Here is a 106376-nt window from a genome sequence, read left to right on the forward strand (position 1 = left end):
TAATTTGTTAATTGCGAATTAATGTATATGTTGCACTACTACCTCAAGTTAGGTATCATTAAATAGCTTATATCGAGTATTATTGCACAGAACTAATAATAGGCGTTAATTATTTAGTGCTTAAATGGTAATTGAGAACAAATATATATGTTACACTAAAACCTCAAAATACGTCTCATTGGGTAGCTTATGTCGAGTATTATTGCAGAGAACTAATAATATGGGTTAATTATTTATCACTAGTTTGTTAATTGCGAATAACTATATACAACTCAAGCTTATATATCACTTGATAGCATATGTTGAGTATCATTGCACAGATCTACTAGTAGGTGTTAATTATTGCTTATTTGTTAATTGCGCATAAATATATATGTGGCGCTACAACCTGAATTTATATATCATTGGACAGCTTATGCCGAGTATTATTGCACAGAACTAATAATGGGTGTTACTTAATTATCGCTAAATTGTTAATTGCAATTAAACATTGAGTGGAATGCTAAATGTTCAAGTTACATATTTTGAATAGCTTATGTTGTGTATAATTGTACCCTACTTTCAAGAAATATCAGTAAGGATTACAGTATCTTGCTCTGAATTAGGCTAAATCTGGTGTATTATGGTGAACTGTATCTATGACGATAACGAATTAATAATAAATAATTAACCCATATTATTAGTTTTGTGCAATGATACTCGACATAACCTATCCAATGATATGTAACTTGAGGTTGTAGTGTAATATATATACATATTTATTCGCTATTAACAAATTAGTGATAATTAATTAACGCCTCCCATTATTTACCTGATATAATACTTTATATAAGTTTTCCAACCATGCATATCGCATATTTAGTTACAAATAAAAAGAGGGCGATAATTATTTAAAACGTACTATTAGCTAATCCAGCGCAATTACTATCCAACAATTTATGACTTGAAGGTATAGCAAGCTATTTATTCGCAACTTACAAATTAGTGACAACTCATTAATACCCACAATTAGTACAGTGTTATCATACTTGGCAAGCTATCCAGTGATATATCATTAAATGTAGCATAACGTTCAAATTTATTCTCACTGAAATAATTCAAAGTAGACGTTTAGGGTCTCCGATTTGTCAAGTGCAACTGTACTAGACAAAATGGCCAATGGTAGAACATTTGTTCCCATTAAACATGGTATTTCTTCTTTCGAAGAGTTTGCATTGAGGAGAGCAATCTTTTCTAGAAAAGTCATACTGAGTTTCGCCACAACTGCACAGAGAAGCGGACTGATCAGCAAGATCTCGGCACTGCAGAGCGCGGCATCTCAACGCTTCGTGGACATAGGTCCGCATAACGGCGCGGCGAGAAAGCCACGGAACTCGTTTTTCGCGTCTCGATGCACGCCCGCCTATGAACGTATGTTGGAACAAGGTAGGAGGGCGCCAGTATTTGCAAACGCGCGCCAATCGCCCACGTGGTGAGCGCCGTGACCGGCAATGCGAACATTCTCAGTGAGTGAAAAACTTTATTGAGTAGCGATAAGGGAGGGGGATGTGTAAGGGGGGGGGGGGGGGGGGTCCCTAGTCTAAGACTTCAGAGGCTGCCACTGCTATCCGCGCCCGTGTCACGAGGGATCGTTGGGCCTCTAGTCCAGAGCTGGATAGGGCAGCCTCCCACCCCTCAATTGTTGGCACTGTATTTGTGTCATCTGGAGGCCCCAATGCAAATATTGCGGGGAGAAGGCAGACCTGCACCACATGGTGTGGACCTGCACACACAATCCTCCAGATGACCCGAACATCCTACGAACATTCAGTGTCCAGACGCCCTCTTTCGTAGCGAGCGGCAGCGGCGAAACAAACGGACGAACTCCGCACATAGTGTTCAGAAGGCGTGTTACTTCACAGCGCGAGAGGGAGGGAGGTAGCTATCGTCACATATGGTACCCTCGCGCCGAGCGCCGAGCAGAGATAGCAGCGCCGCGGTGCGGCCCGTCAGCCGCTCCGCGTACCGAAGCCGTGGGCCATGTATTTTTGAAAACCACTGTACATGCGTAACCGACATCACCTACGAGTGCGGCGCTGCCCAAGGGATCCCTGCAGGCAACACCTGAGGACTACTATCTCGTTGAGTCGACAAAAGAAAATGAACCGCACCATTCCTCACACACGAGAGCCCTGCCTGACTGTCCCTCAGACCCGAGAACTGTGCCATTGCAAACACTTCCGAAGATGACGCGCTGAGAAAGGCCAGTGAGAATTCCTTCAAGATTACTCATGTGATCATTTTATTTTTATTCGTTTTGTCAATCCTTGTGTGGTGGCGTGTTATGTAATCAATAGCGCCCCGATTTCCTTCGTTTTTATTCAATATGCCACCCCCAATATAGAGTAGGATGTCATATTCTCACCTTGGCATCCGTTCTCTGTAGTATCATCAGAAATATCATAATCTGCAGTCATCCAGATATAACAGTCGTTTGATCATCAGAGTACAGGCAGGTAAAACGACGAATTCTGATGGTGAATTTCAGCACTGTCGAGTCTTCACGAAACAACTTCGTTGTTATGCGCTTCACTGCATCTCTTTTCCGCCATGAAGCTCTGCGAGGTAACACCGCTGACGACAGTGACCAGCGCCTGCACCTATGGACGGACGCGACAACCGAAGGCAGCCGTTTTGGTAAATGTCCGCGAGCCCGTGAGCGCGGAAGAAGGCGTTTTTCTCTTGTGTTTTTTTTTTTTTTTTTTTCACGTGTGATGCCACTGGCATGTGGGGGTTCTTTGAGGGCTGTTTACCGCTTTTTTCCTGACCTGCATCCGATTATACAGATTCGCTGAAAGACGGGGGGATATCGTGCTGGAGAAACTGGCCGCCCTGTATACGCAGTGCCTGGTGTCATCGACAATACCGGAGTCATGGAGTAACGCTAACATTATCTCAATTCATATGAAGGGGGACGCTAAGGACTTGAGAAATTACTGGCCGATTAGCTTACTATCTGTTACGTATAAGCTATAGGTAATCCCTAATAGGATCAAGACAACCTTACTCTTCAATCAAGCAAAAAATCAGGCAGGTTTTCGAAAAGGGTACTCTAGTATCGATCATATCCATATCATCAACCAGGTGTTAGAAAAATGTTCGGAATATAACAATCCATTATACATAGCATTCATCGATTACGATCATTTGACTCGGTAGAAACCTCGGCGGTCATGCATGCATTGCTAAATCGAGGTGTAGACGAGATGTATGTGAAAGTACTGGAAGGTATATATAGTAGCGGCACAGCTACTAGTTCTGCATAAAGAAAGGTGTTAGGCAAGGAGACACGATCTCCCCAGTTCTATTCACAGCTTTAGAGGAAGAACTCAGACTTGGAATTGAAAGCAGTTAGGAATAAGGGTACATGGAGAATACCTCACTAATCTGCGATTCGCTGATGTACCTAAGTTGAGGACAACTTAGAGGGCTTCTCGCATCTGTATACAGGGCACATCCTCTCAGTAGGGGATCGGCCAAGGTTCAGTGCAGGTACAAAAGTTGGATCCGTGATCCGCATTTAGGTCGTGCAGTATAGAACTTATAAATTGGAAATCAGTTTGGTAACACCGCAGCTTATCGAAAGGCCCAACAACAACAACCGCAGCGCGTTGACATGCAGCGGAAGCAAGCAATACAGGAATTTGCTCAGGGTGGTAGCGTCGGCATTCGCATTAATCGTTTCGAATCGTCTCGAATCGTTTCGAATCCTGTAGGTCCAAGGGGTGCGTGGGTGTCGCTCGGTGTCGCTCGGTGTCGCTCGGTGTCTGGGCACTCGGGCGAACCGATCGGCAGGTTCTTTCGCAAGGAGTCTTAGCGCCTCGACATCCAGCGATTTGCTGATGACAAGGCCTTGCTAAGCAACTCGGGGGATGAACTGCAAATAATTATTGATGACCTAGACAGGAAAAGTAGAAAGGTAGGCTTGAAAATCAATATGCAGAAGACTAAGGCAATGTTCAACAGCCTCGGGAAGGAACAGCAGTTTACATTAGGTAGCGAAGTACTGGAAGTAGTAGGCGAATATGTCTACATAGAACAGGTAGTAACCGCAGATCCGGACCATGAAAAGGAAATAACAAGAAGAATATGATTGGGATGGAGCGCATTTGGCAAGCACTCGCAGATTATGACTAGCAGCTTACCGGTATTGCTCAAGAGGAAAGTATACAACAGTTGCATCTTACCTGTACTCACCTATGGGGCTGAAACGTGGAGGCTAACCAAGAGTTCTACTTAAGCTGAGGACATCCTAGAGGGATATGGAACGAAACATGGTAGGGGTAACATTAAGAGATAGGAAGCGTGCAGAGTGGGTCAGAGAAATAACTCAAGTTACCGACATTCTAGTGGAAATTAAGAACAAGAAATGGGCATGAGCAGGACATGCAGTGCGAAGAGAGGATAACCGACGGTCGCTTAGGGTAACAAACTGGATTCCAAGGGAAGGAAAGCGTAGCAGGGGCGGCAGAAAGTTAGGTGGGCGGATGAGGTTAAGAAGTTCGCAGTAGTTAAGTGGATGCAGCTAGCACAGAACCAGATTAAGTGGAGAAATATGGGAGAGGCCTTCGCCCTGCAGTGGGCATAGTCAGGCTGCTGCTGCTGCTGCTGCTGCTGATGCTGATGCTGATCCAGTGTGTGGGTGAGAAACGCTGATTCATCAACAGAGTAAGATCCATTCATAGAATATAAATTTACACAATCCCGTCAAGAATGACGTCATTATAGTAGCAAAAGTCAGGTTCGTCGTGTTCTTTCTCTTCTTCTGCGCCTCATCGATGTGGCCGCCGATTCGGTGGCCGACGTATCAAGGGCGATGAACTTGAAGCAACAAAAGAATTAACTTTATAAACGATAAAAACACAAAGTAAAGAGAGGTGTTTGCAAAATGCAGACGGCTGCACTTGTACAACAGAGGCTGACTGAAATCTACGCCCAGCTCCACGAGCTGGCACACTGACACTCGAGCTCAATTAAAGCTCTCCTATCACAACTTCGCTAAGCCAAGGCCTGTCTGCTACCGCTGTCAGAGCGTCGGTCACAACCCATGATCGTCACGCGGAACGGTCTCAAATAAGCTCCTCCGACCCGCTAGAGAGACCTGGAATTCTCTGGAAGCTGTGGTCTGCACTCGCGGCCTTCTCAAGGATATGATAGGGTTGGATGCATGCGAGGGCCACCGTTCCCTCTCGCCTGTGTCGACGAAGGGTGAGGAGACGCAGTGCGGCGGCCGGGATTGCGTTTCGGCCGCCCTTGCTACTGGAGGTTATTCGGCGTTTCCGTTTGCACCACTTGTGGCGCAAATGGAAAGGCCGGGAAATGTGGCGGGCGCGCCGACACATTTGAATACGGACCACCGAGACTTTATACTATTTGGGCTAATAATAAACTGCATTTTGTTCGGTCAGCATAAAGGTTCGATCCGCGGCGACATCGTGCGCGGCGTTACTTTATTGTGACAGTAGAGTTACGAACTACACATTGACGTATTATGCTGAAGCCTACCAACGCTGGCGCCTACGAACATATACGGACATAAAATATGGTGAGGCAACCATAAAGGAAAGTAGAATAATAAGCCTCTACCCGTGCCACTAGGTATAACAGGCTCAATCCAATTGAACATAAAACATTTGGTCCTTAAGGACAAGCTTGGTCTGCGTTTTGCACCCGTAGGCGAAAGAACTCGAGGGTTTAAAGAAAAAAAAACGAGGGGAGTTCTACTTAGCGGCCCACAGCCGAAACGCGGGCCCGGGGAGATCCCCCAAACAAAAAACTTGGCCTTAACGGCGCTGTAAAATTAAGACAGGGGTCCTGGACATTGAACGTGCACGTAGCGAGGTTTGCTGGATGCGCCGAGTCATCGTTTTCACACAAAGTATCATCATCGCCGTCGCCGCGCAGGGTTTTCGTCGCGTGCTGCGCGCGGCGTTGGGTCTCGAGAACCAGCAAAACCCGCACAACTGTCAGCGCCCAGCTCTCCGAGCCACACCGCTCAGCGATTACTACTGGAAAGACGCTCTTCCGTCGCAATGGAGTCACCACACGGCCAAGACACCACCCAGGTCCTCTCCACGCAAGCCGAAAACACCGAGAAGAGGGAGAAGCGACGCAAGAAAAAAGGTAAGCCTTACCGTTTTCCCGGGCATGCCTGCCGGCCGTGCGCTCGAACCAGAGCTTGTGAACTCAGTTTCCACCGCTGCTACTGCAGCGCCAGCAACATATGGAAGCTGCTATGAAGCCTCTTAGCTCTAAGTGGCTTTGAAGAGACATCGTGTCGCGGGGGGCGCTCCTTTAACGTGCGTCAACATTGCACACATAGCAGCTCGGTGTGTTCGCATTTCACCTCCGTCGAACTGCGACCTCCACCAACTGCAATCGGACTCCGCTGCCGGAATCCGATCCCATGTCTTTTGAATCGTTATATAGCATTGCAACCAACGTGGGCCCAAGACAAGGAAGGGCACTCTTAAAGGTACACTTGTGTGCCTGCACTAACAACTAAAGTGGCTGTGTTAATCACCCTACTATCCGGCTAAATGATGTTGGATCTCCAGGTCTTGGGTCCTTATGTGAACACCGTATACGGCTACTGCAGTCATTTACTACTTTCCGATTATAGCCGCATTTCATATAGAAATTGCTCGTCTAAAAAGGCATTGTAGTATCTCGTGATTAGCATCAGGAGTGCGTTTAACAACGTCAGCTTTTACATTTGTGTAAAAACTCTCGCAGCTGGGAAATATAACACAATTATTAGTGAACTAGCTCACAGTCTCACGGGGCACCCGAGAGCCATGGCCTCGATTCTAGCATTTCTTATCGCTCTGCGTTTCTAAACGTCTTCTTTTGGGGCCCAGCCGTATTCGTCGGCGGCGCGGTGCGCCCTTGATACTGCGCCCATGACGCTTATGAATGGTATGTTCAAGCGCAGAATTCTCGTAGTCAAGCGCCAGTCAGGCCGATCGCATACTTAATAGGATTGTTTGATCGCGGGCTATACTGCGCGCCATCACCGCTCAAATACGGCTGTGGTTGGAGAAACAGCATATGTCGAGGCAATGCGGTTCATTGTGACAATGTTGGTCGTGCACTGATTCATTTTAAAGTTGTTTTTCTCCTATCGCCCGGGCGGAATCTTCCCGCAAATTCACTTGACCGCAACGCATGCGAAAGCGCCATTCGTGTGTGTTTGGTCTTAAGGCGAAATAGGCCCATCCGTGTTAACAGGACCTGTGCGTTTGCGAGATGTGTCCGCGGTACTCCGCGGGACATTGGCGGGGTTCTGTTTAACCTTACGATAAACATCCTTCATCGGCAGTCGAACTCCTACCTCTCCGATCACCAGCCGAGCGCGTTAACTGACTGTGCGCCACGCCGCGGGCACGTGATAAACACTCCTGTCTTCTCCATGGCAACGTAGGGACGCAATGATGACGCCTCTAGGAGGGCGCGTGGTGCACGCCATCCTACGCCAGCTATGAAGGCAAAACGCTGAAACGAGCGCGCACAATCGCCGCCGAGTGGAGCTACTCACCTCGAATCCGGCACGGAGGAAGCACTGTGTGATCGGCGAGGTTCTGGCAAATAAGCACTACAGTAGAATCAGTCCTAAAGGATTTCGCCGCATCGCTCTAAAGGGGTCTGAGTACCTCCAGAATTTTTCGCTTCTTCCTCTAGTATATAGGGTCTTCCCTAGAACCTTCATTATGTGTCCGTCACTTTTTAACAGTGTGCCACAGCCATGTTGCGGGAATCTAGTATTGCACCAGTTAGGTTCGTGGTTGCTACTTTCTACCGCGCTTTAAGTGTCGGAAAACTATACAATCAGCAAGAGCCGTTTTCGTTCAGCAGATTACGAATTAAGGTCATCGTTATTAAGCAACAATGGCAGAGGAAAACCTGAAGGAAAATTCATTGTGCTGTGATATAGATATAATTCATGACCAGTCACTTGCTGCGTACTGTGCGATGTCAGTGCACTCTAACTAATTCTAGATTGTCGAAATGATCCGCGGGGCACTAGCTATACGGTATACTTTATAGCCTAGCTGAGTCGCTCCGAGATGTTAAACCCCATAAACTAAATAAAGTCGGTGTCACACAGATATGCAAACTGTGACATTTTAACTCCACACAAAATAATTTTAGCCTAAGAGCCTGGGCATTCTTATAATTGCGATAAATTTCACATGTTTTACGTGTTCTCACAACAAAAGTTAGAATATCACGTCCATGTGTCGTGCCTCTATGCTAGTGCAAATTCTAAGCCTCACTATGACATGCGAGGTCTACTAAACCGCGTTGATCTAACTGTTGAAGTTCTAAAGATTGTGATTTGTTTACAGGTCGTAGCATGACAAGTCCTGAACGACGCGAAGAGGCCGACTACAGCAAAGCGGGCTCCGCAAGTGCGTACAACATTTCTTTCCTCCTGAGGTCATTTTCAGTCCACCTGGGCTCAGGAAAAGAAATAATATAGCTGCTGCTTTTTTTTTTATTGGGATGATTTACGATACAACGGCTGAAATAACCTGGAAGGAATGGGCGCTACAAATCAGTGTATTTTTACCTCAGTCTAATTTTCTTTCTCCGAAAGGTCTCATTCTTATAGCTTGGGCAAGTTGTATATAGTGGAGGTAGTCAGTTATATTCACCTTAACATTTTAGCACGTGCAGAACTAGTAATCACTCTTATCAGCAAACATGTCATCCTACAGGTAAGGCCCCGATTGCAAATTACTACCCGCTGAAAACCAAAGATTTCTCATGTGAGCTTTTAATTGGCGACTAGCTCGACGGAAGGCATATAGAAGAGCAGAGTTTGTAATGAGCACAGGTTCCCGAAGCTATGATTTGCCCCTTTCAAGGATGAGCGCAAACATATGTATCCTAAGTACGTTGGTCGCCTAGCCGGCATATATACTATGCCGCAAATAGTCTATGCTCGCATGCTTTGAGACTTACTTGTCAGAAACTTTTAACTTCAGACGAAGTCTTCCGAAGATAGTGCACCGTTCATGGATGTCTTTAGCGCACGTGATAACAGGCGTGAAGCTTGGTAGGAAGGCAACTTCAGGAATGTTGCTGCAGCAACGTTGCAATCGCGTATACATTGATTGCTGGATACTAATCTGGAATGATATGCCCTTAATGAATTTAGACAAAAGAAATCAAGTCGAGGAAGGTTGTAACACGCAGAATGCGACAAAAAAAAAAGCATGATTGTGTTTTATTCATTTTGGCGTGCCTCGCTCAATAAAACGGCTTGATAAAATATTATTCGCACTTCTCAACGAAGTTGAATACTATTAGGCAGCAAACTAAGCGGTGCATATAGCATTACATCCCTTGCTTGTCTAAACTCTTCTACTTTTTTACGCGCAAAATTATGAATATATTCACAAATAGATGCATAATTGCACAATACGTGAGATGTAGGCCTCATTTAAATGACTGTTCGCTTCTCTTGCAGTTGAAGACACCAAGAGTAAGTTGATTTTATTCCGATCTCAAATTCGAACTTGAAATCTATAGGCCAAGTCGCGCATCATTTCTCCTTTGGAATGCACGGTGGTTTGTTACATTTGGAATCTAGTGTGAGCCTGTGACGATGGCACACACGTGAACAATATTGAGAAAAGGACAAATACCAGCCAGCTGGTGCATATTCACGCTTTTTTATTCTCTTCTTGAACAACATAGAGCCCCTCGCATGCAACGTTTTCCTCTGTTACATCACCGAGCAGCCTTGTAGTCAACCAGTCAGTGACTTAACCGCGCAAACCGCTACAAGAAGAAATTTTTGTCGATAAATGAGAGAGAAATCAGGAGGGAAGAAGAGACTCTTTCATATCAATATTCTTCCTTTCGTTCTTTTCCACAGAAAAACGAACCAAATTGAGGTCCGGCAAACGTAAGCACTATAGTGTCTTTTCATCTTGATCGCAGCGTTACGGCGGGTCCAAGCCTGATGTGCCCTGCCTTTGGAAAACACCAAAGGACACTTAAAGTTCTACACGGAGAGAATACCGGTTTCTTTAAACAACGAGTCCATACTTTTACTGTAATCAGAGCAGTTTAAAACAGGAAGAGCGGAAATATCGGCATGAGTATTACTTGCCACTTCCCAAAACCAAACAGCGAGGACTTAAATACAACTTTTTGCTCGCAATTCCGACGTTTTGTTGCGCTGTCATTCACTTTCAAACGGGAATCAGAGTCTTGCTCGCGCCTCACTTTATGACCTTGAGTTGAGTTACAGGAAAATTTAAATATATTTTTTCTACAGGTAATGCGCTTTTTTCTGCAGACCAAACAACAAAAAGACTAGGAAGTGAAGGGAAACTTATTTTGCCAACAAAAAGAAATTGATGAAATGCACCATCCCTTTACCAGAGAGAACAGTTATACTTCTTGCTGAATTATTGCAATTAGTAAGAAAACCCTGATTCGCTGCTATCAAAACCGGAAAACATGTCGGTCCAGTTGAGTGATGCTCCAACCACAGACTGCAGGAGAAAGTGTTCTCAACTCAAGCGTTCTGATGAAAACAGTGTAGCTTATATTTATTCCCCTGTTGCTGTGCTTGAGTGGATGATGTTGAGTAGTTACTCAATTTATCAAAGCCATATGACATATCAGGTCGAAGGGGCGAACGATGCTTGACCTTTTGGGACCGCATTTCCCATAGAGATGGGTATCTGAAACTCCTGGACTGGATTGGACATGCAGTTGTGGAATCTCATTTAACGCACAGAGGTGGAAACGCTGACCAGTGTACAGTCTTTGTCAAAAGTGTAGAGCCCAGGGGGTCAATTTCTGAGCTGCGTAGTGGCGCTGATTTAGCACTAGTAGAGTTTCTCCTCACTGAAGAGGATAGGACATAGGATATTGTTACCACCAAGAGCTTCGGGACGCTGGAAATGTGTTACAAGCAGCACGAAGTGGCTCAGAAGCAGAATCCCTAGACTGTACACCTTAGACAGAGGCTGCACATCTTTTAAAATGGGGTATGACCGCTTATTTTGCTATCCTCATCGCAGCTGAAAGGGTACCGATCTTAGAACCTCACACGCCACTGCTTGCTGTTTTTTGTCTGACCATCTGTCTCGACAACTAAGTTTTAGATAAAAGAGGCACCTGAGAAGTTACGCTGTGTTAAGTTGAGCTAGAGCCTCTTACTAGTAGAGGAAGCCCTCGGGGCGCTCGTTCGTCATGCAATAGGATCCAGAGGAATGAAACTCCAAGGGCATATAACGATATTCGGTGACTATATATTCATTGGTCGTCTCCAGGTGGCGCTGTCCTTTCTATTTCCCCGCAAAATGGCCTCCGGTACTAGTCATTTTCTGAAGCAGTGTTTTTCTACCGGTAATAAGTATGGACGATTTCAGCTTGTTCTGACTAGAACGGCGAGAGAATAACCGCGTACTAACGGTAGCTACGTGTACTTAAATATTCCTTTCACATTTATTAGCATCCCCTGCTGGTCGGGAAGAGGCTCAAGAAACGCCCATGACAACGCAGCAGAAGAGCGGGCAACCGACTTTGGATAAGCCTGAATCACGCTTGCCCGAGTCTGTACAAAAGCAAGAGAAGAGTAGTCGTCCCCAAGTGGATCAGCAGCGACAGGAAGACGAGCAACAAGGTCAGGAACCGAAACAAGAACAGCAGAAGAAGCAAAGAATCCAAGACGAAGCACAGAAGAAGGAAGTCGAACAACCTTCCACGAGCCAACATCGTGAAGCTCGTCGCGGTGAGTATTGCAAGCGGGTAGGAACGAAATTGGCACTATAAAAGTAGGGCGGAACGACCACCGCGGACACTTTAACGGACTGACCTCGGTACGCTGGCTTTGTCCAGGTGTTAAAAGCAGTCAGGAAAGCTGTGCCTTAACCGTATCCATTCTGCAATCAGCAGGTTTTGGCTATAACAGCCAAATTTCGAATACGACAGCGCCCCTAAACCTCATTGTAAAAAAAGACTGTATAAGCACTCTGACGCTTTAATAAAGCGTCTGACGCTTTAGTCAGACGTTCAGACTAGCACCGGAGGTGAATCCCGGCAAAGAAAGCGGTCTTCACGGCTACATACAAGTAGATCAAGTTATCGAGCCCAGCATAGAAGTAAACTCAGAATGACGGTGCATGTATACAGTCGCAGCACGAAATTTACGGGACGCGGGATTTAGGCAGAGAAAAAACATGGATTTGTTGTCTCTCTACCTATCTTGATGATATTCATTCCAGCGGATAGATTATGTCCTTCGATTCAATTCTCCGGGAGGTCATTTACCGTGGATGTCGAGGAATGTATTTTACACTTGGTTAATATTTTTTTTTTGAGCACAACACGTTTCTCCTCTGCTGAATCTATATACCTGTTCGCTGATCTGCTTTCTTTTGTAACCACTCACAGGTGCCGCATCCAGATGTGCTGTTCGCCTGCTGGTGCTGCTGTTGTGCACCCTTTTTGTAGGCTGCTTTGCTGTATTGCTTTGGGGCTACATGATGATTCGGCTCGTACCAAGCTGCCTGCACCCCGCTTGTCGTGACGTGAGCACCCAATCATTTTGCTTTCTCTCGAGCATCGTGTATTCAATTTATGCTGACACTATATTGAAAAGCCACGAAAATTTGATCCAACTAGACAAGAATACAGGAGCAGTTGACATCACTGAGTATTTTATACCTTTTGCCATCCCTCAATTTCCTAGCTTTCAAGAAAGTAACCAGAAACTAACAGGCAGAAGCACGGCTCCCATGCGAACTCTCTCCGCATCTTTGCTAAAGGTTGCGGCAGGTCCTTATAGCTAACCGTTAATCGTCAGTGGAAATACACAGCGTATTAACCTGACAGCAGCTATCCCATCCTAAAGCAAGACTAATAATCTGTACAATGATGATCGCTGTACAGCCACAAAACTAGATCATTTGAGCTAGCCTAGAATCAGGGCGTCTAGAACGACGAAAATATTTTCTTTGTACTGATTTAGAAGCTTGCAGAAGCAGTGGGTCATCCACTTCTCTTCACGAGTTGTGAAAGCGATATTGATAGTACCCGGATGTCGCCGCATGGTGCAAGCACATTTTCCACTCTATATTTGCTTGTCAAGCGTCAACATTTTTTTTTAGAATCCAGATAACATGAGGAGATAGGAGTAGCAGTTTTTCGCACCGAACCACGCATAGTTTGTCTCAGCCTATATTGTTAGAGGGCGTCAAGCATCTATACCGCTCTCTTTTGGGGTGAAGGTGCTATAGGTGTATACGGATTTGCAGAAGCACGAAATGTCTGTGTACTTATTTCGCCAGCTTCAATGTTTTCATGAACCAAGCACACTCGGATAGTGCACCTGAAAGACGCATTTATGCATAGAAGCGATAACGCCAAAAGAACGCACAGGCTACGTGAGTCTGTCTCTCTGGTTATCGAACCGTACAGCGACACGTGCTTTGCCAGAGCCACTTTTTGACACAGCTCCCTGTGTAACACTAAAAGCGTGGTTGGTGGGCTTCATATTTAACTTTACAGTAACCAGGCTTCATAATTCGAAAATAAATGCTTTTATTTTCTTAATGAACCATGCGGTGTGTGTTAGATCTATGTTCATCAATTATACCGCTTTCCCTACCCACACTTTTGCGTGATTTTGTCTGGTGATCTGAGTAAAACACAACTTAGGAGAGTACTCCCTGCCGGCCCAGCCTTTAACTCACTCAAGCGTATGAACAACAGAAAGCTGGGCGAGTTGGTTGTTATCCATTATTTAACAGCGCGAAAAAACGAGGACGTTAACAAACACAGCAACATGAGCGCTCGTATTGTTGTGTGTGTTAATATCCTCTTTTTTCGCGCTGTTAAATAATGACTAGCGTATGTTCCGCTCTGCTCGCAAAAGGTAAGAAAAAACAATTGTTGCCACAACAGGAATTATTGTGGTATTTTGGGAATTTACTTCTTACAGGAAAAACAATGAATTCAGTATCAGAATAATCTTGGCGGTAATCGGGACAATAGTTTTCGCAGACTTGCCAGTCATTTTGTTGGGATGGCGACAGCCAGTCAAGATGAGTCAGTGTTGGGGGGGGGGGGGGGGGGATGAGGGTCAAATTTGGGCAAGGGAACATACTATTCCAAATTAGCGTTTCGAGGTGTGGGTGTTGGGATATTACGAAGATTGTATCATTGGGATATAGTAAAGCTAGAAGTGGCCTAACGACATTCACGTTCAACGACCGCATTTCCCGCATTGTTGTACTGTCGCCTGTCGTTGCGACAGAACTGGCCTTGTCTCGACAACCCAGCCGTTCAGTATTATAGATAGTGTGCTGCTTTTTCTACCGTACAACAGACATTTCTGTCACAAACATCACGTTACTGTGATGTCCTCTCTAACCATACAATGCAGCAGATTTGTAAAAAGAGGTAGGTCGAGCTCTGCGACCTTTTCATTCCGGTGTACAGGTGCTGGATTACATGGACGCCATCGTGGACAAACGCGTGCACCCGTGCCACGACTTCTATCGGCACGTATGCGGGCACTGGCTTCCCAGCGAGCCTCCGTCGCCAGCGTCACCACCGCCCTCGTCCTTCATGGCAGATGTTTTGCGGAACTACACCGCCAGGAGACACCGGGAGATGATTGCGAGGAGCGCTTGGGCTGAACCCGCCGACGCAGTGTCGCGCTACTACACTTACTGCGTCACCGACCTGAGCGCCCCGAAGACTCTCCAAGACATTGTAAACAAGCTCTTCGAGGTGAGAGAGAGCCCAATGTCAGGGGAACAGTCTATGCTGACCGCAACATCTGCGTAGCTCATTTGCCCACGGATAACAAACGATGGTCCCTGCTGGTCCAGTCGTGCAACTCGTCAAGAGCTTGGAGTAAATTCGCCGTCAAGGTATCTTAATCAAAGTGAAGAATGGTATAATGTGGCCGCGTCAAAAAAGATTGGATTGGCACAGGATTTACGTTAAGCGCCGAATTCATAACGTGACTAGCCCATATGCTCTACACCAAGCGATCTTCGAGAGCTGCTATTCGTTCCAGGAACCGACCTCCACACAGATTGCGCATCGAAAGGTGGAAACACTGGGGGATTTTGTCGAAATTCCCCAAACTATCGCTAGCTGCAGCGACGATAGATCGGGGTACCCTTGGCCGCCAATTTTCTTACAAACATGGCGGACGTCGCGTCTTTCGCTCGCCATGCGGATTTCGTTCTACTGGTAGGCAAAGCGTTTCACAAACGTGCATACAATCGCATACGATGCGGATTCAGTCAACCGTGTATCGAAGTGCAGACCGAGTGAGAGCCTCAGTCCATTCGATTTCAGGGCAAGCTATCATTTTAAGACGACCATGACCTACCTGTTAACGTGCGTGCATGCCGCTGATGTCAGTTACTACTTACATTGATGCAGCTGTTCTTCGACATTACATGCCGTACGTCCGAGTCGCAGCTCATGGCGAGATAGCTGTTCATCCGCGAGCTGATAACCACAAGCCGTAGCCACCGCCAACTTTAAAAAAATATCTCATGGGTTAATAAACATGTACGGAATGAAGGTTTCTACGCTCCTACATCTGTGTCGCAGTGTTCATAAATTGCTCATACAAAGATGATTCAGCAGGACAAAAGCAAGGCGCCTGTGTGCTGTGCGATGTCAATGCACGTTAAAGAACCCCAGGTGGCCGAAATTTCCGGAGTCCTTCACTACGGCGTCTCTCATAGCCCGAGTCGCTTTAGGACGTTAAACCCCACAAACCAAAATAAGCTCAACATGCAAACCCTGTGCTGGTGGGAGACCTCAGAGGCCTCACATGAAATACTCATAAAATAGCTTTCACAAGTAGCTGTCCAAAACGTAGCTGTTCTCAATCTCGTGTCCTGAGGCTGGCACCTATCACGATGGCCCTCTTCTTAGGGCGCTACGCTAGCCAAAGTATCCAGGCTCAAACCCGGCCGCGGCGGCCACGTTTCTATGGAAGCAGAACTCAGAGGGGCCCGTGCTGCGCTGTCAGTTCACTCTAAGGATTCTCTGGCAGTCGAGGTAATTAGGACGCCGGCCGCAATGACACTCTTCGTCTTTTTCACTAACAGCTTTATTCCATCACGGCGCGGTAGAATTGCACACAACGTGAAATGAGTCAATTTTTTTGTTCGCAAACTTGCCATAAGGTGTACTATAGAGAATCGTGTAAGCATATTCTTGCAGAACCCGAAACATTTTGCTGGTCTTATTGTCACTTGACCAGTTGGGAAGTCATCTTCCTTTTTTCCCCATTAGTCCCACTTCTCGTACAAGCCGTGTCATTGATCCCTTGTCGCTGCAAAAGTCCACAGCAGGTGGCGGACCCCTGCATTCAGTGTGGAACACTTCGGGAAGGCACTGGTGGGTCTTGCCTTTTTTCTGGGCCCAATCGGCAGTTACTGCGCATTTTATCCATCCTAATCCAATATTCAATTTGTTCCTAGGTGTGGCTCCAATATATGCTATTTCGCTATCAACTACAAAATGATTTTGTGCTTTGCTAATAGATGTTGTCATCAGTGTTGGGATGTTTCAACACCCATAGCTTAAAATCAGTATGTTCTAACTCCACTGCATCGCTTCTTGCATTTTAGTGTTTCGCAGGATTGCTCGTTCTGCGCGAATAGTCGCACAAGCAGCGATAATTAGCAGATATAGTCGAATCGTATTCGAACCTGCTCCATTTGATTCGGCTTTCTGCCCCATTATTCGTATTCTATTAGGTAACTAAGCTACCTTGGCTGTATCAATTCTATTTGAAAAAGTACTATTCGCACAAAGCCCTATTAAATATCGTTTTTTGCATGAGAAAGTCCCTATTCATCTCTATCAGCCGCTAACAACGGTTTCGTAAGGTTACTCTGTTTATGAATGATTGCTTTATAAGGCCTAGCCGGGATAAGCTCACTTTAACAAAATGAGACCCCATGATGCACACTCAGAGCCCGAGGACTTGGTTTAAACTCTACTCTAGCTCATCGGACCTCTGACATTGAAGTGATAGGAAATGGTAGGTGAATATGTCTACTTATGACTGGTAGTACCGCAGATCTGAACCATGAAAGGGAAATTACTAGGAGATTAAGATCAGGATGGCGTGCGTTTGTCAAGTACTAGCAGATTATCACTAGCAACCTTCCAGTTTCCCTCAACAAGAAAGTATACAACAGCTGCATATTACCTCTACTCACCTATGGGGCTGAAACATTGAGGCTAAAGAAGAGGGTTCTACTTGAACCCTCTATGGAACGGAAAATGGCAGCTGTAACGTTAAGGAATAGGAAACGTGTAGAGTGGGTGAGAGAAATGACTCCAGTTAATAACATTCTAACAAAAACCAAAACGAAATGGACATGGACGTGGCTTATAGTGCCAAGAAAGAATGACTGATGGTCGCTAAGGGTAGCAAAAATTGATTGTATGGGAAGGAAAGCGTAGCAGGGGGCGGCAGAAAGGTAGGTGGGCAGATGAAGTTGAGGCATTCGCAGGGGTCAAGTGGATGCAACTAGAAGGACCGGGTTAATTAAAGTAATATGGGAGATGCCTTCACTTTTCAGTGGGTACAGTCCGGTTGTTGATGATGATGATTATCATCATCATCATCATCATCATCAATAGGCTACCGCGTTCTAGCAACAAACAGCGATATCGACAAATACAGGAGTAATAAAGGCTAAGAAAGACCCAAAAACGATGTGCCGGTATCGCCACCGCCGGTAAATTTCGAGACTAATGCGTGCGTATACAGTGCAAATGTTTTCCTGGATCTTGGAGACTACCCCACTTCCATTCGCTTCAATATTGTAGACTTTCTCTCGTGGTTTAAAAAACTGGCTGCGAGATTTTTTACCAATCTTTCTCGCCGATAAATGCGTTTTCATTTAACGCCGGACAGATGTCAGCAGAGCCAGAAAGATCCAGAAAACTAATTATCACTGGGAAAAATAATTACCGGAGTTGTACTCAACGTTCCTTCAACACCAAAGACAGTTTCTCAAACACCTATTAACATTAAAATATAAAAATCAATCTCAGTGTGTTTCACGGAGTGCAGAAACTATTATTCCCGCCAGTAAATTTATTTCAAAAACGGAAGATGTCTTCCATATACTGCAAATTTGATTCCTGATCTAGGCACTATAACAAAAGTAATAAATGGGGCAGGTTGTCTTGAAACGCGCCGGGAACCTTAATCGCCATTTTTCCGCAGGTGTCTAATACAGACCGAGAAACCTGGCTCGGCATGACCTCCGACCAGATATTCTTCAAACTGCTTCGGCTGTGCTTCCTCTACCGTATTCACGCCCTGTTTAAGATTACTGTCAGCAAAAAAGAGGACAAGGTATATTTTGAAATAGACAGAAGGACCTCCTTCAAAAACCGACTACCGAAGATAGATCGAGAAGCCGAAGCAAGCAAGTACCTCGAGACCGTGGTGAAGGCCATTGGGAGCGATGATGTCAACGAGGCTGCTATCTCGTCGTGCCTCGCTCTTGACGACGGCTTCGGATTTAACGAAACGCTTCAAGGAAGTCTGCGCCCTCCTCCCCAACCGATTGCAGATAGTAGCTGCATCGCTTTCCCACCCGAAAAATGGTTAAAGGGATTAAGCTCCCAAGACGAAGTGAAGATACCAGATGGCGCCAGTGCCAATGCAAGGGACTTCGACGGTACATGCAGCGACCTAACGTCTGTTCTCCTGCACGAGGTGCCGAGAGTAAAAACATTGTACACTCTGGCATTGCTGGCTGTCAACTTCCTGAAACTCGACTTCATGACCAACTCCGGTTCAAATCCCGAGCCGGACTTGGTGCAGAGAATCTGCCACGATGACACTGTGGCCACGTTCAAGCACCTCTGGCTGCCAGCTCTGACAAGGGTCCTGTCCATCTCACCCACAACTGGCCGCATTGTAGAAGACTACTTCTCGGCGTTGCGGGCAATCATGCAGCACGGGAGCGCTAAACAGCCCAAGTGGCTGAGCGACGAAGACCGGAGCTCCATGATGTTGAAAGTGCGCGAAATACACGTGACGAGTTTCAACAACGGAACCCTCTCCAAAGAAGAGATCGACAACAGCAGGTTCAATCCGAGCTACGGCATGCGCAAGAACGACTGGATCTACAACAAGGTTAATGTGATGAGGAGAACGGAAATCGTTGACGACGTGGATGAGGAAAAGGAGACACCCGGAGGCGGCGAGTACTGGGATACCTTGGAGGCCCAACTACGAACGGACTCGGAGACCAACACAATTGTCGTTCCTCACATGTTCGGTGTGCCCCCTGTCTTCTTCGACGATATTTCTGCCGCAAGCTACGCCAACCTAGCAATGCTGGGCTACCAGATGGCCTGGAAAATGATGACGTTGCTTGGCATGGGGCAGAAGGCAGAGTGGTGGTCGAACGATACAGCGACCAACTACAAAGCAATACAAAGATGCTACGCCGATTCTTCGGGCGCCTTCCACAAACCATTGGATGACGAGCAATTTGATGAAGCAGTCCAAGCAGCCCTAGGGATCAACTTTGCCTTTCGGGCCAAGTCGTTGATTGAAGACACTGGACCTGTCACAGAACCGCAGTTTTCTTCGCTGCCGCTGTTCTTCAGACGTGTGTGCCTAGCGCTCTGCGCGGGCGGAACGGAACGAGTAGACGTCAATTCTCTCAGTAGAGACACTGCTGCCGCTGCATGCACACTCGGAGTGTCGGCCATGGAGGAATTCCATGAGATATTCAACTGCAACAATGAACATCAGATGGCGGCACCACGAAAGTGCGGGTTTTAGGTTTCTGTCGCACTCAGTGGACCAATATATTCAGCAAGGCCAAATATACTTACTACTTCCTCTTTTCATCTTTCATTTCCTGGCCTTTGATTACAGGAGTGTTTATTGTAAGGCAACAAAACGTTGTCTGCCCCGTCATTTGTTCATTTACAAGATTGTTTTGCTATATTTTAGACATTGTAATTATGTTTTACCGTATCTTTTCGCCAACTTAGCAAAGGAACAATATGAATTATTTTCTTTACATTTTCAAACGTGTTAGAAGAACGTCGGGAAAGCTCAAAATGCGGAATCCGTGTATTGCTGCTGCAGGGAATGAATGCATTGTTGTAATCCACAGGAAGACATCTCTGTACTCGCAATCCATAAAACATAGGAAGCTCGAAGACCTCATTAGTTTCCAGAAGTGCAGAAATTTCATGAGGCACTTTTTTCAAGTTGGCAGGCAAAATTCCAACCGCGCTTGTGAGCCCGTGTTCTTAATATCGTCATGAATCGCAACAAATCGAACAACAACGACATTCCGATAACGGGAAACTTATTTTGTAACACATTGGCGACATCACCAGGTAGACGAGATTGTCGAGTATAATTGTGTCGTCCCAGCGGTTGTGGGCTCTGACCTGCTCGTAGAAAGCCAGCCAATGTTCGACGTTAGAGCCGCCAGTTCTACATGAATACGGCTGTGTCGCGCTGTCGAGGTGTCCCAGCACAAAAAACCGGCACAGGCGGCTGCGGTGCCACCAGCCCAGTCGGCATTCTGTACGTGGAGGTGCCGCTGCGAAGTTCCAAGACGGGATCTTAATTCACCTCCGTCACCTGTAATGAACGCTTACTGCCGCGTTAGGGACTTGCAACTGGACGAGATCAATTCAGAATGACGGCTGTTGCAGACCAGACAGTATCTCGCATTCGTTGATTGCTTACTCCGCCGTGGTTGTACAGTAGTGGTTAGGGCGTTCGAATGCTGTGCCCAAAAATGCGGCATCGAATCCGGCGGCCGCCGCGGCTGCCTTTCGGTGGAGGCAAAAATCAAGGCGTCCGCGTGCTCTCAGTGCACGTTAACGTGCACGTTAACGTGTGCTCTCAGTGCGCTTTAACGTGCTCTCAGTGCACGTTAAAGAACCCAAGAGTGTAGAAATTTCCGGAGCTCTCCACTAGGGCGTCTCTCATAGCCCGAGTCGCTTTAGGATGTTAAACCCCACAAACCAAGCCAAATTTATGCATTATTTTGCTCATTTGGAAAACGGCGGTCATTAAAATAGCTGCTTGAGTAATAACGAACACAGTGCATTCTCTCCGAGAATGAAATACGTTTGGAATCAGCACCACTTAGCAATAGCAATGCAAGAGATATTGATGGTCTTAGAATTACACAAATTAAGTTTGCTTTGAATTATATTTTGTCTGTGTTCAGCCTGATATACAGCTTATGCTTGTCGTCGGGTAAATTCCCAAACCGAATCAAGCAAAGCCGAAGTGAGCATTGCCTGAAAATGCGGCGACAAAAACTCATTTTCTATCACCCTATATACGTCATCCACTTTCTCTCGAAGCCACTTGAGAAGCATGATAGATTCATTCTGTAATGCGAACACAATAATTCCCCCTGTCCAATGTGGCGTCCGAGAAGGTAAGTCTACCGAGTGAGTCTTGTTAACAAAAAATCCTGGAATGTATAACGGACATATTCACCGATGTCATGAAAGCATTTCATAGCCCTATAGTAACGAAATTACAAAAATACGGTTTCCGTGGCATTGCTTTGCGTCGATGACGTTGCAGATTGTATTGAAAAGCCGAGAAAAATGTGGACGATTCACGTTTATGTGTGCATAAGTAGAAGGTGCAAGCTGTAATTAAGTTCTATGCCTAAATTACGTCCCTTAACGCTTTACAAAGCAGAAATATTTGAATGTTTTGGGCAATGTTTGCTTGTTAGGTCTAGCAACAACGCACCAGCGCGAGTACAAGCGTCAGCAGTGAGCGCCATTGACGCCAGCGCCATTGACGCCAGCGCCGAGTCCTATGGAGATGCGCACCGCTTGTGACGCCCACTGTGGCACGGCGCTGACAGCGCCGACGCCCAAGATATGTCGTTGGAGTTGGGCCTTTTGTCCTCGGCCCCCGTGCCGATTTTGCTGTGAATATGCCTAGTATAAAATGTTTTATAAAGACGACTTGTGTTCATCTCTTCGACGCTGACTCGGTTTCATCGCTACCGCCACGGGTGCAGGCAGCTCACTTTCACGAAACGGGTGACATGAGCTACCGGCCATACTCCCTTCGGCACAACACTACATGCAGCAACACACGAAGCCGGAGATCCCGCCACGAACGCCGCACCATGTCGGTGCCCTGGCAGCTCCGTCTCAACGACAGAGTAAGTAAACGTGCTTGTCGACCTTGGATACGCGCACTTCCTTGCTAAAAAAGGGGGTGCTCAAATGCGCATGCAATTAAACGTTTATTTTATTTCTTTTCTTTTTTTTTTTGCGAGAATATGGGGGGAGGGGGGGGGGCTCGCTTAAAATCGGGGGGTGCTGAGATTCGCGAAAACACGCTAAACTGAGGCCATAGCTATGCAGCTTGTATATTTCACGAAGAGCATACAGCTTATTCAATCAAAAGGTCGTGATTGTATCTCAGTTTCGGTTTGGTTTTTTGTAGGAAGCTATCGGAAGTTGTCGGAATATGACAGAAAAAATGGGGGCCGATAGCTGATCGATAATCGGAAGGTATTGGGAACTGTGATAGCGATTCGTGGTTAGATATAAAGCCATTGGGCCGATATCTGATCGATAATCGGAAGGTATTGGGAACTGTGATAGCGATTCGTGGTTGGATATAAAGCCATTATTGATTAATAACTGATGATTAAAATAAACGAATCCACAATAAATAAAAAAAGGAATTGAAGATACATACAATAAAAATACAAAGCTAGATATGGAGTTATTCCATCGTAGTCCATATAAGCTAAAAAAGTTGAAGCAGACGAACGCACGTTATCGCTTCTACTCTAAAGAAAAGCCTAACTGTCCTTATATCTTTTTAACTATTATAATGAATATAACACCTAGTCACAATGTACCGTCTACGCGGATGACACAAGAGCTTTTGTACATTTTCATGATCTCAATGAACTGTGTGAGGTGGCAAACAACCCTTGAGAAGCTACATGGATGAAGTAATAAAGATTATCAGCACATAATAGCACGAAAACCAAAGCTGGGCTATTTACGACGTACCAAAAATCAATTAACTATAACTTTGACGGTAGTAATGGTAATATTGCTATTGAATAAGTATGAGAAGCAAACACACTAGGCTACGTACTTAACCGGTACTTGTCGTGTCCCCCGCACGTGCTGCACATATTAGGTAACCATACTGAAATATCAGGTGTTCTCAGCAGGATTTGTTACATTCCACCATCTAAATCCAAGGTATTAAGAGATTTAGCACACCGTGATCCGCGTTCCGCTACCGTGATACGCCACCGCGCGTTCCACTGCGCATGCCCAGATCAATTTGATGCCGATAGATGGCGCCACATACTGGATGTCGGCACATAGACCTGCCGCATTGCAACCAATCAGCTTGTACGCCCCGCCTACGAGCGGTAGAGGGTCACGGTGGCGGATCGCGGATCACGGTATGCTAAATCTCTCTATTAACCTTTAACGCGTTTTTTTTTTTTCACGCAGCAAAATTCCTGTGCGTTTGTGTTGGGCAAAGCATCAAAACAGAAAGTAGAGAAAGAAGATATTTTTCCAGCAGTAAAAAGCTCCTTGACATCCTGGCGACATTCCTAGTGGGAACCTATTACGTGATGCGTATTGTGCATGTGAAATTAAACCTTTTCCGAAATTATATTGTCCTCCGGCACGGCGCTTCATCATGCGTCATCACTGATCGTGGCGTGGCATATACAGCGCGACTTCTTGAAGAAGTTTTCCAACTAAGCCAGACACATCACCGAAATACTACTGGCCCTACCCAGCGACTCAGACAAAACGATAGCGGACATGTTCGCCATGTATGTTGATGTAAGGAATAAAATGAGGGACGAGATTTTGCCTCATGTAATATTCACATACAACACCCCCATCCAAGAAACAACTCGATTCACTCCGTTTTGCCAATTCAGTATGCGGACTCGATGTGCAGACCATGTTGGACACCATGCTGCTGTGTGCGGCTTACGACCAGCTGCTTACCCCTTGCGCAGAATTCGCCAACTACGCTGAAGAAGCTCGCCAATTCGCTCGTACTCGCATTACGAAACAGCAAGCAACAGGTGCACGTCAATATAACGACCTACACTGCTACGTCGTGTTCCATCCCGGTGACAAAGTCTGGGCTGCGTACACCTGTCCGCAGCCCAGACTTGTCAAAAGAACTTCTCAATCGCTACTTTGGACCCTATAGAGTGTTGCTTCGCATATCAGACGTTACTTAGCAAGTTGTTCCGGACGGAACTGTACCCAGTCGTCAGCGCTCATCTGACGTAGTGCATGTACTTCGCATGAAGCCGTATTTCACTCGCTGAAAGCCGTACTTCACATTTTTTTCTGTGGGCATACGTGTTCTTTTTTTCAAGTGGGGGAATAATGCCACCTGGTGATTTCAGATGGCAGCGCCTGAGAGACGAAGTTAGAGACTCTCGTGCGCTTCTGCTAGCTGGGATTTACGGTAGATCAGCTCTTGAGTATGTGTCTCTGCCCTATTACCTTTTCACGTAAACCCCTCTCTTAATAAAATTTTAACCTTTGCACGTGAAACGAACAACATCTTAAAGATCAACAACAGTGCATTCTTGGCACTAAATAAACTGAAAACGCTTACAGAAAATGGGTATGTATTAAGGAAGGAATACATATTTGGAGGACGCTTAAGCTTCGCCTTCAAGAGTGGAACGCGATAGCGTTATTGCACCTCGTCGAGAAAACTTATCAAACGCAAGGGTATTGGGGCATCCTCGCACCGGTACCCACGCGGCTCGAAGGGGAGAAGCGGGTGAGCGAAGATAGCGATCTAAAGAAAGGAAAGACGCTTGATTCTACAACCCGTGAGGGTGCACGGCGAAACGTCAGGGTACGTCAGGGGCGAGTGGCGTGCCACGTGTCGGGGCAGTGCCGCACATTACGAGGAGGGGTTCTTCTGTGTTTGCCGCAAGATGGCTCTGCATGTGCGCAGAAGAAATGTAGCGGAAACGTACTTCGCTACTCGTGTAACTGCGACTTCTGTAAGTAGCATGCTCATAATTACCGATATACACCGCAGTATAACGTTCTACGGCACGTTTCTAAGGCAACACCGCATTCACTAGAAGCGCTTTTGTACCGCTTTCAAGCATCGAACTCGTGGCTGAGTGGTTTCGGGTAGCTTGCAGATTAGACAGTTAGTTCCCCATGGCAAGAAAAAACCTCGTTGTTCAAGGAATGTTTTGACTGGAAGTGTTTCAGTATGAAGTTTAAAAAAAAAAGGACTTCATGCCTGGTGTCACCTGCATTTTCTTCACCCGTTTTAATGTGTTAAAACGGGTGAAGAAAATGCAGGTGACACTGCTGGGAAGGAGTGTATTTCTGGGATGTTCTGCAGAGAACAGTGAAAAAGGATTTCCCTCTAGATCCACACGGGATCAGATATTTGGCGATAGATAACGAAGATGGTTTTCCTTTCGATCTCGTAATGTTGGCTGGCCTCCACTCTGTATGGCGCTCCCGCATGGCCGGCTTCTATTGTGAGCCTGATGCGAGGCCTGCACGGTTGTATTTTCGGGAGAGCATTTCCCGCTTCGTTGAGGTGCAGAAGACACTTGAGTGTGTGCCGCAGTGGCTGCCAAGGCTTCCAGCCTTGGCAGGGCTAAAGGAATTTTAAGTGACAATGTCAGTACAAAACTGACAGCGTTTCCTTTTTGTTCCACGTCTTGCTTGTGTTTGTATATAGTGTATCGTGATGTACTGAGTTGGTTGTCGGAGCCCGGCAATAAAGAAAAAACTCGTGGCTGAGTGGTAGCATCTCCGTCTCACACTCCGGAGACGCTGGTTCGATTCCCACCCAGGCCATCTTGGAAGTTGCTTTTTATTTATGAAGCGCATGCCGGGATTTATCGCTCACGGCCAACGCCGCCGACGACACCGGCTTTTCTGCGACACGAGCTCTTTAACGCTACAGCGTTAATACATATGACAACTGCCACTATTCAGAATTGTGGGTTCGACAGCGCCGAGACTCGCCTTCACGCGCCGCCGGGGTGGTGCAGTGGTAAGATGCCCGACTGCTGTGGTGGAGTACCCGAGTTCGAACCCGACATCGGCGGCTGCGTTTCGATGGAGGCGAAACGAAGAGGCATCCGTGTGCTGTGCGATGTGGTGGTGGTGAACTCTTTTATTGCGCCCAAAAACAAGGGACCAGTCAAAGAACCGGTTGCGCTGACTTAGAGGAGGTCGACGGGGATCCTTTGGAATGCCGCGGCCTCCCTCGCGCGCTGGATAAGCCAGCGTTGGTCTGCTGGCTCGGAAGTACACAGGAGAGACTCCCACGTCTCTGGGGTGTTTGAGTTGTCTGTGTTGTAATGTGTACATGTCCACACCATGTGTATGAGTGTGGCCGGAGTTGAGCAGTGTTTACACATGGGGGCTATCTGATCCGGAAAGATCCTGCTGTGCGATGTCAGCGCACGTTAAAGATCCCCAGGTGGTCGAAATTACTCCGTAGCCCTCCACTACGGCCTCTCTTTCTCACTTTTCACTTTCACTCCACCTTCCTCCTCCCTTCCCTTACGGCGCGATTGAGGTGTCCACAGAAAACAAGTGAGACAGTTACCGCGCCTTTCCCTTCCTATAAATAAATCAAATGAATCAATCAGAATCGCCTTCACAGATCATTAAAAGAATTAATACGTAAGTATAAATTTACCCGCGAAAAGTAGCACAAGCTAAAATGAGTTCCGTTTCATCTACCGCTTTTACAGACTTGATATTAAAACCAGCGTAATACGATCATTTCGCACTTGAATATGCCGCTATTTTCCTCCCTTTCGCCTATTGAGTTTCTGTTATCATTGCGTCTCTTAGATCTCTGATAATGTTATTCGGCTTGCCACAGCTCAGCTTTCTTTCTCGACTCCCTGCATTTTTCTGCATAAAAATGCTAAAGAAAAGATTGAATTAAACAGAATATTTTGCGGCAGATCATGCGAGAGTTTTATACGCATGCCATTTGGTTTTTCTAACTGGCTATATACAAACACACACACACACACACACACACACACACAGAGTGGCCCCTAACGATGCCCCCATGCCTGCTTCATATTCTAGTTGGTGACAGTGTTATCATGGGATAAACTTCAGTACTGTGCAAGCGCTCTGCTGTCGGCACGTGGTGATCACAGAGCATTCACATATTAATGCAGCTGCATGACGCAACTTTGTCATAACCAGGTTCTGCAATTTCTCGTTCATTCGTGTATTCAATGAGTCAAGCACGATCTCAGAATTAGGCTACAGTCCCTTTCGTTCTCAAGCGGCTTTATATACAAGTATCTTTGCGCTTATCTCAGCATCGCCTTCTTGTCCAGCAACTCTCATGAGTTTGTGTTTGTTAACAAGTATCACTCTAAACACGAATAATCATACGAGGGAGTAAAATGGGAATAGCGTGACCTCTATCGCACTGCCTTGTAGCGGCACGGTGTCTACTTCGGTGATCTCTCCAAGATTTTTATTAACTATACGGAATTCTAAAATTTGGAAACAGAAGCATTTCCCGCACAGGGTCGGCCTTGCGACATCGCGAGCCAAGAATGCAGGCATCAGAGGTAAGAACGAAACAACATCGGTCACTTGATGAACTTACCAGTCCGTGCGTCTCTATTTTATAATGCTCAAAGTACCGTAAACTCAAGAAATATGAGAGGCTTTCCAATGAAAAATTGTGAAGGCGATATTTACAGAAAGCGTAAGATAGTGATTTTGTGCTAAACAATGAATAAACAAAACATATTGAAAAGGAAAATTACTGTACGCATTAAACGTAACCACGAACCTAAATATTACATAAAAGTACAACTCAAGAAGCATGCCAAATACAACCTTGCAACATACAAACGTAAAAGCTTTTAAAGTCTGAAACAACTATGTGGCTTCTTTGCTGTTCTGTCATATTAATGTTGAACACAGATAGCAAGAAGGTAAACCTAACTCAGATATCATAAAGGAACCTTGCGGGCCTTTAACGCTGTGAATCGAGCTATGGCTTCGTGCATGTTGGTGATGAATGCAACTGTGTTTTCAATATACAAAATTGCCAAAGCTGGCACCTCTCATCTGCCATAGTTGATCTTAGATAAGTCCTCATCAATTTCAATTCAGAGAAACTTCTCTCGGTTGTTTCCACATAAACGGGCAGCGTAAGTAATATCCAAGTGCTATTCCTGTGTTTGGAAGGTAATTCTCAAGGTTGTGACGTTAAGAGGGGTGCTGCAGTCATGAGTCAACAGGCTGGTTAGGCATAAAAGCTCGTCATAAAGTTCTTTACCATTTATGTCAGCACGAGAGCTCGATGAAGGTCACTCCATAGTCTGGCGAGCATTGCTCTCCATCTGCTTGAAGCATTCCTCTAGTGACATCTTTACAGTGTCCATCATTTCATAGAAGGAACTCCTCTTGAACGTTTCTTCTTCTTTAGTTGCTTCGTCTTGACCTTCTTAGCTAAACTCATGTTGGCGAAACTCATGTTGGCATCTACACCCACGCCTTCAGTGAGCATCTTCACTGTCGCCAAAGAGTTTTCGTATCCAACGTCTCGATAATTGGAAATGTATTCTGAGCATGCTCTCAGCAACTGTATACTTGAGACAATGTCAGCTGTTTTGCACTTCCTGCTCTTGCTTGCGGCATTAACCTGAAACAGCATATCGTACCAAACCACTGTGGCTACAAGAAATTTTAGGTCTGTGAGCTACCTGGCGATATTTCGCGCCTCGTGCCCCACACCAGCATCTGCCTGCTGAGATTCCGCTAGTTCAAGAAGAGCATCGTAGAGCTCAGCTGTTTGTTAACGGTCGGGCTTCAGGCTTTGAATTCGGCACTATCCGCGGGTGTCGCATACAGGTTTTAACGTAATCTCTTGAACATGATCTCTAGGGATTTTACAGCTTTGAACAGAGACAGAAAAAAAAAGCGTAGAAATCATTTTAGGAAAGCCAATAAGAGTGAGAGGTTCTCTTGAGGGCGCTGCAGCATCCCCAACGACAATATTCAGTGAGTGGCATCCGCATGGAACAAAAAATGCTCTTGGATTCAGCTCAAAATTTTTGCTTGAACTACTTTTTTTTCCTTTATGCTTGTGCTGGTTGCCGTAGCCTTGGCCACGACAGTCTTTAATTTCGATCTCGAACTCTTCTAGCGCTCATGGAACACTTTCTGTTAGGCCCGCCCCAGTGGTGTCGCTCATTGCCCTAAACCCGATGAAATGTTCTTGGATATGGGTCATGCCATTAGTTGTGTCTAGGAAGCGAACTGTAATAGACAATAACTCCGTGTGGCTAATATCAGGTGAACAGTATAATATTATTGAATAATAATTTGCAGCTTTCAACCTATCTATGATGTGCTTGACCACATTATTCGCCATCATATCAATAGTTTCATTCTGGATTGTTTTTCCGCAATAGTGTTACCCTACATCTCGACACAGAACACGCCTCAAGTGCTCTTTCATGACCGCGTCATATTCACCAAGAATCTCGACTAATCCCAGAAAGTTTCCATTATTTTCTGTGAAAAGCCAGTCTGAAGAGACACGAAACGACATGCAATATGCTTCAAGAAAAAGAGTTATTCTGATCAAGTGCTCTAAGACGCCCTTATAGCGTTCCTTTTCTTGACTCGTGAGGAGTTCATGTTCCTTGTGAATGCACTCGATATACGCCTCAACTGAGACTTGCCCCTGTCCAAGCTTAATACGACATGAAATAATTTACTGACTTTTCGTGACTTACAAAATGTGCCTCCAGTCACTGGATCCAGAGGTCGCCAATGACGACTTGGTATTCCTCTCAAAGAGCTTACAGCAGGAACAGAATATTCTGTCGGCATATGTAGAATAATAGAGCCAGCACCGCATGAGAACTTCCATTTTCGGAATGTCTTACCAGAAAGCCGGTTGCGAAATGACGGTTGTGCTAATCTAGGGGAAATTCCTTGCTGTCCTTGTGTATGTCAGCGGGCCCTCGAAGTACTAAAATGTCTCGAATGCTTGTAGTAATCTTGGGTCATAATGCAGGGTAAGCTAAATTTCTTCTGGCGTCTTCTGGCTGTTGTTTGTCTTCAGATTTTTCTATAATGGTGTGGTGGAAGGCCTTGAAGCAGCAGAGCGCTCCGGCTGATCCGGGTTTTAAAGGGAAGCTTCGGCTTCTCGAGTGTGGGGCTGCTCATCGCCTGTCTTGTCGCTGTCATATGAACATCCTTCTATGAGAGGCTCAATGGAATTAGATGATACTTGTTTTGCTGTGGCGTACTTTCTCAGGGCATTTGCACTCTTCTTTAGTTCATTATTCATGTTTTCGTTTTCAGTACCGTGCCCCTGACAGCTTCCTGCGAAAAGGCAGCATATTTCCTGTGTTATAATAGACAAACTTAGTAATCAAACTACGCGGTAGCGCATTCGAGAATATTTTTTGGCTGGTAGCATGGCAAAACTCTGCAAAACCTATTCGGAATTGATCCGTGTCGAGGAGGATGCCGCAAGTTAATAATTATATTTTATTAAAGAGCGCCACTATTTGTGCGCACACTTCCAGACAGCCTTAGAGTGTGTGGGGCAGCTGCTCCGGTCTCAAAGGAGATGCCGTCGACTTGCGTGACAAGCTCAGCCGGAGCTCAGCTACCTGTATAGTGGCAGAAGGAGGTGCCCAGATTTCGGCGGTTCAACCGGAGTCAGAATTAACAAGCAAAACAAATTTTATACAACGAGAGAGGATACAGAGGAATTCAATAAGAATACACAGACAAGAGGCTGTTGATCTTTTGTTGTGTTGATCTCGGTTGAAGAGGTTGTGTTGATCTCGCACTGCAGATCAGTGCCCTTTCATAACGGTGCCCTGTGCGACCGCACTGGTCGCCCACCTCAAATGCCGGCACTGCTATTCTCTTCTTAAATAATATTTATTTAGCCTAAGTAGCAATATAAGGAAGTTTTTAACCACTCCACCAAAAGTTTTGACGTTAGCAATTAGAGGACACAGAAAACCTGACTTACATTCTCGCAAGCATTATGAATTCCGATATTCTCAAGTGAGAATTGCCTTCCATGTGTCTAGTGATAAAAACCATCCCCAGGGCTCGGGCAGCATGCCCTGACTTTAATAGGAGTGCGCTAAGGGACAAGCTGCTCCCTTTCTACTCCCTTATTCGTGTTTGCAGTATACTGAACATCGCTCTACTTATGCATAAGGGGAAAAGCTTTACGATGATTACGATATTTAAGCGTTGCTCTTTACATCGCAGAAAACATTGGGTCTCCATCGCCAGTGGCGTGAGTGAGAATCATGCTTCCGTTCGGTCAACAGTGCGGTCCCACGGTCCACAGTGCTTCCAACTGCGTAGAGTCATTTAGCGGCCAATAGGAGATATTTTATCGGGATTAAATATATGGCCGTTCCCAAAGCTTCCGGATCAGAAGCCACAACTTCAAATCGGAGAACTTCAGTAAAAATTAAATAAAGCCTGATTAAACGCCTTATTTCTCGACGTGTTCTTCTAAGGCGCACTGTATTAGCTGATATTTTAGAACGTGAAAATTGGGATTTCCAATCAATTTATGTTGTTATTTACATTTCCTGTCTTTTCGCGTTACTCTCAATTGATATTTTTTTCTGAAAGCGCCACGATATTTGGCGGGAAACTTAAGCTTCACTTTTAGCGGTAACATGATAGCTCTACGGGGTTCCTCATGATCACTATATGCTGGCGCTCACCAAACTGTCCGATATGTCAGTGTTCCATAAGACCATGGAAGGCTGTCCGAGGCCGAGCTGAGTCCAGTGTCTGAGGCCTGCCTGCGTCATTTGCAATATGCAATAGGCCAGCCGAGGAACTCCCAATCCCGGTTAACTTAATTTCACCATTAACTGCATGCCGTCACAGCATTAAAGGGTCCCTCCCGATCCCAATGTTGCCATTGACCAATTGTCAGGGGCATCTGTGTTCCCGATGGCCATGATGGGTTGTTGGAGGCGGAGTGTAGAACCCTGCGGCCAAGGTTGTCCGTAAAAACTGCAGCCAATTTGGTTGTCCCCGATTGTCAAAGTGGTCCAGAGGTCCTCCTATATCTGCCCACCAAGCCAGGAACGCAGCGCCTAGGAGCTGCGTACTAAAATCCGTGCGATTCAAGACAAAAGTTCACGCACTTCCTGCTGTTCCGTCAGCGGCACTGGCATCTCTGCCACACAGTGCAAAATGCTTACGTTCTGCGTTTTAAGTTGTCATCCTCGACCGTTAGCCGCTTGTAGGATAAATTTAATGGCATTTACTAATGCAGGGACGCTTTGTCTGAACGTTTTCTTCAGAACCATGTTAGACAAATGGGAAACGATGCACTGTTGACAATGAACTACACTTTCCCCTTGATCAAATTTATTTATTTATTTATTTATTTATTTATTTATTTATTTATTTATTTATTTATTTATTTATTTATTTATTTATTTATTTATTTATTTATTTATTTATTTATTTATTTATTTATTTATTTATTTATTTATTTATTTATTTCAACCAAACAATACATGCTTGATGAAGCAGATGGAAGTAAAAAGCCGCATTATGCGGCTTGACAAAGCTCCCATCACCTACACTTTTTCGGCAAGACAATGCGAGTATCCCGACAAAGACAACGAACACTTAAACGTCTTGTACGCAGATAAGCGCAACATTGAAGCGAAAATCACAATCGTAATAAAAAAGTATATCAGAGGAGTATGATAATCATTACTTTCCGAGTACGTACAGTCGCCAAAAAGAAGAAAGTGTCAGTAAAAGCTTCGCGAATATGTGAATGAAAACAACGCCTAATTCGAAAGAGATTCATTTGTTACAAAACCATCGATAAGGATGAAGCACCTGGTAGAATTAAATAAAAAACCGCTCACAAAGGTAAAGGTGGCGCCTAAGTGACTGTAAATCTCGTTTATGTATATGGCGTTCCAAAGGTGCGACAGACAGCTTCGTTAGATTAAAAAGTGGTGGGAGCGTCTAAAAACCTACTGCAATACGAGATTACAGCAGTATAAGATCGAACTTGCCATTTTGGGGGCTAAGGAAAGCTTCGATTTCAAGCCACAGAATTGCGGGCACTCAAAGCATACAGGCCTTTAAGCGCATGCGCAAAATAGCCCGTCCTTTGCCTTTACCGCCACTTTAACGAATGTGCACTGGAAAAGCATGCAGGATTGTAGCGTACGCTGCAACCGTAACCTCATAACGTCGCGTGTTAGCGTGCATAATTACTTGCTTGTTGGATTAGCATTGCTCGTTCTCTATTGAAGTTTTAGCAAGGTACTCTTTAAAGGGTACAATGAGCACTTGGAAGCAGGCGCGTGGGAAATGAAGCTGCCGGTAACTGATCATCTTTCTTTCTTCAATACCAAGTGACAAAGGCGTTCAAACGCCTCATGTGGCACGTCGCCATGCACCTTTAATCTCTATACATGAAAAGTATTTCTGTAAGTTCGCCAGTATCGTAAAATTCATGCGTGTTTTTTTTTTTGTTTTTTTATCAATCACCGCTGCACTGTGATACGTCAGACCCGTCAGATAATTACTCTACCGTCATACGGACCAAACTTCATGCCTATTTCCTTTTGCGATTGAGGATGCTCGTTCGTGTCCATTTTGTGTTTTGGCAAAGTAATGACTTGGGGTAAAACATAAAACCCGCTATTATACACGGTAACGGCACCGTCCAATGAAAGGTAGTAAGCAATCTAAAAAAAAGGAATATAAATATGAATGACTCGAAATGGTCATCAGTACAGTGACAAGACATAGAAAAGATTATACAGCCATGAAGCCTGGCAGGACTCAGTTGTTTCAGATTTTTTTGTCAGTCTCGGATATGAAAGTTTGAATCGTTGCCACCACTTCATCATGGGAACTTCGCAGGCCAAACTTGTATCTAGCTCGGAAGAATCTTCTCCCATTCAAAGCGAAGCAGGGACCCCAACGGAACCATTTTCGACATTTACCAGTGCTTCGGGCTGCGATGTTCTCATCAAAAGGGCCGAGAATGCGCATGTGCCTGAAAGTTGCAGTGAACCGGTAAGCGTGAAGAAGCATCGTGCCCACGGCGCCCATAGAAGAGCGTCGCCGACATGTGAGGACCAAGCAAATGTTTCTTGGATTGAAGACATTTCGCTGGGAAGCCAGTTTGGTACAGTTGTTGTGAACGCAGCGGACAGCAGCGTACCGAACGGTAGCCGAGGCAACAAGCGTAGCCGCCGTAAACGTTGGGAAGATAGGGAAGATACTATTTCCACGACAGAATGCTTGCAAGAAGCAGAGTTTTTTCGAGAACTTGACAGGCTTTTTCCAGAAAACGAGGACATACTCGCGGTGCATGGCGTCCTCAACAACGCAGAGAATACCACAGAAAAGAATTTGAACACTAACGGAACCCCAACGTACAAGTACCTAGCTGCTGATTTTACTCACGGAAGCGTACCTTTAGTAGCGACGCAGTCTGCACCCGGTCTGTCAGTGCCAAACCATGGCGCCATATCTGCGGAAAGCACGTCTCTTCAGGCGCCATTCGCAGAACAGCCAGCTGTACAGAACTACACGCAACAGTTGCTGTCGCTTCAGACAGTGACAGATTCGTCAGTCTGCGCTAACGTTGTGCCAGTGCTCGGGAACGAGTTGACTAGTCAACAGGGTTCATCGACAGCGTCTATCCCTGACGCACGCCGGCAATTGAAAAGGCAGCATCCGGATCACTCAGCACACTGGTCCCCCAGTTGCCTCGATGATTTCGCTGCCATAGACAGCGACATATTCGCATCAGCGAAATCTCTGGACGAAGCGAACATTTCAGGAACTCGTAACAGGCACGTCACCGAGGGATGCCATCCAGCGAAGTTACCGCGAACTGTTTGCCAGCGAAACCGCATGTTTCGGGCAGTCAGTGCCCCGCGTAAAGTCAGAGGGTGTCCAGCGAGGGTATCAGTTACTTGTAGCCCAGTATTGCCTCAGTCCGATTGGCGAGGTGAGGCGAGATGTGGCCTGGAAGGACCGCCAGTGCCTCGGTCATTCCCCATACTGAGGGGCCTACTAAATCAGCCGATGCTAAAGGAGCCAGAATACGGTGAAGATCAGCTGCTTTGCTCTTTTTTTGAACACTTGTTTAACGATGAGTTCCACCAGCGACCAGTTGCAGATAACGGAGAGCAGAACGCAGCCTACGTAGAGTGGTCCTCTACCCAAGCACAGACCTCATTCCCATGCGATCCAGAGGGATTCGGTGCTGGGCAGAGGCGAGCCGTGAGACCGCAATTTTTACCGCTTGCTCCCCAAACTCGTAGCGAAGATGGCAGCCATTTTTTTCCGAATTCGGTGCAAGATTTGACCGCTCTTTTGCAAGGGCAACCGTTGAGCATGCAGCAAGATCAACAAGAACCAGAAGTAACTTCAACCACGCTAGACGAATGGATTCCAGAATCGAGTCCAGGAGCACCACCGTTAAGAACGATAGCGTCGCCACCGGATAGAGGACTTCATCGAGCACAGATAGAATATTTACAGTCGTATTTTCCGCCAACTGAACTTCAGCACCACCAAGCTAGGCCTAGGACCGACAGTCGTCTTCAACATTGTGCCGGACCAGGAAATACTGACATCAGTGGTACGTTCGTGATGCCGGACTTTATCCCTGATGTTCGAAGTCAAGCACAATGGGTCGCCGAGCAAAGTTACCACACTTCATTTCAGCAACCATCGCACGCGCTGAAATCACCTGGGTTCGCAAATACGCAAGCTATGACTTCGTTCGAAATTCCATATTCTAGTGGTCGCCCGCATGTGCAGATATTTACACAGCACTCCCCCAGTCTCATGCAGCCGGGCAGATATACACCGTTTATACATAATCCGCATCCCCCAGCACACCAACAACCAACTGAATTGGAAGTGTCATCTCCCTTTAGACCCTCTTATTCGACAGGGCTGGGAGCAACAGCGAGAAGTATGCCTTATGGCGAGGACAGGCTGGAAGTTGCAGACTTAGCACACCTGCTGGAATATTCAGAAAGATCAGAAGTGCATTCAGTGGAAACGCAGATGCACACAAACCAGGCACCTTCAGTGCATTCGGGCTTGCGATCGCTGATCCACGATTCGCTGCAAGCAGTACGTCAGTGGTCTGTAGAGTGGTGAAGTTCTGCGCAGCTGATTTGCATATTTAACGGCGGTTTGATTGGATGAAGACACATGTCTGTCGACACCTGCTCGATGCCCGAGTACCAACAGCTGATGCAGGTCGACACGGGCTAGACATCCATAATGGACAAAATCACAAAATCGCGGCGAGCACCAGAAAGAGAGACACAGGCGCCGAATTAAACTGGAAGGTTAACCTTCAATTTTTAGTGCAAGAGCTCCCTTAGACAGTACTGCTCGTAACTTCTTGCTATATTGCATCACGAGCTTTTATTCACTGGCTCTGACCATGGCCTCTGTTAAGAAATAAATCAAGCCAGAATTGTTTTCGTTTGGACGCCCCGCAACACATTCTTCTGGCCTTGAAAAGCTAGTGAAGCGGTATGGTATATCACGATCAGCTCAACGTTGTTGTTGCGACTGAAGGAAGAAGGAAAAGAAAATGCATGGGCCTGCTACTGGCTCTGTAGTTGAGCCACCTCCGCTGCCTCGTGCGAACAGAAAAGAAATAGAGAAGAAAGGAAAAGAAGAGGAGAGAAAGACGCGCGTCGCAACCGCCATCGTCCAGCACCGTAACAGTAACGGGTGCAATGATGGCCTACAAGAGATAAATATACGGTGGCAGGCAAGCCTCCGCCGCAAGCGGTAGTGACCTATCAGTCCCAGCCCCGACGAGGATCCACCCGCCGCCCCACCCAGCTCAATGTTCCCTGTACTGCGAGCATAACTGCTGAAGTTACAACCTTTAGATGGCCAGCTGCTTGCTTCTAACTTATGCTGACCCTTACGTCGCCTATTACGCGGCGAAAACATCAATTAAGTGCCACCGACAAAATAAAATTCAATAAAGCACTTCCTTTTTAATCGTCCCTTTAGTTATGCCTTTCACTATACGTGCACGGGACTGCAGACGCTCTTCCAGCCTTAATTAGAGCTTTGCGCCACAGTATTACAGCCATGACTAACAGTTTGGCGCGGTTTGAAGTAGCGCGGTGTTAACCTGATCAGTCTCTAATGCGTTTTATTTTCTCGCAGGAACATGAATGTAATGCATGAGATTAGATAGCCGAATTGGTCGCCATTCCGACGCCTTCATTTCTGTTTGAGAGGCGTAAAAACATATCATCAAAATATATCAAAACATCAGTAAAAACGCCTCGATCCTTTTAGGCCGGATTGAATTATGCTGCTTATTTCGCTAGTGCTCTTAAGGGGGTTTGAAATCAGGCATTTAAATTCGTTCATTCGTGTTGCTCATTGAACGCCAGTAATTTTAATCTCTGAAATCGCGATCGATTGACATCATCCTTAATTCTGTCGCCGGACCACCATACTCAGCTTTTACCGCAAGAACGCATATGCCGCGCTTCACCGGGAACTTTATATTTACGCACTGTTATCTTGATGCCTTAACGGCCCACACACTCTCTTTGCACGTTTCGCGCCGACGCATCCGTAAAGCATTTTAGTTGATAGCGTAAGGGGCTCGTTCGACAGAACATCAAGCGTCATCGTTGTCTTCCCGAGAAAGAAGGCTGAGGGGGAGGGGGGGGGGGGGGGATGCAGAAGGAAGAAGCTGATTGGTCCAAAAGGCCATGACGTCGCAACCGCATGACCTCGAACGGGAATTTCAAACATTCCACTGAAGCTAACGAATTGAGGGAAGGTCCAAATGAAGGGAAAATAGGCAGTACACGCAAAATTGTGTCCGCAGCAGTTGTGAGTAATTGAAAAGTGGTAGAGGTTAATGAGCGGTGTCAATTGATGGAGGGTGACGTAATTTTGTATCCAAAAAATAATTAGTCCAGTGAGTAATTAGGTAATTAATCGGAGGAAATAAATATAAAAGTAAAGGTGAAAATGGTCTGATTAGGTAATGGCTTGACGCTACATTTGAATGTATCAAATACTAAAATAGTTAATTAATTGAGTAATTAAGGTGACGTCAAGGATGTGACGTCACGCAACCTGAAGTCAGTGCAATTTGAAAGTACCAAAGACTAAAGTAGTTAATTAAGGCAGTCAATTAGGGTTACGTCAAGGATGTGATGCGTATTTCTGAAATTCGATATTTCGAGTCACATTCCCAACGAATACAATCTCTCCTGTGGACTCTCCAGTGGTGTTGACGGTCTTTATTTTCTCAGTATAATATTGTCTCTTCAAATTTTAAATAAAAACGTAAATACTCAATTCCAGTTATCAATGTGCGCGCCTTGCTGCACATAAATGCACGGAACGCATTGATGTTTGTAAGTTCTTAAAGCAAAAAATTTGTAAACAGTACATACATCACCCAATATGCGTTTTAATTACTGCTAAGCGTGCAGCTGGCACAAAAATGGTCATAATATAAAACATTTAGCGACACAACAAAGAAAACGTGTCTTTTTCTTTAAAGGCGGTGGGGGGGGGGGGGGGGGGGGTGCATGAGGGCTGTGGAATGAGCGAGGGAACATATTGACTGTCAGCTTTTTCCAGTGCTGCGAGCACAGCCCAATGACCAACCCGGCAGAGCCCTTCGACTAGGTAGTTCTTTAACGTTGCTCTCAAGTGACTCGCTATCGGTGGATCGGTGGAGTAACCTTTGCACAGGAATTCCACATATATCACCGAAGAAAAGGAACAGTAATCCCTCCGCACAAGAAAATATTCACTCAAAAACAAACGCAATCTGGGTCCATATACGCGATGATCACATCACGAGCCTCTGTTTACATCACGAGAGCTATGTTTGCAACGTTGATACTGGTGGCGTCATCTTACTGATGGCGCTATCTTACGTCATGTCATGGCGTCATCTTACGAGAAAGTCGGCTATTATGGCGGGAAAAGACGCCAGCGCTGACGCTACACAGAGAGGACGTATGCTGCGCCAGGGGAACGAGGTATAATGGGCAGACACCTATACATACTTGGGCGTCTTGCTCACTAATGACAAACATTACCTCCGAGATTAGGAGACAAAGCTGAGAGCAAAGGCGGTGCAGCGACGGGCCTACCTCATGCACAGAACCCTTTGGACTTTTAGTCGTTTCGAGGTAGTGCACGCACTGTGGAAACTGGTGACTATGCGCTCTCTGACCTTTGCGAATGCGGTACTGTGCCTCTCCTCCCCTACACGACAGGCCCTTGAGATCCGTCAGAGAGAAGCCGGACGTGCTGCCCTGGGCGTACACAGATTCGTCCCCAATGCTGCTATCCAAGGGGACACCGGATGGTCCATGTTCGAGGCTCGTGAGGCCAAGGCCACGGTGGAAGAATATTCCAAGGCGAAGCTCCTATTCGAGCGACGACTCAGCGCATTACCGGACGGCAGGTGGGCCAGAGAGGTATATAAGTATGTGCACCTACGAATTCTAGCTCACTTTACCTACGATGCCTACAAACTAGGTGGATCAAGCGGACCCGGCGGCTCGAAGAAAAGTTCGAGATACCTGGAGTGGCACTGACAGCTGTACACGAACCCACCTGGCGCCGAAAGGCGGGCGACAAAATCAAAGAAGTTGAGACGACCATGTGGAGACAGGAAGCAGCACGCAAGTCGTTCCCAGCACTCTACAACACCAACAAAACAGTGATTAAAAAGCAGACCATCTACGATAACACCGCTGGAAATGGCCTCCTGTGCGAGGCTAGGACCGGCGTGCTGCGCACTCGACAACTTCGACCGAAGTTCTCCTCTGGGCTCGACACGGCATGCCCCCGATGTCAAGCTGCTGAGGAGACGATCAAGCATATCGTATTGGAGTGCCCACAGTTATCGCCACCACCCCCTCTGGCCGCGCACGCCATGACTACTGTACCATGACTTAGAGCCAGTTTAGAAGAACTTCTTGTTGGGCGAGTTGGTGCATTGCTTTAAAGGAACCAAGATGCTCTATAAAAAGACAGCCACAGGAAAAGGCCAAGGAGACAGACAGAGCGCAAACTATCAACTGAGTTTATTTGTGTGAAAGTGCCTTATATAGTCAGAATCACAGCAAAAGAACAAGGGGAATGAGAGAGGGGGGTACAGCCAATCAACTCCTGGTCAACAACAGGTGCGCAGAAAATGGTTTTCCTTGTTATACAGTTTGACAGAAGTGTCGCTTACACATTTATCACCGTTTTCTTTTATGTGATAGGCCTCCAAAAGCTCCCGCGCTGTTTTATTTTTACTTCTTCCTAGAATCTTAATCTTTTTAAGCAAAGGCTCGCATCCACTGCAAGCAAGGCAATGAGCAGGCAAGTTTGCTCCTTCTTCATTCCGAATGGATCGGGCATGTTCCCCTGCGCGTTCATTCACGCATCGGCCTGTCTGGCCCACGTAGGCGCCTCCACACTTGAGTGGGATTTCATTACCACTCCAGTGGCACATTTTACATACTTTTCGGCATGTTTTATGTCGCATCCACTGCCTCTAGCTCCTTGGTTCCCGGTTCTCGGGCACAAGGCTGCGAGTTTCCGTGGGGCAGAAAAAACGACAGGGACGCCATGCCTCTTGGCCACTTTTTTTACATTGTGCGCCACTTTGTGAATATATGGCACAACCACGATCTTCTTTTTTGGAAGCGGCTCATCCACACTTCTTCGACTTCTTTTTATCTTCCTGAGAAGATTCTCGGCCACGGCTGATATGACGTCGCAGTTTTGCGCAGTTTTGTATTTCCTTACGACATGAACCGACTAGCCCAACATCACATTTTACTTATTAAGAACTGCCATGATCCCTTCTCGCTAACAATTGTTCTAAAAGGCATAGACATCTTGTGCGTTTTTGCAGTGAAGAATACAGACAGCGCTTTTGTTTTACATGCAGTTATTGAGCTTGCGAGTCTGGACAGATCAAGGTCACTACACAAAGCAGCAGCTCTGGTCTTGATCCTTGTAGCACTGGGTTTCACCTGGACGAAGTTCTTTGCGATAGCTTGGCCCGCCTTCTCGTTGAAATCTTTATCACGTAGTACGACAAAGCCTCCGTTCTTGTCTGCCTGAAGCAATCGCAGTTCATTTTGCCTAAAAAACGACACCACCCTTTTGTTTGGGTCTTTGGCACGCCTGGTAGACGCCGTGTTGACCGTTTTGGTCAAAGCTTCAACACCTTCCAACAGGCACCTTTCTTGATCTTCTTGGTCAGCCTGGCTTGAAATCCGTCGGTTGATTGCTAGCAGGTCGTGGGCTGGGACTGAAGGCTCAAGACTGTACTTGGGGCCTTTGCTTAGAACACATACAACATCTTCAGGCAATACCACGTCATTCGGGACCACAAGGCTGCTGGTGCCAGCCGTCTTGCTCGTTGTTCTGTTGTTCGTCAGAGCCTGCTGAAGACACAGGGCCCGCCAAAATTCAGTCATCTGGGCAGCAACTTTTCTGGCAGCACGCAGCTTAATTTCTGCTAGCCAGGTCGGGTCCATCGCAAAGCAAATCGAGCGCAAAAGGTCTTGGAACCTGCGTACTTGGCTCCAAATTTCTGATCTCAAGTATCTGCAAATGCGTTTCAGAATAGCCGTTCGCGGTTTGATGATACCGAACAAGGAACTTACTTCTTCGGGAATGAATCCCTTCCGGAGGCAGAAGGAGAAGTACCTGGCTCGGCATGTCGCATTGGCGATGAAGTTGACGCAGGCGTTGACTTAGAGCCATGACGGACACAGACGACATGCTGGCGATGGCACTCGGGCTGCGCCATGAAGTGCATGACACAAGCAGCAAAAACAACAAAACGACGCCTTGAGCACTGGTGGCGAGAACGTCTGGGCAATACTTTTGTGAACAACGCACTATAGCGTTGTATGGAACGTAATTGTTTTAGGCCTGATCCAGAACCGACTGCGAGAACCAGTTGAAAAAGGTTTGGGACACATCATCATCATCATCATCATTTTCTGGTTCTTGTCCGACGAACGACGGTAGTAACGGTAGGGTGTCTACGACGGTTTCACATTCAAGGCCGGCATGGAGGAAGGAAAAAACTCCTTCCTCCATGGCGGCCAGTCTCAAGGGAGAGTGCGCGCTCAACAGAAGCGCTCTCTCCCTCGAAACCGGCCGTGCCACATTCAGGCTTACGAAGACTGGACAGCCCCCAATACAGGCACAAGTGCAAGCTTTTAGTGCCCTGCTAGACTTCATGTCGGAGTCTGGCGCCCTCAACCTCACCCAACGTTTTTAGATTACCTCACCTAACCCAACCCCTTCCCCTCTAAGCCTCAGGTCATCCTCATGAATAAAGATTTATGAATGAATGAATGAATGAATGAATGAATGAATGAAGGAAGGAAGGAAGGAAGGAAGGAAGGAAGGAAGGAAGGAAGGAAGGAAGGAAGGAAGGAAGGAAGGAAGGAAGGAGTCTTAGATGGTGCGATGAGCGAGGAAAGAAAAAGGAGCAAACGGCTGATTTCAAGAATTGACTCAACTGCTTATTTAATACTGGGCACAGAAAACTAGATGAAGTCATTGGTCGAATCATGCGAGGTAGGTAGCAACTTTAATGATTCCATCCAAACTGAGTTTTGAAAAAGACAGGCTGTCGTATATGACATATCTGTGTAACATTTCGCCTCGAACAAGCGATGAATTCTACCGAGCAATGCATTTTACGATGCGCGTTCACAAACATATAGCTATACTGAAAAACCCGAAGCATTCCTCGTGATACTGAAAATACGTAACATTCCTCGGGATCAACAGTGCGTCATACGTTTTCAAAAGCAACTAAAATAATTAGGAAAAAAAAAAAAACACTCCGTCGAGCCGGATTCGAACCAGCGACCTATGGATGTCCATAGTACGGAACCTCTACAGTCCACCGCTCTACCAACTGAGCTATCGACGGCAACGAGCGTGAGCTAGCATCTTTGACAGGTGTACAACGCAGTTGCTGATTAATTTGTACACAGTTATGTTATTCTAGGCACTATAGTTATGTTATGGTGTCTGTTATGTGTTCAGAAGTTTTCGAGGTTACATACTGTGAGCTGGAAATATGTTCTGCGCAATTAGGATGAATACGAAAGCCTGATTTTTATACATCACCATCTGGAGATAGTTTTACAACCACAGCCTTCCGACATCCTGTTTCTCCGCGCATACGCTTTCTGCCACCTCAACATCTGTCACGGTTAGCTCAAGTAAAAAAATTCGCATGAAGAGCCCATGGGGCCCTTTCAATGCGGCCCAGTGCGGTAGAAAATGAAAGGCATGCTGTGCGATCTACGAGAGAAACCGTGTGTCGGATTACAGCTAAGGTATTAGGTAAGTAATACGCCGTTGATTAGTTTTAAGCGCCAAATAGACAGAAGGGGAGGAAACCAGATATTTGGCGCGATTCAGTTTCCAACAGGTCTCATCGTGATGCGGTCGATGCGGTTTTCAGACGAATTTTTGAGCTTGTCGCTCCGTCAAAAGTCCGGCCACCCTCAACAGCTACTTTAATCACATCAATTGTGATACCTTTTTCAACCTCAGCTACAGCATCAACTAGCTCGTCTTTTCCCTGTTCTTCCATGCCTTCTATTTTATTTTCTGCCTTCAGTGCAGTATATCTTTAGTTTGATTTCTAGTCGTTTTCGTTCGCCTCCGAATATTGCTAATGGCCTGATATGCTGTTTGCTTTAATATGAAATAAGTTCCTGCTCGTCACAATTTATAACATTTTCGTCTAGCTTGACAAACTTCTCGTATCGATTATCATTTGAGGTGTTGCAAAAATTCAGTGTGAAAAAAATGTCCCCATTTTCTTCCCTCTCATTCTGCGGTTTTTCATGTCACTTGTTTGGGGCTGTTTTCAAAAGTATTTTCTGGCACAAAAAGCACTCTTTCTCTTTTTACCTTAATCAATTCTCCTCATTGTAAGCTTGGCCCCACAACAGATGAGAATGTTCCTATCAATTCCTTGCCAAAATAGGCTTGAACAACTCAAACCAGACCCAACAAACAAAAGGCCCTATGTTTACATCTACCACGCACAGAAATTTCTTGCTCAGTGCTCCAACTCGTGTCTCTTTTATGTAAAGCTTTCATGAGTTTTTTTCTTTTTTAACTTTGTTTGTTTGTTTTTTCATTTTTCTCACCAAAGTTGCAAATAACAATAGTCGCTAAACTTCATTGGATACGACCCTGCCTCTGCGCAAAGCCTTATTGCTCTGACCAGGCCACTAAGGGAGCCATACTTGGTAAATATCATTTGTGTGTTAGCATCAGTTTTATAGAAGGGAGTGGTAGTTCAGGCGGTAGGGTTCGATCTCAGGGCGTCCAGTAGAAAAAGCAGGGCAATTCCAGAGTAGATGAGATATGCCACCGTGCTTTAGAGTCGTTCATGAGCCTTCCTATTCAATAAAGGACGTTCAATCAATCAATCTCATCAAATTTTTCATTTCACATCCCTGTCCTTCTACATTTCTTTTAACACTGAGGTGTCTTTGGGGAATGCCACTATGTCAATGTTTAGCACCTGCTACATCATCTACTACAATTAGCAATAGTAGAAAAAGGTTAAGGTTGACTGTTCAGCGCAGTTTTCATTTCTGGGGTCAGCGCATATTTCTTCTTACAGTAGAAGCCGCTACCCCCTGTCAGTTGTTATAGGTGGGGCTCGGGTGCCGCTGGACGAATCCTCGGCTGCATCGACGCCCGCTCCACCCAGGAAGAAATGCCGCAGAGCGAAGGAGTTGGGAGTAGAAGGACGAAGACTTGGTATATATTTACATTGCTAGGAGGAGTAGAAAAGAACTACGGAGAAGAACTGTGATTGTAGTTATTTCTTCAGCAAGAAAAAGCAAAACACTGTGACTGCTAAGAAGAACATACTTTCACAGAACTAAATGAACTAAAACTGATGAATTCATATTTACCTGAAAGACATAATATTGCTCACAGGTATTGCACAAATGCACGTGAGATGGTAATTTTGCCCAGAGTGGTAAAAATAGTAGCAATGACTAAGCTACAAGCCCAACTTGGAAATAAATTAATAACAATAGCATAAAGTATGCAATATTGTATTCGCATCCTAAGGTCATCGTGCTCTTCATGATCTTATGAGAATGGTTATAATGATTACTCTTGCTTTTACTACATACTTTTCAGCAAAGCTTTAAATGCTGTTTCATGTGACGGGAAAGTGCAGACCGTCTAGGTCTAGTTACGTGTGTTGAAGAAATGGGCACAATAACATGCATCTTCATATTTCCCTGGGCAGTTTTTGAGCTGCTCTTTCTCTATTGCCTTCCTGTTAGGCACTGCATCCAACTTTACATGGAACGAAAAATTGTGCTAAGACTATATATAATGCAACCACTCATCACATTCATTATTGACATACGCCTATAATAGCTGTGCTTACTGTAGGAGAAGATGTCTTACAATAACATGTAATTATTGCTGTCTTGCACCCGCTGCAACTACTGCATCTCCACCATTTTCCCAACCTCACTCATCTGCACTCTGCTGCCCTGTTATAACTAAACTTTGAATCATCTTCCTTATTGAGAGGAATAATCAGTATTCTGTCCTGCTCTGCCCAAGTCTACTTGTTCTTGACTTCAGCTTGGGTGATATTAACTTGCATTATTTCCTTGCCAACCTTGTTCTGTTCCCTTCTCTTAATATTATCCCTTCATTTTCTTTTTCATGGCTCGTTGCCTTGTCTTCAGTTCTATTTCATGCATTCTGGTCAGCCTGAAAGTTTCTGCTCTACAATCAAGTAAACAGCAGTCATGTCTGCCGTTGAAAGTGTAAGGCTAATTAGCCGATGCAAATCAGCTTTTGCTGATTCATACGATAAGCTAGCAACCTTAGCTCTACATTTTTTTTTTAGGAAGGTGGAGGAGGGCTGGAGCTGCTATTGGTAAGCCATTATTCATAGCCTGAAAGTATTTGCTAAATGCACTGCACCCCAGTCTTACGCTCCTAAATCTGCAGTCAGGACTGTTTTGTAATGAAGTGTGGTGGCACCACACCTTGCTCATTACAAACTTGCCATTACACCCCGGTTAGTCATAGAGACCATCATTAGCCCCATTTATCTCTGCACTGCCAAGGTCAGCTGCCTGCTACACTCGAAAAAGCTGCAGGAAGGAACACATGTTTCTGATTTATGTTCATTCTTCCCTCATTATGCAGGTTAGTCACCAGAACTACATGGGAGCTATCCAGTTGCAGTTTTTCTATGATAAGGAATTATTTTAATGTTTTTCAGCTGTGGTTACCTTAAACATGCATATAGCTAATGCTAGAAAAAGGAACTATAAAAGGTGCTATACATAAGTGCTCATCTCTAAAAGACAAAGATTGACTCCTAAAATGATGTGATGAGAAAGAGCATATGTTCCATCATAACACTAAGACTAACCAGGAAAGCATTAATTGGGCTGCATCAAAATCCTACAATTTCGAGCTCATGTTTATGATGGTACGGCACTCCTTTCAATGAAAAAAGCTTCATCATATTATTAAACCACATTGGGACCTGTGCACGTGAATGCTAGCTTTTTTTTTTTTGTACACAATGGAGCCATGCAACTAAAGATCCTCAAAATATTTACAACTTCATTCAGTTAGCACAGACTGCACCAATTTCTTGTATGGTAAAAACGCTAGCACTTTAACTCAAAAAAGGTTTAGGCTTCTGCTAACAAAAATTAAGTATTCAACAGCTGTGTTTAGACCTGCATAAATAAGCAGTACCATATATTTTTAGAAGATTTGCACTGTTTTCATCTGCTTTGTTCTTTTCCTCTGTCTTTTTTGTGTGTGCAACTTGTCATTAACAAGAAGTACCACATATGTTTATAAAGTTCAGTGACATGCTTTAGCCACACTGCAGTCCATCACATGAAGGCTTACATCGCCTAGCTTACACCCATACAGGACACTGCACTGTTTATGCCAATCACTGTAAGAGCACATAGCACAATGCTGCATTGTGCCGTCGTTCCGCGGTTATTTTTTGACAAGCTAGACACTCGTTCATAAAACTCAAGGTGGCAACTGGAAGCGGCCTTTCTAAGCACACATCATCTCCCTTATGTCCGAATAAAGTTTTTCAGTCGATCACCATTGCGGTCGCTTATAAAAGTTACACTTGCTCACCTGCCTTTCACGTACACTTTCATTGTCTCTGTGTACAGACAGTGATCGTGCCTGTGCGTCGGCATGATTACTGAAGTGGCTGGTCATCGGATGGGTCCTCAAGCTATGTGGGCAACCTCTGTCTTCAATGAAGTCAACTATAGAAAAGTTGTGCATAGCGGCATTTTATACTCTTTACGCCTGATATACTGTACCTCCACACGGCAACCATGCACTGCGTTGGTGGCGGTAAAAATATTTGTTGCCAAACAAATGCAGATTGCGGCAAAGCTCTCTTGCATGGCACGAGATAGTCCTTAAGGGGCCGCCCCACTGGTTATTGCTGGCACCTGTGATCTAAATGCAGACTGAGAACAATGGCCAATTCGCTGCTGTCCATCCCTGATTTCATAGTGTGCTGGAACCATCACTGATCAACCAATAGAATTTGAATGCATCCCAATGCAACGATGAGCGAACCGCATGCTCTGAAGCCAGAATTTCATCTTTCGGTTGGAGCGAACGGTTCTGAACAAAGATATCAGCCAATAAAATTTGATTCACATCGGTCCAATGCAATCCGTCCTCTTTTGGACGCAGAGACCGCATGACATACTGTTCATTCCTCAACATCGCTATACACGATTTTACAAAGGGGCGAAGGATGCTGCTATATTGGGGAGCTGCCTGCTCCCATAGCTTAAGAAACTGTTGAGGACTTCCCCGGTTTCTCCAAGGGTTATAAAACGGTCTGTAGACCGGTATGCAAACCAATTCTTGCATTCACTGAACACCCATTTCTTTATTTGTATCAAAACTTCCTTTGTCCCGATCGAGGCAATGAACATCGCCTCTCTCTCTCTCTCTCTCTGCATTTGTGTGTGTGTGTGTGTGTGTGTGTGTGTGTGTGTGTGTGTGTGTGTGTGTGTGTGTGTGTGTGTGTGTGTGTGTGTGTGTGTGTGTGTGTGTGTGTGTGTGTGTGTGTGTGTGTGTGTGTGTGTGTGTGTGTGTGTGTGTGTGTGTGTGTGTGTGTGTGTGTGTGTGTGCGCGTGCGAGTGTGTGTGTGTGTGTGGGTGTGCGCGCGCGTGCGTGCGTGTGCGTGTGTGTGCGTGCGCCTCTCAGCCTCTACTGTCAGCTTTAAAAAGAAAGGTCTGCAGCCGCGCAAAGTTTATCTGCTGCATGGACTAACGCAGGTGGCCTGTTTCCACGACTGGAGTATTGAAAAACGCATAGCGCATAGCATGCTGACCCTATCTGGTCACCTACATACCTTCTCGTCACGGATGAAACAGTGTTTCATGATGACGGTGCGGTTAACAGGAAAAACACCCGCACGAGACCAAGGAGCACACTTCATCACGGCACGGCTTCAGCCCAGGTGTGCCAGTATGTGACTCTGCACTCTGCTCTCTACGGGTAAAGCAGAGCAGAACTATAACAGCGCAGACGACGATCGAGATACTGTCGCTGCTTGAATTAAAATGCCATCAGCATTTATTGCAGGGTACGTGCATATAAAATGGAGACAGAAAGACGAAAGCATACGCCGCGGAAGGATATATTCAACGAAATTTTTTCCGGCGGGCAAAAGCAGATGTCGCCAAACATCTCCGTATTTCGTGCAAAAAAAAAAAAAAACGTTTACTGCGTTCATTATTGCTGAAGCAGTCGAGGAGGAGGTGGGAACTTTATTGAGGAGAAATTGGAGTATTCTTTCTTCGTGAGAGGACGCTTCTCCTCAAGCCGTCCCAGGAGTGGTCGTCGCTCGATGGCGCTCGACGACCTCCTTGGCCCAGGCCAATGACGTATTACCGGCCTGGATCAGAGCCATATGGCCATATCAGAGCTAAGCAATTGCGGCCTCCCTGTTCCGAATTGGTAGGGTGCTCGATGTAGCGCACCGCCACCCTGTTCTCTTACACGTTCCGCGGATATTCATCAGATGGTGCCGCCAGAATCACACCGCTAGAGTCAATTTTTCAGTGACTCGATCTACACACCGCGGCTTCTCGTTGGTCGTAGACCCCAGACAACCATATCAGATCCAGGAGATGTCCATAAAATGCACCCCTCAAAATATTTAATATTCAGAGGATCTCCACAAATACCCACAATTGGTCCAGTGGATATTCCAGAGATGTCCCTATTGCCTCACAGTGGACGTCCACATGGACATTCATTATGATGTCTAGAGGACATTGCCAAATCAGTCTCTGGACATTGCATGGACATTGCCAAGATGTACAAGCATGCACTTTCAACGGAGCTAGGGATAGCTGTTGAGCAAAACACATAGCGTGAATTATAGTTTTATTCACAAAAGAACTCCAAGCTTTCAAACACCTTCCCGTCTTCATGGGTTTCAGTTTGCGTCCGTGCTTTTGCCTCCTGGAAAATATGACAGATGAAGTGAACAATAAAGTGGGGCATTAAGAAATTTACAGGTAACAGAAAATAAATAGTCACAAAAAAAGGCCGCATGCACAAAACAAACTTGTCTGAAAGCTGGCAACAGAACTTACAGCTATATAACAGTGAAAAAAAAATGGATGTAAAACCTGTACGTGCGAAGAAAATAAGCCTATTAACATGCCCGTAGTTAAAGGAATGTAAAAATTTCACAACTTGTTGTCTCTGTAACAAGGATAGTTAACAATTTGTGTTCACTTCTTTTTCAATTAAGGTTGGAAGTTGTTTTCGATTGTAAGCTGCACTATTCAGGCTGCATTTTCAGATTTCACCTCGCTGGGACTGAATGACTTCAACCTAATTAAGCATGAGTGTCCACTAAAAACTGAGACATACTGTGCCTTCCTTTCCCCAAAAACCAACCAAATAAAAGTTTAAACAATAGCGGAATGAAAAGGTGGTGTTAAGGCACTCTCGCATCCACTTTTTATTAGAAGTTTGGCTGCCCCACCTAATTCAAACCGTGTACAGCCTTGGTAAACCATGCAAAATCACGCTTGAGCTTTCGCTCATTTAAATTTGTTAAAGCCATGCTTAAACAGGCATCTAGCTGGTATGTACACACACAGTTTTGTACAAAATAGTGGCTAAATTTTCATACCTTGTTTTGCAAGCCTTTCCTGTTGCTGTTTAAGACGGCATGGAGCATGTTGGAGCCATTTCTTTATAACTGCTTGCACATCATCCCCTGTTCCAACATACCGCATGTTTGACCTTGCAACCACTGAAACAAATACAGCAGTATAGTAGCTGTGGTTCATTATTAAAATACTAAAAAGAAGGAAAAATTGTTGCCAGCCGCTGCAATTGCTATTTAATAACTTAAGCAACTGAGTACTGAGCTGCAGCCAGTGGAAATAAAGGAACAGGGAGAGGAAAACAAGGACAAGTAGAGCGTAATGACAGCAAGAAAGGAAAAGAGAGTTTCATACACTCTTCATAATATCCAGAAAAATATACAGTGTGAACAAGCTAGCACCGCACGCATGGCAAGACAACAATCTTATTCTCTGAAGTGAGCTAATAAAAGCCCAGTCGAGCTTTTCTGAAAAAATCTTGAACAAAAAATGTCAAAGCAGCAACCCATTTTGCGATGAAGGCATGCAAAAAGTGATGTTCGCAGCAAGTGCTGCTGACCTGGGCGTGTTTAGGAGGCTTCTCCAGTCGCGCGGCAAATCAAAGCAGCTATGCTTTGACAGCTTTTTAAGCAGGGAGGTCGCGGCCTTCTGCGTAATGTTCTCTTCTAGTATCCACTCCCACAAAATGCACTTTATGTCAATATCAGCAATGTCACTCGCACATTTGCTAGGCGTTGGACGCGCGCAAAATGGCTCGCCGCTTAAAGAAAAAGCTAGAGGTTCCGATGACGCAGGCGATCCTTGCGCGGCGGGAATAAACTCTGGGTCAAACATGGCAGAGGTGAACTCCGGGCTGTCATTGCGGGCTAGCTCTCCAACTACCATTTCTGGTTTATGCACTTCTGCACACTCGTTGGGTTCCCCAAGAGCAGAAAACATGGCACGAGTATTCCTCGCAGCTGCGCGTGCTGCCCATGTCTTCGCTTGTGCTTTAGGTATAGCTGATGGTGATGCTGAAACGTACGTACCTTTGAAGAAGCGTACTTCACGAACAAGGCAATGCACAGGGCGATTAACAACTTGAAATGACTGCTGCTGTCAACTTCGTCAGCGAAGATGTGGCCATGTGACGCGCGTGCGACGATATGCGGCTGCCAGCAACTCGGAGAGCGGTTGAGGCGATGTGAGCTTGTGTCAGCCATGCAACATATGCATGCCAGGCACAATGACACTTCCGGCTTCCGGGGATCGCTTCCGGTTGTACAGGAATGTACTGGTTGTGTGCATAACTATTACACCAAGCGCGAGCTGCAATACTCGGAAGCGCCAAGATTAGCAAACGTTCCCAAAATACGACGACGCCACTCGCGACCGCTGAGTGTATTGCAATAGGCATGTACTACGGCATGAGTCATCTGTGGACACACGTCCGCGTTGCACTTAAATTGACCGCGTCTTCTCGCTCGCAGGGACAACACGTGCATTGTGTTATTGTGTTGTGGTGGCTGTGCAGCGGAGGCAGGGAAGGGAACGAGACGAACGCCGCGGACGCCATGAAAGAAAAAAAAAAAAGGCGTGCTACTCCGCGCTAATTTTGTGGTAGAGTTGCCGAGATATCATGAAAGGGACAGCGCGTCGCCCAATAAACGCATTTTTCATGTTCATAACAAATGTATCATACAACAAGCCTGCAGGTAAAGCATTTAATATTTCTCGCTCGCCACAAAGAATGCACTATTTCTTGATCGCGAATTTAGGCAGGCAGCAAGTCTCTCCAACGTCCTCCTCAACCTCTCCGGCACGAGCAACGAGCTGCCTACGTTTTTATCATGCACTACGACATGAGTCATCTGCGGACCGCGTTTTCTCGGTCGCAGTGGGAAGGGGGGGGGGGGGGGGGGGCTGTGCAGAGGAGGCAGAGAAGGGACAACAGGGTCTTGAAGATGAAATTGAAGGGCTTTACTTGAAGACTGCCTGCCTTTCCACTTGCCTCTATCCGGTCCGCACAACGAGCTACCCCCACGTTTTTCTCCGGTAGCGCCCGGAGACAATGAACCACATCAAAATGGTCAAATTTCCAGGAAGCTCGACTCACGGGCACGTGCTCACGCACAGTACGCTACGCAAACACGATCCAACACCACGGCGCGAAAAATAAACTGCATTAAAATGCAATTAAATTACTGGATATTTCGATTATTTAATTTCTTACGGCAATTTAAATTTCGCACCTTGTGACATTTTTGCAATAGCATATATTCATGTAGTCGACAATTTGAATATGACAGTCAGATCTACTTGATATTTACCAGCGGAATTCGGTAGCTAAAGAAAAAAAAAAAGTTTAGTAGGCCGGCGCGGTAACATTCACGTTTGGCTAGTGCGCGATGCCTGAAATTGCAGCGAACCGCTAGAAACACAATCTAGATGTGTCACCAAAACAATGTTTCATTAGTCCGAATCAAAATTTAAAGTAAAAATCTGCTGAACTATGCATGTCCACTGAAAGTCACATTATAACATCGAAGTTGTGTACACTGTGTGATATCTTCACGACCACGCAAAGGTAAGGTCATGAGGATATCCACTAAAAGATGATCTTTTAATAATGGACGCATGGACATCTCATGGGTGTACAAAAAATGACGTTTGATATTGAGACCTTTTGTGAAGATCCTATGGATATTGCTGGTTGTGGGGGACAATGCTCGACGCGGATTTTGAATTAGTTCTGATCGAATCGGGCAAGTACCTCATCTAAATTGGTGATGAAAACGATAGAATGTTCATCTGTGTGCCACTTTTCAGTGCGGTTGAACCGACAGAAGCGTTCTACGAATCGTATTTAGCGTTGCAACTATTCGTACCTACTAGTCTCTTGATTCTACCATTCGTTTTATTCGTAAACAGATATCTTTAAAAATCGGACGCTTGTAGGTTGTTACAGGGAGCTGCATACATGGAGAAGCATATTAAACTGTCAATTTGTCCTCCTCATGGGACGTATTAGGGTGATCTCGACTCCATCTAGAAGTGCGCTAAAAAGTTGCAAAACCGTGGTAGTCGGAAATAACACGTCGAAAAAGGCAAAAATAAAATGCAGCGCCCAACGCTCGAACCCACGACCCTGAGATTAAGTCTCATGTTCTACCGACTGAGCGTAGAGAATGGTAGCGAATTGTTAAAAAAAAAAAATGTGTGTGTGTGTGTGTGTGGGGGGGGGGGGGGGGGGGGAGATAAAACAAAGGCCTCCCTGATCAGCCAACAAGTGCTTGATAAACTAGAGCTGCTGAAGAAAATTTAAACCTGTCACGTGCTGACGGGTTTGCCATTACGCTTTGTATCTTCCCCCATGCCAAAGCTGGTTGGTAATAAAGAAAAAAAAATAAAACATGTTCAACTTTTGTAAACCATGCTAACCTATAGATGTATCCATGAAATCGGTTCGAAGGGTTACGCATGTCGAGAGGGCATTAATAAAACTGAATTGCAGTGAGTCTGACAAGGTGATAAAAAAAGCGCCCAACGTGGGGCTCGAACCCACGACCCTGAGATTAAGAGTCTCATGCTCTACCGACTGAGCTAGCCGGGCGACACGTGGTGAGGGTGCTAAAATATTTAAAAAGAGCATGAGCCGAAGTAACACTGATTTGGTCACAAAAATTCTCACAAACTTGTCAATCAACCCCCACGTATATTGGTCGATAGGTCCGCCGATCGAAATGGACCAAAAGATGGCGGGCTAGCTGATCAGCTTGTGACAGATTTGTGAAAGTTTTTGTGCTGTGATCGCAGCCTTATTGATTCGACCTCCGGATGAGTTGAGGAAATTGAGAAAATGCATGCCCGACTACTGTGCTGGAGTTCCCGAGTTCGACCCCGTCCGCCAGCGGCTGCGATTCGGAGGAGAAAAGAAAAGGCGTCGCCGTGCGATGTCAGCGCATGTTAAAGATTTCCAGGTGTTCGAAATTACTCCGTAGCCCTCCACTACGACTCCTATTTATCTCTTTCTACGTTCACTCCCATCCTCATCCCTTCCCTTACGGCGTGGGTCAGGTGTCCACAGAAACAAGATGACAGATATATACAGCGCCTTTCCCTTCCTGTGACCAGCTATTAATAATAATAATTAATGTTATGAAACAGTGCACGGGCCTGTGGAAAAATAGTTCTCATTCGTCCGGGATGCTGGTGAGGCGAACACCAAGTGCCAAGGGGTGTCCCACGCACCAGCAGGGCTCGCCGCGAAACGAAATTTTAATCGGTTGTGTGCTCTATTTTATGTTGAGGGTCATAGTACAGTAGCCGAGCGTTTTTCCACCACAGAGCCGCCGCGTCTGGTGGGAAAAGAATAACAAATAATTTTCGGTCAAAGCTGATAAATCTTTTCGTGGTTGCTTAACATAACTGCTTCTACGACTGGCTTAACGCTGGCTCTTAACAAATTTCTTTACTTTATAGCCCCTCCGGGGTGGTGCAGTGGTAAGACGCCCGACCACTATGCCGGAGTACCCGGGTTCGAACCTGACCTCGGCGGATGCGTTTCGATGGAGGCGAAACGAAGAGGCGTCCGTGTGCTGTGCGATGTCAGCGCACGTTAAAGATCCCCAGGGGGTCGAAACTACTCCGCAGCCCTCCACTACGGCTCCTCTTTCGCTATTTCCACCTTCATTCCCACCTTCCTCCTTTCCCTTACGGCGCGGTTGAGGTGTCCACAGGAAACAAGTGAGACAGTTACGGCGCCTTTCCCTTCCTATAAACCAATCAGTTCTTTACTTTACCATATCTTTCATTCACCCAGAGCCAGATAGACACACTTGCAACAGCTCTTCACGGCCTTTATAAAGCTGCTCTTTGTCTTCCCATAACCACTTCCACCACTGAGCTTTATGCTACCGGGCTTTTTCATCCTCTTCGCAGTCTCCTTTCTCTTCACCACGGCCCAGTGGCGTCGCTAGCGTCACCCGCACCCGGTGCAGAGGCACGGCGCAGCGCGGCATCCCCCCCCCCCCTCCCCACCTCCATCCCGCTCGTCTTAAGTACCGAATCGAAATTTCCTTTCTACCTCCTCTGTCCTCATAGTTTGCTTTGAAGTCAAGTTCGCTCTGCACCCAACCACGCAGTGCGAGTGAAGCGGCATTTTTTTTTTCTTCTTTTTAACACTTAGACGCAGCGATCGTAACCCATGACTCATAAATAAGCAAAATATCATATCAAAAGCACATATTTCCGAAAAAGGCAGAAACACTAGCACGTGTAAGTTGTGAGGGAATTCACTGAGCAAGCGGCTTAAGACCGGTGATTGCCCAGTATGAGACCATAAGGAGGAAGGTGCCTCATGAACTACGCAATGAAGGCGCCTCTGAAATGTTGCAACCGCAAGTCTTCATGCTGCAGCTATCGTTCTTGGGGTGTTCGGCTGCATTGTTAGTACCAAGAGGACGCTGGTTGTAAGCGAGGTCGCAAAATGGGAGCTCACAGAGAAACACTCTTTGGGCACACTCTGTAACCGAACCTTTTCCACTGTCCAGGGAAGGACCTTTTAGGAGAAGGAGCCCAGTGTTTCGATCAGGTACCGGAGATAGTCTGTGCAAAATGCTACAGTGACACGCGAGCCGCAAAGCAACGAAAATACAAATCAAAGCTCTCTCATGCTCTCCTTCGGGAAGCCAGTTTCCCCGTTCCCTGCGCTGGCCCGTCGAGCCGCAGTAATGACGTATTTCCCGAAAACGACGTCCATTGGTCCGTCCCGCTGTCTCGGGTGAAGGATGGATGTCTACCGCTCGCTGCGCTCTTTTCCCTCGCCACGGCCTGACTCAATCCAGAGGCGCGCGCTCCCTTGCCCCCTTTTTTTTTTTCGCGTAGGCGGAGTGCCACGCCTCACCTCCCGCCAAACGCGGAGGAAGAAGGGGAATTTGTCTTACGGAGGCTAGACGACCGGGTAGGAGAGTGAAAAACCTTTGCGAGGGAACGGAAGGAGAGAAACACGACAGAATCGGGTGATTTTCAAGACGATTTTGCGGCCTTGCGTTCTAGGGGCGAAATCTCACAGTCACCGGGGAAGAAAATATTTTCGACCGGAGGGTGGACAGTGGGCCCTTAATGCCACGGGTTGCAGAGTTAGGTCCCAAGCAGATCTAGCCTTTCACATGCCACATGCATAGGTGAAAGCCTTTTACTTTCTGCGAATCTAACTTTTCTCCTCTCCTTGTCTCCAGAAGGTGCAAGTTGACTCCCGCATCCAGACTGCAACGTTAACAACGCGCATTGGTGATCAACAGAAAATATTAAGCACGAAACGGCCTTTTGGAGCTGGGAGACGGTGAGCGTCTCCAGACTCATTTTTTGACGCTTTCAATTGCGTTTGTCATTTTAACAATCAATTTGCTCTTTTCAGAGAAAAAAGGTAAAGCCACATAATGCACTGCGTGAGCACCCTTGGGTACATTCACTCTCAATTCCCCTTTTAAAGCGCCTGGTCTTGCTGAAGGTGCCTTCCTTCCCTTCTCATTTTTTTTTCTCCTAGTCAGCGCGTAGTGACCAGACTTGCCATTCCACTGAGCAACAGGCATTCCGTGCCTTTCAGAGTCTTGAAGGTTTGAGGTAGACGTACGTGTGACTAGGCCGAGGAGCGAGAATGGCTCAGGAGGTCAATGAACAAGACAAAAGACTGCCGGAGAGATACTGCCAGTGGTCCTCGCTTGGGAAAGGAGAGCGAACTGCACATACACAAAAAGATGCGATGAGGCAGCGCGACCGCCGACGGGTGTCGTCTAACACCAAGTTTTTTCCTTCCTCCATGTCTAACACGCTCCCGTGCAGGGGTTTCCGATGGGTGTCGAGTTAATGTTGGTGTTTCCAGGTTGCACGCACGTAAACAAGTCCGCTTCAATTACGTCGAGTCTATGGCATAAACTATAGGGCACGTGTTTTCATGCACTCCTCACAGCAGAATAATTCGTTCTGCGAGACCACACTTGCCAGTTAGTGTCTCAGCGGCACCAATGCGCGCCTTGTAGCGTCTTTGGACAATAATTCATTTGGCAGCCACCCCTTCCTCCCTCTCACTGCCCAGCTGCATCCCCCTGGGCGCTGCAACTGGTATGGACCCCGCACCCCCCTCGCGACGCCACTGCCGCGACCAACAGATAGCTCGCCTCTCCAGCACAGTTCATGGACGCTGGCTTCTCAACCAGGCTAACATTTCCCCCATCTAGTCAGACCCTCTGCCAATTCCTTCCCCTCCGGAGACTACTAACCTCCGTATACTTCCTCTTCCAGCCAATATGTCGCCGGTCCTGCATGCTGGCCGCCTGGCCGCCGACATGCTGCTGCCTTTCATCATAGTCCGCCCTTCAATACCCATGGAGTCGCTTACATGGATGCCTCCTATGGGGCCCTTCGCGGGTCCGGAAGCCAGGTCCTCTTTGATCCTCGTCTATCTACCCCTGTCACTCACACTAACGGCCCCTTTCTCCACCCTCCGGATATTATCTCGCTTGACGTCGTCTCCATCATTCATGCCATTTAATGTTTCCATTCTCTCCCACCTGTACCTCAGTATATTACATACACTGACACCCAGACTGCTATCCGTGCCATTCAGTCTAAAAGTCTCACACATCATATGTCCACAGAGCTCGAGGCCGCACTTTTTGCGCTGCAGCTGCCCCGTCTTCCTCCAATGAATACCTGGACACTCGGGGATTGACGGCAATGAGCTGGCGAACTAGCTCGCCCGTGAAACTCGTAACCGGTGTTACGTTTCTCCACCGAGAAGTGGGACAGCTGACGCGGCCACCGCATAGCAACAGGCAGAACCGTGAGCGGATCGGCCATTTCGGCGCCGTTCATCGGCCGCGCAACGCTTCCTCCCGCGGGCAAGACTCGACGTGTTCCTGCCACGCGCCAAATGTGTGTGCGTGCGTGTGTGTGCAGACGCCAGCCAAGCCTGGAGCTCGTGAGAGAGGGCGCCGCCCTCGCCCGTCTGCAGGAGGTGGAGGAGATGAGGTCGGACCATCTGCGATTGAGTCATTCGTCCTGAACCAACATGTTTGGCTCTCCCTTTCCTGTGAAGGTTTACCCTTTCCCTGTGAACTGGAAAAACTATAAAAAGCAGCGGCCGACTCCGCTGAGAGAGAGACTACTTTGACGCGCCGTTGGCACGACGCTAGACACCAGCTGTGTGAGAGTGTCTGTAATCTCTCCGGGTCAGCTTCTCTGCCCGTGTCTTCTCGATGTTGTAGTAAAGGTTGTTTCGTTAAAAGACGCCTCGTCTTTGCTGGGACCGTTCATGCCGTCCGCCGTCCACGGAGCCGCCAGGCCAACGCTACCGAGGGGCCGCGCGCCACACGTAATAACTGGTGGCAGTGGCACGCTACCCCGGCACACGCAAGACCACAAATGTAACACCGGGCACCATTCATCCCCTGGCCAAGATCCTTGGAGGGCGGGTCGAGACTGTCTCTTCGCGCCACCATTAGCGAATATTACAATGCTGCTCGCTCAGACCGCAAGCTCTACCCGATCCTCATCCTAATATCTCCGTTCGGGAGATTCATGTCCTTTGGCAGATACAGCTGAATACACTCATAATCACTCCACGGCTATATCTGTACAAATTCCGTCGTGCTCCATCGTGCCCAACTCCCCTTCCCCTTATGCCAACCTTTCCCACTGCCTATTTTCATAGTTGCATTGCAATCGGGTTTTTTTCCCACCCCCTCCCATACTATCTGGACCTGGGTGGACTGGCTTGGCGCTCAGGGTGAAGAAGAGCAGCGCCTGCTCGTCCAGCAGGCCATCGATGTATTAGGCGCCTAAGTGTTGCGCCTCAATAAAGTCTTCTTCTTCTACTACTACTACTCTTATGCAAAATTCCAGTGCTCTGCATCTCGCCGATTTTGAGATATATTTATATAGCCTTAGATTGGACTATTTTACAGGCAATTTGGAAAAACATTTTTGAAGTCTCACCTCGCCTTAATATCATGGGGAATCCCAGTTCACTCAATTAATTTACGTCTTTGATATAGTTGCTGTCTCATATATCCGAGATAAGCTTAGGCTCAACTGTTCAGCTTTGTCTACATGGAGACATGGAGACCGAACCGCGTACCTTAAAACCTTAGAAGACCAGAGAAAGAATTTTTCTGACAACCACTGACAAGAGAAAAAAATGGCAGCCTGCTTGGTATATTCATGCAGTCCTTATACAGTGGTAGAGCGCGGATAGGTCTCGGACCCCTCTTAAATTCTGCAGGGGGGTCTCAGACGCCCCAGACCCCTTCACTTTAAGCCCCGGGTACAACTGAACTCTGCAGCGACCGGTGTCCAGACATCTCAGTCACAAAAAGTAGACTGCTGTGGACACTTCCTTTTGTTACCTAAGAAACGCTAACCATGGGGAATTTGTAATCAGGAATCTTAATGTCTTGCTTGTGCAATATAGGCAAGAATAAAAAAAAAACAATTTCGAGTACAGTTCTGACAGCTAGGGATGCGGAGTAATACCACGGCCCATGATTACGAGCTGCTGTTTAAGATTTATATAATACTTTGCCTTGATACCAAATCGAATAACAATAGCGGAGTGAAAATTCGAACCGAATACGAATCGAATATCTGTGTGACTGTTATTTTCACGCGCAGAAGCAGTCAGATCTTTAGCCTTTTCTCCGCTGCTGCTCTGGCAAGCGCACAATCGGCCGCTTTTTAAGTTGCGCTCTTGCATTTGAACCAAATATGGCGACGGGAAATTTACTGTGCATGAGCTAAACAACATATACGGGAAATTTACTGTGCATGAGCTAAACAACATATATCTTGTATAATTTCACAGATTAATTGAGCTAAACAACATATATCTTGTATAATTTCACAGATTAATTCTAGCGTCAACGTATATGCACCCTTTCGAATTAAGATGCTCTCATTATTGGCGGTTATATCTTTTCCGCCACTACAAAACTGCATGTGTGTGGGCGCGCGTGATGCGTATGCGTGCGCGTGTGTGCGCAATAAACTCATACGAAGGTACTCAATGTATTTGCAGCCCCGCATAGGGTCATTGCATGTTTTCATTACAATGAAGAAAACAAACACACCATTCCAGCAGCGCGCTGCGAAGAAGCAGACTGACGGCTCCGGGCCCGCCAAACCACAGGAAAAAGAAAATATGAAAGCAAAAATCGCGAACGGAGAATCGGCGCTCACTCTACATTTCCGCCATGAGGAAGGATGGTGGTGGTGGACCACCACCATGAGGAAGGAAAAAAAAAAAAAAAAAAAAACCTTCCTCCATGATTCCCGCGCATATCGTGCTTTGTGAGCACGGCGCACGGTGATACCTTGCGTGCGACGTGTTACGTCATTCTGCGCAACCAGGTCACGTGATAGCAATGAGGGACCGCCCCTACACAGGGTGTTGTGAGCTAGTTCTGATCTTGGTTGTGAGACCTGCCACATTCTTCCACACGTGTTCTGCAACTTCTGCGCGCGGCGCGAACTTTGTTCCAATCAGCCATGGCGTTACGAGGTGTGCTCGTCGGCGATAGCCAGCTGAAGCGATTGTGCAGGTCCCGCCTGCGGTTGTGTCCGTCGTTTGAGACCTGCACATTCAGCTTCGGAGGCTGTTGTGACGCCGTGCGCCTCGCAAACGCTGTGGGGGACCTAAATCTGCGGCGCGCAGATTTCGCACTTCTGTGCGTCGGCGGCGACGACTTGCCAAATCTCGACTTGAGCGTACAGGTGATCGCTGACAACATTAAGGTATGTGGTCTCACGTCGAACGACTTCCAGTTTCAGTAATGAGATCTCATTTGTAATTTCACTTTCTAGTCCCTCGATCGTGCTTCAGCTGCAGAGTGACGTGGCCCTTTGTGGTTGTACTGATGATCTTGCCTCGGTGGTTTGCCTGGATGGACACTGAGGAGAGCCGCCGCTGGCTCAACCGCCGTCACGTGCTTAATCGTAAGCTGGAGGCCATCGGTAAGCGGATGCCGTGTATCTGCTTACTGAACATGGACGTGAGTACCGGTTCGTGTGTGCGTGCGTGCGTGCGTGCGTGTGTGTGTGTGTGTGTGTGTGTGTGTGTGTGTGTGTGTGTGTGTGTGTGTGTGTGTGTGTGTGTGTGTGTGTGTGTGTGTGTGTGTGTGTGTGTGTGTGTGTGTGTGTGTGTGTGTGTGTGTGTGTTTTGCTGTATGCCTTACGAGTGAATAGAACACACACACACGCACACACACACACACACACACACACGCAAATAAGCATAATATGAAGACCAAACGAACAGAGTGCAGGCATGCAACGGAATTTATTGGGTACACAGGGAATTGACGTTTCTGCTTAGTGGAACAAAATATAAACGTGTGGCCATAAACTGGCGAGCTCTTGTAATAAGAGATAAACTCACTGTATACTGGCATAGCCCCCCCCCCCCCCCACACACACACACACACGGTCATCACACCTCTCACACTTTTCTGTTTTCTGTGTCAGTTTACTTCAGTAATCATATCTGAGAAGTATTATATGAGAAGGTTGCATTACAAAATGAGCAGGCAACAGGAATACACTCCAAAACAAAAGGCTGCATTTTTTTTTTCTTTCAAGGTAACAGGATCAGAGGCGTGAGCAGTTGTCTGGAAGACCATAGCAACAAATTATTGCACTTGACAGTGTTGATTGATAGAGAGCAGTGGTTCTTAAACAGCACATGAAACTGAGGTAATTATGCAAGCAGTGAGACATCAGCCTCGGTTGTGTAAAAGGTAGGGTAAACAGATGACGGCTGTAAACAATTTTATGGAAGAGGCAAAGAAGTGCCATTTTTACTTGAGACTCTAAGGATGAGAGGGATAGCAGTGTCTTTAAGTTAGTAAAATTTCGGCTGTAGTTTTGAACTATGACAAGCAGCACAATCTTTTATGCACTCCACAGAATGAAGTAAGTAGTCTTGATGAGGAATGACAGTTACAGAAAGATGCATATTCAAGTTGAAGGCACCCCGCCGGTGTGGCACAGTGGTTAGGTCGCTTGACTACTGTGCCTGGCCTCAGCGGCCGCTTTTCAGTGGAGGCAAAAAGAAAGGCGCTCATGTGCTGTGCGATGTCAATGCATGATAAAGAACCCTAGGGAGTCGAAATTTCTGGAGCCCTCCGCTACAGCGTTTCTCGTAGACTGAGTTGCTTTGGGGCGTTAAATCCCATAAACTAAATCAAACAGTCAAGTTGAAGGCCAACAAACATTTGATATGCGAGTTGCTGAGTGGAAATAGGCACGCCTCTGAGGTTATTTTTTATAGGCCAGTGTACAGTTAGCTTTAGCAATAATTTTTTCTGTATTGGCTTTTTGTAAAAGTTGGAGCAAAGAAATGAACGTTAGGTAAGTAAAGAAAACTGGATTGCATTTAGGTAAATGCCGTTATTAGATGGCATCCTCGAGGCGCTGCAGATGAAGTTATGTGATGTTAGGAAGATAGTGAGAGACCAGAAAGCGTGGCGTGATATGGTCCATAGAGTCACGGAGAGTCGGACATGACTGAACTGAACTGAAATGCCGTTAATCTGCACTCTATGCCGTAGATCAGCAATATTAAATAAAGATTTCCCTCAAGAGCATTGCCCTTACCAGAGGGGATTTTGCTACAAATAATGCAAACAATCTGATATCCAGGTAACATTTGATTATGTAGATCGTTATGTACGTCAGAAAAAATAATGGGCCTTTTATACTGCCTTGGGGTATGCCAGATGTTACATCATATAAGAAGGGTGAATAATTATCGATAGAAGTTAGATATTTACAAACTCTTAAAAATTTTCTTATTCAAGAAATTGTTAAGGAATTGAGGCACAAGGCTGATACCTCAGCTATTCGACCACAATGTAGAATGCAATCAAAGGGTGCAGTGTATTCGAGGAATACACAATCGATTTGACAACTTTTGTCTATTCTGTGTAGCGGCTCATAAGTAAACTGTAGTGTTTTGTCGCACATGACAGTCCTTTTATGAACCTGTGTTGTCTTGAAAAGAGGAACCTTCGCCTTCTAGATGTTGTATGTTAGCTGCAATTATGTGTTCGAGAAATTTGCAAGAAATATATTTCAGCGAACTTGGGCAATAGTTAACAGCATTGGCTCGGTCGCAGGATTTAAAAATTAGGACATTTCCCATTTTTCGCGTGGGTAACGTCTCATCTGTGAAAAGTTATTGCCAAAACGTATGACTAAGTTTGACACTGGAATGAACCACAGGATGTTTCAAAATTTTAGTTAATACCATTGGCACCACATAAAGGAGTTCATTTTATATTATTAATTATTATTTTATTTTATATTATTAGTGGCCACCCGGTGTAGGATAGCCAACCGGAGGTCTTTCTGGTTAACATCCCCGCCTTCCATCCTCATTCCTATCTTTCTATTAGTCAATGACATAATGCCATGAATATTAACACTAAATGTAGTTAGTCATAATCTGGTGTTATTGGAATTAAGATAAAAAAAGCCTCATCAACTAGTGAAAAATGTACAGCAGTTTCAGAAGGCAAAATTGTTTTCCAAAATTTTCTCAGACTGGGTTTAATGAAGACAGAAGGTCATGAGACAAACTTATGCTTGGCTTCACACAGGACTGTACACTGCTCTTTATTAGTGTTTTTGTGTTTTCTAATTGTGGTGATTCTGAAAAGTCCCCTTTTTTTTTCATCAGCATGCAGAGGCTCCTGTGGTATGACAGTTAATGAATTAGACCAGAACAATATACGGGAAACTTAGGTATTCATTACTTAAAGTAATTTTTCTTCGAACTCAGTTTTCATTTGCAGATTGATTGGGGAATGATGTCAAAAAAGTTAAAGCCAGCAGAAAATAAAAGGTTTTGAATGTGTCAAAAGGATGCGTTAACAAATTTTATTCGAGAATATTCCACTTCCTGTGTGCTGTCATGTTACTGCATGAATGGTGTGATGTTTCTTTTTTATTTCTTAGTTTTCTTAATTTAGTAAAAATGTGAAACCATGGTGTTTTTGGAACATTCTTACATTATCTTGGTAACATTTCAGGAAGAAAAGCATTTCATGCTTTTGTACATTGTTGTAGTTCATGTTACGAATATATTAAGCTTGTTTGTAGATTTTACGGTAGTAAATTTTATTTTAGGGGAGAAATTGTTTTGGAAGTCCATAATACAGCCTCACTGTCAGGGATAAGCCTAACTGGGACATCACTGCAGAACATGTATGTGCCCCCTATTATTCTGGTCTGCATATGCACATTGAAGCCACTTTGTGCAATGACAGGATTAAATCACAAGGTGATGTATTTGCCCGGGCCACAATTTGTAAAGATAATTGAGCCTGGCTGCCAAGTTCTAAAATAAAGAAAAAGAGAGATGAACTGACTTTGACATTTACCATGACAGTTGTAGGCATAGGCATGTGACAGTTCGTCCACTTCAGATCAGCTACTATTTCAACACTTCAAGATGAAATCATATAGTATTCAGAGCACTGAAGAAATTCATGGAGAAAATGGGCATGAAAGCCTAGGTTGACCTACTATGTACAACACTAATGATTCAAGCATTGAAAAGTTGAATATAAGCGGAAAAGAAAATGGAAAGAAAGGACAAAACTTCTAAAAAATTCAGTTTGTAGCCACTAATCACCTGCTATCATTAGCATCACCATCATTTGCCAGACTACACCCGCTGCAGGGCAAGACCTCCCCCATATTCCTCCAATTAACCCGTTCCCGTGCTAGCTGCATCCACTTGACCCCCTCATACATATTGGTCTCATCCGCCTAATTTTCTGCCGCAACCTGTTATGCTTTCGTTTCCTTGGAACCCTGTTTTTTACCCTTAGCAACCATTAGTTGTCCTCTCTTGGTATTGCATGTTCCACCCATTTCTTATCCTTGACTTGGTGTAGAATGTCATTAACTCGAGTCATTTCTCTGACCTACTCCGCATGCTTCCCATGTCTTAATGTTACACTTACCATTTTCTGTTCTGCAATTTCCTGCATTGTCCTTGATTTAAGTAGAACTCTTTTCATTAGCCTCCATGTTTCAGCCTCACAGTGAGTACTGTTAAAATACAGCTGTTATATACTTTCCTCCTTAGTGATACCGGTAAGCTGGTAGTCATGGTCCGCGAGTACTTGCCAAATGCTCACCATCCCAATCTGGTTTTCCTAGTTATTTCCCTTTCGTGCCCTGGATCTGCGGTTAATACCTGTCCTAAGTAGACATATTCCCTTACCGCTTTCAGCATCTTGCTACCTATAGTAAACTACGATTCCTTTCTGAGGCTGTTTGAACATTACCTTAGTCTTGGGCACATTCATTTTTAGACCTACCTTTCTGCTTTTCCTGTCTAGGTAATCAATCCTTATTTGCTGTTCGTACCCCGAGTTACTTAGCAAGGCAAAGTCACTAGCGAATTGCATGTTACAGAGATATTTTCTCTCAACATTTGTTCCTGACTGCTCCCATTCCAAGTTTCTGAATACCTCCTCTAAGCAAGCTATGAATAGTACTGGGGAGGTCACGTCTCCTTGCCTAACACCTTTCTTTATGGGAATTGTATTAATTTCATTATGGAGGACTGTAGTGGTTGTGCTGCCACTATAGGTATCATTCTGTATTGTTAAATATGGTTCATCTACACAATGATTCTGCATGACTGTGGAGGCTTCAACTGAGTCAAATGCTTTTTTGTAATCTATGACTGCTATGTATGTGGGTTGGTTATATTCCTCTGTCACCTGGTTGATAGCGTCGATATGGTTCATGGCAGAGTACCCTTCAAGAAATCCTGCATGATCCTTTGCTTGAATTTAGTGCAAGGTTGCCCCGATTCTATTAGTGATTGCTTTAGTAAATACCCTGCACATCGTCATCATCAGCGTGACTATACCCACTGCAGGGCAAAGGCCTCTCCCATATTTCTCCAGTTAACTCGGTTTTGGGCTAGCTGCATCCACTTGACCCCTGCGAACTTCTTAACCTCATCCGCCCACCTAACTTTCTCCCGCCCCCTGCTACGCTGTCCTTCCCTTGGAATCCAGTTTGTTACCCTAAGCGACCATTGGTTATCCTCTTTTTGCACTACATGTCCTGTCCATGCCCATTTCTTCTTCTTATTTTCCACTAGAATGTCAGTAACTTGAGTTATTTCTCTGACCCACTCTGCACGCTTCCTATCTCTTAATGTTACCCCTAACATTTTTCGTTCCATAGCCCTCTGAGTTGTCCTCAACTTAAGTAGAACCCTCTTGGCTAGCCTCCACGTTTCAGCCCCATAGGAGAATACAGGTAAGATGCAACTGTTGTATACTTTCCTCTTGAGCGATACCGGTAAGCTGCTAGTCATAATCTGTGAGTGCTTACCAAATGCGCTCCATCCCAATCTTATTCTTCTTGTTATTTCCTTTTCACGGTCCGGATCTGCGGTTATACCTGTCCTAAGTAGACATATTCGCCTACTACTTCCAGTGCTCCGCTACCTAACTTAGACTGCTGTTCCTTCCCGAGGCTGTTGAACATTACCTTAGTCTTCTGCATATTGATTTTTAAGCCTACCTTTCTACTTTTCCTGTCTAGGTCACCAATCATTATTTGCAGTTCACCCCCGAGTTGCTTAGCAAGGCAATGTCATCAGCAAATCGCAGATTACTGAGGTATTTTCCATCTACCCTTATGCCTAACTGCTCCCATTCCAAGTCTCTGAATACTTTCTCTAAACAAGCTGTGAATAGTACTGGGGAGATTGTGTCTCCGTGCCTAACACCTTTCTTTATGGGAATTTTGTTACTTTCTTTATGTAGAACTATGGTTGCTGTGCAGTCCCTGTATATATCTTCCAGCACTTTCACGTACGGCTCGTCTACCCCCTGATTTCACAATGCCTGCATCACCGCCGAGGTTTCAACTGAGTCAAATGCTTTTTCGTAATCAATGAATGCTATGTATGAGGGGTGGGTATATTCCGAGAATTTTTCTATCACCTGGTTGATGGTATGAATATGATCGAGAGTAGAGTATCATTTTCGAAAACCTGCTTGATCCTTTGCTTGTTTGTAGTCTTATATGTAACAGACAGTTAGCTGATTGCACATAATGCACCCTGCACATAATGGGTACTAAGCTGATTGATCTGTAATTTTTCATGTCCTTGACATTCTCTTTCTTGTGGCTTAAGGTAATGCTAGCCTTGTTTCATGATTTCGGTACTGTCGAGGTCAAGAGGCCTTGCATATACAGGTTGGCCAGTTTTTCTAACACACTCTCATCACTATCTTGCAACATATCTGCAGTTGCCTGGTTTTCCCCAGCTGCTTTCCCCCTTTTCAGTGCTTCTAATTCTTTCTTTACTTCACACTTCATTACCGGTGGAACATTTGGCTGCTCTGCACTATACTGCTATTCTCATAATTGTTGCCTGATTACTTTGGCTACTGTACAGATCATTACAGAATACCTAGGCTACTTTGTTTATCCTATACATACTGGCAATGACATGGCCCACCTTTTTTCATAGCTTATAGATTTGATTTCACCTTGTGCCTACTTTCCTTCTGACCTTTTTCAATCTACTGCCATTCTTCAGCACATGCTCAATTCTCTCCATATGATATTTCCTTATGTGAGTCACTTTATGCTTATTGATTAGCTTTGATAAATCTGCCAGTTCTATCCTGTCTGTTCTGGTTCGTAGACTTTCAAGCCTTGGCGTTTCTTAATCAGATCCTTTGTTTGATAGTTTAATGGTATCCTGGTCAACCACCGTACCGCCTACGTCTATCATGCATTCAATAATGATATTAGAGCGGCGAGATCCAAAATTCTTTACTTCCTGTTACCTCTGATTCATTAAAAAGCTTCTTCTTTACTGGCTTATTTTATTCCTTCTTTAAGCCTAGACCAATTTGAGACCTTACCATCCTGTGTTCACTGCATCGCACCTTTGCGATGACTTCCACACCCTTCACAATGCCACAGTGCACATTATGAAATCTATTTCATTTTTAATTTCCCCATTCCTGCTCTTTCATCTCCACTTTCGATTCTTCTGGTCATCAAAAAGGGTATTCATAACTCATAAATTGTATTCACCTATGACTATCCATGAACTCTTCGAAGCACACTATTAGTTCTGCTGTAAAGCAACAGGAGGGGGGGATCAGGAATTAAGCAAACTTGGCCACAAACAGCCAATGCTCACACGGGTGCTGTATTGACTTGACTAAGTGCGCCAAGCCAAAAATGGTGTGTGGCAAACTGATAGAAATATGTCACTTGCAGTATATTTAGATTGATATGCATTGACATGGCTACATGTTTGCTTTGTAAGGCGGCACATACAGGATGTTTCACATTTAACGGGAAGGGAGGAGCGCGTGGCTACTGTGCTTTGCGAAGAGCTGCCGCCAACAGCCGGACAGAATCAATAGAAGAGGAACATACACTGTGAGCATGGCAGACTGCTACTTCTGTGCAGCCACTTGGGGCCGTCTGCTCTCAATGGTCTTCGGCAGCAGCAGTTCTCGAAGTGCAGCTGCTACGCTCTCCTAGTTTTGCTTTAAGTGTGAAACAGCTTGTACATTATGTGAAATAAGTCACAGTTTGGTAGTGACTGCTAGTGCGGCTGGTTATAGGCTTCAAATTATTTTCACCAGTCGAACAAAATTTTCTCACTTGTAATCTTCTACATTAAAAGCCAAGACATTAATATGACATTAATATATAATTTCTATCTGTAGAGTATAGATTCCAAATTTAAGCCTAAATCGCAAGAAAAAGTAACATTTTACAAAGTTTGGAACATGGTATTATAAAATTGCTTTAATACGCTACCTCTCCCTGTTTATAAACAATGTGATGTCAGGAGAGCAAGTGAGTAGGTGGGTATTCCCAAAGGAAACCGGCTAATGGGCAAAAGCAGCTCTTTCTTCCCTGTCTCCCTGCTTTGCAGAGCATCACGGGGCTGTCCAAAAATGTGGAGTTTTTGTCTCAAACTGCATTAGTCATATTTAGATCAAGCACATGTATGTATGCTGCCATTCTCACCTGCAAAAATGATCACAAGTGTTTGGAAAACGTGCAGCTCGGTGATATTTTTGGGGTCTTAGAACAGGCACGGCTGGTAAAAGAGGCCTTAAAATTCTACCAAACATTTTAAATGTGCAGGCGGTATGCATAAATGGGGTCATTGTGGATCTTGACTGACATCGGTTGTTCCAAACTGCCCTTCCTGAAAGCAACTCGCGAGGGCCACAAAGTTTGGGCATTCGGGAGAAAAGACAGTAGCGTGCACACAAGCTTTGTGCTTGGCATGGGGATTCTTGTATCAATTAGTGACATTTTTAATTTGTGTAATTTAAATTATGTTCAACCTGTCAAAGACAAGATGTTACTGCTAGAAATAATCTTCCAACCAATAGTCTACATGAGGCAAGCGTGTGGTAGAAAAATCTTTTGGCCTATTCGCATAATTCAGTCACCCGAAACGTTTTACATAAGGTGTGAAGGGGCTTGCATTCTATATATAGATCTTCTCACGACCCACGGAGAAATCAGCTGGGCTGTTAAAGCAAGCAGTTATCAACTCTTTTTCAGTGCCAAATATGGCAGCAACCTTCACCCCTTTGAGAAATTGAGTATATCTGCTGGTAACAATACCACGTGAGTGGGTCGCAATGGGCTACTACAATAAACTTAGTTTTTGAGAACACACCTCCCATCTGTGTATACCACCCATCAGTGTTAGTTCAAGGCAGGATAACGAAGGCAAAATGCATTGGTAGAGCCAGTGATATGAAAAATAACAACATAATAATTGTTACATTGAATAATATTCATGAAGAGAGCACACTAATTTTCAATAATGCACTTGAATAATTCCAGCGTACTGTTTGATTAGAACACGGTAATGCTTGAACTCGATGTATTATATGGGCCCTTCTTGGAATGCTGCGGTACTTAAGTGATCATGCTGCTGGCATGTCTTTAGGAGCTGTCTCTTACAGGACTGTCAGTTCTCTAGTGCAATTCCTTCAGGTGGACAATAAAGCAAATGAAAGTGCTTGTTTCTTCACTGAATCATGAATGCATGACATGCACGCAAAATTCTGCCAACAGTAAAGTTCAATCAGGTCCTGCCAACGCATGACCTCTGTCGCTTCGTTCTTTGCACTCCTACAAAATCTATTTTATAGCTACTCTGAAAGCTTAAGAAACATGTGCTGCTCTCTTATTCTTTTGATTATCACGTTGCACCATGCAAGAACTGTGCGGCATTGAGGAAAATAGGGAGAACTGCCCCACACGGAACCTAATCCACTGAACTCTCCGCCCAGTGCCGAACATTTTGCCCATCAGGCCGAAGTGTGTCCATTGCGCGTGCTTCCAATATGTCATCTGTGACATAGGCTGGGCGAGGTATTGTTTTGCTGAAATGTTCCCGTGGTTCATGTAAAAAAATTTCCAAAAACACTGTGTCTTCTGCATGCCAAAAATTCTCACTTTGTGCAATTCATGGAGTCACATGAAAAAACAACAGAAGTGAAAAATCCTGAAGTAATATTTGGCTTTGCATCTTGTTTCACACTTCATATAAATGTTTTTTTTTTTTAAGTCACCTTTTGCTTCTTCGCAGAAACTTTAAAAAGAGCTTACGGGACAGAAAATTTATCTCGGGGCAAATACAATGAAAGGCCATTCACACAATCATCAACACGCCCTTTTCTTTTTCTTTTTTCAAAGGAATCAGCAATGGTTGCCTTTAAGGTATGGGGCATTTCACATGGAATGGCCCTTTCACTAAAGGTGATATAGGTACTCGTACAAGTATGAGCTCCCGAAAATGGCAATGATTTTGCCGCTTGGTGGCCCAGAGTTTGAGAAATTGTCTCATTTAAGAAACTTCAAAACTGAAGGAAACCTACTTCCTCACACTTCTGTTGCAATGCGGTGCTTTTAGGTTCAACAAGCTTCATTTGCGACTCTGGCTCGACATTGTAGACTCACACAGGATAAGGGAAACAGAAAATTTTTTAACTGTTTGCAGCAACTGTGCATGTTTTGGAACCAAATTTCAGGTCCTGCCTCCTTATTGCAAAGTAAATATGTAAAAACATCATAAAGTTCTAGGGCAACTTGCCCTAGTGGCTGGATAGTCGTAACGTGGTCCAGCTTACTCAGTCTTATTTGATGCTTCCAGAGTTTTTGACCTGAAAAGCACAAAGGTCCTTGCCCATTTTCATAGTGTCTCTTTTTTCTTTTCTTCTTTCCCTAGAGTTTTGCGTTTGAGGTGTTCAGGTGATCACATAGGTCTATGAGAAATGCAAAGCAATGATGCCACTTCTTACTTCTCAGCAGCGTGCCTGTTTTTCTCCTTCAAGAAGGTGTCTGTTCCCTTTCTGAGGCAAAAAAAAACATCTCTTCAGCACTTTTATTCTTGTCATCCTGCATATATCTGCATGGTATGTAATCTCCATATAGTGGTATATTCTACCAATTGTTACACAGAGATGAATGGATGGTGGTTGTGCACTCTTGAACAAATAGAGTGCAGTGCACCAAACAGTGTGTTCACAAGAGATTTTGTGCTAACTGCCATGCTGCATAGTGCTCCTTGGTGGAAGGTGCAGTGCACTGCATCTGTTTGGTGACTGCGAGTCTTCCATTTATGAACTTCCCATAAAATCGCTCCTGCTTCTGACCATGTCCAACTGCTTCTAGCTGTCGATTGCAACACACATCATTCCCTCCTGCACTTCTAGTGCTAGCTGCTGTGTTGAACAACTACTTCTAGCATGCTAATGATGTGTGCTGCTGTAGTGCCTTTCACTGGGACAAAGTCTAGTAGTTATGATGTCACTTTAAGATTAGACTGAGGTCTTACGATCCCCAAACGAAAGTGGCACACCGAGTTTTGTCTCGGATGTCAGTGCTTATGGCAATGGCAAGAGCAGATACAGCTTTAAAGTTCCGACATCGGTTCAGCAAGGCATTTTCAGTGTCACGGCTCACATCAGTTATTCGCTCCACAACTTCAAGCAATAGCTTTTCACGAATAATCCATGAGTGGAAGGCTTGTTAATTTGGAAGATTTGAAGGATGAAGCTTGCTCTCACCATTTCTTCAGCTGTCTAGGAAGGATTCTAGAAAAATTCCTGCTGCTTCTTGAGCAAAGCATTCAGTTGAGGCACACTGTTGTGATGGGCCTTTACAAGTAGTCGACCATACTTCTCAGAGTGGCAGGACATGAAGTTACATTGCATGTTGTGCTACTTCAACAGATCAAGTATGTTACTTTGCCCAGTAATGCAGTGAAGCAAAAGCTACTGTTCCCATCTAGGATGAAATCACTTTCCATCTTGGAACTTTTTGCTTAGTTAACGCCTTCGACAGCGGCATCCCAACAGTGAGCTTTCACAGCAAAAATTTTTACTGTCTTACAGGTTTTTAAAAACATATATAAACAGAAATAGATGTCGCAGGGGTGGAACAAAGATTACAGCATGCAGCGTCCAAGTAGAATTCAGTATGGTGATGCACCCTAGTATACCTTTCTAAATAACATCACAATGGAGGACATAAAACAGACAAAAATTATTTCAAACCATCCCACAAAAAAAAGGGCGGGGGGGGGGGGGGGCAGCTTAATTTTGTCTTCATTCTGGACGTCTCAAAGTTTGCCTGAATTTTCTCTTCTCCATTTGCGACAATTTGTAGAGCTAAACATGAAGGTTTGCAAGCTTGTACCCTAGCTTCCTCACCATGCGTATGGGGGCATTTGCAGTGGTAATTTTGCAGTTAAGCTACCTAACATTAGAAGTACCTAAGAGTAGTAATGAAGTTTTGGGAATGCTAGCGGAGACAAGAAAGAGCTTTTATCATGCTGATGGCAGTCAGGAGGTGCATAGTTTGAGAGGGAAGAAATATAAGGCAAGTGGTAATCTTTGGTTCCTACTATTCCTATATGGAAGCAAGAACATGGAAAGGGTTGCAAACACGAATGTTGATACAACCCCGCACCCCTTCCCTTTTTGCCACACAGCTTTTTCACATAGGCGTGCCTTATGTGTGATGCTAATTGTGCCCTGAGTGCCTTGAGATCTTTTTTTAGTTCCCCATCCTGCCCTCTTCCCAAAACGGCAAAATCCCATTGTTAGGAAGATGAGGAACTGGTCAATTCACAGATTCCATTTGCCCTGACCTACTGAGAACTGCATTTTTCATGTCTTTTATTGTGTCACCTCAATGCTTTGGCCTCATACAGTATAAAAGTTAGTGACTTACTCACAGTTGGGTATAGGGGCAAGGTCGGATGTTACTGCCCTTCAATTCTCAGAACAAACTGTAGCTAGCTGTGAACGGAGAGCGACAGCTGGCTGTGAGATTGCCAATGTCTGGAAAGAGATGAATATGAATAAAAAAAAAGTGTCACTGTATAATATTTTCTTCTGTATAAGACCAACTTGTATCTCGAGGCTTTCAACGAAAAAGTTGGCATATAAGACGCACCTCAGTTTGCTTAGTTAGGGCGATGGGACTTGAATATATACATCCTTGTGCGACCATCGTGAAATGGTATATGGCCTGAGGGACAACATTCAAACCCCAAAAATACTTTTGCGCAAGCAGAGCAGCAACACTTTATTTTTACTAAAAGCCTTCAGTCTTTTTTTTTTTCAATGCATTATCATAACGTTTGCCGATTTCTGGTGACAGCTCTGCTGAGACATCTCCTGCATGCTAAGAATCGCTGCTCTGATTGTCACCATGCTCGAGCGTCAGGCGCTGCACATGCAGGAAGCAGAAATTACACATAGTAGCCATCATACAAATCTAGATGCAAATGGCAACTGGAAAAGCGAGTTCTCTTGTCCCAGCTTGCCTTGGAAATAATGGGCGGGCATGTCGCCGTCTTTTGGCATTTCATGTGGCTAATGCTTGAGGCCTTTGAGATGACCATAACCACAGAACTCGTTACCGTCACTGTTCCATGACAAATCTCAGCAATAAAAGAAGCACGCATAAGACGCAATATTGTATAAAACCTACTAGCAATATTTTTATAAGAAAACCATGCCTCATACATCGGAAGAGGCGGTAGCGTAGTTAGCCAATTGCAAATTAGGTGTGCTAGCACCTCACCTGTTCACTTAAGTTTCAGGACTTGCACAGATTTATTAGCATGCAGTTGTAATCTATCACTTTATGTGAAAGACTATTCTATATAGATAGCATGTTGCTGCTGCAGATATGAAGCCCTGCTTTGAGCAATCCCTACGAACATGCCCACATGGCCTTAGAGTAGTGTGTCTGACCCAGGATCAAGGGTACCAGTTCACTTCCCATCTCACACTCCAGTCTCAAGGGAGCTACCCAGGCTGGCAACTCCTGCCAACTTGGCCGTGTCCGTGTCATGAACGGGACCTGTTCAGTTTGATGCATTCCTGTACCTATTCCCTGAAGTGTGCTGACATCACACATGAATGCCTTGCCTTGATCAAAGTGCAGTTGCTGCAGGTGCGTTTGTACCAGTGGTTTAAAATTCATCATTCTATCGCCTTAACCACTGATCCTCAACAGTTAGACCTGCTACAGGAGCTGTAGAATCGGTGCACGTAGCAACTGACACAATTCATAGGCTGAAATGTTGTGCCTTTTGATTTGAACAAAAAAAAAAAAAAGAACACAGTCAAATCTGACTTTTTTTTTTTAATTTAGTTTCAACCAAGAAAGGCGAGTATCTTTGAGATGTCAACCACAACTTGCTTGCCATCGAGTGCAAATTGCAGCAGGTAGCCTCAAGAGGAAATAAGGCATGAGAACCGGAAGCGTGGTTGGATATTGGGATCTGTTGACTACAAGGTGCTATTGCATGCTTTGAGGCATTTCTGTCCTTCTTAGACACATGGCTGTGCACAGGCATTGCACTACCTTTTCATAGGTCCCAATACCCAATTAGAGCCAATGCATTATTAAGCCGGTTATTGCGCTTTATGTGTACACTCAGAAATTTGTAACCGTATCAAGCCAGTGTCAATTCAAACCATGTTGAAATATCGTCAGCAAGTGTCACATTCTGGCTTCCATGGTGATCTAGTCATCCCTGGATTTCTCCACATCTTGCACACCTTTTTCTCCAGTACACAGTTTAATTTTCATGACGTCTTAAGTGATTTCATACTTCCTTCCATGACAAGCAATGAGCAACGAGTTGCAAGCGAGCAATAGCCGTGAAACAACTACCTGGATTTATCTTTGTGCCTCAAGGCCTGATTGCTTAACTCTCATGTTATTACACTCCCTATGACAATAGTATTTAAATTTGTTAGCTCTGCTCTTCATATAAAACACTAATATGCATTAATTATGGGCAAATCAATCTTTGGTGCTTAGAAACGAGTCAAGCTGAACTTTACGTCACTTTTGAATGCACAGAAATGTCACATATGTCATTAAAAAAGGGTAATTATTGTCAGAAATTATATTTGCCAAAAGAAAATGGGTTCTGAAAATACCCACTAGGAAATATATCAGTTCAGTTCAGTCGTTCAGTCGTGTCCGACTCTTTGTGACCCTATGGACCATGTCACGCCACGCTTTCCGGTCTCTCACTATCTTCCTAACATCACATGACTTCATCTGCAGTGCCTCGAGGATGCCATCTAACCATCGCGTTCGCTGCCTACCCCTTCTCCGGCGACCCTCAACCTTTCCCAACATCAAATCTTTCTCCAGCGACTCCTCTCTTCTCATCAGATGACCAAAGTAGCTGAGCTTTAATTTCAGAATTTGACCCTCCAACGAGCAGTCAGGGTTTATGGTCGACAATATCGACTGATTTGATCTTCTGGCAGTCCAAGGAACTCTCAAGAGTCTTCGCCAGCACCACAATTAAAAAACGCGTCAATTCTTCGGCGGTCAGCCTTTTCCACAGTCCAACTCTCGCATCCATGCATCACAACTGGAAAGACCATAGCACGAGTTATACGGATCTTGGTTGGCAGACTAATGTCTCTGCTCTTTACTAGGAGGTCAAGGCTAACCATTGCTCTCTTTCCCAGAAGCAGGCGTCTCCTAATTTCATGGCTGCAGTCTCCTTCCGAGGTAATCTTGGAGCCCAAGAAGAGAAAATCTGTCACAGCTTTCACTTCTTGTCCATTGATGCTCCAGGACTTGATAGGACAAGACGCCATGATCTTTGTCTTTTTAATATTCTATTTAAGCCCAAACTTCTCACTCTCTTCTTGTACGCGCATCAGAAGTCTCTTGAGTTCCACTTCACTTTCTGCCATTAAAGTGGTATCATCGGCATATCTAAGGTTGTTGATACATTTTCCAGCAATCTTCACTCCAGCTGAAGACTCGTCCAGACCGGCCTTCCTCATGATGCACTCTGCATATAGGTTAAATAGGCAGGGCGACAGTATGCAGCCTTGCCTCACTGCTTTCTCAATCGGAAACCGATCAGTAAGACCATGCCCAGTTCTGACTGTGGCCTCTTGTCCTTCATACAGGTTCCTGAGAAGACAGATGAGGTGAATTGGAACTCCCATCTCTTGGAGAGCTTGCCACAATCTGCTGTGATCTACGCAGTCAAACGCTTTCGCATAATCAATAAAGCAGAAGTAGATGGGTTTCTGGAACTCTCTTGCTTTTTCCATGATCCAGCGAAGGTTGGCAATTTGGTCTCTAGTTCCTCTGCCCTTGCGAAACCCAGCTTGCACGTCCGGAAGCTCCCGATCCACATGCTGCTGCAGCCTACCTTGGAGGATTTTCAACAGCACCTTGCTAGCATGTGAAATAAGTGCGATCGTGCGGTAGTTGGAACAATCTTTGGCACTGCCTTACTTTGGAATGGGGATGTAAACTGACCTCCTCCAATCCTGTGGCCACTGCAGGGTTGTCCAAATCTTCTGACATAATGTATGCAGAATGTTAACAGCGTCATGGTTGAGGTTTTGAAGCAACTCAGCTGGAATGCCATCAATTCCGCTAGCTTTGTTCTTAGCAAGGCTGGCTAAGGCCCATTCAACTTCACTCTTCAGGATGCCTGGCTCGAGATCAGTAATCACAACCGTCTTATGTTGGGTTTGCACATTCCGGTCCTTCTTGTACAGTTCTTCTGTGTATTCCTGCCACCTCTTCTTTATCTCTGAGGCTTCAGTGAGGTCAGTGCCTCGTTTGTCCTTTATCACACCCAGCTTAGCACAGAAGCTTCCTTTGATATCTTTGATTATCTTATACAGAGCTCTTGTGTTCCTTAATTGCCTGTTGTCCTCAACTGCTTGGCACTGTATGTTCAGGAAGGCATTCTTATCTCTCCTTGCTATTTTCTGAAAATCTGCATTGAGAACCTTGTATCTTTCTCTTTCCCCCATAACTTTTGTCATCCTCCTTTCCTCAGCTATTTGCATAGCCTCTTCAGATAACCAGTTTGCTTTCTTGCATTTCTTTTGCTTTGGATCTACCTTAGTAGCAACTTCTTGTATTATATCACGAACATTAGTCCACATCTCTTCGGGCTCTCTGTCTTCTAGATCTAATTCTTGAAATCGATTCCTCACTTCCACAGCATATTCTAATGGAATTTGATCCAGATCATACCTGAAAGGCCTTCTAGTTTTCTGCGTTTTCCTCAATCGAAGCTTAATTTTGGCAACAAGAAGCTGATGATCGGTGCCTCAATCGGCCCCAGGCCTTGTTTTTACTGCTTGTATAGCGCTTCTCCATCTCTGCCGGCAAAGAATATAATTGATCTGATTCCTGTACAGACTGTCCGGTGAAGTCCAGCACAGGCGCCTCTTGTGCTGTTGAAAATGAGTATTTGCTATGGTCAGGTTGTTTTCTTGACAAAACTCTACTAGCCTCTGCCCAGCTTCATTTGGCTCGCCAAGACCGAACTTGCCTATAATTCCGGATATTTCTTCACTCCCGACCTTAGCATTCCAGTCTCCTATGAGAAAAACGACTTCTGATGATGGGGTGCGGTCTAAAAGGCATTGTAGGTCCGCATAAAATCTCTCAACGTCAGCTTCTTCAGCAGTAGTGGTCGGTGCATAGACTTGAATAACTGTTATGTTGAAAGGGTGACCTTGGATCCGAAGTGAAATCATTCGGTAGTTTTTGGGGTTGTACCCTAGCACTGATTTGCCCATTCTTCTGTTTGCTATGAGAGCGACCCCATTCCTTCTCTTGGATTCGTGCCCACAATAAAAGACATAATGGTCGCCGGAGTTAAATTCTCTCATTCCGGTCCACTTGAGCTCGCTGATACCCAAGGTATCAATGTTCAATCTGTCCATTTCTCACTTGACGACATCCAGTTTACCTTGCGTCATAGATCTTACATTCCATGTTGCTTTGTAATCTATCTCCTTGCAACATCGGACTTTCCGGTCGCTTCCCGACACATCCACAACTGAGCGTCCTTTTGGCTTTAGCCCAGCCGCTTCATTCGTCCTGGAGCTACTAGGAATCGCCCTTTGTTCATCCCCAGTAACATGTGGGACGCCTTCCAACCTGGGGCGCTCATCTTCCGGCGATATATCATTAATGGTATTGTGACTGGCCATAGGGTTTTCTTGGCAGGAAGTACTGGAGTGGGTTGCCATTACCTTCTCCAGTGAATTACATTTTGTCAGAACTCTCTGCCGTGACCTGTCTATCTTGGGTGGCCCTACACAGCAGAGCTCACGACTTCATAGAGTTTCGCAAGCCCCTCTGCCACGACATGGCAGTGATCCATGAAGGGGAAGAAATATATACTGAAGGAAAAAAAAACAAAAAAAAGCTGAAAAGTCTAGCCCTTAGATATAACGTGTCTTTCTTTTAGACCGTACAGTATGAGTTAAATGTTTTCTTGTGATTAACCTCAAAACGTTTTGAAGTACTCTGGATGAACAGCATTCATGATATTGTGCTTTTCCTAGTCTATGTTATGGCACTTCATCAGGCATGTTACGTTTTGTGAACAATTCTGTGATCTTGTTGTTATCCTTGATGACTAACACCTTTTAGTGTGGCCTAAATGCCATATTTAGATGGTACAATTCTTGAGAAATGGCTTCATAGATATCTCTGCGAAAAACAGGTGGCTTTCTCTGTGACAGCATGGGCCTCAATTTCTCATATAGCATTATAGCATCAGCATATCGAGGTATAAATCTATTTAGTCATTCAGGCTTTTATCTCGCTCATGTTTTGTGTTTTTGTCCATACTTGTTCAGTCTGCAGATATGGTCATACGAGGTTATTGCTCTGAATTTATGCTTGTGGCAATGGCAACTCGAAGATGTTCTGGTTTAGTCTGTGAAATGGGTAGATACACACAGCTGCACATACCTAATGTGAAATTTCATAGTGGTGCTCTAAACTGCTCTACATAACATCATCTATCCATGTGCTGGCGCAAAAAAAAAATACATGAGAAGTTACATTATATTCATGCGATCTGTGAGATGGGATCAAGTAGTATGTTACGCTTCTTGCAATATGAACATCCAAAATTCTCTTCCAGTGTACTCACACGTGATATTATAGCCCATAGCCTCCTCTATTTTTTCATGCCCGCTCACTGAGGGGAGGAACAAAGCGCGCCGTCCGTACCGCCTAGTTCATGCGCTCGCCACCAGATCGCGCTGCCAGCCCATACCCTGTCCCAGTGCAGACGACGCTGCTTGCGCGCGCTCCTGGAGACACGTTTGGCGTTCGTATTTGACATAGAACTGTAAAATAAAATCGCACGTTGAATTGATGTTTGTACGCAATGTGCATCGGAAGTAAGCAACACAAAACATGGTGTGGAAAGCCTGCCCTTCAACAGAAAGCGCCTAACTGTGAGATCATCGCTCACAGTTTGAGGCTCTTTCGTGACAGCGGTTTTATTTCAAATACTTTAGCAATGTCGTGTTTGTCTGTCGCCTTCATTGCAAAATTTGTGAATATTGGCCGAAAAAACTTTGTCAACAACAGCTGCAGCAGGTTCTCTTGGTGCCCTGGCGTCGAGCACATCAAGATTTTGTGCTCGCGAGGTATTACAGCGGCATTATTCACAGCCTCCTTCAAAGGGTGATTCATGTGCCTTCTTCTTGCGAGAAGAACGCGGATAAATTTCTCCAATGCGTAGAGAGCCGCTAAAAGTTCTCCAGATGGGTAGATGAGTCCACCGCGGTCTTGGTGCTTTATCAGCGAATCCGAGGGCGCCGAAGCGTTTGGCTTTGTTAGCAGACTGACGCACTCCTCACAATCGATCTTTTCTTGTACAGCTCTTGCCAAGTAACCGCCGACCATGGCCAACGCTGCGACATCTGGAGTAGGAAGCAGAGGCTGTTCTTGCTTGAGTCGCTCTGTGAGTTCTCTACATGCATCTGCGGGGAATTCCTCACTGGTTCCTTCCCTTCGGTTTTTCTGCTGCGGCAGCGTTGACAAGCAATCGCTGCCTTCTGCTGCCATTACGTTGCTCGTACTTGACGCCGACGCGATGCCAGTCTTCAGAGTCTTCTCAATACCTGAGAGAACAGCTCGAGCATCCGTTTGATCATTTGAACCGGCTGACTTCCTCAGCCAGCCAAAAAACGACTCGATTGGGTCAGACGACATTTTCCTCGTTAAAACAAAGTGAAAACACATATCTTCAAGAAGATATCGAATGCACTCAACATTTGAGCGAGTTGTCATCACCAGGCCTTCGTAAGTCTCCTTGGTTAAGAAGTTCTTCACCAGGCACTGGCTTTTGAGATCGGCCAGGTAGTAGAGGAAGCTTGTTTCAAGCCAGATTAGCCGTTCATCGCTTGTGGATTCGAACTGCTTGCAGTCAGCATTATTCTGGTGTATGTGCTGGGTACAATTGCTCACGTCCATGAGCGTGAACCAGCGGTGCATGGTGTCCATGAATTCAACCGTCGGTCCGACACCGGCGAAACTTGCGTCGCATGTGTGGCCCGCTTGCTCTTGCAGGAGCTTCAGTGCAGCTGTCACGGCAGGAGACAAAACTTGAATTGCTCTTTTCACGTTCATTTTTTCAATATTTGTGGGGAATACGTGTTTTCTCGTTAGGTATCGAACTGGCTTTACAAGGCTGCCTTGCTGCATTTTGTACAGGCTCTTCAAGTGGCTCGCCGTTATTTCGCCGCCTCTTCCAATGTCACGCGACAAAAACTGCGATCGCACGTTTTTGATCAAGTGGCACTGATCGAATGCTAAGAAAAGCTTTCGATTCGGTGTTCCTGGGTGCTCAATGCAATGCGTGAGGGTTCCGGTGCACAGAAGTTGGAACGCTAAGACATTGATTTTGTGGTTGTCGGCGACAATGCGCACGACGAGAAATCCTATGTCTTCAACTTCCTTCAGGACGTGTCGCATGAGAGTGTGCAGCTCGCGGCCAGTGCAATTTCTCGTGAAAAAGTAGGCCACGGGTATCTTGAACGGAACTGAAAGGCCGTTGAGGACGAAGCACAGAAGTGAGTTGGCTAGCACAGGCTCATTTGTTGTTTCCTTAGGAAAGCTCCCACCATAGTCTACTTCGCTGATGAAGGCGTCCCTTTGTTTGTTGTAAAGTAGCCTCTGTTTCACGCGCATTTCGTCTACAATTAACGAGCACGCTCTGGCTTGCGATGAGGGATGAGAAGCGAGCTCGGATGACAGCCTTTGCTTCACGAGCTCCGTCACGCCGACTTCTCCACGTGATGAGCCCATAAAACGCTCCAAAGTACTTCGACTGGGCAGCTGGAGAATGCCTGTACTCCTTATATGCTCGTATGCGCGAGTCGAGATGTTCCGTAGAACCACAGCATGACGCACTGTCAAGTCAGACCAATTTGGTTTCGTTTTCCCGAAATTCTTAACTTGTTCCGCTAATACTGATGCAGCCAAGTCTTTCTCCTGCGATTTCTCCTCAACTTGGAGGAATGCATGAACAAAGCACTTTTCCCTGAGCATTTGCATTTCTTTTTTGCAATTGGCGACGGTGTTCTCGAGCCGCTGAATACGCGCGTTTAGATCTCGTTCTTTGCGTCTCCACTTTCGTTTCTCCACTGCCGAAACCGAGAATTGTGAGGACACCTGCACTGCTCTATCCATCTGCACAGTCGCGATGATGCTGCGACCGCTAGCGCAATTTCTCACGGGTGGGAATGGTTCGGTAGCGGTGCAGTCCACATGTGACAAATCTTCAAAGGCGACGTCGACAGCCGGCAATTCGTCGACCGGACGCGGACTCGACTCCGTTTGGTTGTCATCAATGACTGCTCGTCGCTTCGGCGGTGGTGGGTCGGCTAGCGCAGCAGCCTCGCGCTTTTTCACTGACGCGTTGCTTCTCTCTCTTTTTCTAGGAGGCTGCAAGTACGCCGGATACTCTTCAAAAATGCTGGGGATAGCGTCTTTCTTGAGTTTTCGAATTTTGCAACCTTCCTTGAAGTCAGAGGGGCTGAAGTGTCGGCTGCATACAGTCGAATAGCACGACGTCGTATTCGGCACCCAGTTTTCACGAGAAATGACTTTTAGCCATTTCGCGGTCAGTTCCGGATCGCTTGGTATTTCGTGAAACGATATGCCCGGTGTCCGTTGTTTACTGGATGAGTTGCAGCGTGGCACACAGCAGTACGGATCTTGTCGGGCGCAGGGCACCACCACCGATTCCACACTGCATGCAGACAGAGAACAGTTGGGTACAGAAAGAAAGTAACACAAAGAAACGATAAGAACTATGCATCGTAAATCACTGACTTTATAGTAGTAAAGCAGTATACGTTGCAACGACGCCAACAACTAACACGTGGTCCCGAAAATCTAGTAAACAAACGGTCGCTTCATTTGACACTGCTCACAATTCGGTCATGCATCCCTGATATTTGAAGAAAAAGATATAAACATGCTGCTGTCGCAAAACGCACACTCTTACCTGCAACCAACACGAGGAAAAGGACAGAACTCTTACTTGACGGATCGTTTTGGGTGCTTCGATGGCCATCAACGCGTAGCTGTGTCTGGTATGCGAACGGGGTGCGGGGTAAACGGGGTATGGGGTGCGAGCGCCTCTCGCGGAGAGCCGAGGCGTAAATCGAGGAGGAAAGGAGAGGGCAACGGACGGTCTCCGCGGCGCCATTGCGCGGGCATGAAAAAATAGAGGAGGCTATGTATAGCCTCATCAGTGTGGTCACTCTATCAAGAATTGAAGAACACTAGATATTTGATTGAATGAAATAAAAATGGGAGTGCCTATTTTATGTTGCTTTAATACAATGGGTAACCAGCAGAAAGGAATTAGGCATGATGTTCCCTTGTGGCCATTTTGAATCTTAACTTGTTAAATCTTCTAGGTCGTCATTATCACTACTACTAGGAAGCAGCTCCATACATGCCCAACTTGAAATTAGATTTGATGCAGCTTCATGCACCTCTTTGGCAAGCATGCAAGCATACTGGGTTGTGATGCTTCATTTCTTAAGAATTTCAAGCTTTGGCAAAGTCATTGCTAGCACCTCTTATTGTGATGTATTTCATACTCGTGCATGGTGGGGAAAGCTCTTGAGCACACTGCCATGAGTTGTCGTGCGTTTATGTATATTTTGTCGTTACTGTGAGTGTGACCATTTTGGATAGGAGCACACTGTTATGAGTTGTCATGTTTTTTTGTATATTTCATCTGTGCTGTGAGTGTGCAGTGCCATCACTCCTTACTTGTATGTGTGCTTTGTGTGAAGTTCTAAATTTATATTTAGGAACCATGTTTTAATATTGCCATATTGTTTTTCACAATATGGCAATATTAAAACATGGTTCCTGTAGTAACTGTAGTCGCTCTAACCATTGAAGCGCCGTGGTTTTGTGCGTAAGGAAGCGGCACACAAAAGTTTGTTGTGGTCAGAGAGCGTCGGAACCGTTGGGCAGCGGCTGTTCAGCGAGAGAAGTTTGGTGACGGGCGACAGATCGGCTGAACGCCTGCAACCTTTTCACTTTCTGCCCAACACTCGACGTGGTCGAGTTTAGATGCAACGGGGGTGCACCACTGATGAGCTTGCCGTTGGGGCTTGAACAGCATCACCCACAGTGAAACAGAAGGCAACTAATCGTGAAGGAATAAAAGTAACCCAATATGCTCGTCAGCACAACACAAAGCGGGCGGGTACGTATGCAGAAGTGATGTTACGGCAGCAAGAATTAAGGGTCATTGTCTTCAAATAAAGGACCAGTAAATGAATAACGCGCAGCATGCTTGGAGCATGGAAGAGCGTCAAAACGAGCAAATATTACGAAAATGCATACCAAGGCTTACTGCTCTAAACATTCAGTATTTGTACAAAGATTTCAGGAAGATAGCACTTCACAGCAGATGATAAGCAGCCTTGCCTTTCAAGCCGAGTCTCAAAAGCAAAGTCATGGATGGTGGCTTATATTGGCGTCTCAGTTAGTTTGATGTTATTCCCGAACTGCGATCAACAAAAAAAAAATGCACGCTAGTAAGGAGACAAGTTTATGCGTATAACAGGTTTTCGCATTTCAGCTAGAGCTATGCGCACTATTTGTGCATGTAGATTGGAAGTAATTGTGTGCCTGTTTTGGGCTTATATTCAATTGGAGTAGCTGCGGGCATGCAACGGGGACTTGATAGTCAAGATGACTCTGCTCTTACCCCTCCGAACGAAGCGATTCGATCGTCATTTCATGCCATGTAGGCCCGAGTCTTTTCCATAAATTTTGGTGCCCTTTATTCATCCATCTAACGTAAGAAAAACTCATTCGGTCATGTGACAGACCTTTGAATTTCTCAAGCAAGTGGAAAAAAAAAATTGATGAAAATAAAAGTAATTTTGGGCTCGAAACGTTTTTATACAGAATGCGTATGCGACGTGGTTTTTATCGCACAGCAAAGAAAATCAACACACATTTTTGCGTTGTTGTAATTCATCTTCTGCACCCGAAGAAACCTCGTTTCTGATATTTTTAACCTTTCACGGCACTTATGAGCAACGTCACATTTTTCGATGACTATCTAAAATATTTAATATTCCTCTGATTTAAAATATATAACATAATATCGCTTAAAAGCGGTAAATTCAGAAAATAGTGTGTTGTTCCGCGTATTCAGCCACAAATGATGTACTAGGGCTTCCTAATAAAAACATTAAATGTGGCCCGATTGGAAGCTGGTTACATTTTAATTTTACTCAGCGACTTTTACGGAGCTTTTTATCTTAAGCGCGAAAAAAAGTTCACGTTCTGCGCCACACATGAGCCATCGTTGCCATGTATACTGCCATTGTAATGTATAACGCGGCCGTAGCACCATTGATAATTACATGTTGGTTTACACAAGCAACAATGCCTAAGAGCTGTACCAGGTGTATAAAAGGAAAATCAGGAATGATTAATATTATCACTTCAGAAATCGGGCTTCTTGCCACCTCTGTGCTCGACTCTCTTTTGCTTCACCAACCCCCCCCCCCCCCCCCCCCCTCCCGTTCTCTTGTTTCGAGCTGGAGGCGGCACAGTTCTCTTTGCCTCCAGACTTTGTTATAGTAGTTGAGTTCCCAAATAAAGAAGCAACAACACAGTCATTATTCCAAATACAAAGTAAATGCACTGGATTAAATACTCGGGTATGCTTTGAACAAGAAATCTCGTATACCTCTGCGGAGATCACAATGAACAAAGCTTTGACTAGAGAACTATAGAAGCTAACCTATAGTGGCTTGGGTGCACACATGGGAAAGTTTTTGTGCATATTTGCCATGAAACGCCTGTGATAGTCAATTTTGTTTCAAAGGCACTGATTTCGTAACTCCTTGATGATGTTGGTATGTGTCGAAGTGCTTCATACTGCGTGCGAAATAGTCTGCTTTTTGATTTCAACCTGTGTCTAATCCTGTACAATGTTGAATGTGATACATGACACTTACAACTTTAAGGTCCTCTACAGTACTTCCTTCATATTCAGCGTCTCTCATAGCCTGAGTCGCTTTGGGACGTTAAACCCCACAAACCAAACCAAACCTTCATATTCAGAGCAGCATATTTTTGTTTTATGAGTAACACGCAGATTTGCCTCGTAGCAAGTTGTATAACCTCACTTGTGCATATGTATCTTAGAAGCCTAATATAAATATCAAAACAACCAAAATGATAAGAATCTGTTGCAGTTTTCCACTTTTGGTTTTACCACCTCCCTCAATCTTTTAGATAAATTTTATCTTTTCCGATAGTCTTGAGAAAAAGTCTCCATTTCTCTTTCATGTAGGGCAAAGGCTACCTGGTGCAATGGAAAGGTTTCTCGAAGTGGCATTGTACCCTGGAGCCGATGCCTGCCTCTGCAAGTTCACATCACCAAGGAAACCATCGAACAGACACCTGCAGTCTGCATCTGAAGGTGTTCTTCACGAAATCCAGAAAAAGCTCTCAAACTGCCGACGATCAAGCGGACTACTCAAGGTGAAGTTTGAGCAAAACATTTTTCGGTGGGCTTTTCACAGCAAAGGCCAACCATTGGAAAAAAGTTGGCTACTCTATGAGGAAGCAGACTTTTCGAGGCTTCAACGTCCGTCTACGTGGTGTGTGCAGGAAACAAAACTTGGAAACGCGGTCGCCATTTAGTTTTCAGTAAGAATTAAGAGTGTGGTAACACGCCAGAAGTCTTGCAAAAGGTTTCCACGTGGATTTCCTCGTGAAACATTGCAGGTTTTTTTTGTGTGTGACAAAGGGGATTGCTGGCCTATGGTAATGGTATTGTAACTTTTATTCTAATAGAGCTGTACTTTTGTTTTATTTGTTTTGCTTTCTTGATGTTCTGGCTTGTTCTGCAAAGTGTGTGATTGCATGAGAGCTACTGTGTAGGCCGTTGCTTTGATTTCTTGTTCATCAAATTTCCTACTTTTCATTCGTTTCGACAGTTCTGCGACATGGCCAAGCAAGATCAAGATAGCAACTTGTCTGCTGTCGTCGAAAGTAACAGTGTCACTTTCACGCTTAGCAATACGACAGCTATAAAGATAAGACGCGAAAAGGGCCTTCTTCAAAAAACGTACTTCTAAACTGTGCAATCATTTTTTGCCACCGAATGTTAGGCTTTCCATTGTGGGCAAATATTTTGAGGACCGATTTGCGTCGTCGCTGTGCAATGGTGCCGATAGGCACTACAGAGGTTTGACAGGCCATTCAAAAGCCTTTTTCAACAAGAAGAGGCTCATAAAGATCAACTTCGAGTCTCAGTGAAGCCCACCTGAAACGAAGACAGGAGAATCCATAAAGAATATCATAATTGCTGCTCTACAAAATGAGCTCGAGAAATTGGAAATGGTTACGGAAAAGACCATATATGAGCTCAGAGACACCATCTCTGCCTATGAGTTTAAGTGTCAACCTTGAGCAGCAAAATGAAAAATTGAAATCCCAACAGAGTGCAGGGCTACTCAACAAAGACATAAAGGTCGCCGAGGGGTGCAAAAAAATAAAACGACTAAAGAAAGCTTAATGCTGCTGGATGTTTCATCACGCAAGCACTTGAAAATGTACTGGAGAGTTACAGCCTAAATGTATGGCAGCTTCTGGTAACTGATCTAAAATACATAGTATTCAAATTACAATGTCGAAAGAGGTTTTTGTAGCAATGGTCAAGTTAACTACAATTCCCTTTTTTCCCCACACAAAAACAAGTTGCGAGAAGTTGCAGCCCTCTTAGACTCGCATTTTGTAAGCAACGTTTTCTGGGAGCACCTCTCCACAAGCGTTCCTAATCTACCCGCCTTAGGACTGATTAATTCTTACAGAGAGCACACTGACAGCAGACTAACAGTCTTCAAAACACCAGGCACCACACCTGGCGCTTAGGTTTCATTTGAGGAAGAGTTAACTTTAGTTGCGGAAGAGCTAGCTAAAGGTGTAGGCGTGGATATGAAAGAGCTCTGCACCAAGCCTGTTTTGGTAAAGATGGAGGATGATGGCTGCGTTGTGAGCAGACGAACGACCTAGACAACATTATCATTCGTGATAATTTTTAAACTTCGACAGCTACAAAGCCAAAAGCTCCATCATCTTCTCAGTGTGGCGGAGATCTCCGAGGAGAAGTTTGAAATAAGAGAATGTTTTCGGGATTTAATAACAGAAATTAACATCGTCACAAAAAAGGGTAGCATATCTGTGGGGGGCCACAAGTGGTCAACTCGCATCTGTCTAGGGTCAGATTGAAATTTTTGCTTGTTGTCCAGGGTCTGCAGTCTGCTGCATCATGCTATCCTTGACCATTTTGTCGAGCGAGCCTGCAGACAAGGTCCTCAGTTCTAGCAAGCAACAGGAGTTTTAATGAGCCTTCTTTGATTCATAGTCTTGAAAACCGAAAGAGGATTGTTGCTTAGAGGCGAACGGAATGAAAAACATGCCATTATTTAATTTAGACTCTAAATTAATCATTCCTGATGTTTTGCACATGAAGCCGAGAATAATTAACTGCCTTGTGGATGGATTGCTTGCAGAAGTTGAAGAGAAAGATTGCCAAGAAAAAGTCCGAAATCTGCGATGTATAACGTTCAGGACATCGTTGACACTATAAATAACTATGGGATTAAATTTAAAGTCTGGGAAATTAGTGAAGGAGGCAAAAGAAAAAAAACATTCACGTCTCTATTTGGGGGCGATTGCGAGGTCCTGCTGAAGGCATTGCAAGGAAAGCTGGCTGAGAAATTATACCCTCAAACAAAGGAAAAGCTTTGCTCCTTTGGAGGCTTCTGTGCAAGATTTTGCACCTCCAAGAATATGATGTTGAAGGTCGTAGCATACAAAGTGAAGCTTCAGAATTTTTTCACACATTCTTAGAATTACGAGCCCAAGGTTGCAAAGGTTATGATGGCGATAGAGTTACACCATACATACATATTCTCGCGCACCACGCTCCCGCAAATCACGAAAAGTTTAAGTGCCTCGGCTTTTTTTCAATCCAAGGCTTAAAGAAAAAAAAAAACTACGTGCGGAAGCATCTACATCATGGAAAGTCTAATAAATGGAATGCAGCTGCTGACGCCCTCAAGCTGGCGAAAAGGCTTGAAGTGAGTGAGAACCTCAGAGTAAGCCGTGTATAGAATAAGAAGGACCAAGAGTATTAGTTTGAAGGACTTATTCAAGAGACACGGACGAAGGGGCCATGCTGTGCAGAAGAAAAACTGAGACGAGGAAATCCGCTATAAAATGTAGACGTCATGGATGCAGGGGATTTGCGCACAGAGCTTCGAGCTATGATAGTTTCGACGAAGGTCAAATCAATTGAAAAATAGTGCCACCTTCTAAGGAAAGAAAGAGAAAAGCAATGATTTCAATCCCAGTAATAAGCAACAGCCGCGTTTTGAGACAAGTGCCTTATAGCTTTGCATGTTTGTTTTTTTCTCTTTCTATATGCATAGTATTCTGTTGCCCCTATGACTTTGAAAATGTATCACTGTTTGGTGATGAAGGGTGTTTGGTATTTCTCATGTAACATTCCTGTAAAGAAGTTCTCTAAAGGTAGTGTGATTGTAATGTGAGTATTTCCTTGCCATATACGCCGTGAGCAATTATATGTGCAATATGAATGTTCTAAATGTGTATTGTAAGTATTGCGATCGTCACCTTTAAAATGATCTTGCGGCTTGATTTTTCATAAGTGAATTCCCTCATCTGATCAAGCACAGATAAATATTTATAGCGCAATCAGTACAGATAAAAAATAACTGTGCGAGCTTTTACCGTGGCCATGCACATCAGCCTTTAAGTTATCCGGCACAGCAGGAAAATGTACTGTGCCACAATGGAGATAACCGGTCGAGCGCACATCATTTCACACAAGAATTGAGTGCACAGTGCACAAAAAGAGGATCTAGAAGAGTGACGACAGCAGTGCTTCAATCCGTGACCATATGTATGTTCATTTGACGTCCATCTTTTCTGACTGATTTTCTTTGCCAACTGATGAGAGGTTTTGCCTTGTCCTTTACCTTTTTTTAAAATGTTGCTTCTGTCATATGTCATGTCTGTACTGAAACGTTTTTAGTTATATTCATATTATAATTACATCTAGATTGCACTGTTCAGGTTGCATATTTAAGTTACAAAAATGCATGTTGGATCTCTGTAGAAATTCGGATCAGATGTGTCAACATACGCTGTTGAAACTCTATCAATAATCTTCATCTTTGAAGGTGCAGTGTTGACCACATGTTGAGCGCTTTTCGAATCCGCATCACTGAAATTCTGTTGATTTCATGCTCAACTGTTTCGGAAACTCTGCAAGTGATGCATTTTGATTTTATGTTACCTTTCTACTTCTGAACAACAGAGAAAAGTGCACGACCATCGGTTTGCCAGGAGCAAACACGAGGTAGTTTGCATTAATGAAAAAGTAGTACCGTACATCTCCTAGCTGCAATATGTCACCACATTCTATGTTCTGCTCAACCAATCAAAAATCTTGTCAGATCAGTGCTGGTTAATGATAAGTATAGTGAGCCTTAAAAGAACAAAAAAAAGATCTTGTTCTTTTAAGCCCGATTATACTTATTAACCTACTCTTACCTGGCTAGATTGTAGCACTGTAGCGCTCCCTCACGGAGGGAGCGGGATTTAGGCCGCGGTTGGCAGCTACCGCCTCGCAAGTTGACGGTGTGTGCTGTCTTTTCTACGGTTTACGATTGGCCATTGCGATACAAATAATTTTCGATATACGGCTGAGTGAAACGTAGACATGGTTGTTGATCTATAGCAAGAGACGCAAGTGAATGTTATGCACCTCATAAACTCATTCATGTCCGGCAGTACAAAATGCATTCCTTTATAAAACAGCCAGTCGTCAAAATAAGCGCGTTTTAGCATCCGAGACGGCGAAAGAGTTAATGCTTACTGTCTGCAGTTTGATCATTTCCTCTTAGAACTACGCATGCTAGCAAGCAGTAGTTGCTTTTATATTTTTTTTCGAGCAAAAATGCGCTCAGGATTGCGAGTATATATGGAAAAATGTTATACACCTGAGCCTGCTAGCGCAAGCTTGTGCTGAACAAGAAATTGGGCCGACGCTCCATAGCCCGCCATATCTGTGCTTGCCCCAACATGGCGCCATCAAAGGCGGTGTCTCCACCCTGTACGGCGACGCGCTACATCGAGGCACCCTACCCGATGGATGGATGGAATATAGGAGCGTCCCCTTTGAAACGAGTGGTAGCAGTAGCTACCACTCGTACGGGTGGTAGCAGTAGCTATCATGCTCATTTTTCTCCCTATATCTTAATTATTATTTTAGATTGGTTAATTATACCATCATTCTTTTTATTAAATTTTTGTTTCTACATTACTAGCATTATGTCACTTCTCTGCTTTTAAACCACCAATCTTCCAGTCGTTTTTTGCTAGCTTCCACCGCCGGTTTACTCAGCTGGTCACTGGCATCTCTAAACCCCAGAGCTTCAGGAACAGCGACTGCACCTGCATCAACTTCCGGATGGATACCATTACATTCGAGTATAATATGGTCAATTGTTTCACTGGATCGAGTTACCACATAACAGCACATGCGTATCCAGCACATGCACCCACATCAAGTATGTGGCGCCATTTATCGGCGTTAAGGGAATCTGGGCCTGCGCAGTCACGGCCGCTCTCGATGGAGAGCGTGCTCTTTCCCGAGACCGGCCGTGGTGCGGTGGCGGATCACGGTAGGCTAAACCTTTCTAATAGGAGATTTATCTTACCGTGATCCGCCACCGCGTGTTCCACTGCGCATGCCCAGATCTCCTTGATGCCGATAGATGGCGCCATATACTTGATGTCGGCATACAGACCTGCCGCATCGGGACTAAGCTTGTGCGCCCCACCCACGCGCGGTAGAGGGTCACTGTGGCGGATCGCGGTAAGCTAAATCTATAATATATGCAATTAGGCACCTTCTAATATTCGCTAGGTTACGCGTGGCGACAGATTTTATCGCTGAGGCATGCTGCGTATTATTATGGCTGGGACTGTACATACAGCGCGCCAGTGCAGCGCGAACGCAATAGTCGTTGCGGCAGCCTTGCCGACTCGATTTCCTCGCTGCTCCGCTCGGACAGTGGAGACTGCTGCAGCGAGCAAACGCGCAACGATGGTGAAAAAGCGAGGGACCCCCTGTGGTGGTGGTGGTGGCGGTCGGTGATCCAGCTTCCAAAAAGGTGGGCGAAAAAAAAAATATCCACCCTCCTGTCTGCAGAGAAACGTAAAAGAATCCCCACCGCTGAGTTCGGCAGTTCTGGCCGGTGCTTATGTCCTCCCTTAGGCGAGAGAGGGAAGGGCAGAAGAAAAGAGAAATGAGGAGCTCGCGGTGATACGCCGCATGGTGCCAGTTTGCTGAACTAATACGCGTGTCTGGAAAGTTGGGCAAGTCACGTGCATAATTTTCCCGACACGCATTTCTCAAAGCTAGGGTACGGCAACGACGGCACCTTGTCGACTGAACTAGCTGTTTACGTCTCACATAATAAAACACTGCGAGAAAAAAAAAACGACCTGGAGGTGCGGGGTATCGATCCCCGTACCTCTCGCATGCTAAGCGAGCGCTCTACCATCTGAGCTACTCATTTTTTTTTCTTTGTTGCCTAATTTATTATCAGATTTTTTAAAGACCATTACTACACACACACACACAGAATATTACGCGACAAATACAGAACATGGGTTAAAACCACGCGATTTCGGCTGCGTGATTCATTACAAGTCAGGCATTTGAAGCAACACTTCCATTCTCGGAAGCCACTTAGGCACTTCGTCTTGTGTCTTGAAAACTTCAATAACACTCGCAACAGCGTCGCGAAAATACTGCCGTATTTTTCTCGTATCAACGTCTGCATGCCTGAAAGCCATTCTGGATCGCCAGAATAGTCGTGGGAATTCACGACTATTACGACAAACAAGACCACTCGGCTTCGTCGCAAAGAAAAGCTGGCATCTCGATCTCTGGTTGATGCACTTCCAGGTACCTGCGTTGCATATACGGACGCATCAATTGTAGAAAATGGCGGTAGAACAGCAGCTACTAGTCCAACACACAGCGAACTAAAGGTACATAAAGAATATGTTTCAGAATACCCTGGCCCGCTTGTGATGGAACTCTATGCAATCCGCGATGCTATGGAGGCCATAAATATGATTCCATAACAGAAGCCCACATCTATAGACTCCTTAGCCGCCATAAAACAACTGAAGTGACGAAGACGCTATGTATTATCCAGGAAATCCACGCACTCAATAAAAAAACATACGTATCCAGATACATTGGACACAAGACGATGCTGAGAACGCTGAGCAGAGAAAAGTTGACCACCTCACACACGATGTTACAAACACTACTGCGCCCCCAACCAGGCTCCCTTTTGATGCCCGCTCTACACGTGCCCTCATTACCCCGTGTACATTCCCCCTCCCTCATAACTTAACGAGATTGGAGGAGGTTTCCCTTAGAAGGATAAGAGCTGGGGCGGCCCTTACCCCGTCGGTAACATGCCGATGGAAATCTCAAGCAGACATCGGACCAACCACATGCTCGGAAGTGTTCCACACCAGCTGCAGAAGTGGATGTTCGCCACCTGCTCATCAAGGACACACTGCGCGAAGTGGGACTAACCACAAGGGAGGAGGGCTTTTCTAAATGGCTCACCGACAACGCTAAGAGCGGGAGCCTGCTCCGGCTCCTCACAGAAAGCCATTTACATGAGTTTCTATAATATGCCTTATGGCAAGCTTCCGTGCGAAAAAAAAATATTACTGTGCAGGCCTAACAACATGATCATGTCTTGCGGTAGCGAATCATCATCTTCAATTGGTAAAAATCGTATTCCGAATGCATCCACGGGTAGGTCATTTTTAATTGTTCGTTGTAGAATGTCCCAGAAGAAATAGGCTTCCCAGCAGTCTAAGAAAATATGTTCTATAGTTTCCGGTTGGCGGCATATAAAACAGTGATTTCCCCAAGGTACAAAAAAAAACCCTTCATTTCTAAAGTCATAACTTCTAGTGTATTGCTATGGAGCTTGAAAAAGAAAGTGAGAGAGAGAGAGACAACTTTATTTGGCCCAGATGTTGTGAATTAGGGCAGATGAGTCCTGTGTGGCCCCCAGGTGGGGGCGACATCCTGGGCCCACGAAATGAGTGAAAGTTGTTTGTTCCTGTCTGGCTTGGTAAGGAGTTGGTGCCAGCTTTCCGCAGAGGGAGCTGGCAGGAGGGCCCTTGGGGGCGGGTTATTTACGCATCCCCAGAGGATGTGCGCCTGAGTGGCGGGTTCTCCGTTGTTACAATTTGGACATGCGGGGTCGTATTCCCCGTTAGTAATTAGTGATAGCCTGGAGTGACTAAGAAATGAGTGTGTCTGTAATCTGCGCAGCAGGGTGGCTTGTGCTTGGTCGAGGTCGGGGTGGGGAGGCGGGAAAAGGCGTCGCGTCTCTTTGTGTAAATTGGTAATTGCGGCGAAAGTCTGGGGGGCTTCAGCGAGTGCGTCTAGATGCGTGAGACCGACCGCCCGGATTGTTAATCCTCGGGCAAGTTGGTCGGCCCCATCGTTTCCAGAGTTGCCCGCGTGTGCGGGTACCCAGACTAGGTTAATTTTGTGGTCGGGAGTGCAGCTGCGCCGGATGCATGCAGCAGGAAGGCAGATGTAGCCTGCCGAGAAATTTAGAATTGCTCTTTTTGAGTCACTAAGGACTGTACGCGTACGCGGGTCAGCGATGGCCAGCGCTATAGCTGTTTCTTCCGCTGCGGTGGGGGAGGAGGCACGCACCGTGGCGGCGGAGATCAGTGTAGATTGCGGCGTGGTAGCACAGGCCACATATGTTGTTGCATCTTGCCTTGCCGCGTCCACGTATGTTGCATGTTCATCGGTATGGTAGGTTTCATCGAGTGCCCTGGCTTTGTGTTGACGGCGCGCGTCGTGTCGGCCAGGGAGCATGTTTTTTGGTAGTGGTTTGACAACGAGGCGGCTGTGTACACATGTCGGGAGGGGGGCTGTGGGATGGGGATCGCCTATTGGGTTGTCGTTTAACCGGTCAAGGATGAGACGGCCGTGATTTGTCCTGGAGAGGCGATGAATTTGGGCTGCCTTGTGTGCCTCTATAAGTTCGGAAAGAGTGTTGTAAATCCCCAGTTGGAGGAGGTGTCGTGTGCTAGCATATTGTGGCAACCCTAGGGCAGCTTTGTACACCTAGCGGATGATGCTTTTAACTGCCTCCTCATCTTTTCGGCGAAGGTGATAGTAGGGATAGGAGTATACTATCCTACTAACGAGGAATGCCTGTGTTAGCCGGCAGAGGTCATCCTCCATCATGCCTCTACGACGTGTGGAGATGCGGCGAATAAGGCCGATTATTTGGTGAGCTGGGGTGCGGAGGCGTTGTATTGCTTCGGAGTTCTGTGTATTGTTCTGTGTATTAGCATGCCCAGGACACGAATGGTCTGGACGGAAGGTATAGGGTGTGTGTCGATGTGGAGCGTGATGAGCTCAAGCGCTGCGGGAGCCGGTCTGCGCACTCTCCTGTTGCGGATGACAAGCAGCTCCGATTTTGTTGGGGAGCATGTGAGGCCATTCGCCTGTACATAGGTGTGGACAGTGTCAACGGCTGTCTGGAGGGAACTCTGGATGTCCCCGTCTGAACCAGAGTTGGTCCAGAGGGTGATATCGTCGGCGTATAGGGAGTGTTTTACGTGAGGTATGGCATTTAAAATTGGGGGAAGGCCCCTCATGGTGACATTAAAGAGGAAAGGGGAGAGGACTGCACCTTGTGGGGTTCCTCTGGTGCCCAGGGTAATCTTGTCACTGATGAGTTCGCCAATGTGGAGTTCTGCGGTGCGGTTGTGTAGGAAGTTCGCGATGTAATTGTAGGTACGGGTGCCTACATTCATCTGAGCGAGATTTGTCAAAATGGAGGCGTGTGATACGTTGTCAAACGCCTTGCTAATATCGAGGCCGAGAATCGTCCGTGTGGCCCGGTTGGGACCGGGGTCGAGTATGTCATGTTGTATTTGCCACATGATGTCTTGGGTGGAGAGTCCGGCTCTGAACCCAATCATAGTGGGCGGAAGGAGATCTTCTTTGTCTGCGTGGTCCTGTTAAGGATAACGTGTTTTATCACCTTACCGAGACAAGATGTAAGGGAAATAGGTCGGAGATTGCCCAGCTCAAGTTTTTTGCCCGGTTTAGGTATAAAGATCACTTTGGCATGCTTCCAGGTATTCGGAAGGCGACCATGATGCCAATGGGTGTTGAAAAGTTCCGTGAGTGCTTCGATGGACTGGCCATCGAGGTTACGGAGCATTTTGTTAGTTATATGATCGTTACCTGTGGCGGCGGTGGTCTTGATGTGATTGTGGGCTGCATGAACTTCGGCTGTTGTGATGTCCCTGTCCATGTCGGTGCTTGGAAGTCCCGTGTATGCCGCGGGGATGGGGATTTCGGTCGAGGTGTTAATGTACTTGTCTGTCAGAGTGTCGAGCAGTTCCTGATTTGTGCCCTGAAAAGCGTGTATTACTCGGGCGAGGTTCTTGTGGGATGTGGCCTTAGTGTGGGTCGGATCAAGGAGATGTTTAAGCAGATACCATGAGTTTTTACAGCCTAGCTGTCCGTTTAGGCGGTCGCAAGTTTGATGCCATTGTTCCCGGCTAAGCTTGGCGGCGTAAGTTTCGATTTCTCGCTCAAGGCGTGCAAGGCGAAGTTTGAGAGGGCGGTTATGTTTGCGTCGGAGCCAGCGAGCGTGAAGGCTACGCTGTGCTTCCCACATGTGGATGAGTTTGGCATCAGGGTTGGGGCCATCCCCCTCTTGTGTAGTCGTGGAGGTGGCATTTTCGGCATCCTGGAGTAGTGAGGCTGTCCAGAGGTGTTCAGGTCCTCGATGGGGATCGGTGCACGTTTAGTACGTACGTATCTGAACGCGTCCAAGTTGGTGTGCTTGACTGTGCGGCGAGGGGCTTTGCTGTGTGTGGCTGTGAATGTCGTGCTGAGAACATAATGGTCGCTGCCTATGTTCATGCCGAGATTTTCCCATCGCGCATCTGTTATGTTTCGAGCAAAAGTGAGGTCAGGACAGCTGTCCCGTGTGATGCTGTTACCTATGCGGGTGGGTCTGTCGGGGTCGGTGAGTAGTGTAAGTCCCATAGTCTGGGCGGTTTCCCATACTTTAGCTCCTTTACGGCCGCATGTTCTGTGGGGATAGCCCCACTGCTCGTGCGGCGCGTTAAAGTCACCAACTATGAGGAGCATTCCTGTGCTTGCGACCATGCAGGCTTTGCAGATAAGGGTGGCTACTCGTGTGGTCTTGTCGCTGGGGGGGCTGTAGACATTTAGGATGTGAATAGGGGCTTGTGATCGGGTATTCGGGAGGACCTGTATGAAGGTGTGCGGGACTTCAGCGTAGTTCAAATCCAGTTGATTAGCGGTTAGATTTCTATGGACCAGTATCGCGGTGTTGGGTCTTTGGCTGTGGGTTTTTTGCTGGTTGTATGCGGCGTAACTGACAAGTTTAGTTTCTGTGTATGTTTCTTGGAGTGCTATTATGTGAGGGGTACGCGGCTGGGCCTGCAGGGAGTGCTACAAGGCCCCGCCGCTTTGCCTTGAAGCCCCTGCAGTTCCATTGCCAGACTATGATGGGGGAATTAGCCATCGCGTTTGGCGTATGGTTCGGGGCGCTGCGAGAGCGCCATAGGTGATTTTAAAATACCTCCTGCACGGGTGCACGAGGCTGCACTTTCCGACGTGGCGACAATAACGGATGGTGGATAGGTAGCGGGATTTGGAGGGGTTGCAGATTTCGGAGGGGTGGTGGGCTGTAGTGGGCTGGTGATGGCATCGAGGCGGGCCGTAAGGGCTTGAATATTTGCTGCCATTGTAGCGTAGCTCTGCGAGCCGGTCGATCATGGGAGTGAGTTGCAGTAGGGTGTCCTCAAATTTGGACATACGCGCAGCGGAGGCCTCAAAATTGGCGTCGTCTGCTAATGAAGAGGGGGGAGACGCTTTACGTTTTGGGCGCTTAGGTTCGTTGGTATCCATGCTTGGATCACTGACTGCGTCAGAGGTAGGAGCGCGAGCCACCTGCTGCGGTTGCAACCTAGCGTTCATTTGCGCAGATTCTAATGTTTGAATTTTCGCATTCGCTTGAGCTAGTTGAAGTTGTAGTTTCTTTACCATGTCTGCCAGCTCCCTTACCTGCGAGTCGGGAGACGTGGCGGTGAGTTCTGTGGGGGCTTTCCAGGCGAGCTGCTTCACTGTCTTGGCCTGTTCAATCTGGGGTCTGGCCCGGGGGCTTCGTGAGGCGGAGACGGAACGGCTCCGGCTTGAACGGCTGTCACTGCCGAGTGGGGGGAAGGATTGATCCCGAGGAGGCTGGTGGCGACTCTGGGTACGGTCGCTGGGCCGAGACTGGCGTCCAGGGTTTGTCTCGTCCGCGTCGCTGTCAATGTCGGTGGTTGGTGAAGAGGACTTGGCTGGAGTGGATTGTATGGAGCGGTATTTACAGCTTCTGCTGCCTGTAGGGTGGCCTCCCTTACAGGCAATACACGACGCCTGGAATGTCGGTGGTTGGCCGTCCGGGGGAGGATCGTGCGCAGTGCCGCAGCGGCGGCAGGTTGGCTTTCTTGGATGGGGGCATACATCCGCTCTGTGGCCCAGCTTTCGGCAGTTAAAGCACGCCTCCGGGCGCTTTTGTACGGAAAAACTTCGAAAGTAAAGCCAAGGTACCGCATGTATCGGGGTAACTTGGCACCGGCGTTTGTGATCACGAAGTGGCCTGTGCGGCCCATGCGGCGCGCGGCTACCACTGTGAGGTCCGGGTTCCTGGCTTTGAGCTCAGCCTGAATCTCTGCGTCGGTTTCGTGGCTGTGGGCTCTGTAGATTATTCCCTTCACCGAGTTGTCGGGGGCTGGGGCGTACGTGGCGACCGGGATGGCGACATTGTCTAGGGTGATTGTTTGGACCTTGGCGTAGAGGAGAGCGCGATCCTTGTCCAGAGTACTGACCGTGACGGTGTTGTTGCTCGGGTGGATTCTAACTTGGTCGGCGGTGATGGCCACGCGGCCGTCGATCTGAGCAGCGTCATAAATAGATATGGCCAGTTTGGCGGGGCCAACGGCGTTCAGGTCGACTGTACCTTGAGGGCGAAGGACGATTTTGTAGTCATCCGTCGGCAGGCGAGGGAGTGGTCGTTTTTTCGCAGGTGGCGGTGGGCGGCTGCGGAGACGCTGGCTTCAGTGAGCTGTAGTGGCATCAGACGCTGGAGCGCTGGCCGGCGGCGTATCCGCTGGTGTCGGTCGGCGGTATCGGCGTTGCATTTCAAGCGCGGTCCATGTGCCGTCGACAAGGTCCGCAGGCGAAATGTCCGTGCCGGTGACGGAATACGGCATCTCTGAGCTTGAGGGTGTGGAGGCGAGTCGAAGTGAGGCGGCCGCAGCCGCCACAGCTGGGAGCGGGCACGCCCTAAGCGTGCGCAGCCATTAGGCCTACCTCCCTCGGTCAAGTTTGGCCGCAGGAAATTGATCGTAGAGACAACAAATTTCGGCTAAAATCGTTGAAAATTGCACAGTCCACGCCGGATAGATAGCGAAGGGTCTGACGCAAATTCGGGGGTAGTCGGTGGCGAAAAACGGGCGAAAATGCTCGAAGAACGCGGAACGCATGTAGAATGCGACCGCTAGCGTCCGTGCCAGAGAAAAGAATCTTGAAAAAGAAAGTTTTTGCTTCCCCTGGTGCAGACCATATTTTTAACTCGTTTAACGACTGAATTCCATGGACCTGCACAGTACAACGATCTGTACAATGGTATCGGGAGAAAGGCATCGCACAAGTCCTTAGAAAGTTTCTTTCGGGTCACAGCTGATAAATATTCAAAAGAAAATCGGGCTTGCAATACACGACAGGACTTGTACACTCCTTTAAAGATTTCGAAAATCCTCCCTTGCATGCTCGCCGAACTTACAGCTAAATTTGGCAAAACTTTGTTCAGCCTAACCTGACACACAGTTCGTAAAAATGGGCCCTTCGCATCACGAAAGAACATAAAACGGTTAACCACTTGGCGCAACCAACTCCTCCAGAGCGGGCGCGATGAAACAAGCTGGTTCGGCGGTTGCGCTCCCGAGTACTTCATCATCATCAGCATGACTACCCACTGAAGGGCGAAGACATCTCCCATATTTCTCCAATTAACCCGGTTTAGTGCTACCTGCGTCCACTTGACCCCTGCGAACTTCTTAACCTCATCTGCCCACCTAACTATCTGCCGCCCCCTGCTACGCTTTCTTTCCTTGCCTTGGAATCCAATATGTTGTGGAATCCGTGGAATCCTGAGTACTTCCCCACACCAAAACGGCGAACACACGGTGCAATTAATCTATGCACTTTCGCACGAGAACTATGCAGTACTTGTAACACGTACCATATCTTGGTAACAAGAAATAAATTGCAAATCGTAGCTTCCTGATAGTAAATAAGACTGTGGGTGAGCGCATCTAAGCTACACCCCCAACAATTTCGCCGCTGGGAAAAACCGGTGGTTTTATTTATTTTTTCCCCTTACACTTTGTTTACGGTCAACCACACCGCCTCCGGCGCAAGGCTGCTCAACGCAGATCACTATGTTGCTATGGTCCCTGGAAGTAATGCTGCTCTGTTGGGGTTGCATTGTCTTTTAAATGCGAGTATGGCTATGTTTGCGGTTTCGTATCATCACTAGCTTTTTCACCCGATTACGTTCGAACAAATGAGTTTAAAAGAAAAATATTGCTTGCATTAGATAGAGCATAAAAAACTGGGAAATCGGGAGGTGCATGTGAGTTAATTACTTAATTGAAACCAAGTCAATCAGACGTCGAAATAGCTGGGAGAGGTAATGTCGACGTCTAGAGAGGGTAAGGTGGTAGTCAACCTCCGGTGAGGTAGGCCTATTCCGGGGCGGGAAATTTGAAATGTGTGAACGTGACAGAGAGTGCGTGATTTGCGTGAACAAATGGGTGTCAATGGTTAGAAAGTGTGTAAAGAGAGGTGAGCAATCAACTGCAGTCTGCAAAATTCCGAGAGTACTGCAGAATGGAAACATTCGCAAGTGTGAGCGGTGCACACGGTGCATCGCGTGCGCCTTGTCGAACACAACGCGTCAAATTCCACCGGTGTTCTATAATTGGTACACGGGAACGAAAATTTGCAGCATCTGTCACTTGCGGAATCCCGGTGACACATCTCGCGGACCACACAGCAACGCTCACAGGCTTACGCATTTCTCCAATGTGGATTCTGCAGTGATGTCGAAATTTGTTTTGCTTCGCCGCCGACTGCTGTAGAGCATGTTGCTTGGTCCTTCTGCCAAAAATTGCCCGAGCATTGCTCAGAGCTATCATGCGGCCGCATTTTCATGTGTTGCTGGTAGAACTCATTTACGTATGTTTGCAAAAGTTCCCTTTAGAAAAAAATTCAGATTAAGCCTTTCATAAGACCAGTGATGGCGGTGGTTCTTTTGGCGGCGCTTCTTGTACCACGTCTCAGCCCTTCCGGTGTCCATGAGAAGAGGCCAAAATGAATAGGAACAACGATAACCCCTCGTGATATTGAATAGCTACATGTCTGGTCACGCGTGTCCTTGACCGTAATCACAAGGGAGGACATATAATACCAAACTGAGTTTTGAGCAGCCATTAAAGCTTATGCAGGTCGGAAGTATGGGCCGAATAAGTGTCCAAAGTAAACGATAAAACCACGTATCGGTGGCACGGAGCATGAGCAAGATTGCTTCCGTGCCTTACAATAACAGTGATAAGGCAGCATGCCTTTATTGTTGCCAACAACAAATATGGCTTTCAATGGTTGGAGGTAATGTTACAAATATATATATTTTATGGCTCCTTTAGAACTCTGTACTATGCACAAATTAGAACTATAAGTAATTTGTTTAGGTACTGTCTTCCTTTGTGCGCTATTTATTTTAGCGAAATAAGCACCTTAATGTGCTGAATGATTCGTTCGAGCCCCGCCGCGGTGGCTCAGTGTCAAGGCGCTTTACCACTGATTGAGGTGTCCGAGTTCGACCCTGGCCGCGTTTCGTTGGAGGCAGAATGAAAGGGGCTCGTGTACGACGTGATGCCGTATAGTGAGTGCACGTTAAAGGGTCCCAGCCGGTCTAAATTATCCGCTGTGCTCCACTACTGCGCCAATTATTTGGGACGTTAAGGCCCATAATCCAAACCATTATAATGTGTGTACAGAGCACAAACTCCTGCTTCGGACCGTGCTCGTTCCACGGAGCCGCTGTCAGAACTTTTTGCGAACTCCCACAGCCTACACCCAGCGAGCGTCCGTTACTTACGCAGCTTCCATGGGCCAACGCGATATGACATTTGGTATTCAAGGGTGAGGCGCTCACGAACTCTCACACCTCATCTGTCCGCTGAGCTCGAGGCCTCACTTGTTGCGCTGCAGCCCTGCCCTGTCTTCTTCCGATGGATCCCTGGATCCACTCGAGGATTGGTGGCAATGAGCTGGCGAACCAGATCGCCCGTGATACTCGTAACCGGGCACCGTTCATCCCCTGGCCAAGGCCCTTGGAGGGCGGGTCGAGACCGGTTCTTCGCGCCACCATCAGCGAATATTACAACGCTGCTCGCTTATACCGCAAGCTCTACCCAGACCCTCATCGTAATATCTCCGTTCGGGAGGCTCATGTCCTTCGGCAGATAAAGCTGAATACACTCATAACCCCTACACGGCTATATCTGCGCAAATTCTGATGACGAAATGGTTAGACTGGCGACGGAGAACGCGGCAAGGAGGTCGTGACGATCGCTCATAAAAAATCCAGGAGTGAAGCGATCCATGCGTCTTTGCGTCGCTCAGAAGTCATATTGGTGGGCATGTCGATGGGATATAGGGCGGATATAGCAGGAGTGGCTTCAGGCGGCAGGGGAGAACTTGAGAGGGCATCAGCATCGGCATGTTTACGGCCAGAGCGATAGACAACGTTAATGTCGTATTCTTGGAGCCTCAGAGCTATCAGAGCCCAACGACGGGCCAATCGAACGGAAGGATCTTTCAATGAAGACAGCCAGCAGAGGGACTGATGATCGGTGACGACATCAAAAGAACGGTCATACAAGTTGGGGCGAAATTTGGCTATTGCCCAGAGGATAGCTATACAGTCTTGCTCGGTGACGGAATAGTTTGCTTCAGCTTTTGTCAGGGTCCGGCTGGCGTAAGCGACAACGTACTCATCGAAGCCAGACTTCCGCTGAGCGAGTACTGCGCTGAGGCCGACGCCGCTGGCATCAGTGTGGATTTTCGTGGGAGAAGAAGAGTCGAAATGACGTAGGATTGCCGGAGCCGTCGGAAAGTGACGGAGCGTCGCGAAGGCTTCGTCACAGTGTTGAGACCAGGCTGAAAGATCGTGGCTGGACAGAAGCATGATCAGAAGGTCGATGATGGTGGCGAAATTGCGAACGAAGCGGCGGAGGTAAGAGCAGAGGCCGACGAAGCTGCGGGGTTCTTTCACAGTAGTGGGCTTGGGAAATTCTGCCACAGCGCGCAATTTTGCCGGATCAAGAAGAACGCTATCCCTAGAGACGACATGTCTGAGAATGGCTAGCTGCCGCGGTCCTAAACGGTACGTTCCTTAAATTTAATTGGAGGCCAGCGTCGGTCAGGCATCGCAGAACTGTCTCAAGACGTTGGAGGTGAGATGGAAAATCCGGGGAAAAAGGACAACGTCGTTCAGGCAACAAAGGCAAGTGTGCCATTTGAGCCCTCTTAGTAGGTTGTCCATCATGCGCTCGAATGTGGCAGGGGCATTGAAGAGTTCATAGAGCTCATCGAGTGTGACGAAAACGGTTTTCGGGCGATCGGCCTCTGCCATCGGCACCTGCCAGTAACCGGAACCAGGTCTAATGAAGAAAAGAACTCAGCTCCCTGCAGGCAGTCAAGGGCGTCGTCAATACGAGGGAGAAGGTAAACGTCCTTACGCATGATCTTGTTCAGTCGGCGGTATTCTATAGAGAATCGGACGGATCCGTCTTTTTTTCTTGCCCAGGACGACCAGAGACGCCCAAGGGCTGTGCGACGGTTGGATCACGTTGCGCTGCAGCGTGTCGGTCACCTGTTCGGCAATGCGGTCGCTGGCGCAAAGGGGCACGGGCGCCAGTATCAATACGGTGGGTAACAGTTGTGCGTCCCAACGAAGGTTGTTGGGAGTCGAACGAAGCCGCGAAACGTTGTAGGATGGCGACAAGCTGGGCTCGTTGTAAGGCCATCAGGCCGGCGTCGATGGACTGGTTGAAAACTTCGAGGGAAGACGCAGTGGTGACAGGAAGAGGCGTTATGGCGCTGATGTGAAGGCCGGCGATGGTATCTACGAAGGGATAGGTGGCCGTGGAATCGAGCAAGGCAACGCTACCCAGCACCTCCACCACTTGTAATAGAAGACCTTGCACAGGGTGCTATATTGGCGCTATACGCCGTTAACAGTGAATGGAACGTTCGGAGATCAGTCGTAGAGCTTGTGTCAGCACACGCGCGAGCGTCGGAGAGAGCGTTGTCGTCGTTGTCTTTTCTGACCGTCAGGCGTTGAACATGGTTGTCGTTGGTCTCTTTCTTCAGCATCAGGCGCTGAACGTTCCAGAGCCTAATACCTGTATTGCACAGTGTAATTTATTGTATTATATTGTATTATATATTGCATAGTACAGTAGTGTGTCGTAATGTTTCGTTATATGCCGGCTGGCTCAGTCGGTAGAGCATGAGACTCCTAATCTCAGGGTCCTGGGTTCGACCCTCAGGCTGGGCGATTTTTCTTTTTTGTCTCCGTGTGAGTATTTGCCCCACTTTTGTTTACTCCTTTGCATGAAGGGTTGTCCTCGACCTTAAGCGCCGTTGCACATAATGGTTTCAAATTATTGCCTTGACTAAATATGTCATTACAGGGAGCGTCATGGGGATTTGGTCTGCTATCATCGAATAGAGGGTTGCGTTTATTTACGTGCTATTAGTGACAATAATTAAAAAAATATATATTCATGAATGGTTTAAAGTAGCTCAGCGCATATCGGGCAATATCACCGCTTGCGCCCTGGTTTCGTGTTTCTTTGGCCGCCTGCTGAGCCACGAACATACTATCCGTTGACTGCCACTCGTCGCCATCTTGCCTGTCACTGTTTTTGTCAAGCGCAGCGATATACCGGTTGTTTCAGCAAAAGTGAAACAAAATTTTGGGAACAAACTGACTGCAGCTAGGATGCTTCTTTTTCGATAGTTGTGCTGTGGACGTTGACGGCCACCATATTATCGGAAAAAAGTCTCAATTTTAAATTAAATAAGAAAAAGGCTGAAATTATCTTTTAAACCGTTTGATTTAGGGGGCCCGTTGCATACGCAGAATTGAAGAGCTGTCTTCATATACACTAATGACATTGTTCAATATTACTATAAAAAATAGCGCCGACAGCATGGAGCTGAATTTCGCATGTCTTCGCACCTCCAAACAGAAACAGAGCGGGCAAAGAGCACCTGTGATGTTTATGACTCCGCCTTTCGTTTCGTGACGCGGCTGACGTCGACCACGAGCGGGAATTGAGAAGGCGGCGAGTGGCAGCTTCAAAACAAAGCGAGCGGTGTCCCTGCCTGAGCGATAAGCCGGCTCGGCGCAGAACGTAGGTGTAAGTGCGCCATCATTTGTGCCTGTACAGTAGCGAAGACCTTTCGCTTGATGCGTTTTTGATTGCTATCATTAGTTTTCAGCAAAGCATTGCTTGAGTTTCTTTTGAAAGTGAGGTCGTAGGTTCCGAATAAAACCAGGTAAGGCCAAAAGTGCTATTGCGCAGTGCGTTTCAGCCATTCTTTTACAGCCGATCACGAAAGCATCCTGATGCGTGATATGGTAATGCAAATAATCTAACCTAACTCTGTGTGAGTTTTTTAACATAACACGATAAGAATAAAACATTACGCCATTA

General features: G+C 46.0%; 1 protein-coding gene and 3 non-coding genes across 6 annotated transcripts; 2 read left to right on the plus strand and 2 right to left on the minus strand.

The window, feature by feature from the left end:
- Window positions 1-43035: 43035 nt before the first annotated feature.
- TRNAY-GUA (transfer RNA tyrosine (anticodon GUA)) lies at window positions 43036-43126 on the minus strand. The gene is given in 2 exon segments: window positions 43036-43071; window positions 43090-43126. It is a non-coding gene; the product is annotated as a tRNA-Tyr (tRNA).
- Window positions 43127-43415: 289 nt separating this feature from the next.
- On the plus strand, window positions 43416-91651 carry LOC146196085 (uncharacterized). 3 transcript variants are annotated; one of them, XR_014706076.1, is made up of 4 exons: window positions 60821-61178; window positions 61248-61435; window positions 86671-86861; window positions 87320-91651. XR_014706076.1 is itself a non-coding variant. In XM_084598088.1 (3 exons), the coding sequence occupies exons 1-3, from the start codon at window positions 61301-61303 to the stop codon at window positions 87458-87460; spliced, it is 429 nt and encodes a 142-aa protein (XP_084454214.1). In that variant the 5' UTR covers window positions 61294-61300; the 3' UTR covers window positions 87461-91651. The 3 variants fall into 3 exon arrangements, 1 of the variants encoding a protein (XP_084454214.1); XR_014706077.1 differs by lacking the exons at window positions 60821-61178; window positions 61248-61435 and adding an exon at window positions 43416-43545; XM_084598088.1 differs by lacking the exon at window positions 60821-61178 and having other exon boundaries at window positions 61294-61397.
- Window positions 53928-54000, minus strand: TRNAK-CUU (transfer RNA lysine (anticodon CUU)). Its single transcript has one exon. It is a non-coding gene; the product is annotated as a tRNA-Lys (tRNA).
- Window positions 91652-105139: 13488 nt separating the features above from the next.
- Window positions 105140-105211, plus strand: TRNAR-CCU (transfer RNA arginine (anticodon CCU)). The gene has a single exon. It is a non-coding gene; the product is annotated as a tRNA-Arg (tRNA).
- The last annotated feature ends 1165 nt before the right edge of the window (window positions 105212-106376 follow it).

Source organism: Amblyomma maculatum, chromosome 3, assembly GCF_055883805.1.
Source record: "Amblyomma maculatum isolate TAMU_Amacu chromosome 3, ASM5588380v1, whole genome shotgun sequence".
In the NCBI taxonomy this organism is placed as follows: Eukaryota; Metazoa; Arthropoda; class Arachnida; order Ixodida; family Ixodidae; genus Amblyomma; species Amblyomma maculatum.

What these genes read in the sequence shown, in the direction of transcription:
- LOC146196085 (XM_084598088.1), top strand. Translation starts at nt 61,301, where the DNA reads ATGATCTTGCCTCGGTGGTTTGCCTGGATGGACACTGAGGAGAGCCGC. An exon ending in TCGTAAGCTGGAGGCCATCG is followed by an intron (nt 61,398 to 86,670) that starts GTAAGCGGATGC and finishes TCTTTCATGTAG; the next exon opens with GGCAAAGGCTACCTGGTGCA. An exon ending in GATCAAGCGGACTACTCAAG is followed by an intron (nt 86,862 to 87,319) that starts GTGAAGTTTGAG and finishes TCGTTTCGACAG; the next exon opens with TTCTGCGACATGGCCAAGCA.